At 39.9% G+C, this 130,697-nt stretch overlaps 4 protein-coding genes and 2 long non-coding RNA genes across 16 annotated transcripts; 5 read left to right on the forward strand and 1 right to left on the reverse strand.

The window, feature by feature from the left end:
* Window positions 1-3,628: 3,628 nt before the first annotated feature.
* On the forward strand, window positions 3,629-68,973 carry LOC103700537. 9 transcript variants are annotated; one of them, XM_039121269.1, is made up of 9 exons: window positions 3,629-3,809; window positions 3,886-3,969; window positions 4,037-4,204; window positions 4,335-4,406; window positions 5,233-5,364; window positions 5,461-5,547; window positions 10,285-10,425; window positions 10,508-10,585; window positions 68,246-68,962. In XM_039121269.1, the coding sequence occupies exons 1-9, from the start codon at window positions 3,741-3,743 to the stop codon at window positions 68,612-68,614; spliced, it is 1,200 nt and encodes a 399-aa protein (XP_038977197.1). In that variant the 5' UTR covers window positions 3,629-3,740; the 3' UTR covers window positions 68,615-68,962. The 9 variants fall into 9 exon arrangements, with proteins under 9 accessions (XP_038977197.1, XP_038977198.1, XP_038977199.1 ...); XM_039121270.1 differs by having other exon boundaries at window positions 10,288-10,425; XM_039121265.1 differs by having other exon boundaries at window positions 3,631-3,809; window positions 68,237-68,962.
* A 7,422-nt stretch (window positions 68,974-76,395) lies between these two features.
* On the forward strand, window positions 76,396-77,346 carry LOC120107810. Its single transcript, XR_005509438.1, has 2 exons — window positions 76,396-76,786; window positions 76,905-77,346. It is a non-coding gene; the product is annotated as an uncharacterized LOC120107810 (long non-coding RNA).
* Window positions 77,347-83,129: 5,783 nt separating this feature from the next.
* LOC103711590 (probable pectate lyase 5) lies at window positions 83,130-86,375 on the reverse strand. Its single transcript, XM_008797801.3, has 4 exons — window positions 86,048-86,375; window positions 85,212-85,952; window positions 84,974-85,112; window positions 83,130-83,682 (listed from the first exon to the last, which is right to left on the reverse strand). The coding sequence occupies exons 1-4, from the start codon at window positions 86,173-86,175 to the stop codon at window positions 83,461-83,463; spliced, it is 1,230 nt and encodes a 409-aa protein (XP_008796023.2). The 5' UTR covers window positions 86,176-86,375; the 3' UTR covers window positions 83,130-83,460.
* Window positions 86,376-89,109: 2,734 nt separating this feature from the next.
* Window positions 89,110-91,200, forward strand: LOC120107812. The gene is made up of 3 exons (XR_005509439.1): window positions 89,110-89,569; window positions 90,086-90,140; window positions 90,948-91,200. It is a non-coding gene; the product is annotated as an uncharacterized LOC120107812 (long non-coding RNA).
* Window positions 91,201-104,509: 13,309 nt separating this feature from the next.
* Window positions 104,510-121,256, forward strand: LOC103711591 (protein STICHEL-like 2). Of its 3 annotated transcripts, XM_039121272.1 has the most exons (9): window positions 104,510-104,805; window positions 105,208-105,280; window positions 105,472-107,144; window positions 107,284-107,503; window positions 115,947-116,138; window positions 116,340-116,555; window positions 118,326-119,064; window positions 120,014-120,084; window positions 120,606-121,256. In XM_039121272.1, the coding sequence occupies exons 3-8, from the start codon at window positions 105,612-105,614 to the stop codon at window positions 120,078-120,080; spliced, it is 2,967 nt and encodes a 988-aa protein (XP_038977200.1). In that variant the 5' UTR covers window positions 104,510-104,805; window positions 105,208-105,280; window positions 105,472-105,611; the 3' UTR covers window positions 120,081-120,084; window positions 120,606-121,256. The 3 variants fall into 3 exon arrangements, with proteins under 3 accessions (XP_038977200.1, XP_038977201.1, XP_008796024.1); XM_039121273.1 differs by lacking the exon at window positions 105,208-105,280 and having other exon boundaries at window positions 105,542-107,144; XM_008797802.4 differs by lacking the exon at window positions 105,208-105,280 and having other exon boundaries at window positions 104,511-104,805.
* A 2,804-nt stretch (window positions 121,257-124,060) lies between these two features.
* Window positions 124,061-129,081, forward strand: LOC120107811 (probable Ufm1-specific protease). The gene is made up of 2 exons (XM_039121262.1): window positions 124,061-124,415; window positions 128,693-129,081. The coding sequence occupies exons 1-2, from the start codon at window positions 124,217-124,219 to the stop codon at window positions 129,061-129,063; spliced, it is 570 nt and encodes a 189-aa protein (XP_038977190.1). The 5' UTR covers window positions 124,061-124,216; the 3' UTR covers window positions 129,064-129,081.
* The last annotated feature ends 1,616 nt before the right edge of the window (window positions 129,082-130,697 follow it).

The raw sequence follows: 130,697 nt of genomic DNA on the forward strand, positions 1-130,697 counted from the left end.
ACAGAGCCTATAAATGATGAAAGCGACCGAAAGAACACTCACCGACATGAGACAGACGCAGCTGGCAGCCCCAACGTCAGGGACCCTCATCTCCCGGACCTGCCTGCGGTCCTTCTCCAGCCAGTACCGTCTCGATGAGGCTTCGGGCGCCGGCGGAAGTGAAGGCCGACCCCGACTTCTCCCGGAGTCGGACGGTGGTTCTGCAGCCTTACCCTTACCCATCGCATGGGGAAGAGTCATGCTGACCATGCTCGGGGCGGGGACCGCCCCTGGAATTGACAGGGTCCCGCTCGGCCGGAGCCTCGGCGCGTCCCTCCTCGTATCATCCGGAGCCGACCGAGTTGAAGGCTGGGCTGGGGACCGATCACGTCCGACCCGTCCATCTCGGGCACGCCCGGGTGATGCCTCCGGAGAAAACGATAGTCTCGGCATCGGAGGGCTGATACAGCGTCAACTCCCGGTCCGCGCCCGCGGCGTCCCCCTGATCGGTGGGTCCGGACCCGTCTGTCGGAGTCGGAGTCGCCTGCCGGCGGGACTTCTTCGCCGGTGGGGCCCCGCTCGGAGGAGCTCGTTTCTTCCTCTGGACTGCTTCCAGTAGGGACGTCCTACCAACAGCCGTTGCCTTGTCCGACTGCATGACGTCGTCGATCTCTGCAAAAAGGACGAGGTGGTCGGAGGTTGAGAAACTGAAGGAAAGAACGAGACGAAAGAGGAGAAAAGAGCTAAAAAAGAAATGGTGGCGGGCTCACGGTCAGTGGGGACCGAGCTCAGACCAACGTTCACCAAGGTATCCTCGGAAATAAGGCAAGCCACCGAGGGGAGCCGGCCCTCGGCAACCAACCCCTTCAAGACGGCGACGCCATCGGATTCCTCCCTCGACAACCTCGATAGGCCAATCGGGGACTTCATCGGCGTCTCCCAGGTTGCCCTGATTCCCCAAGAGGGATCTACGTCAATGAAAAAGAAACGCTCCTTCCAGCCGTGAATGGAGGAAGGAGCCTCCTTGACGAGGCCGCACCCTCGCCGCGCCGCAAAGCACCACCACCCTTTGTCCTGGGGGTGGCCGCTCAGGCCGTAGCATTCCCAAAAGACATTCAGGGTGGCGGAAACCTCGTGCATGCGGCAGAGAACCTGGAAGGCCGTCAGGGCGCGCCATGAGTTCGGCACCAGTTGCGTCGGCGCCACTCTTAAACCCCGAAGCACCTGCACAACTAAGTCCGAGGGGGGAAAGCGAAACCCGGCCTGAAGAATGCCCTCATTGATGGCGACCTTCCCTGGAGGAGGATGGGACATCCTCTCCTCAGGCCCCGGGAGCGTAACATTGCAGGCCTCGGAAAGGTGGTATCGAGCCACGAACCTATCTAGGTCTTCAGCGACCAGCTCCGACTTAATGCGGTCTGCTCTCACTTCGCCCATCCCTAATGGCCAGTGAATCTACGGTCAGGACGGGGTCAAGAAGGGGGAAAGGACCGGAACGACTGGAGTACCCTAATACAAAAGGAGAAAGTATGGAGAGCCTTAAATTGAAGAATGAGGCAACTCACCGGAAGAGAAGGAAGAACGGCTCCGAGAGCGTCAAAGGAGGAGCAAGCGAACAGTCCGACGGCAATGACGGCAGCGCAAAGGAGAAACTCGGAGATGTCTGTAAAGAGAGAGGCGGACGGAGGAGGGCCCCCGGTTAAATAGGCGGAAAGGTGGGTGACGCCACGGTGAGGACGCCTGGCTGCCGAAGGGTCGCTCGCGCCCCAAAGGCGAATCGACGCCATTAAGGAGGGATGTCCGCCGAAATCCTCAGACTGCCAGGTCAGCAACAACCGCCATACGCCATAAAGAAGGCGGGGAGCTCGAAGCGCGCGCGCCTCTCCGAGGGATGGCGGCAATCTCGAAGCATCACTCCCTTCACCCGTTCCCCTTCTGGTTCCAGGCTCGGAAGTGGGGGGCTACTGTTACGGGGGAACTTAGCCACCATGCCCCACGTGACCGGCACGCGCGCCCAGGAAGACTACGGTAGCCCCTTGATCCAGCAATCCGACCCCGAGTCGGACATCTTCGGCTCCGCAGCCCGACCCCGAGTCAGCTGCCCCTTGATCCAGCAATCCGACCCCGAGTCGGACATCTTCGGCTCCGCAGCCCGACCCCGAGTCGGCTGCCCCTTGATCCAGCAATCCGACCCCGAGTCGGACATCTTCGGCTCCGCAGCCCGACCCCGAGTCGGCTGCCCCTTGATCCAGCAATCCGACCCCGAGTCGGACATCTTCGTCTCCGCAGCCCGACCTCGAGTCGGACATCTCTCGACAACGACAAGCTATTCCCCAGAGGCACGCCGCGGCCCTCTGCTCCACTACCCCCAGCAACGGTCGTATCCGGCGCTGCTCCACGATCCCCTGTAACAGCCGTACAAAGCGGAGCTCCACTACGCCCTGTCATGGCCGTACCCAGCGCTGCCCCACGACGCCCTGTAACGGCCATGTCAGTGGCAGCTCCATCGTACTACACGAGGACCAACCCCCCAAAAGGACCCCCCAGCCTGGTATATATGCGGCTGGGGGGAGAAGGGGGAGGGTAAGCAAGAACTTCCAGAGCATTCTCCTACTTGCTACTATTATCTTTCCTTCTCCTCCAATCTCCTCTGACTTGATCGTCGGAGGGCCCCCACTACCCCAGTGGTGGTGCGAGGCTTGCTTGCAGGTTTCCCGGTGGAAAGTGGAGCGCAATCAACACCAACCAAGGCAACCCAAACGGAACCCCGTTCACACCGCTGTGCCAATCGTTCTCGGTTTGGACCACCAGCAACAGTGAACATGTCACCTTGCAAAGAGAGCACAAGTTTCCTCGAGAGCTCTTAATTTTTTAAGTATTATTTCAAAACTGTCAATACATGAGCAACACTTAAAAATCTTGAGACTTATGTTAATTTATGATGTATTAATTCATCCTACTTGTGTAGAAGCATAAATGCAGGGCTCTAACGGTTATAACAATAATTAATAAATATGAAATTTTGAAGGCTATGATATTAATTAATAAATACAGAATTCTGAAGGCTATCATATTAATTAATGTGTTTAAATTCTTTCCATCTAATAGGATTCTTATATATATATATATATATATATATATATATATATATATATATATATATATATATATATATATATATATATATATATATATATATATATATATTCTTCTAAATTTGCAAAATTGCATGAATATTCTTGTAAAATTGCTATTTACTTGTATACCCTTATAAATATTTTTATTTGCACGTTTACCCATTAAAAGTACTTTATTCATTTTAATTTGAAATCGTTAATTTTTTTAACGGTATTAGATGGCGTGGTACATATGCAAAAATAAAGATAAAAATAAGGGTATAATAGCAAAACAAGTGTTTTACAAGGATATATATATAAATATCAATTTTAGAAAGATATTCTAGTAAACTTTGATATTTAGAAGAATATTTATGTAAAAAAGATTCTATAAAATATCTCAAGGTAGTTTTTTTTATAAATTTTTTTCTTTAAATTTTTGGTTGACTTGCCCAAGTCTTCTAGAGAGATTGTAACGCGCGGCGGACGCGCTGTGGACCCGAGCTCATTCTTTGACCACCATCAGCTTGTGGGAAGCTTCCTCGCAAGAACCGCGTCGCTCTTCGCCGGTGTCGTACTCCAGCTGACCCTTTCTATAAATAAGCGACCACACTTTCCTTTCTCCCAACGCATCCCCGGGCAGCAATGGATTTCAGAATGCGTTTCTTCTCCGTTCTCGCTGCTCTCAATTGTGTCTACTTCCCTGGCGACGAGGTAAACCAATCCTCGCTCTCATATCCAGGTACCAATATTTCGGCAGCTCATTAGCTTCTAATTTTTTATTTTCCAGGTGAACTGCGCCGAAGAAGTCGAGGGCCAGCTGGCAGCCGAGATAGATTCGAAAACCCGGCAGAACTGCCCTGAAGTCCAAGAGGTAGATTGCTTCTTGTCCCATGCCGTTCATGTGTTGCTTTAGACTGATCCGGTCCACCTTCGGGTAGCTCCCGGGGGCTGCTGTTGTAGTGGCGAATGGGAGAAGAGGAGCAGCTGATAAAATTGTGATAACCGGGAGCGCCGAGTGCCCGGAAGTGTCTGTTTCCTGGAAAGGGGTTGGCCGGCGGCCGGTGCAGCGGAGTGGTAGCAGGAAGGACTCCCTCGGCAGTACTGAGGTATGTGAATTTGATTAAAAGACGGTTATAGGAGTTGATATCCATGTTTCCTTTTCTTGCTCTTTGTTGATGCTAAGAGGCTCCATGTTTCTCTTTTCTTTTTTTTTTTCTTTTTTCTTTACCGATGGAGGACTTGGAGGATCGGCTGGGGAGAGACATAAGTATCTTAGGTGTGACTCTTGAAGATTCAGATGCAGATGAGGTGAATCCTCACTTTTTTCTTTTCTTTCTTTCTTTTAATATATGAAGGAGGGATTCTCTATAAAAATATATGCTAAGACTATCTAGTTGCCACAGTCACTTCCAAATGGTTAATTTTTTAAACAGTTGATTGTGCTGTTTCCCTCTTTCCTCTTTCCTCTTCAATCTTCCCTTTTCCCTCTCTATCCATGTCCTTGTTTCCCTGCCTGCAATTGGAATACCTTGTTTTTGATCTCTTTAATAAAAATTATTGAATAAGATAAGCACAAGATGCATAAAACACATTGTTGAGATAGAAAATACCATATAACTTAAGCGTCACAGCTTTTAGCTTCACTTTAATGACATCTTTCTTTGAGATGGAAAACACATTGTCGCCTTATTCGGCCATGCCAATGAGGACATCATTTGGTATAGCTCTTAGCCTCAAATAGAATCATTGCAAGCTTAAAGACCCACTACCTCTGTTATGTCATTGAGATTTCGGTTGATTAACACTAGCAAAGATGATGATCAATTAAGGAAAGAAAGAAGTGAAAGAAACTAGAAGGTGCAGGCAAGAATGCACTTCATGCTTGAAGAGGGGAGAAAAATTCTCAGTTACCCCTCTAGTTGTGATAGTAGAATCTGATTCTTGGACATACATGGATAATACAAGATTATTGCATTTGTCAATATCCAATTCTTAGGGTTTATGCAGAGATAGTAGCACCAATGTCTGTTTAGTGGCATGTTTTTTTTCTTCTTTACGGGCATATTGAATTTGCATATGTATATATCATTTCTACAATTTTTTAAAGTCAGAGGGCTTTTTTGCCTTCCTCTAGCAGCACCATCATTCACAAGCTGAAACATGTTGCGGCGGAGAAGATGAGCGCCCCACAACTCATATCCATCAGAACCTTCCTGAAGAGGCGAGTCCGTTCCATGATCACACTGTCAACAATCCATTAGATCAAGTACTCCAGCTAAATTATATGTTACCCACTTCTTTTTTTTGTTTAAAGCAGTCTGTTCTGAAGAGTAATATGATGACTCAAAGTTATTAATGACAGCATCCAGATTTTCCTGGAGCACCCACTGTTAGAGTTTTGCCTGAACCAGCTGGAGATAGTAGAGTAATTGATATGAATCCAGAGTTGGTATGATGAATTCTGAAATATATAACCTCTGCATGTTCTCTTTTATGATAAACTTGGCAACATGGTTATACTAATATCCTGTGGTGTATAAGTTAGCTTTTAACATTCTAATTTTGCACACCGCTGTTCTTACTAGTGAATTTGTCATGTTATTTGATAGCTAGCTCCAAATGGAGGTTTTCAGTCAGTTATTGCTCTCATCTCACTAGTGGCTAATATGTACTAAAAAAAACACTCCATTTTGTAGTCCTCTTGCACTTTTGCTAGCAATATCCATATTACTAGAAGAACTGATGTTATTCAAAGGTAATATATGATTTATTTTTTTTCTGATTTTTAGCAAAAAGTACCTATGTAAGATCCCCCCACCCTCCCAGAAGAAAAAGAGAAAAGAAAAGTAGCAAGATGAAAATGAAGTGAAATATTGTGGGCCACAATAAATGGTGAATCCACCCTTGTGGGTGGCCTTCACTCGATTCATGAGCAACATGAGCTCGTATTAGAGGTTCTCGGTTAAATGTGAGAAAATTGTTTCTTAGGATTCTTGTTTGACATCTGGTTAATAACATTTAATTACACCTATGAGCTCATAAACTACTTTTTTAAGCTGGTTGAAAATTTATAACCCTTCCAATATGATAAAGACAATGAACTAAAATAATGAATTTTCTTAATATGAATAACTGTGCAATATAAAATAAAAATAATTATATCAATAAATTGGAAAACTCCCTTCATCATGGATTATCGATCCATTATTTGGATTTGGTGTAAAAACTTGGATTCCACTCAAACCTGCTCACTGACATGTGTACATGCACGTTATATGTATGTATATGTTTGTAAATATGTACATTCGTATATAAGTACATATGTAGCATGCCAAAAGCTCTTTTGTTCAAAACCTAGGTGCTAGTTCTATCATCTAGTTAGCAGTATGACCAAGGAAACTATGCAATCTTTTGCAATGTTAGTTGAGACAACAGTGATATATGTTAGTACTTACATTATCTTCTGTTGTAGATGCTGATTTTATGAATTAGAATTTACCTTGAAAATTGTTCTATTGATTTTTTTCTATACTATTGTACTTCATATGAATTAAAGCATGTTAAATTCTTAGTTTATTAATGATAGATATGAAATAAATGGATCAAAGATGATACAATGACTTCAAAGTCTTACCTTGGGTGATCTTTTATCTATAGGCTAGATTTGTCAGTTGCAGTTGCCTTCTAGGGTTGGGTAGGTAATATTCAAACATACGCAGCTATTTCTGGTGGCACTAGCTTATAGTTGAACAAGTATTTGGGTAATTGTCATTTCTTGTACATTTCACCGATCATTTAATATGGTTGAAGTCTTTATGGCGACCAACAAACACCTTTTTTATGTTCAGCCATTTCTGTCTTTTGAACAAGTTTCAAGTTTCTTCTCAAATTATAGCTAAAAAAGTGTATAGATGTTACACTTTTCTTTCTCTTTTTATATTCATTCTGGCGATTACATGACGAACGATAATCATACAAAACCAAAAACTATCGATATATGATATGCAAATACATAATGCATACACATACATACATACATATACATACATACATACATACATATATATATATATATATATATATATATATATATATACAAACATACATACATATACATACATACATACATACATACAAACATACATACATACATACATACAAACATACATACATACATATACATACATACATACATACATACATATACATACATACATACATACATATACATACACACATACATATATATATATACATACATATATATATATATACACATACATACATATATATATGTTTGTGTGTGTGTGTGTGTGTGATCGTGTGTAGGGATTCTCACCTTTATAGCGATAAAACCTAAGTAAGGTGCCTACCGGTCCACTGGTACCCCAAATATGTCCAATAAATTTGATGTCAATAATTATCATAATTAAGGCATCTAGCCATCCAACAAAATTGACCTGAAATCTTACGTTTTCTCTAACCTTCACTAGTCAAAATTAATTTATCTAACTTAATTATAAGGGGGAATCAAGATTTTTACCACAATTCAAGGTTCGAGTGTAAAGCCCATGCTAGATGGCTTCCTGTCCAGGTGACTGCACCCTAGCAGAATTGAATCACCGGGTTAGGGAGGAAATAAGGGACAAGGCCAACTAGGTGACGTTGGCCAGCATCCCAAATGCAATTAGATCTGAGTGGCAATAGACTAGATCAAGAGGTGAGGACCTAATCTAAGCATGAACAACTTGTCAATGGCTGTCAAAGGCGAGATTCAACAAGATTTGGTGAAGAACGATTGGTGGTAGGAGGTAACAAGGTGGATTCAGGGGACACAGACTAGGATGGGAATGGAAAATCGGCTTAGATCTGGTGTTAGGCCGAGGCATTGGCTCGAGTGCTCGCCTATTAGATCTGACAATAGCATTCGCTCGAGTGCTTCCTAAAGGAGGTTCGGCGTTGGTCTAGCTCTCCTCAGATGCGTTTTGTGGCTATTAGAGCGTCTTCCATAGCTTATCAGGTATGGATGGCCAGGAATACCCGAATTTTTGGCGAGCTTAGTCCGTCCTATGGTTCGTGATGGAGCGGGCTCGGGCACAGGCAATAGAGTTTCTTCATGCAGGTTCGGATCACAGACCTTTGACAGCTCGGGACACCTGGGGCCCCCATATTGCTTCGGCAGCTACTCATACGGTGTTTTTTACTTGGGAGCCCCCACTTCCGAGTTTTCTCAAGATCAAGTTTGATGGCTCAGTCCTGAATGGAGGCAGGAGGGGAGGGGCCGGGTTTGTTATCAGGGGTCCGAGCTCCAGCACGGTGGTAGCAGGGGTTTGTCAGATCTTCGATACCTTAGTCACAGGGGTAGAGCTACGAGTGGCTTGAATGGGACTGTGGTATACGCGGCATGTACTTCAGACGAGCTCCATCCTCTTGGAGGGTGATTCAGCCACGGTGATCAGCTGGGTCCGGAAGAGCCCTCACAGCGATGGAGGAGTTCATCCTTTGCTCCGTGATATAGGGTTGATGAGGGAGGGGATTACTTTTCAGGCTATGCACGTATATCGTGAGGCTAACGGGGCGGCGGACTGAGCGGCGGCGTATGTCGCGAGCCACTCAGGAGGCACCCTATGGGTTGGAAAGGATGACTTGCCTAGTGCATTCCAGGACCTTTTGTTTGCAGATTCTACTGGGTGTATTCGTACCCGTGTTGTATGAAATGTCCGTTTCAGCAAAAAAAAAAAAGAAAAACAAGGATAAGGAGAGCATGGGAAATAAGAAGGGAAATCGGGTCTATGATTGGTCAAACTCCCTGGCTCACTAGCCCACCGGTTAGATCCGGTAGCAGGTGATGGAGGCAAAGTCAAAAGAGAAACGGAGAGGGTGCAGGGAATAGAAATCAGGGTGTCTGGCTCAGATCAAGCCCCAGGTTATCAAGCCCCAGGTTGCATGCTTGATACTAAGATCCTGGGTGTCTAACGTCGGCCGAACAGCCGCTGGTATGACCACGATCTAAAGAGGGAGATTGGCAAGGCACATCAAAGAGGAAGAGACCTAGTGATCGGTGTTTGGTAGATCAAGGGTGAGAAGAAGTAAGCAATGGTGGCAGAACAAGGGAATCAATGGATTTGGGCTTGAATCGGCCACCCGACTGAATGGTAACATTCAGCGAGCATGTCGGAGGCATGGGCCGTAGAAGGGAGGAGGAAGAGACTGAAGAAGAGAGGTCTGAGCCTTTTCGAACAAGGGAGGACTTCACTATGAAATAGAGGATCCGTTGATTTATGGGGAACTCGGGCCGATTGCCTACCGAGCGGTAGAGGAGAGTGGGACCGCCGACCATGGAGGTGGCGACCGGGGTGGTAGAGCCTAGAGAAAGGAAGGAGAAAGGGGTGGTGCAGGGTGACTAAATCAGAGCTTCGCTTGAGAAACAGGACCATGGAGAGCAAGGTCTTGAGCTGGCCTCTTGACGGATGGCAGAGTCCAACGTGGAAGTCCAACGGGTGCCCTATCTCGAAACAGGGCAGTTGTGGGGCTCAGGATTGACCTCCGCTCGTGCGATAGGATTCGGAAAGCACTTCGGCCAGCAAGCCACCATAGGGAGAAGCAACAAGAGAAGGGTTCCAGCGAGCTTACTATGGTTTGAATGGGGCACCATAGTGAAGATGATGGTCAATTAAGGAAAGCGGTGAATGAAACTAAACGGTGCAAGAAAGAAAGCACTTTATCCATGAAGAGGGCTGAAATTCTCGCTTACGCCTCGAGTTGCAATATACACAATCTATAGAGTTTATGCAGAGATGGTAGTTCCAATTTCTGTTTATTTACATGATTTTTTTCCTTTACTAGCCTGTTGATCAGATTTGTTCTTCAAATGACTGAATTATCGACCAAGTATTTAAGAATTTACAAGTACTGCCAATTGATCAGAGTATTCATGATATATTCAGAATTACTGAAATATTGATGCTCTTTGTTGTTCCTTAGCAAAGATGATTGACAAATAAGTATCATAAAGTTGATATGCAGGTCTTGGTTGTTTTTTTTGGGGGGGTTCATGAACTCATGCTATTTGTTGCTATTTGTAATTTCCATAATACAAAAATGCATACTTGGCATACTTTGCATATGTACATATCAATTTCTGCAATTTTTTTTAAGCCAAGTGCGGTTTGTTGCCTTCCTCTAGCAGCACCATCATTCACAAGCTGAACAATCCTATGGTGGAGAAGATGAGCATCCCACACCTTATATGCTTCAGAACATGTGTGAAGAGGCAAGTCAGTACCATGATGGCACTGGGAACAATGTATTAGATCTAGTACTCCAGGTAAATTATATGTTATCCGTTTAAAGCAGTGTGTTCTGAAGAGTAAATTATATTGATTCAAAGTTATGTATGAACGACTCAGATTGATGTACCATGGGAGCCAGATTTATCTGCAGCAACCACTGGTAGAGGTGTGCCTGAGCCAGCTGAAAATAATAGAGTAATTGACATGAACTCAGAATTGTTATTATAACCACCCAAATATATAACTTAGATTTCTGCATGTTCTCTTTTATGATAATCTTGGTGATATGATTATACTAACATCCTGTGGTGTATAAGTATGACATTCTAATTTTTGTACACCGCTATTCTTATTACTGGCCTTGTCTTGTTATTTGATAGCTAGCTCCATACAGAGGTTTTCAGTCAATTGTTCCTCTCATCCCACTAGTGCATAATATGTACTAAAACAAAAAACCAAGGTTTGCCATACCTCTTGGTACTGTACAATACTAGACATACCGTACAGGTACTGAACCGATATGTGGTAATGTACCGTACCAACACTCAGTACGCCAAATCTTACCATACCATACCATGTACCGATATTGTAATAGGATGGTATCGGTATGAGATCTAGTACTGAGATAGTAAACCTCACAGGAAATATTCCATATTGGTGTTATTTTACACTTTTGGTAGCAATATCCATATTACCAGAAAAATTGATGTTACTTAAAGGTTGTATATGATTTATTTTTGTCTGATTTTCAGTGAAGAGTACATATGTTGTCACGCCCCGAACCCATCACCCGGGTCCGGTACGTGACCGGCCGCATGAGCCCTAGAGCAGTGCCCTAAAGATCATGCAAGGCCTAAGATAAACAACAATTCAATAAATCCACAACTAATTAATTAATTCAAATTGACAAATCCGACATGTCCAAATAAACAATCGGTTCAATTACAAGATTTTCAAATGTTCATCAATAAAAGATAAGCTGCTTCTAACTATCTAGCAGTCTGACTCCAGATCGAGCTCACTTCTTGTCCCACCCGACAGATTCTACGAATCCAGTGCCTCTAAAAAAAATGTAAGTGTAGTATGAGCTTTTCCAGCCCAGTAAGAATCCTTACAAATCCACACCAACACAATAATAATATAGATTTGAAAATCATGACAAATCGATGCACATTTCATGAAATCATAAACAATTTCCAAAAGACTCAAATAATCAATATGAGCATGTACATTAAACATCAATGCCAGTCCATCCACACAAGAATAATATAGCATATGATAGCTCATAAATCTTCATTATTGTTTTCAATACTTTTTCTTTTCATTCTATATTAACTTGATCCGGATCAATTAACTTTCCGACTTTTCACTTCTGGCTTTGGACTAACCAAGTTTATGACCCAGTCAAAGACTGCACAAATCCCATGCATAAGCTCGTGGCAGCTATCCCACGCGTAAGCCCGTGGAGGCTATCCTACGCATAAGCTCGTAGAGGCTATCCCACGCGTAAGCCCGTGGAGGCTATCTCACGCATAACCTCGTGGTGGCTATCCTACGCATAAGCTCGTAGAGGCTATCTCATGACAAGGCTAGTCCAAACCATTTTACATGTCTAAGTTCACATGTTTAATCAAAATTTCCATCACATCACATATTTTCATGTATTCTCAAAAATATGATAATTCTTTCCAATTTAATTATTCCAATACTTTCATAATAAACCAAATGCACACCTCATATGTGTCACACAAGCTCATAAAATTAATAACAACATACTGATAAAAATATATCCAACGATAAATCCAATACATGCATAAATAGAGGTGCTTAGATGTAAGGATTCTTACAGAGATTGTAGACTGACTCAAACACGGATCCGAATCACAACCTACGCGCTGGGGTGCTGAGTTTCCTGATCAAAATCTCCTGGCATCGCCGACTCTTCCTCTACAACATCAATTATAAATCACAACTAAATTATTTAATATTTAAATATTCTAAATCATAATTCATATCTACTATAGGGTCTATCACCAGGTCCCCAAACATCTCAATCCCTCCAGATCTAGGGCAGTCGGGGTGGCCCGACTCCCACCTCGTACCACCGGCCTATGTCGTCGCTAGCCATGGCCGCCGCCATGCCGGCGACGGTGGCCGGTCTCGGTGAAAAGACCAAAAGAAAGAAAGGTCCCTCTCTCTTCATGGTTGGGAGTACATCTTCCCTTCCTCCATTTCTTTGGTCCAAGGCAGCAGCCATGATAGTTGTGCCCTCTCCTTCCCCAACCCGACAACACCACTGGCCGAACCATCACCGGCCGCCACTGTTGCAGTCGCCGGCGATGGTGGCCGGCCAAGAGAGAGAGAGAAAGAGGTGGTCCCTTCCTCTTCTTCTCCCAAGAATCGGCATGACCTCTTTCCTCCCTTCCCTCCATCATCAACGGCAGACCACCCTGATGGTGGCTCGGCTCCCCCACCCGACGGCAGCCACAGTGGCTCTCACCGTCGTCACCGGCCGGCGGCCAACCGACGAGAGGAAGAGGGAAAGGGGATGGGATCACGAGGGAGAAAGCCTCGGGTCCACACTTCCCATCTTTAGTTAACCTAGAAATTCCTCACCAAAACCTCCCACAGTCCCGATTCAACCCAGCTTCCATGGATCTCGGCCAACCGGCGGCCGGCGGCGGCAAAAATTCGGAGGAGAGAGACCGAAACAGGGGTACCCTGTTTCGGACTCTTCCCCGACGATCCGCCGGCCAAAATCCCATCCACACGATCCAAAAACCAAGCAATGAAGCACAAGGGCTTACCTCAGTCCGACGGGATGCTCCGGCGACCCTTCCGGCGAGGAATCGATGGAGAAATCCGTGAGTAAACCCACGGATCCGAGGCCTCTTCGTGCGATTGGTGGGGATCCTCGTTATCCTCCTTGACCGGCTGGCTCACAAGATCCGCTGCCTTCTCGGCGCTCAAACTCCCCCCGGCGAGTCGGCTCCCTCCGGCGATCGACCTCTCTAACGCCGCCCCCCTGCAATCTCCCCTCTTCCACGATCGTGCCTAGGGCACGATCGTAATAGATGGATGGGCTCGGTCTTTTCGGGCTGGCCCATCCATCTCTCTTTTTTTGGGGGGGTATTACATACTCTCCCCCTTAAAATATTTCGTCCTCGAAATTAACTTACTTGAAGCCTCAAACTTTAAAAAAATATGCATCCATTATATCATCCCCGATATTTCAAATAGTCTCCCTCTCGGAGTACCTACTCACAAGATTTTGACATACAAAAATTACAGCATCTCAAAACTTGATCTTTTCTATTTACCACACGTAGTAAGTTCTTTTGATTTCCTTCAAAAGAATTCCAAACTCCCAACCTTGGATTAAAATGCCATAATTATATCCCAAAGAAATTAATTTCTCTTGATTCTACACAGAGATCATAATTGGCTTGACAGAAATAGGAGAAATCTTTAGTATCAAATGCTCTTAATATTCTATAATCATTTTTCTTTTCTTAACTTTGCATGTGATTAAATGATCAATCTTTATCCTAGGAAAACCGCAAACCTGTTCAAATAGGTATATTAACAATGTCAGAGCTAGGAGTCGAAGAACTATGTTAAATCATTCCAGGCCCAAGCTTAATCACAGAGCTATCAATCCGTTAACGCTAAATTTGAGATGCCCCAAAATTCTTCTTAGAATTATCAAAAATAGGAGAGCCCATAACTACTTCCAGTAGGCAAAGAATCAACGATATTCCCCTCTACTAGAAAACTAACTCAAGTCTTCTATAATAATACCTTTCAGATCAAGGTATTACTATTATTATTATTATTATTTTTTCTAATCGGTTTCAAAATAACTCAAACCACTACACTTCCGCTGCGCACTCTGATCTAACTCATCAAATTTTTTAAGTCACAAAATGATTTCTGACCAAAGCATCACTTTGCACCGAGACTAAGATAATCCAAATTTTAAATTTTCAAGTAGAACTAGAGCAAAACCTCTAGATCTTTTTGTCCTCGATTTATATAGAGTATACTTATCATAACTAACCCCCGATTCTTTAGTCAAGTTTAAGGTCACTATGTGATCTCCACAACCTATTTAGAATCCAAAATATCTAGGTTTAATTTAAAGGGGGTAATTCTTGTATTCCCTTTGCAATTTAATTAGAAAATCTACATTGATTTTCCTTCCAACATAATTTACTTCAAACTCAATGGGTTAGAACTGTTGAGCCAATATCACTATGAGTAGGAATAACTCTATCAACCTCCAAATCCTTCTTCACCAAAATCCTTAATGTATGATCAATGTTACATATAATAACTCACATAAGCATCTCACAATCGAAATCTCTACTCAATATTGTATTTTACAATGACAAAGATTTCTAGTTAGATCATAAACCTAGACTTGAGTTCAAGTTAACACATCCAATAGTCTCCAATAATTATAAGAAAAATTCAGTAGCCCAATCCAAATATACAAATTCAAATAATTAGAATACTCCACCAATTTGCATACTATATAGCCTTAAAAATTTAATCCACTAATAGAAATATGCCGATTTACAATATTCAAACATGTCAATTCCAAATATAATCCCCATACAGATTTAACCTCGAAAACATTCTGCACTAATACCACGAAAAAATCTTTCTTAGCCCACTTCAATAATACGGAAGATCTATATATAAGTCACACTCTAATAATTAGTAGCAAAACCAAAAGTACGATTATATCACAACCCATATCAAGTTTGAATTTTCAGGTCATTTAAATAATATCTAAACATCGTATAACCGATATGCCATTGTTGACCTTCCTACACTTATCTTAGGTCAAATCTCTTTTATCATGATCAAAGACAATTTATACTTTCCTTCCGTACTCATCGAAAACCAAACCGATGCATACATTTTATTACAATGCCCAGCGATCTTACACCATAAGCACCGAATTTAATTGTCATGTCCCAAATGATCATAACCTTAAGCTATGATATATTTCTGTCACAATCCCTAATGATCTTAAATGTCAAGGCTATAGTCCCTAGTGGTCTTAAACCGTAGACTATAATATCATTCCTGTTACAATCTCAAGTAACTATAAACCAAGGCTCTGATAGTTTTTCTATCATAACTCCCTACTCACACTCACCTGAACCTAAACCCTAGGATACCTAAACCTTAAGCTCTGATACCAAATTTGTCACGCCCCAAACCCATCACTCGGGTCGACCACGTGACACGGCCACATATCCCTAAAGTAGAACCCTAGAGATCATGTAAGGCCTAGAAGGTACAAAATTCACTTAAACACCAAAATTAATGATTAATGTAATTAAATCAAATCCAATCAAAATGTACTGATTAATTACATAATTTCAAATGTCCGTAAGCAAAAGATAAATTAACTTCTATCTATCTAGCAGTCAGACTCCTTGCTGATCTCATTTCTCGTCCCATCCGATGGACTCTACAAATCCAGTGCCTCTGAAAAAGAAAGTAAGAGTAGTATGAGCTTTTCCAGCCCAGTAAGAATCCCAACAGCCACACACGATAATAATGATAAAATCATCAAAGTAACAAATAAATGTCATTTCATCATTTCAAAAGCTCAACAAACAACAAGTATATATAACCATTTCATATACATAAATCCTTTTTCACATTATGTGATCCATTCACGTATTACTCTGATTCCCAAGTTTTAGAATTTATCACTTCTGGCTTTGGACTAACCAAGTTCATGTCCCAGTCCAAGACTGCACAAATTCCACGCATAAGCTCGTGGCAGCTATCCCACGCATAAGCCTGTGGAGGCTATCCTACGCATAAGCTCGTAGAGGCTATCCCACGCGTAAGCCCGAGGAGGCTATCCCACGCATCAGCTCGTGGCAGCTATCCTACGCATAAGCTCGTAGAGGCTATCTCATGACAAGGTTAGTCCAACCCATTTTACATGTGTAACAACCCATTTTACATGTCTAGTTTTACATGTTTAATCACATTTCAATCACATCACATATTTTCATAAATTCTAAAAAATATGATAATTCTTTCCAATTTAATTATTCCAATACTTTCATAATAAACCAAATGCACACCTCATATGTGTCACACAAGCTCATAAAATTAATAACAACATACTGATAAAAATATATCCAACAATAAATCCAATACATGCATAAATAGAGGTGCTCAGATGTAAGAATTCTTACAGAGATTGTAGACTGACTCAAACACGGATCCGAATCACAACCTACGCGCTGGGGTGCTGAGTCCCCTGATCAAAATCTCCTAGCACCGCCGACTCTTCCTCTAGAACATCAATTATAAATCACAACTAAATTATTTAATATTTAAATATTCTAAACCATAATTCATATCTACTATAGGGTCCATCATCAGGTCCCCAAACATCTCAATCCCTTCAGATATAGGGCAGTCGGGGTGGCCCAACTCCCACCTCGTACCTCCGGCCTATGTCGTCGCCAGCCATGGCCGCCGCCATGCCGGCGACGGTGGCCGGTCTCGGTGAAAAGACCAAAAGAAAGAAAGGTCCCTCTCTCTTCATGGTCGGGAGTACATCTCCCCTTCCTCCATTTCTTTGGTCCAAGGCAGCAGCCATGATAGTTGTGCCCTCTCCTTCCCCAACTCGACAACACCACTGGCCGAACCATCGCCGGCCGCCACTGTTGCAGTCGCCGGCGATGGTGGCCGGCCAAGAGAGAGAGAAAGAGGTGGTCCCTTCCTCTTCTTCTCCCAAGAACCGGCATGACCTCTTTCCTCCCTTCCCCCCTCCTCCATCATCAATGGCAGACCACCCTGATGGTGGCTCGGCTCCCCCACCCGACGGCAGCCACAGTGGCTCTCACCGTCGTCACCGGCCGGCGGCCAACCGACGAGAGGAAGAGGGAAAGGGGATGGGATCACGAGGGAGAAAGCCTCGGATCCACACTTCCCATCTTTAGTTAACCCTAGAAATTCCTCACCAAAACCTCCCACAGTCCTGATTCAACCCAGCTTCCATGGATCTCGGCCAACCAGCGGCCGGCGGCGGCAAAAATCCGGAGGAGAGAGGCCGAAACAGGGGTATCCTGTTTCGGACTCTTCCCCGACGATCTGCCGGCCAAAATCCCACCCACACGATCCAAAAACCAAGCAATGAAGCACAAGGGCTTACCTCAGTCCGACGGGATGCTCCGGCGACCCTTTGAGCGAGGAATCGGTGGAGAAATCTGTGAGTAAACCCACGGATCCGAGGCCTCTTCGTGCGATTGGTGGGGATCCTCGTTATCCTCCTTGACCGGCCGGCTCACGAGATCTGCCGCCTTCCCGGCACTCAAACTCCCCCCGGCGAGTCGGCTCCCTCCAGCGATCGACCTCTCTAACGCCGCCGCCCCCCCTGCAATCTCCCCTCTTCCATGATCGTGCCTAGGGCACGATCGTAATAGATGGATGGGCCCAGTCTTTTCGGGCCGGCCTGTCCATCTCTCTTTTTTTTTTTTCTGGGTATTACATATGCAATATCCCCCCACACTAACCCCAGAAGAAAAGACAGAGAAAAGTAACAAGGCGAAAATAAAGTGAAATATCGTGGACCATGATAAATGGTGAATCCAATATTGTGGGCAACCTTCACTCGATTTGTGAGAAACATGAATTCATATTAAAGGTTCTCAGTTAAACATGAAAAAATTGTTTCTTAGGATTTTTGTGAAACCAATAATTACATTCATTAATTAGACCTATGAACCCTTAAACTACCTCCAGTTTAGCTGGCTGAAAATTTATAATCCTTCCAATATGATAAAAATAACAAACTAAAATAATAATTTTTATTAATTTGAACAACAGTACACCATTTGAGACAGTCATTTATTTGGATTTGGTGTAATAACTTGGATACCACTCAGACCATCTTTTTTACCTGGAGTGTGTGTTGTGCACCTGCTCACAGGCATGTGTACATGAATGTTATTTGTATGTATATGTATACAAATATGTATGTATGTGCATGAGTACATATATTAGCATGCCAAAAGTTCTTTTGTCCAAGTTCGATCATCTAATGAGCAGTATGGCCAAGGAAATCATGCAGTCTTTTGCATTGCGAGCTGAGAGAACAGTGATATATGTTGGTACTTTTCATGCTGGCCTTCACTGAGTATTATTGTCTCTTGCAAGAATATCCCAAACACAACCCTTTGGGTTGAAATCCTGTCCATCCAACCTTGCCATTATCTTTGCTGGATTCTATCATCCCTCACCAAGGACCACCTCATCTAGCCAAAATTCTTTCCAAACCCACCATACAGAGGTTCCCCTATCCAACCCAAATAGTGCCCGTGGTGGTCCAACAAGCCCCCAAGTACATTGCTGAACAACCTGAACTACTCTGGGTGAGTTCCCCAACCAATAGTAGCATCCACAGTCAGATTATGGTATCAAAGTTGGGTGGCATTCCTCCATCCATGCTTGTTCTTTTGTTTGCAGCCTGTGTTTGTGCTTGGGCCCATGTTTGCACCCATTCTTACACATGCACCTTATAGACTTTGTTCCTTGTATGCCCATGGTCATGTGTTTTTCCTTCCATTGGCAGATTGACTGGTCTAAGCTTGTTAAGGACATTGGGTGTTTTGGCCTTGCACACAACGCAGACATGCTGACCATGATATACTCTTTTTGAATGTGATGAGTCTACATGTTCAGAACTATGCATGGTGGCTAACTTCAATCTGAGTCCTTGTGACTTGTGTATATTTGGCTGAAGCCCCAAAAGTACATGGACTCTTGAACTTGGCTTCTCTAGCTCTTCAAATTTCACCATCTATCAACATCTATTCTGCATGGTGTTGCCAAGATATGCAGCCCAAGAGGGGGGTGAATTGGGTTTTAAAAATCTTTTTGTCTAGAATGCAGCGGATAAAATATAATTTCAATTTGAAAGATATAAGTGCTTAAACGATGAATGAATAATGGCAGAGATTAAAGTGCAACAGTATAAAGAGACAGGCACACACAAACACAGAGAATTTATAGTGGTTCGGTGTAACCCACACCTACATACACTCGCCAAGACGCTTGAGAATTTCACTATAATCACCCTGATTACAGTATGGTTGTTTTTCGAGCTCCCAACCCAATTCGTTGTTTTTCCGAGATTATAACAAACCCAGTCGGTTTTTCCAGGATCACCAACTATAATCTTAACCCGTTTGTTTTCCGGGCTCACAAACAACCTAGTCGGTTTTCACAGGCTCACCAACCAAAATCTTTACACGTTTTTTTTCGGGTTCATAAACAATCCAGTTGGTTTTCACAGACTCACCAACCAAAATCTTTAAACCTTGTTGAATTTCCTGATTCAACAACTTCCAATTAAGGTTTGGAAGAACCTTTATCAGTTTTAGGGCAAATAAAACTGTTAATGCAGAGTTTAAAGAATATGTAATAAATGCTATAATGATGTAAACAAAGCTTCAATATAAATGAAATAATAAATATGGATTAGAAGCTTTGAAGATGGTTGTTGGCTGCAGTCGAAGATCTTGATAGCACAGCAGCAACTCCTCTGTTGAATATTTCAACTGATTTCCTCACAATACGGTTTTTCCTGGAAAGCTCTTTCGTGAGGATTTTTTTTTCTTTTGAAGCTTGGATTTTGGGTGTTTTGATTTTCTCACTTGATCCTCTCCTCCATCTTCTTTTTCTCTTGGTGTTCCTTTGAATTTATAGGTTACATACTGACCAGAAAGTACCAAGTAGCCATCACACCAAGAAACTATCCGTTGGTACCCAGAAAAAGTACTGTTGAAAGTAGCCGTTGGAGCTATCAGGATAACAGGGGTCGACTCACCAGATTCGTGGGTCGTCCCATGTACTAAGGGAGACGACTCACTAATCATAGGAGTCGGCTCTTTTCTTTAATCCATACAAAGTTCCTGCACTTGCCTCAAGGGTCGACTCGTCAATGTCGGGAGTCGACTCATGTAGAGATGGGTCGGCTCTTTAAGTACAAGGGTCGGCTCACTTCTTCAGTTCATACAGGTTTCTTGCGCTAGTCTTAAGGGTCGACTCTTCAATGTCGGGGGTCGGCTCATGTAGATATTGAGTCGCCTTCTTAAACACAAGAGTCGGCTCATCTAGTTGGTCTCACGCGGTGATTCTTCTCTGTTTCTCTTGAACTACATAGGGGTCGACTCTTTAAACACAAGGGTCGGCTCATTCAGTTTACAAATAGAATTTTCATGTTTCTTGATTTTGTTTTTCTTAATTCTTTGGAGTTTGTAAGTGCAACTTTCATCTAGAGATCTAACTCTTCACATTTAAGCCAACATCTTTAGAGTACATATTTAACTCAATTATTTTTGTGATCATCAAAATCCATCCTTTAGGATTAACAATCTTTCCCTTTTTGATGATGATAAAACTATTGAGTTTAAAAGAATTTTGCAATAATATTCAGAGCATTTTTGCAATATGGTTCAGAGCAAAAAGGATATTTAGAAAATTCAGAATATTCAATAAAATTTAGTATGAGAGCACTTTTGCAATAAGATTCAGAGCAAAGAAGTATTCAGAATATGTGCATTATTAAGTTTTAAGACTTTCAATATGTGAATTCTGTATGTTTATGAGAAAATCTCTCCCTTTCTTAATATGATCAAGTAAATTATGCTTCTCCCCCTATCTTTTGTCATTTATCGATTTTCTTCAATAAGATTCTTGATATCTTTTATTTCCAAAACAATCTGTTTTCTTCTTCACTTTTTGAAGTTCTTTTACTTCTCCCCAATTTTTGAAATTCTTTTACTTCTCCCCCTTTTTGTCATCAACAAAAGGGTGAGGGGTTAGAAAGTTTTCTACTTGTAGATCATGATTTAAGCATCAAGAGTTAAGGAGAATAATTGAAGAGGAGGTTCAGATTGATAATAATTCATTACAAAATTGAATAGGAGGTTCAGTGGGAGTTTCACTGCCAAGATTTTAGAGCATTATTTGTACAGAGTTGTTCATCCTTGTTGATTATGTATCAGAGCATTTTGACTTATAAAAATATTAGAGCTTTTTAAATGTATCATAGCTTTTTAACTCATGCTTGATCCAACATAGCTTATCACCATACCAAAAGCAATTTGTAAATGTATCAGAGTTAATGTATTAGAGCTTTTTACCTTATTAATGTAACAGAGCTTTTGATATTTGTAATTGTATCAGAGCATATTATTCTGTTAAAGTTTCAGATGATTTTAACTTAAAAATGTATTAGAGCTTGTTGAGATATATAAGTGTATCATAGTTTTTTTTTTTATTTCGTAAATGTGTCAGAGCAAGTTAATTTCAGAATATATCAGAGCCTTTTGACTTAAGAGTGTATCAGAGCTTTTTAATTTATAACTTTATTAGAACATGTTAACTTAAGAATGTATTAAAGTAGTTGGAGATAATCAAAACATAAAAATTGTACTTAAGACACAGTTCATTGAAAAGGAAACATCCATTTCATTGATAACAAAACATTTTACAACCGATGTTTACATATAATCAGAAGATGATTGTCCAAAATGAAATACAAAACAATGTGAAAAACATTTGGACATAGAATTTCAGGTTTGGTCAGGAGAAGGTTGATCTAATAAACATTCAGGCCTAAGTAGATGGTCCAAGCTGATCGGCCTCCTTGTCTCCTAGAAGTTGACTGACTTTGGTATCTAGAGTGGAGAGAAAAGCAGTCAACTGAGAGCCTTGTTCCTTAATTTGCTGCAGTGATCCTTGGAGTTCATTTTCTTGGTGCCTAATACTTTCTTTCATAGCTCGAAGTCTTCTTTGTTGGGTAGCAGCAAGTGTCCTTAAGCCTTCCAACTCAGTCTTTATTTCTTTCACCATCATAGTTAGATCATAGACTGAGTTCCACCAAACACCAGACTGAAAAAGACCTTGCAGTATGTGATCTCCAATAAATTTCAGCTGGTCTCTCTCAAGCCTAAGGGGCCAAACAAGTGGCCTATCTCCTTATGTACTAGTGCTAGATGCCCTCTGTGAAGGTCTTACACTAGTTTGCCTTGAATCAGCTGGCCTCTATGCCTCTTTTCTTGTTCCTTCTTCCTTATCTTCTCCTCTATGAGCCCACTTGTTATTGGCTTTGACAAACCCCATTCTTATGGGTGACTTTTCACTATAGATGTCAGTGTGCTTGAGCTCCATTTTTACTTCTGCTAGAGTGCTGACATCATATCTAATAAAAATAAGAGATAAAACAATACTGTAAGGTAGTGATGCTCCCTTTCTCTGTCCAAGATCTGCCATATGCTTCATCATCATGGCAGGAAGGTTTAGTGGTTGGCCTCTAAGTAGATGATGCATCACCAGAATGTCACTCTCAGATACATGATCAAATCGGCCTGTTTTTGGAAACAGTATCTGACTGATAATGTGGTGAAGTAGCCTCATCTCTGCATTCAGCTTATTGGCCTTGACTTCTTCTTTACTGACCTCATCCTTAGATAAAATCAACTTTATTCCTTCAGTTCTATCTTCCAGCTCTTCTAAGTTCTCTCCATCAATGGGTGCCCTAATCACATTCTCCAAGATTTCATCCGTGATTAGAATGGGAACGTCCCTGACCTTTGATAAAATCCGACCATTCCCATACCTAGCGTTCCCGTAGAATTCTCTTACTAGATCGGGGTAGGTAGGTAGGTCCAGTGAACACACATACTCCCAGCCCATTTCTTTTAAATTTGTTCCTATGTGAAATCCTTTCCTTTCTAAAAATAGAAAATCTACTTTTCTTTCGGTTGACACTGTTCGGTTTGAAAGTGATGCAAATGGAACAAGTCTCGGAATGGGGGAAGATGGTGACGGAACGGCTCTTTGTTAGGAAGGTGATGGAATTGTGGGTTCCACCGCTCTATCCGATCGTGCTTTGGATCTTTCTTGATGCACGAGGGGTTGTTTCTTTTGGGACCGAATGTAATCTGCTTTCTAGGAGCCATGAGGGACCGGCCGGGACCACTCTAGAGTTTTAAGGTTTTTGGTTTTTGGAAAGGAAGAAGACGGAAACAGGAATTTTGGGATGTCTGAAACGTTATGTGGAACAGAGGTCGACTCTTGACTAAGTGAATAACCTTTTGGGAGCAAACTATTTCGAAACAGCAGGGGTCGACTCATTTGTTCCATTAGTCGACTCAAGTAAAGCAGGGGTTGACTCTCGACTTGGGTGAGTTGTCCCTTCTACTTGAGACGGAGTTGTATCAGATCTTTGGATGATTCAAACTCTCCCCCTCACTTCATGAGTCGACTCCTTATTATCATGAGTCGTCTCCTCATCAGTCAAGAACTAAAATTTTCAAATTAAGATCCTCCAAAAATGATTTAATCAATGGGAATAATAGAAATTAATCATGTAAGCATCCAATCAAACAATGTTTGTACTAAGATTTTAATCAAAATGGGTCACAAATACATAGTTCTCTTATTTCATTAAATTTTTCTTCACTTAGAGGTTTGGCGAAATTGTCAACAATTTGTTTTTCGGTGTTAACAAATTCAATTATGATATCTTCATTTTGAACATGATCCCTTATGAAATGATGTCTTATTTCTATGTGTTTGGATTTAGAGTGCTGAATTGGATTTTTGGTTAAGTTTATGGCACTTGTATTATCACATCTTATGAAAATTTTATTTAATTTAATGCCATAGTCCTCAAGTTGTTGTTTGATCCACAAGATTTGAGCACAACTTTCAGCTGCAATGTATTCAGCCTCGGTTGTTGACAATGCAACTGAATTTTGTTTCTTGCTAAACCAAAAAATTAAGTTAGCTCCAAAGAATTGACAAGTTCCACTTGTACTTTTTTTGTCAAATCTACAACCGGCAAAATCAGCATCTGAATAGCCAATTAAGACAATTGTAGAGTCCTTAGAGTACCATAGGCCTAGATTTTGTGTGCCTAACAGATATCTCATGATTTTTTTAACAGCAATTAAATATGATTCTTTAGGATTTGATTGATATCTTGCACATAAGCAAACACTAAACATTATATCTGGCCTACTAGCTTGAAGATAAAGTAGAGATTCTATCTTCTATACAGCTTTAAATTAATAGATTTATCTAGCTCATCTTTGTCAATCTTACAAGATGGGTCATAGGCGTACCTAATGGCTTTGTATCCTCCATGTCAAACTTCTTTAAGATTTCTTTTGTATACTTACTTTGGCTACTGAAGATGCCCTCTCTTGTTTGCCTGATTTGGAGTCCGAGAATGAAAGTTAGCACACCCATCATACTCATCTCAAACTCACCCTACATGAGCTCAGCAAAATTTTTACATAAAGCTTCATCAGTAGCACCAAAAATAATGTCATCAACATATATTTGAACAATTAAGATATAAGAATTTTTCTTTTCGATAAAGAGAGTTTTGTCAACATTCCCTCTTGAAAAGTTACTTTTATCAAAAAGTTAGTCTTTCATACCATGCTCTTGGTGCTTGTTTTAAACCATATCGTGCTTTGTTGAGTTTGTAAACATGATTTGGGAATGTATGGCTTTCAAATCCAGATGGTTGTTCTACATATATTTCTTCAGCAATATAGCCATTTAGAAAAGCACTCTTGACATCCATTTGAAAGAGTCTGTAGTTCATACAGCAAGCAAATGATAATAGCAATCTTATGGCTTCTAATCTTGCTACAGGTGCAAAGGTTTCATCAAAATCTATTTTCTCTTCCTGATTATATTCTTTAGCAACCAACCTAGCTTTGTTTCTTACCACTAATCCTTCTTCATTAAGTTCGTTTCTGAAAACCCATTTAGTTCCAATTATAGAGGAGTTTTCAGGTCTTTCAACTAAATCCCAAACATTATTTCTTTTAAATTGATTAAATTCATCTTGCATTGCCATTATCCAATTATTGTCTTGTTTAGCTTCTCTAATATCTTTTGGTTTAGTTTGTGAGGCAAAGGCAATATGATTAATGATGTCCCTAACAGAAGATCTAGTTTTAACGCCTTGAGTAGGATCACCAATAATTAAATCTTTGGGGTGATGGGTTGCATACCTCTATTCTTTTGGCAGATCATGCTTACCTTGCTGAATTTGATCTTCTTCTTGATCATTTTTCTGTTCTTGATTACCTTGATTTTCATTTTCTGCTGCAGAAACATCCTTTAGGGTTAAGTCCCTAATTCCTTGATCAAGCTCTCCTGCATCATCATCAGCATCTATATTCTTTCTTGATGAGAGGTCATTAGTCTCATCAAAAATAACATGAATTGATTCTTCTACAACTAATGTTCTTTTATTGAATAGTCTATATGCTTTACTTGACGATGAATATCCTAGAAAAATGCCTTCATCAGATTTTGCATCAAATTTTTTTAGGTTATCTTTTCCTTTGTTTAGAACATAACATGTGCAACCGAAAACATGAAAATATGTAACATTTGGTTTTCTGTTTCTCATGAGTTCATAAGGGGTTTTCTTTAATATAGATCTAATAGTAACCCTATTAATGATATGACAAGCTGTGTTGATAGCTTTAGCCCAGAAATATTTAGGCAAATTACTGTCAAAGCATTGTCCTTGCCATTTCTTCAAGGGTTCTGTTTTTTCTTTCTACAACGTTTTGCTGTGGTGTTCTTGGTGCAGAAAAATTATGTTCAATTCCATTTTCTGTGCAGAACTTTTCAAAGTCTTGGTTTTCAAATTCTGTACCATGATCACTTCTGATTTTTACAGTTTGTAAACCTTTTTATTTGAAACTCTTTTATAAAGTTTTGCAAATGCAGAAAATGCTTCATTTTTATGTGCCAAGAACAAAACCCATGTAAATCTTGAAAAATCATCCACAATCACAAAACCATAATGTTTGCCTCCTAGGCTTGCAGTCCTAGTAGGTCTAAATAAATTCATGTGGAGAATTTCCAAAGGCCTAGTAGTGGAAACAACATTTTTAGATTTAAAAGTAGTTCTGGTTTGTTTCCCTAGCTGACATGCATTGCACATTTTGTTCTTTTCAAAACTTAATTTAGGTAATCCAATAATAAGATCTTTTTGAATGATCTTTGAAATTAAGGGACATGATGAATGCTTAAAGAAAATGAATGCTGGAAAATGAACAAAGGAAAATGAATGATCTTTAAAGTGTGCATGCTTAAAGAAAATGAATGCTGGAAACAAGAGCAGAAAAATAATCTAACAAAGGGACATGATGATCCCGATGCTAGCCCAATCTATCGAGGGTTGAATCCCTACGATAGCCCAAGGCCTTTCGGCCGAATTCCCCTATGGGATCAAAGATCAAAAGATCAATATTGATTAACTTCGCAAAAGATGATTACAAAGTGCCTAATGGCACCCTTAAATAGACAAATGCTAAGTGCTGAAATTTCAGCTTATGAGTGGGCTTAATTCGAATTCAAATTCGAAATTAGTAGTGGGAACTAATTCGAATTTGAATTTGAATTCCAACCTTTCCTTAATCGGCCAAGAGTGGCCTTTATTTGAATTCAAAATTTTAATTCAAATTACTCAAGCAAACTATCCTTATTTGGCCTCTAATCAGCCATATTTGAATTCAAACTCATTTGAATGGGTGGGCGCCCAATCAATTTGGGAATGTGCAGATTTGGGCTGGTTGCACCTTCCATGCTGCTTCCGCCAAGTGTCCGTGGTCCCTTGCCATGTGTCGCCCTTTGGTGAAGGTGTCTGTTCACACGGATCAATGATGTGGCGTGCTTCTTTCTCCCACGGATCGTTGACATGGCAGCGTGCTGCCCCTTCATTTGGCGGCCTGATGCATCTTGGCCGCCCATGTCCATGCTTGCCGGTTAGCCATGGGAGAGCCGATTTGGACTCCCTCGTTGATTAGGCATGAACTCCTTGCTTTGGCCGAACTTTCCTAGTTGGGCTGCTGCCATGTGGCTCGGCCAGCTGGGTTTGGCCGAGTGTGTGCTTGGGCTTGGGTTCGGCCTAGTGCGTGCGCGCAGGGGCGCGCACGGCTGGATGGGCGCGCGCAGCTGGGCGTGTGCGCGCAAGGGCGCGCGCTGCTGGGCGCGCGCAGGGGCCCAAGCACACACTCGGCCAAACCTAGCTGGCCGAGCCACATGGCAGCAGCCCAACCAGGAAAGTTCGGCCAAAGCAAGAAGCTAATCAACGGGGGAGTCCAAACCGGCTCTCCCATGGCTAACCGGCAAGCATGGACATGGGCGGCCAAGATGCATCAGGCCGCCAAATGAAGGTGCAGCACGCTGCCATGTCAACGATCCGTGGGAGAAAGAAGCACGCCACATCATTGATCCGTGTGAACAGACACCTTCACCAAAGGGCGACACATGGCAAGGGACCACGGACACTTGGCGGAAGCAGCATGGAAGGTGCAACCAGCCCAAATCTGCACATTCCCAAATTGATTGGGCGCCCACCCATTCAAATGAGTTTGAATTCAAATATGGCTGATTAGAGGCCAAATAAGGATAGTTTGCTTGAGTAATTTGAATTCAAATTTTGAATTCAAATAAAGGCCACTCTTGGCCGATTAAGGAAAGGTTGGAATTCAAATTCAAATTCGAATTAGTTCCCACTACTAATTTCGAATTTGAATTCGAATTAAGCCCACTCATAAGCTGAAATTTCAGCACTTAGCATTTGTCTATTTAAGGGTGCCATTAGGCACTTTGTAATCATCTTTTGCGAAGTTAATCAATATTGATCTTTTGATCTTTGATCCCATAGGGGAATTCGGCCGAAAGGCCTTGGGCTATCGTAGGGATTCAACCCTCGATAGATTGGGCTAGCATCGGGATCATCATGTCCCTTTGTTAGATTATTTTTCTGCTCTTGTTTCCAGCATTCATTTTCTTTATTTTCCAGCCTTGTAATCCATTGCCTTTTGGAATAGAGAGAGTTCTTCAATCCATCCCCATTTATGTTTGAATCTCACCTTGCCACACTCATCATCCTTGAGAGTTAGGATAAGGATTCCACGGCAATAAGAAGGAGTACGTTACCTACATCAAGTCGGTCCCAAGGCAATCCGCCAACACCATCTTCAACCTTCGGACGATTGGGCCGGGGATCGGGACCGCAGGTCCCCGGGTACCCAAACAATTGGTGCTTTCATTGAGAGGTTCGTCGGAAGAAGTTCCTAGAGAAGCTCCGTCGAAGACTCCCTTCAGGAGGTAACGTTCTCATCTGCAGAAAATTCCAGATCTGATTTTTGGTGTTTGGGGAATAGATTTTTGGAGCATATTAGGATCTGGAGTTGTTTTAAAAATTCTGCAACCACATATCCTTGATCTGAAATTCTGCAATACATATATCTTGATGTTTGAGGATCCTGCAGAAATTTTCAGATCTGAATTGGAGTGTTGGAAGATTGGAGTTGGGTGTTAAATATATTTGATCCATTGCTGTTTTAACTTTCTGAAACCCATATTGGTTAGTCCGAGGGAGATTAAAATTTCTGCAGCCCATATATCTTAGTCTGAAGTTCAAAAAAATTCTGCATCTTATATTGGGCTTGAACTTGTATTCGATTGGGAGATTTAATTTTCTGTTTTTCATCCTTGTGAAACTCCTGTCGGAGGTTGATTGAGTGGTGTACACATCAGGTGGGTTGGTTCATCCATTGGGTGACAACCGCAGGAGGTTTGGGGACTGATTTGAGAAGTTTCTGTGTTGCGGAAAAATTCTGCAACAAGGTGTTTGTTAGGTTTCTAAGAGAAGGGTTTTCTGTTCTAAAGGTTAAATTCTTTTCTTTGTGGATCTACCATGGAGTCGAGGGGAGACTCAAAGGGTAGTATTAACCAACCCGGCCAATTGTGGGAGAATATTATAAACACTTTGGTTGACATAAGGAGACAAAGTAACGCCAACGTAGAGAGAATAGAAAAGGAGTTGGCTAAAAAAGAGAATGATGAGATACAAAAAAACATGAGAGAAAATCAGAGGGAGAATATGAGTAGAAGGAGAAGATTAGAAGGCCGAAGTGTTGTGAAAGAAAGGAAATATAAGAGGTACTATGATGAAAGTACCGAATCCGAAGATGATCCTTTCCATGCGCAAAGGCTTGAAGGCCGGAGAGAACACATGGATAGAAGGAAGAAAGGGCTGATTGGTGATGTCTATGATAAGAGTGTTTCTAGGGATCCAAAGCTTCATGAGAAGGGGCCAAGAAAACCTACAAATACTCTACCAAACTTCAGCAGCAAGGCCAAGAATCCTGTTCCAGCAACCACAGCAATTTCAGCCAATTCTGAAAATTCTGCAAGCATCTCCAAACCGCAGCCATCTGCGGCCAAGAAGCTGAATAACGAAGAGTTGCAGGACTTCACCAAAAGGGGTTTGTGTTTCAAGTGCAGCGCCATGTGGAGGATAGGCCACAAATGTTCATCCGGCCAAGCCCATGTCGACAGCAGCAACGAAGAGCCCGAAGAACATGTTGCTGAAATTTCAGATTCAGCACATGGTTACATGAAGATTTGGACTGCAGTTCGCGCAGCAAAATCAAAAGAAAAAGTTGCTGTTTTCACTCCAACCACAACCCGAGATGAAGAACTATCTATTGAAGAATCCAGTCAAGCCATCATATTTCGGGAGAACAGCGATTCAGCCGTTGTTCAACCCGAAAATTCTGCACACATGAGCGCAGAAATTTCAGCTTCTGCGCCCATTGTGAGTGAAAATGCTGAGGAGTGTTTGACCTCAGAAATTCCAGCAACCGAAGGCAGGTCAACCTCGGTTATTGCAACAGAAGCCTCAGCCAATGCAGCCAAGGAACAAGGTGATATTACAGTGGATCTTCAGTTGCAAAGAGAAGACACACCTGCTGCAGATTTTAGTGCAGAAAATTCTGCGACTGCGAAATTTGTTGCACCACCAAGGAGCAGCGGAATTCTTCCAGATTCTTCAAACCACATTGAGCCAATCCATAGCCAGGAGGATGCCAAGATAACCACACGGGCGGTGATCAATATTCAGCGACCAACTACTATGCAGCTCACGGCTTGGATCGACAGATACGAGGTACCACTTCTTGTTGACAACACCTATTCCCATAACTTCATTAGTTCAGTAATTCAACAGAAATTGGGACTACGGAGTATACCCATTGAGCCATTAGAGGTTAAAGTGGCAAGTGGGGAAAAGATTATGTGCAGCAACATCATCAAGGAGGTGCACCTCAATGTCCAAGGAGTACAAATCAAGGTTGATTTGCATGTTCTTCAGCTAGTGAGCCTTGATGTCATCCTTGGTCATCCATGGCTTCGTAGATTGGGCAGAGTCAGTACCGATTATGAAGCCATGATCATGGAGTTTACCATCAGCGGCCAGAAGAAGCAGTGGACAGCATCTTACAACAGAGGAGTTATTGCAGATCTACTTCAGCCGCAGCCATGCTCGACCCTTGAGGACAAGGGTCGTTTCCAAGGGAGGGGGAATGTTGCGAACCCCGCTCCGCCAAGCCAAATTTCAACCAAGACAAGCCAGGCCAACTTCGCTCAAGGCCAATTCCATTGCTTGGAGGCTTGGCCGAACCATGGCCAAGCATTGCAGCAGCCGACCCAACCCCGCACAGGCCCTCCGCAGCGCCCATGCGAGGTTCGGGTCCTTCAGCCACGACCGCACCAGCGCGCGGCCAACCGCGCGCCCGCACGGCCACAACCTGCGCGCAGCCCTCTGCGCACGCATCAGCTAGCGCGCGCCCGACAGCGTGTGCACCAGCCAGCGCACGGCCCTCCGCGCGCAGCCCACTGCGTTGCTGGTGCGCGGAGGGCCAACCGCGCGCGCCCACAGCCTGCGCGCAGCCAACCGCGCGCACACCAGCAGCAGCAGCACACGCGCGGCCCTCCGCGCGCACCACTGCCCGCGCGCAGCCCTCTGCGCGCGCACCAGCAGCAGCAGCACATGCGCGGCCCTCCGCGCGCACCACTGCCCGCGCGCAACCCTCTGCGCGCGCACCAGCAGCGCGCGGCCCTGCGCGTGCCCGACAGCAGCGCGCGCCCCTGCGCGCGCCCATTCAGCCGTGCGTGCCCCTGCGCGCCCACGCCCAGCAGCGCGCGCCCCTGCGCGCGCCCATCCAGCCATGCGCGCCCCTGCGCGCACACGCCCAGCAGCGCGCGCCCCTGCGCGCGCCCATTCTACCGTGCGCGCCCCTGCGCGCGCCCATCCAGCCGTGCGCGCCCCTGCGCGCACGCACCAGGCCGAACCCAAGCCCAAGCACACACTCGGCCAAACCCAGCTGGCCGAGCCACATGGCAGCAGCCCAACCAGGAAAGTTCGGCCAAAGCAAGGAGTTCATGCCTAATCAACGGGGGAGTCCAAACCGGCTCTCCCATGGCTAACCGGCAAGCATGGACATGGGCGGCCAAGATGCATCAGGCCGCCAAATGAAGGGGCAGCACGCTGCCATGTCAACGATCCGTGGGAGAAAGAAGCACGCCACATCATTGATCCGTGTGAACAGACACCTTCACCAAAGGGCGACACATGGCAAGGGACCACGGACACTTGGCGGAAGCAGCATGGAAGGTGCAACCAGCCCAAATCTGCACATTCCCAAATTGATTGGGCGCCCACCCATTCAAATGAGTTTGAATTCAAATATGGCTGATTAGAGGCCAAATAAGGATAGTTTGCTTGAGTAATTTGAATTCAAATTTTGAATTCAAATAAAGGCCACTCTTGGCCGATTAAGGAAAGGTTGGAATTCAAATTCAAATTCGAATTAGTTCCCACTACTAATTTCGAATTTGAATTCGAATTAAGCCCACTCATAAGCTGAAATTTCAGCACTTAGCATTTGTCTATTTAAGGGTGCCATTAGGCACTTTGTAATCATCTTTTGCGAAGTTAATCAATATTGATCTTTTGATCTTTGATCCCATAGGGGAATTCGGCCGAAAGGCCTTGGGCTATCGTAGGGATTCAACCCTCGATAGATTGGGCTAGCATCGGGATCATCATGTTCCTTTGTTAGATTATTTTTCTGCTCTCGTTTCCGGCATTCATTTTCTTTATTTTCCAGCCTTGTAATCCATTGCCTTTTGGAATAGAGAGAGTTCTTCAATCCATCCCCATTTATGTTTGAATCTCACCTTGCCACACTCATCATCCTTGAGAGTTAGGATAAGGATTCCACGGCAATAAGAAGGAGTACGTTACCTACATCAAGTCGGTCTCAAGGCAATCCGCCAACACCATCTTCAACCTTCGGACGATTGGGCCGGGGATCGGGACCGCAAGTCCCCGGGTACCCAACAATTGAGTCCATACTAGCATGAGCAAATTTTCGGTGCCATAACCAGCTAGTTTTCTTGACTTTCATAGCTACTAGACATTGCATATCTTTCATGAATATTTGATCTAAATCTACCATGTACACATTTCCATGCCTATGTCCAGTAAAAACAATGCCACTGTTATGGGAATTAGAAATTAAACACATAGAGGATTCAAAAGTGACCATATAGCCTTTATCACAAAATTGACTGATACTTAGTAGATTATGTTTTAGTCCATCAGCTAATAAAACATTTTCAATGTAAGAGGATGGAGTAATTCGAATGTTACCTATACCAATTATTTTACCTTTGCCTTTATCACTAAAAGTAACCATTCCCCCATTTTTCTTTTCAAGGGTGATGAACTAAGTTTCATCCCTTGTCATGTGTCTAGAACACCCTCTGTCCAAATACCATCTTTTGTTGGATCCTTGGGTAGCTAGACACACCTGCAAAACATTAATCAAATTTCCATCCTAGTACCCAAGCTCTCTTGGGTCCTTGCAGGTTGGCAATAATGGTTCCTTTTGGAACCCAGATTTTCCTAATAGAGATGTTGCTTACAAGATTGCAAGTTTTAGGATTACAAGGTATATATTGTAGTGTGTTCTTGTTGAATCTAAACAAAATGGTTTCAGCATACACAGATGACAGATTTTTAGAGATATTTTTAATAGATTTCTGTTTCTACTCATCAGATTTGTAGTGAACTATTTCAGGATAAACAAAGGAGGATTTAACAATCAAGTTCCTAAAAGTTTTTTGCTTGTTCTAAGGATGGTATCCCAATCCAGCCTTGTCAAACACAGTTCTTTGATTATCTAGAATTAAGTTCAATTTTTCAAAGCTGAGGGTAAATCTTTCAACAAAAGGTTTTAACTTATTAACTTCTTTGGTCAGTGTTTCATTATTTTCTGAAAGCAGCTCATTAATTTTTTGAAGTTTATCATGGCTTTCAGCAAGAGTGTTGCCCAGAAGACAACCTAAGAGGGGGGGTGAATTGGGTTCTAATTAAAATTAGACTATTTAAATCACTTATAAAAGCTTTCTTGATTTTAAACAGATCCAATTAAACAATTTATAAGAAAACAGTAAAGAATCAAAGAAAGACAAGCCACAACACAAATACACAGAATTTTATAGTGGTTCGGAGCCAACTCTTGCTCCTACGTCCACTCCCCAAGCTTTTCTTGGGAGTTCACTATAATCCTCAGATTACAGCTCGCCCGTTTTACAAGCTCACAACCCAACTTGTTTTTCTGGGATCACAACGAACCCAGTCGATTTTCGCTGGCTCATCGACTAAAACTAAACCGTTTGTTTTTCGGGCTCACAAACAACCCAATCCGATTCACAGGCTTGGACTATGCCTTTCCCTTTGATTCAATCAGGAGATTGAATCAAGTAACAAGAAGTAGATAAAAAGTATTTAAGACAGATCCAAGCTTCTTGAAAAGCAAATATAACAATATAAACTGAATAGTAAAGGGAAGAAGCCTTTAAACAGAATTCGCTGATGTAAGACTTGGCTTCTCCTTTACTTGACCCTCTTTTGAATGCTCTGGGGGATGAGGATCACTTGAATGAGCTTTGAATGGAAAGAGTACTCAGAATTCGCTGGGATTGCAATAACTCTTTTCAATAACTCACTTGAATTCATTAGTACAATAAGAAATATACTCAAGTGTTTTGGGCTTATCAAATTAAATAAGGGATCAAACACAGTTGATCAACAAAGAGGTTGATTTTTCTTTTTTAATTCTTTATTTCTTAGAACAAGTTTTTTGTATTCTAAGAGAAGATCAGAAAAGGCATCATAAAGTTCTTCAAATGAAAATTCAATTTGAGTTTCAGCACATACCTCATCTTCATGTGTCATAAAGCATAGATGTGCAGTTTCTTGTTGTTGCTCTTCTTCTTCTGTGGTTGTTTCGTCACTATCACTCCAAGTGGCCATCATAGCCTTCTTCTTATACTTTTTAGGAGCCTTTTTGAGCAGAGGACATTCAGTTCTAAAGTGACCTGGTTTCTTACATTCATAACAGGTCACTTGCTGCTCCTTTTCTCTTTCTCTACTTTGCTCCCCCTTGATCACTGGTGCTATCCTGAACTCAGATTTCTTCTTTCTAAAGAATTTTCTAAACCTCCTTATGATCAAGGCCATCTCCTCACTATTTTCAGAGTCAGAACTATCGCTCTCATCTTCAGCTTGAGTTGACTTTAGAGCAATGGTTCTGCGTTTCTTGGATTCGTCCTCTTCTAGGCTTTGTTTCATGGAAAGTTCATGAGTCATCAGTGAGCCCAAGAGTTCTTCCAGTGGGAGTGCATTGAGGTCCTTGGCTTCTTGGATGGCAGTGACTTTTGCTTTCCAAGTTCTTGGAAGTGACCTAAGAACTTTGCGAACAAGATCACTGTTAGTATAAGATTTGCCAAGACTTTTCAGACCGTTCATAATATCAGTGAATCTAGTAAACATTTCAGATATAGACTCACTGGGTTTCATTTTAAACAGTTTATATTTGTGCACTAACATGTTAATTTTAGATTCTTTAACCTGATTAGTGCCTTCGTGTGTTAACTTCCAGCCTATCCTAGATTTTTTTTGCAGACATGTAGATGGATATGCGATTAAATTCACTAGTATCTATTGAACAATATAAAATATTCATGGCCTTTGCATTGAGCTGAGCTATTTTCTTATCATGATCATCCTGTTCTCCTTCAGGTTTGGGTAGTGAGATGCTATCAATGATTTTCGTGGGTGTGTGCAGCCCATTGACTATGATGTTCCATAAATCATAGTCGAGTACTTGGATGAATATGCGCATGCGTGCTTTTCAATAAGTGTAGTGTTGCCCAATGTGACAACCTAAGAGGGGGTGAATTGGGTTTTCAAAAATTTTCGACCTTAACTCTTCTTGATGGATGTGTGTGAGTGATTTAGTTGATGTTATGTAAGTGCAATTGAAAACACAAACAAGACAATACAAACACATAAGAAGTATAGTGGTTCGGTGCACCCCAACGCACCTACGTCCACTCTCCAAGCGTCCCCTTGGAAATTCACTATAATTCCTTGAATTACAGTTGGATTGTTTTCCAGGCTCACAATCCAAAAACTTTTACAATTTGGTTTTCCAGGATCACCCCAAAACCTAAGTTGGTTTTCCGGGCTCACCAACAACCTACATTGGTTTTGCGAGCTCACCAACAACCTACACCGTTGGTTTTACGGGCTCACCAATAAACCTTACAAGGAATTGAAAGAAAAGAGTTTAAAGCTTCTAAATGAGCAAATATAACAAGTATGCACTAAAAGAAGAGATAGAAAATAATTATCGCTTTGAAGATGCTCTTCTCTTCTTTGCTCAAGTTACTTCACTTCTCAAGGGGTTGGTAGAGCTCTTGAATGCACTTGAAGATTGCTCAACCATCTTCTTTTGGAGTTTGAATGAAGCAACTTGATGAAGAACACTTGGACTTGCTTTCTCTTGAATGCACTCTCTTGTTTTTGCAAAAGATACTTTCCACTTGAAAAATAGACCTCTTAAATACTTCTCCAACCTCAGATGATCACTCCCTAGGTGTTGGAATGGAGAAATTAGCCGTTTCTAGCCGTTGGGGGACTCAAAAAGTACATCTGCAGAACTAGCCGTTATGCTTAGGGGTGGCAATCGGGTCGGGTCAGGCATAAACAGGTCGGGTCAAATACAGGTTGGGTTAGAAAACTATAAATCTGAACCCGACCTGTTTATTAAACGGGTCAGGAATTGCAAACCTGAACCTGACCTGTTTATTAAACAGGTAACCCGACCCGACCCGTTTAACCTGTTTAATAAACAGGTAACCTGTTTACCCAACCCGACCCGACCTGTTTAACCTGTTTGCCCAACCTGACCCGTTTAACCTGTTTAGACCTGTTTAATCTGTCCAACCTAACCTATTTAACCTGCCCAACCCGACCTGTTTAGACCCGTTTAACCTGTTTAGACCTGTTTAACCCGTTTAACCTATTTAACCCGTTTAACCTGTTTAGACCTGTTTAACCTGCCTAACAGTTAAACGGGTTAAACGGTTTAAACGGGTCAGACATCTAAAACCCGTATCCGACCCAATTAATAAACAGGTTAAACGGGTCGACCTGTTTACGATCCGAACCTGTTTAGGCCAAACCCAAACCTGTTTATGGCGGGTCGAACACGGGTCGGGTTGGCGGGTCGGGTCATATTTTGCCACCCCTAGTTATGTTGTCAGCCGTGCTGGGGTCGACCCATGTTACTGTTCCACAGACTGGGGTCGGCTCATGTTTTTCTGGGTTGGCTCCTGCTACAGTGGGGTGGACTCAAGCTTGGCTGGGGTCGACCCTCTTAGGGTTTCCAGAAGCTTGTCTTTCTGTCATTTTGGCCTAGGGTCGACTCAAGCTTTTTTGGGGTCGTCCCTCTCAGGGATTCCAGTGACTTGATTTTTTGACTCTTCAGGCTGGGGTCGACCCAAGCTACAGTGGGGTCGACTCAAGGTCATCTGGGGTCGACCCTCTCAGAAACTCCAGAAAGTTGTTTTTCAGGCTCTTTTGGCTGGGGTCGGCTCATCCTATCTTGGGGTCGACTCATGGATTGTTGGGGTCCAGAAAGTTATTTTTCAGGCTCTTTTGGCTGGGGTCGGCTCATCCTATCTTGGGGTCGACTCAACCTGGGGTCGACTTATGGATTGTTGGGGTCGACCCAAGCTCTGTGCTATTTGTGCCAGAATGTGCCAGAATGAACCAGAACGTGCCAGGGTCGACTCCATTACTTCTGGGGTGGACTCCTACTCTGTGCCAAGTGTTCCAAGGGTGTGCCACGTTGTGCCAAATTGTGCCAAATGTATCAGGGTCGACTCCAAACAACTTAGGGTCAACTCTAACTCTGTTTTTCTGCACTTGAAGGTTAGTTTAGCACATTTAAGTAATAAAAAGATATTCCAATTAAATCCATGAAGTATGGCACATACAAGTTTCATTTCTTCAACTTACAAAAATACGGAAATACTTTTTATCAAGAAAACTTCACTCTTAGTTTGGTCAAACTAAAAATTAGATTTTCTCTCAAGTTCTTTTGGTAGAGTTATACTTGGATGAGTTCTTGAGGGTCATATTAAGCATTGTAGATGAGTGTATCATGAATGTATCAAGATTGTAGAATGTATCGAGAATGTATCACTTCTCTTTTCCTTGAGTGACTATTTACTTGATTAAGCTTGTTAATAGCATTTGCACTTCCATATGGCCTTAATGGTTTTGTAAACATCAAAATAACATAATGACTCTCAATCTCCCCCTTTTTGATGATTATAAAACATTACCAATTGTCGATTTGTCATTCATAAGAAACATTGATTTAACATCATAAGATGCTATTAGTTCAAGATTTTCAAAATAGTCAAGTTTTGGTGTATGTATTAAGTAACCAAGATCTCCCCCTATCATAATCAAATTGATGCCAAATCTGTTTTAGCTTTTACTCCCCTTTTCTCTTACGTTTTATTGAATCAAAATTTTCAAGAATTTGTGCCAAATTAAGAGTTCTAGGTTATGTATCGAGGCAATGTGGCAAAAGCTTATGTTTTATACATTTTCATGTATCGAAATTACAAAATTCAGATGAAAATTCAGATTTGCATGTATTCGATGTTCTCCCCCTTAAATATTGATTTCTCTTATATTTTTCTCTTATATGTATTTCCCTTTTTCTTATATCTTTCTTCCCTTTTTCTTATATATTTCTCCCTCTTTTTGTCATCATCAAAAAAATATGTAATACCAAAGTGAATTGCATGTGAATGACAAAGATTATAAATCAAAGGAAGATATTGTATTTTATAGATTCCAAAAATTAGAATGTTCCATACATTCAAAATGCTATAAAAGATACAATCAACAAAAGCAAAGATACATAGAGATCTAGAATGACTCTAGGCACTAGTCTAAGTGAGCTCCTGTAGTGCTATCTATAGGCCTAGTAGCATCTAAAGGCTGGGATCTAGCTCTAGATCTCCTAGTGTATGTGGCGAGTGGAGGTTTGGTCTGATACGACTGTGATGGTCTGTGAGCCCTATGAACTGGCTGGCCCTGTGCCGAGACCTCTGACTCAGCTGCTCGTGCTGTAGGATGACCATGATAGTCTCTCTCTAAGGTGGTCATCCGGTCCGTGAGACTCGTCACCTGAGCAGATACTCCCCTGACCTCAGCCGTGATACTATCCATCCGACTCATCATCCTATTGGAAAGGTCCCTCACCTGAGCTGATACTATCTCAATCATCCTATCGAAGGGACCCATCACCTGAGCTGATACAATCTCAGTCATCCTACTCCAATACTCCTCTGTATAGCCAGTAGGTGTGGATGATGAAGGTCCTGCCTCTGCATGTGCGCAAGGATGGTCAGCAGGTACCTCAGGCTCGGGAATGGAGTCTTCAGGCTCTGGTGCCTGTGGCCCTGCACCTACGCGCACCCAGTGGCCATTCAGCTTCTCGTAGCCCATGCGTATAAGTGACCGTACAGTGTGTCGCCGTGTCGGTGTGCAATAAGTCTCTGGAGATCTCATCATCTAAACAAATATTATACTTTCTGAAGATCAGAGTGAGTACTATACCATAGGGTAGAGAGGCCCTCGCCCTAGTCACGGCCTCACGCATCTGACGGATCATCATAGCTGGGAGATTCAGGGGAATGCCCTGAATAACATGCTTCATAATGGCCAAATCTCTCTCGGATACATGATCAAATCTTCCACTCTTCAGAAACAGTATCCGACCGATGAAGTTATGAAGTAACCTCATCTCTACAAAGAAGGCACTGGCTACTAGATCATCAGAGTAGTCGATCTCATCTCTCTCCATGATCAACTGCAAAGCTCTGATCTTATCCTTTGGTCTATCCGATATGACACCCTCACAAGGAAGATGGAGCAACTGTCCTAGGTTGTCCTCAGTGACATGTATCTCAACTCCTCGAACCTCGGACACGAGCCCTCCACTACCGACCCGTAGGGTAGCATAAAACTCACGGGCTAAACCCGGATAGGTCTTTAGGTTTAGGGAGCAGAGGTACTCCCATCCTTGATGCTTGATCCAACCACTTAGCCTAAACCCTTCTTGATCCAAAAGGTTGAAGTTTATGTGCCTACCCATTGTAACCGGTCTCCCCGCATATCTAGCAAGTAAAACGGAAGGAGAGGGCGGTGGGGGAGGCTCTACTCGTGGCTCAGCTTGTGGAGGTACTGTAGATGGCCCACTAGTTTGCTCTTCCACTGTAGATTGACGAGTCACTGTACTAGATCGCTTGGTCACGGCTCTTTTGGGTCTCATTTTGACCTAATCTTCCTCTTGATTCGATCTACCGGCTTGGGAGAGGGTGGAAATGGAGTTTACCGGCTATTGGAGGTGAGTGGAGGAGAGGAAAGTGTTTCTAGGGTTTTAGCAAGAGTGAAATGCCCTAAATTTGCTCACGGATCCCCCTTTAAAATGGGGGTCCCACCGTCGGGTCGACCACAGCTTGTGCTTGGGTCGGCTTGACGGGGGGTCGACCCCTCCTGGACCTCGGGTCGGCCCCAGTTCAGGCCTTTTAATTTTTTTTTTTTTTTTGATCTTTTCAGTCTTCTGATCATTACCAAATTTCTATGGGTCACTGACATGCATGTGAGGAAGCTCTAAATCAATTATTTGATCAATGTTTCATAAGATTTAGAAAATGAGAGGTGTATATCATGAACATTTTTGCTTTTCTAAGCAAAAGGGTCACATATCCCTAATTCTCTTCTAAGCATACAAAATCTATCTTCACTTAGAGGTTTTGTAAATATGTCAGCCAATTGATTTTCTGTGCACACATGTTCAATGATTATATTTCCATTTTGCACATAATCTCTAATGAAATGATACCTAATTTCAATGTGCTTTGCCTTAAGAGTGCTGAACTGGATTCTTAGTCAAATTAATTGCACTAGTGTTATCACACTTTATGAAAATCTTGTCAAGCTTAATTCCATAGTCCTCTAATTGTTGCTTAAGCTATAATATTTGAGCACAATAGCTTCCAGCTGCAATGTATTCGGCCTCAGCCGTTGACAGTGCCACTGAATTCTGCTTTTTGCTAAACCATGACATCAAGTTGGCACCTAAGAATTGACATGTTCCACGCTCTTCCTATCTAGTTTGCACCCAGCAAAATCGGCATCTGAATATCTAAGTAAGTCTAGACAAGAATCTCTAGAATACCATAATCCTATGTTTATTGTTCCTTTTAGATATCTGAGAATTCTCTTAACAGCAATTAAATATGATTCCTTAGGGTCTGACTGATATCTAGCAAATATACCTACACTAAACACTATGTCTGGCCTACTAGCAGTAAGATAGAGCAAAGATCCAATTATGCCTCTATAGAGTTTTATGTCTATGCTCTTCCTTTTTTCATCTTTGTCTAGCTTACTAGTGGGGCTCATTGGAGTGTCTATTTTTTTGTGATTTTCATTTCCGAACTTCTTTAGTATTTTCTTTGTATACTTAGTTTGATGAATGAAAATTTCTTAGTTTGCTTGATTTGTAATCCGAGAAAGAAATTGAGTTCTCCCATCATACTCATCTCGAATTATCTTGGCATTAATTCAGCAAATTCTTTACAAAGAATGTCATTAGTGACACCAAATAGGATATCATCTACATATATTTGTACCACTTGCAGATTTTTGTCTTTTCTCTTAATGAAGAGTGTTTTATCTACATTTTCTCTACTAAAATCATTATCCAACAGAAATTTACTTAGCCTATCATACCATGCCCTTGGTGCTTGTTTCAACCTGTATAGTGCCTTATGTAACCTAAATACATGATCAGGAAATTCATGGTTTTCAAAATCAGGAGGTTGCTCTACATAAACTCTCTTCTATATAACCATTTAGAAAGGCACTTTTTACATCCATTTGATATAGTTTGAAATCCATAAAGCATGCAAATGCTAGTAGTAGTCTAATAGCTTCTAATCTAGCTACAGGATCAAAAGTTTCTTCAAAATCTATCCTTTCTTCCTGATTGTATCTCTTAGCTACAAGTCTAGCTTTATTTCTTGTAACTACTCCATTTTCATCTAACTTATTCCTAAAGACCCATTTGGTTCCAATTATTGAATTATGCTTTGGTCTTTCAGTTAGTGTCCATACATTACTTCTTCTAAATTGATTTAATTCTTCTTGCATGGCATTTATCCAATGTATGTCATGTTCTGCTTCTTCATAAGTTTTAGGTTCTATTTGCGAAACAAAAGCAAGATAATTATTTAAATTTCTTAGAGAGGATCGAGTTCTTATCCCTTGTGATGGATCACCAATAATTAAATCTTTAGGGTGTCCATGTGCGTACCTCCATTCTTTTGGCAAGTCTTGCGATTGTGGTGGATTATGATCATCTTCTTTTTCCTCATCTTCCTTTTCTTGATTTGGCACGTCATTAAGGTTCAGCTTTTCAAAATCAATTATCCCTGCATCATCATCAAGAATACTCTCTCCTAGGGGACTCACTGTCAGACTCATCAAAGATAACGTTAATTTATTCTTCAACAACAAGAGTTCTTTTGTTGAAGACTATGTATGCCCTGCTAGAAATAGAGTATCCTAAGAAGATACCCTCATCTGACTTGGCATCAAATTTGTATAGATCTTCCTTGCCATTGTTTAAAATAAAACATCGACAACCAAAAACTCTAAAATGTTTTACAGTTGGTTTCTTATTTTTCCATAGTTCATACAGGGTTTTCTTAGTAATTGGACGGATTAACACTCGATTTAAAATATGGCAAGCAATATTTATAGCTTCAGCCCAAAAGTACTTTGGAAGATTTGAATTACATAACATAGTATGAGCCATTTCTGCCAAAGTCCTATTTTTTCTTTCAACAACCCCATTTTGTTGAAGCGTTCTAGGAGCTGAAAATTGATGTGAAATACCATTTTCATTATAGAATCCTTCCAAGTGTTGGTTTTCAAATTCGGTTCCATGATCGCTACGAATTGCAACTAAGGTAAGATTCTTTTCAGTTATGATATTTTTGTAATATTTTAAAAAAGCTGAAAATGCTTCATTTTTATGTGCAAGAATGGAAACCCATGTATATCTTGAGAAATCTTCCACAATTACTAGTCCATACTTTTTCCCTCCTAGACTTATAGTTCTAGTAGGTCTAAATAAATTCATGTGGATGAGTTCAAAAGGCCTAGTGGTTGACACTACGTTCTTTGATTTAAAGGATGCTCTTGTTTGCTTCCCTAATTGACATGGACCACAAATTTTATCTTTTTCAAAAACTAACTTTGGCAAATCTTTTAACAAATCCTTTTTCACTAGTTTTGAGATTAAGTCCATATTAGCATGTCCTAGTCTACGGTGCCATAGCCAACTTGTTTCATTTATCTTTTCCTCATTAGTGATTAGGCATAATCCATTTTTCTTGGCTAAGTCTTCAAGATCTACCATGTAAATATTTTCATGTCTATGTCCCATGAGTACAATGCTATTATCTTTAGGGTTTGCGCTTATGCACACTGAAGATTCAAAGGAGACTTTAAGATCTTTATCATAGAACTGACTAATACTAAGTAAGTTATGTTTTAAACCGTTAACTAACAAAACATTATCTATAAAAATAGATGGAGTGATACGGATTTTATCTTTTCCAATGATGTGTCCTTTTTCATTATCTCCATAGGTTACCACTACACCATCTTTAGATTCCAAGGTGACAAATTGCTCTATGTCACCTGTCATGTGTCTTGAACAGCCGCTATCTAGGTACCAACGTCTATTCTTCTCATTAGCTGTAAGACACCTGCAATCAAAATCAAGGATGCACTTTAGGTACCTAAACTATGTTGGGTCCTTTAGGGTTAGTGTTTGATGTTCCCTTTGGAACCCAGATTTTCTTGTATTTTAGCTTGCTCTTTTCACTCAATCTGTTATAGCTTAATTTTCTAAAATCACATTCATATGCTTTATGTCCTAATTTATTGCAGCAAAAGCAAGTAGTGTTTTCTTTTTTAGGTTTTACAAATATGTTCTTTAAGTATTTTTGCTTTCTGTTTGTTTTATATCCTAATCCTGCTTTATCATAAACAGCTTCTTGACTATCTAGAATCATGTTTAATTTAGTTGAGCTTAATGTGAATTTGTCTACTAAGGATTTATATTTATCTACATCTCCTTTTAGTTTGACATTTTTATTAATTAGATTTTTGGTTTCATTAGTAAACTTCTTACTTAATGTTTCATAGTCATTAGATAGTTTCAGCTTATCTTTCATAAGAGACTGATTTTCATTCTTTAAAATTTAATTTTTATGAATAAGTTTCGTGTGTTCTTGCATAAGATCTAAAAAAGCATCATGTAACTCATCTACTGTAAAGTCACAATCAAGTTCAGCATCTACCTCATCTTTATTGGCCATATAGCAAATTTGAGCTGTGTGTTGCTAATCTTTCTCTTCGGAACTTGATTCCTCACTTTCACTCCATTCAGCCATGAGGATTTTCTTTTTGAGCTTCTTTGCCATCCATTTTAATTTTGGGCAATCTATCTTGAAATGCTCGGGCTTGTTACATTAATAGCAGATTGGTGCTTCTCTTTCTTTCTCTTTGTCCTTTCCCTTTCCTTTGCTTGAGCTGCCTTTGAAGAGGAGTTTCCTTTTGTGGAACTCCTTCCCTCTCATGAATTTTCTGAACTTCTTTGTGAGCATTATCATTCCCTCTTCATCATATTCCTCCTCTTCATTAGAGTCCTCTGATTCACTATCTTGTTTTGGAGTTGTGGACTTCAAGGCAATGGTTTTCTTCTTTTTGACCTTTTCTTCTGAATTTTGCTTCATGGTCAGCTCATGGGTCATGAGTGATCCTACAAGCTCTTCTAACTGTAGCATATTGAGGTCCTTTGCCTCTTGAATTGCAGTTACCTTGGCTTCCCACACTCTTGGTAGAGACTTGAGAATTTTTGCATCAATTCAGGGTTAGTATAAGATTTGCCTAAACTCTTTAGTCCATTTATGATGTCTGTGAATCTAGTGAACATTTCAGTTATGGACTTGATGGATTCCATTTTAAACAATTCATACTTATGCACTAGCATATTTATTTTAGATTCCTTTACTTGATTAGTGCCTTCGTGTGTGACTTCTAACCTATCCCAAATTTCTTTGGCTGAGGTACATGTAGATATCCTATTGAATTCATTTACATCTAGAGAGCAGTAAAGTACATTAATAGCTTTAGCATTTAGTTGAGCTAGCCTCTTATCACTATCATCCCAATCATTTTCAGGTTTAGGGATGATTGTACCATCTATGTTAATTGTGGGTGTGTGTGGTCCTCTAGTTATGATACTCCACAAATCATAATCTAGAGCTTCGATAAATATTCTTACCCTAGCTTTCGGATATGTGTAGTTTGTTAAACAAGGGAGGTCCGTTTGTTGATTGTCCCTCACTCATGGAATTTTCTATTTGGGCTGCCATGACCTTTAGCTCTTGATCGTGAGATCAGCAAATACTATGAGAGCACCTGCTCTGATACCACTTGTTGCCCAATGTGACAACCCAAGAGGGGGGGTGAATTGGGTTTTCAAAAATTTTCGACCTTAACTCTTCTTGATGGATGTGTGTGAGTGATTTAGTTGGTGTTAATTATATAAGTGCAATTGAAAACACAAACAAGACAATATAAACACACAAGAAGTATAGTGGTGCGGTGCACCCCAAGGCACCTACGTCCACTCTCCAAGCGTCCTCTTGGAAATTCACTATAATCCTTCGGATTACAGTTGGATTGTTTTTCGACTCACAATCCAAAAACCATTACGATTTGGTTTTCCTGGATCACCAAAGACCTAAGTTGGTTTTTCGGGCTCACCAACAACCTACGTTGGTTTTGCAGGCTCACCAACAACCTACACCATTGGTTTTACGGGCTCACCAACAAACCTTACAAGGAATTGAAAGAGAAGAGTTTAAAGCTCCTAAATGAGCAAATATAACAAGTATGCACTAAAAGAAGAGATAGGAAATAATTATCGCTTTGAAGATGCTCTTCTCTTCTTTGCTCAAGTTATTTCACTTCTCAAGGGGTTGGTAGAGCTCTTGAATGCACTTGAAGATTGCGCAACCACCTTCTTTTGGAGTTTGAATGAAGCAACTTGATGAAGAAGACTTGAACTTGCTTTCTCTTGAATGCACTCTTGTTTTTGCAAAAGGTACTTTTCACTTGAAAAATAGACCTCTTAAATACTTCTCCAACCTCAGATGATCACTCCCTAGGTGTTGGAATGGAGAAACTAGCCATTTCTAGCCATTGGGGACTTAAAAAGTATATCTGCAGAACTAGTCGTTATGCTGTCAGCCGTGCTGGGGTCGACCCAAGTTACTGTTCCACAGACTGAGGTCGGCTCATGTTTTACTGGGGTCGGCTCCTGCTACAGTGGGATCGACTCAAGCTTGGCTGGGTTCGACCCTCTCAGGATTTTCAGAAACTTGTCTTTCTGTCATTTTGGCCTGGGGTCGACTCAGCTTTTCTTGGGGTCGACTCATGCTACAGTGGGGTCGACTCAAGCTTTTCTGGGGTCGGCCCTTTCAGGGATTCCAGTGACTTGATTTTCTAACTCTTCAGGCTGGGGTTGACTCATGCTTTTCTGGGGTCGACCCAAGCTATAATGGGGTCGACTCAAGGTCATCTAGGGTCGACCATCTCAGGAACTCCAGAGTTGTTTTTTAGGTTCTTTTGGCTGGGGTTGGCTCATCCTATCTTGGGGTCGACTCAACCTGAGGTCGACTCATGGATTGTTGGGGTCGACCCAAGCTCTGTGTCATTTATGCCAGAATATGCCAGAATGAACCAGAACATGCCAGGGTCAACTCCATTACTTCTGGGGTCGACTCTTACTCTGTGCCAAGTGTTCCAAGGGTGTGCCAAGTCGTGCCAAATGTATCAGGATCGACTCCAAACTACTTGGGGTCGACTCTAACCCTATTTTTCTGCACTTGAAGGTTAGTTTAGCACATTTAAGTAATAAAAAGATTCTTCAAACCACATTGAGCCAATCCATAGCCAGGAGGATGCCAAGATAACCACACGGGCGGTGATCAATATTCAGCGACCAACTACTATGCAGCTCACGGCTTGGATCGACAGATACGAGGTACCACTTCTTGTTGACAACACCTATTCCCATAACTTCATTAGTTCAGTAATTCAACAGAAATTGGGACTACGGAGTATACCCATTGAGCCATTAGAGGTTAAAGTGGCAAGTGGGGAAAAGATTATGTGCAGCAACATCATCAAGGAGGTGCACCTCAATGTCCAAGGAGTACAAATCAAGGTTGATTTGCATGTTCTTCAGCTAGTGAGCCTTGATGTCATCCTTGGTCATCCATGGCTTCGTAGATTGGGCAGAGTCAGTACCGATTATGAAGCCATGATCATGGAGTTTACCATCAGCGGCCAGAAGAAGCAGTGGACAGCATCTTACAACAGAGGAGTTATTGCAGATCTACTTCAGCCGCAGCCATGCTCGACCCTTGAGGACAAGGGTCGTTTCCAAGGGAGGGGGAATGTTGCGAACCCCGCTCCGCCAAGCCAAATTTCAACCAAGACAAGCCAGGCCAACTTCGCTCAAGGCCAATTCCATTGCTTGGAGGCTTGGCCGAACCATGGCCAAGCATTGCAGCAGCCGACCCAACCCCGCACAGGCCCTCCGCAGCGCCCATGCGAGGTTCGGGTCCTTCAGCCACGACCGCACCAGCGCGCGGCCAACCGCGCGCCCGCACGGCCACAACCTGCGCGCAGCCCTCTGCGCACGCATCAGCTAGCGCGCGCCCGACAGCGTGTGCACCAGCCAGCGCACGGCCCTCCGCGCGCAGCCCACTGCGCTGCTGGTGCGCGGAGGGCCAACCGCGCGCGCCCACAGCCTGCGCGCAGCCAACCGCGCGCACACCAGCAGCAGCAGCACACGCGCGGCCCTCCGCGCGCACCACTGCCCGCGCGCAGCCCTCTGCGCGCGCACCAGCAGCAGCAGCACATGCGCGGCCCTCCGCGCGCACCACTGCCCGCGCGCAACCCTCTGCGCGCGCACCAGCAGCGCGCGGCCCTGCGCGTGCCCGACAGCAGCGCGCGCCCCTGCGCGCGCCCATTCAGCCGTGCGTGCCCCTGCGCGCCCACGCCCAGCAGCGCGCGCCCCTGCGCGCGCCCATCCAGCCATGCGCGCCCCTGCGCGCACACGCCCAGCAGCGCGCGCCCCTGCGCGCGCCCATTCTACCGTGCGCGCCCCTGCGCGCACACGCCCAGCTGCGCGCGCCCATCCAGCCGTGCGCGCCCCTGCGCGCACGCACCAAGCCGAACCCAAGCCCAAGCACACACTCGGCCAAACCCAGCTGGCCGAGCCACATGGCAGCAGCCCAACCAGGAAAGTTCGGCCAAAGCAAGGAGTTCATGCCTAATCAACGGGGGAGTCCAAACCGGCTCTCCCATGGCTAACCGGCAAGCATGGACATGGGCGGCCAAGATGCATCAGGCCGCCAAATGAAGGGGCAGCACGCTGCCATGTCAACGATCCGTGGGAGAAAGAAGCACGCCACATCATTGATCCGTGTGAACAGACACCTTCACCAAAGGGCGACACATGGCAAGGGACCACGGACACTTGGCGGAAGCAGCATGGAAGGTGCAACCAGCCCAAATCTGCACATTCCCAAATTGATTGGGCGCCCACCCATTCAAATGAGTTTGAATTCAAATATGGCTGATTAGAGGCCAAATAAGGATAGTTTGCTTGAGTAATTTGAATTCAAATTTTGAATTCAAATAAAGGCCACTCTTGGCCGATTAAGGAAAGGTTGGAATTCAAATTCAAATTCGAATTAGTTCCCACTACTAATTTCGAATTTGAATTCGAATTAAGCCCACTCATAAGCTGAAATTTCAGCACTTAGCATTTGTCTATTTAAGGGTGCCATTAGGCACTTTGTAATCATCTTTTGCGAAGTTAATCAATATTGATCTTTTGATCTTTGATCCCATAGGGGAATTCGGCCGAAAGGCCTTGGGCTATCGTAGGGATTCAACCCTCGATAGATTGGGCTAGCATCGGGATCATCATGTTCCTTTGTTAGATTATTTTTCTGCTCTCGTTTCCGGCATTCATTTTCTTTATTTTCCAGCCTTGTAATCCATTGCCTTTTGGAATAGAGAGAGTTCTTCAATCCATCCCCATTTATGTTTGAATCTCACCTTGCCACACTCATCATCCTTGAGAGTTAGGATAAGGATTCCACGGCAATAAGAAGGAGTACGTTACCTACATCAAGTCGGTCTCAAGGCAATCCGCCAACACCATCTTCAACCTTCGGACGATTGGGCCGGGGATCGGGACCGCAAGTCCCCGGGTACCCAACAATTGAGTCCATACTAGCATGAGCAAATTTTCGGTGCCATAACCAGCTAGTTTTCTTGACTTTCATAGCTACTAGACATTGCATATCTTTCATGAATATTTGATCTAAATCTACCATGTACACATTTCCATGCCTATGTCCAGTAAAAACAATGCCACTGTTATGGGAATTAGAAATTAAACACATAGAGGATTCAAAAGTGACCATATAGCCTTTATCACAAAATTGACTGATACTTAGTAGATTATGTTTTAGTCCATCAGCTAATAAAACATTTTCAATGTAAGAGGATGGAGTAATTCGAATGTTACCTATACCAATTATTTTACCTTTGCCATTATCACTAAAAGTAACCATTCCCCCATTTTTCTTTTCAAGGGTGATGAACTAAGTTTCATCCCTTGTCATGTGTCTAGAACACCCTCTGTCCAAATACCATCTTTTGTTGGATCCTTGGGTAGCTAGACACACCTGCAAAACATTAATCAAATTTCCATCCTAGTACCCAAGCTCTCTTGGGTCCTTGCAGGTTGGCAATAATGGTTCCTTTTGGAACCCAGATTTTCCTAATGGAGATGTTGCTTACAAGATTGCAAGTTTTAGGATTACAAGGTATATATTGTAGTGTGTTCTTGTTGAATCTAAACAAAATGGTTTCAGCATACACAGATGACAGATTTTTAGAGATATTTTTAATAGATTTCTGTTTCTACTCATCAGATTTGTAGTGAACTATTTCAGGATAAACAAAGGAGGATTTAACAATCAAGTTCCTAAAAGTTTTTTGCTTGTTCTAAGGATGGTATCCCAATCCAGCCTTGTCAAACACAGTTCTTTGATTATCTAGAATTAAGTTCAATTTTTCAAAGCTGAGGGTAAATCTTTCAACAAAAGGTTTTAACTTATTAACTTCTTTGGTCAGTGTTTCATTATTTTCTGAAAGCAGCTCATTAATTTTTTGAAGTTTATCATGGCTTTCAGCAAGAGTGTTGCCCAGAAGACAACCTAAGAGGGGGGGTGAATTGGGTTCTAATTAAAATTAGACTATTTAAATCACTTATAAAAGCTTTCTTGATTTTAAACAGATCCAATTAAACAATTTATAAGAAAACAGTAAAGAATCAAAGAAAGACAAGCCACAACACAAATACACAGAATTTTATAGTGGTTCGGAGCCAACTCTTGCTCCTACGTCCACTCCCCAAGCTTTTCTTGGGAGTTCACTATAATCCTCAGATTACAGCTCGCCCGTTTTACAAGCTCACAACCCAACTTGTTTTTCTGGGATCACAACGAACCCAGTCGATTTTCGCTGGCTCATCGACTAAAACTAAACCGTTTGTTTTTCGGGCTCACAAACAACCCAATCCGATTCACAGGCTTGGACTATGCCTTTCCCTTTGATTCAATCAGGAGATTGAATCAAGTAACAAGAAGTAGATAAAAAGTATTTAAGACAGATCCAAGCTTCTTGAAAAGCAAATATAACAATATAAACTGAATAGTAAAGGGAAGAAGCCTTTAAACAGAATTCGCTGATGTAAGACTTGGCTTCTCCTTTACTTGACCCTCTTTTGAATGCTCTGGGGGATGAGGATCACTTGAATGAGCTTTGAATGGAAAGAGTACTCAGAATTCGCTGGGATTGCAATAACTCTTTTCAATAAATCACTTGAATTCATTAGTACAATAAGAAATATACTCAAGTGTTTTGGGCTTATCAAATTAAATAAGGGATCAAACACAGTTGATCAACAAAGAGGTTGATTTTTCTTTTTTAATTCTTTATTTCTTAGAACAAGTTTTTTGTATTCTAAGAGAAGATCAGAAAAGGCATCATAAAGTTCTTCAAATGAAAATTCAATTTGAGTTTCAGCACATACCTCATCTTCATGTGTCATAAAGCATAGATGTGCAGTTTCTTGTTGTTGCTCTTCTTCTTCTGTGGTTGTTTCGTCACTATCACTCCAAGTGGCCATCATAGCCTTCTTCTTATACTTTTTAGGAGCCTTTTTGAGCAGAGGACATTCAGTTCTAAAGTGACCTGGTTTCTTACATTCATAACAGGTCACTTGCTGCTCCTTTTCTCTTTCTCTACTTTGCTCCCCCTTGATCACTGGTGCTATCCTGAACTCAGATTTCTTCTTTCTAAAGAATTTTCTAAACCTCCTTATGATCAAGGCCATCTCCTCACTATTTTCAGAGTCAGAACTATCGCTCTCATCTTCAGCTTGAGTTGACTTTAGAGCAATGGTTCTGCGTTTCTTGGATTCGTCCTCTTCTAGGCTTTGTTTCATGGAAAGTTCATGAGTCATCAGTGAGCCCAAGAGTTCTTCCAGTGGGAGTGCATTGAGGTCCTTGGCTTCTTGGATGGCAGTGACTTTTGCTTTCCAAGTTCTTGGAAGTGACCTAAGAACTTTGCGAACAAGAACACTGTTAGTATAAGATTTGCCAAGACTTTTCAGACCGTTCATAATATCAGTGAATCTAGTAAACATTTCAGATATAGACTCACTGGGTTTCATTTTAAACAGTTTATATTTGTGCACTAACATGTTAATTTTAGATTCTTTAACCTGATTAGTGCCTTCGTGTGTTAACTTCCAGCCTATCCTAGATTTTTTTTTGCAGACATGTAGATGGATATGCGATTAAATTCACTAGTATCTATTGAACAATATAAAATATTCATGGCCTTTGCATTGAGCTGAGCTATTTTCTTATCATGATCATCCTGTTCTCCTTCAGGTTTGGGTAGTGAGATGCTATCAATGATTTTCGTGGGTGTGTGCAGCCCATTGACTATGATGTTCCATAAATCATAGTCGAGTACTTGGATGAATATGCGCATGCGTGCTTTTCAATAAGTGTAGTGTTGCCCAATGTGACAACCTAAGAGGGGGGTGAATTGGGTTTTCAAAAATTTTCGACCTTAACTCTTCTTGATGGATGTGTGTGAGTGATTTAGTTGATGTTATGTAAGTGCAATTGAAAACACAAACAAGACAATACAAACACATAAGAAGTATAGTGGTTCGGTGCACCCCAACGCACCTACGTCCACTCTCCAAGCGTCCCCTTGGAAATTCACTATAATTCCTTGAATTACAGTTGGATTGTTTTCCAGGCTCACAATCCAAAAACTTTTACAATTTGGTTTTCCAGGATCACCCAAAACCTAAGTTGGTTTTCCGGGCTCACCAACAACCTACATTGGTTTTGCGAGCTCACCAACAACCTACACCGTTGGTTTTACGGGCTCACCAATAAACCTTACAAGGAATTGAAAGAAAAGAGTTTAAAGCTTCTAAATGAGCAAATATAACAAGTATGCACTAAAAGAAGAGATAGAAAATAATTATCGCTTTGAAGATGCTCTTCTCTTCTTTGCTCAAGTTACTTCACTTCTCAAGGGGTTGGTAGAGCTCTTGAATGCACTTGAAGATTGCTCAACCATCTTCTTTTGGAGTTTGAATGAAGCAACTTGATGAAGAACACTTGGACTTGCTTTCTCTTGAATGCACTCTCTTGTTTTTGCAAAAGATACTTTCCACTTGAAAAATAGACCTCTTAAATACTTCTCCAACCTCAGATGATCACTCCCTAGGTGTTGGAATGGAGAAATTAGCCGTTTCTAGCCGTTGGGGACTCAAAAAGTACATCTGCAGAACTAGCCGTTATGCTTAGGGGTGGCAATCGGGTCGGGTCAGGCATAAACAGGTCGGGTCAAATACAGGTTGGGTCAGAAAACTATAAATCTGAACCCGACCTGTTTATTAAACGGGTCAGGAATTGCAAACCTGAACCTGACCTGTTTATTAAACAGGTAACCCGACCCGACCCGTTTAACCTGTTTAATAAACAGGTAACCTGTTTACCCAACCCGACCCGACCTGTTTAACCTGTTTGCCCAACCTGACCCGTTTAACCTGTTTAGACCTGTTTAATCTGTCCAACCTAACCTATTTAACCTGCCCAACCCGACCTGTTTAGACCCGTTTAACCTGTTTAGACCTGTTTAACCCGTTTAACCTGTTTAACCCGTTTAACCTGTTTAGACCTGTTTAACCTGCCTAACAGTTAAACGGGTTAAACGGTTTAAACGGGTCAGACATCTAAAACCCGTATCCGACCCAATTAATAAACAGGTTAAACGGGTCGACCTGTTTACGATCCGAACCTGTTTAGGCCAAACCCAAACCTGTTTATGGCGGGTCGAACACGGGTCGGGTTGGCGGGTCGGGTCATATTTTGCCACCCCTAGTTATGTTGTCAGCCGTGCTGGGGTCGACCCATGTTACTGTTCCACAGACTGGGGTCGGCTCATGTTTTTCTGGGGTTGGCTCCTGCTACAGTGGGGTGGACTCAAGCTTGGCTGGGGTCGACCCTCTTAGGGTTTCCAGAAGCTTGTCTTTCTGTCATTTTGGCCTAGGGTCGACTCAAGCTTTTTTGGGGTCGTCCCTCTCAGGGATTCCAGTGACTTGATTTTTTGACTCTTCAGGCTGGGGTCGACCCAAGCTACAGTGGGGTCGACTCAAGGTCATCTGGGGTCGACCCTCTCAGAAACTCCAGAAAGTTGTTTTTCAGGCTCTTTTGGCTGGGGTCGGCTCATCCTATCTTGGGGTCGACTCATGGATTGTTGGGGTCCAGAAAGTTATTTTTCAGGCTCTTTTGGCTGGGGTCGGCTCATCCTATCTTGGGGTCGACTCAACCTGGGGTCGACTTATGGATTGTTGGGGTCGACCCAAGCTCTGTGCTATTTGTGCCAGAATGTGCCAGAATGAACCAGAACGTGCCAGGGTCGACTCCATTACTTCTGGGGTGGACTCCTACTCTGTGCCAAGTGTTCCAAGGGTGTGCCACGTTGTGCCAAATTGTGCCAAATGTATCAGGGTCGACTCCAAACAACTTAGGGTCAACTCTAACTCTGTTTTTCTGCACTTGAAGGTTAGTTTAGCACATTTAAGTAATAAAAAGATATTCCAATTAAATCCATGAAGTATGGCACATACAAGTTTCATTTCTTCAACTTACAAAAATACGGAAATACTTTTTATCAAGAAAACTTCACTCTTAGTTTGGTCAAACTAAAAATTAGATTTTCTCTCAAGTTCTTTTGGTAGAGTTATACTTGGATGAGTTCTTGAGGGTCATATTAAGCATTGTAGATGAGTGTATCATGAATGTATCAAGATTGTAGAATGTATCGAGAATGTATCACTTCTCTTTTCCTTGAGTGACTATTTACTTGATTAAGCTTGTTAATAGCATTTGCACTTCCATATGGCCTTAATGGTTTTGTAAACATCAAAATAACATAATGACTCTCAATCTCCCCCTTTTTGATGATTATAAAACATTACCAATTGTCGATTTGTCATTCATAAGAAACATTGATTTAACATCATAAGATGCTATTAGTTCAAGATTTTCAAAATAGTCAAGTTTTGGTGTATGTATTAAGTAACCAAGATCTCCCCCTATCATAATCAAATTGATGCCAAATCTGTTTTAGCTTTTACTCCCCTTTTCTCTTACGTTTTATTGAATCAAAATTTTCAAGAATTTGTGCCAAATTAAGAGTTCTAGGTTATGTATCGAGGCAATGTGGCAAAAGCTTATGTTTTATACATTTTCATGTATCGAAATTACAAAATTCAGATGAAAATTCAGATTTGCATGTATTCGATGTTCTCCCCCTTAAATATTGATTTCTCTTATATTTTTCTCTTATATGTATTTCCCTTTTTCTTATATCTTTCTTCCCTTTTTCTTATATATTTCTCCCTCTTTTTGTCATCATCAAAAAAATATGTAATACCAAAGTGAATTGCATGTGAATGACAAAGATTATAAATCAAAGGAAGATATTGTATTTTATAGATTCCAAAAATTAGAATGTTCCATACATTCAAAATGCTATAAAAGATACAATCAACAAAAGCAAAGATACATAGAGATCTAGAATGACTCTAGGCACTAGTCTAAGTGAGCTCCTGTAGTGCTATCTATAGGCCTAGTAGCATCTAAAGGCTGGGATCTAGCTCTAGATCTCCTAGTGTATGTGGCGAGTGGAGGTTTGGTCTGATACGACTGTGATGGTCTGTGAGCCCTATGAACTGGCTGGCCCTGTGCCGAGACCTCTGACTCAGCTGCTCGTGCTGTAGGATGACCATGATAGTCTCTCTCTAAGGTGGTCATCCGGTCCGTGAGACTCGTCACCTGAGCAGATACTCCCCTGACCTCAGCCGTGATACTATCCATCCGACTCATCATCCTATTGGAAAGGTCCCTCACCTGAGCTGATACTATCTCAATCATCCTATCGAAGGGACCCATCACCTGAGCTGATACAATCTCAGTCATCCTACTCCAATACTCCTCTGTATAGCCAGTAGGTGTGGATGATGAAGGTCCTGCCTCTGCATGTGCGCAAGGATGGTCAGCAGGTACCTCAGGCTCGGGAATGGAGTCTTCAGGCTCTGGTGCCTGTGGCCCTGCACCTACGCGCACCCAGTGGCCATTCAGCTTCTCGTAGCCCATGCGTATAAGTGACCGTACAGTGTGTCGCCGTGTCGGTGTGCAATAAGTCTCTGGAGATCTCATCATCTAAACAAATATTATACTTTCTGAAGATCAGAGTGAGTACTATACCATAGGGTAGAGAGGCCCTCGCCCTAGTCACGGCCTCACGCATCTGACGGATCATCATAGCTGGGAGATTCAGGGGAATGCCCTGAATAACATGCTTCATAATGGCCAAATCTCTCTCGGATACATGATCAAATCTTCCACTCTTCAGAAACAGTATCCGACCGATGAAGTTATGAAGTAACCTCATCTCTACAAAGAAGGCACTGGCTACTAGATCATCAGAGTAGTCGATCTCATCTCTCTCCATGATCAACTGCAAAGCTCTGATCTTATCCTTTGGTCTATCCGATATGACACCCTCACAAGGAAGATGGAGCAACTGTCCTAGGTTGTCCTCAGTGACATGTATCTCAACTCCTCGAACCTCGGACACGAGCCCTCCACTACCGACCCGTAGGGTAGCATAAAACTCACGGGCTAAACCCGGATAGGTCTTTAGGTTTAGGGAACAGAGGTACTCCCATCCTTGATGCTTGATCCAACCACTTAGCCTAAACCCTTCTTGATCCAAAAGGTTGAAGTTTATGTGCCTACCCATTGTAACCGGTCTCCCCGCATATCTAGCAAGTAAAACGGAAGGAGAGGGCGGTGGGGGAGGCTCTACTCGTGGCTCAGCTTGTGGAGGTACTGTAGATGGCCCACTAGTTTGCTCTTCCACTGTAGATTGACGAGTCACTGTACTAGATCGCTTGGTCACGGCTCTTTTGGGTCTCATTTTGACCTAATCTTCCTCTTGATTCGATCTACCGGCTTGGGAGAGGGTGGAAATGGAGTTTACCGGCTATTGGAGGTGAGTGGAGGAGAGGAAAGTGTTTCTAGGGTTTTAGCAAGAGTGAAATGCCCTAAATTTGCTCACGGATCCCCCTTTAAAATGGGGGTCCCACCGTCGGGTCGACCACAGCTTGTGCTTGGGTCGGCTTGACGGGGGGTCGACCCCTCCTGGACCTCGGGTCGGCCCCAGTTCAGGCCTTTTAATTTTTTTTTTTTTTTTTGATCTTTTCAGTCTTCTGATCATTACCAAATTTCTATGGGTCACTGACATGCATGTGAGGAAGCTCTAAATCAATTATTTGATCAATGTTTCATAAGATTTAGAAAATGAGAGGTGTGTATCATGAACATTTTTGCTTTTCTAAGCAAAAGGGTCACATATCCCTAATTCTCTTCTAAGCATACAAAATCTATCTTCACTTAGAGGTTTTGTAAATATGTCAGCCAATTGATTTTCTGTGCACACATGTTCAATGATTATATTTCCATTTTGCACATAATCTCTAATGAAATGATACCTAATTTCAATGTGCTTTGCCTTAAGAGTGCTGAACTGGATTCTTAGTCAAATTAATTGCACTAGTGTTATCACACTTTATGAAAATCTTGTCAAGCTTAATTCCATAGTCCTCTAATTGTTGCTTAAGCTATAATATTTGAGCACAATAGCTTCCAGCTGCAATGTATTCGGCCTCAGCCGTTGACAGTGCCACTGAATTCTGCTTTTTGCTAAACCATGACATCAAGTTGGCACCTAAGAATTGACATGTTCCACGCTCTTCCTATCTAGTTTGCACCCAGCAAAATCGGCATCTGAATATCTAAGTAAGTCTAGACAAGAATCTCTAGAATACCATAATCCTATGTTTATTGTTCCTTTTAGATATCTGAGAATTCTCTTAACAGCAATTAAATATGATTCCTTAGGGTCTGACTGATATCTAGCAAATATACCTACACTAAACACTATGTCTGGCCTACTAGCAGTAAGATAGAGCAAAGATCCAATTATGCCTCTATAGAGTTTTATGTCTATGCTCTTCCTTTTTTCATCTTTGTCTAGCTTACTAGTGGGGCTCATTGGAGTGTCTATTTTTTTGTGATTTTCATTTCCGAACTTCTTTAGTATTTTCTTTGTATACTTAGTTTGATGAATGAAAATTTCTTAGTTTGCTTGATTTGTAATCCGAGAAAGAAATTGAGTTCTCCCATCATACTCATCTCGAATTATCTTGGCATTAATTCAGCAAATTCTTTACAAAGAATGTCATTAGTGACACCAAATAGGATATCATCTACATATATTTGTACCACTTGCAGATTTTTGTCTTTTCTCTTAATGAAGAGTGTTTTATCTACATTTTCTCTACTAAAATCATTATCCAACAGAAATTTACTTAGCCTATCATACCATGCCCTTGGTGCTTGTTTCAACCTGTATAGTGCCTTATGTAACCTAAATACATGATCAGGAAATTCATGGTTTTCAAAATCAGGGGGTTGCTCTACATAAACTCTCTTCTATATAACCATTTAGAAAGGCACTTTTTACATCCATTTGATATAGTTTGAAATCCATAAAGCATGCAAATGCTAGTAGTAGTCTAATAGCTTCTAATCTAGCTACAGGATCAAAAGTTTCTTCAAAATCTATCCTTTCTTCCTGATTGTATCTCTTAGCTACAAGTCTAGCTTTATTTCTTGTAACTACTCCATTTTCATCTAACTTATTCCTAAAGACCCATTTGGTTCCAATTATTGAATTATGCTTTGGTCTTTCAGTTAGTGTCCATACATTACTTCTTCTAAATTGATTTAATTCTTCTTGCATGGCATTTATCCAATGTATGTCATGTTCTGCTTCTTCATAAGTTTTAGGTTCTATTCGCGAAACAAAAGCAAGATAATTATTTAAATTTCTTAGAGAGGATCGAGTTCTTATCCCTTGTGATGTATCACCAATAATTAAATCTTTAGGGTGTCCATGTGCGTACCTCCATTCTTTTGGCAAGTCTTGCGATTGTGGTGGATTATGATCATCTTCTTTTTCCTCATCTTCCTTTTCTTGATTTGGCACGTCATTAAGGTTCAGCTTTTCAAAATCAATTATCCCTGCATCATCATCAAGAATACTCTCTCCTAGGGGACTCACTATCAGACTCATCAAAGATAACGTTAATTTATTCTTCAACAACAAGAGTTCTTTTGTTGAAGACTATGTATGCCCTGCTAGAAATAGAGTATCCTAAGAAGATACCCTCATCTGACTTGGCATCAAATTTGTATAGATCTTCCTTGCCATTGTTTAAAATAAAACATCGACAACCAAAAACTCTAAAATGTTTTACAGTTGGTTTCTTATTTTTCCATAGTTCATACAGGGTTTTCTTAGTAATTGGACGGATTAACACTCGATTTAAAATATGGCAAGCAATATTTATAGCTTCAGCCCAAAAGTACTTTGGAAGATTTGAATTACATAACATAGTATGAGCCATTTCTGCCAAAGTCCTATTTTTTCTTTCAACAACCCCATTTTGTTGAAGCGTTCTAGGAGCTGAAAATTGATGTGAAATACCATTTTCATTATAGAATCCTTCCAAGTGTTGGTTTTCAAATTCGGTTCCATGATCGCTACGAATTGCAACTAAGGTAAGATTCTTTTCAGTTATGATATTTTTGTAATATTTTAAAAAAGCTGAAAATGCTTCATTTTTATGTGCAAGAATGGAAACCCATGTATATCTTGAGAAATCTTCCACAATTACTAGTCCATACTTTTTCCCTCCTAGACTTATAGTTCTAGTAGGTCTAAATAAATTCATGTGGATGAGTTCAAAAGGCCTAGTGGTTGACACTACGTTCTTTGATTTAAAGGATGCTCTTGTTTGCTTCCCTAATTGACATGGACCACAAATTTTATCTTTTTCAAAAACTAACTTTGGCAAATCTTTTAACAAATCCTTTTTCACTAGTTTTGAGATTAAGTCCATATTAGCATGTCCTAGTCTACGGTGCCATAGCCAACTTGTTTCATTTATCTTTTCCTCATTAGTGATTAGGCATAATCCATTTTTCTTGGCTAAGTCTTCAAGATCTACCATGTAAATATTTCCATGTCTATGTCCCATGAGTACAATGCTATTATCTTTAGGGTTTGCGCTTATGCACACTGAAGATTCAAAGGAGACTTTAAGATCTTTATCATAGAACTGACTAATACTAAGTAAGTTATGTTTTAAACCGTTAACTAACAAAACATTATCTATAAAAATAGATGGAGTGATACGGATTTTATCTTTTCCAATGATGTGTCCTTTTTCATTATCTCCATAGGTTACCACTACACCATCTTTAGATTCCAAGGTGACAAATTGCTCTATGTCACCTGTCATGTGTCTTGAACAGCCGCTATCTAGGTACCAACGTCTATTCTTCTCATTAGCTGTAAGACACCTGCAATCAAAATCAAGGATGCACTTTAGGTACCTAAACTATGTTGGGTCCTTTAGGGTTAGTGTTTGATGTTTCCTTTGGAACCCAGATTTTCTTGTATTTTAGCTTGCTCTTTTCACTCAATCTGTTATAGCTTAATTTTCTAAAATCACATTCATATGCTTTATGTCCTAATTTATTGCAGCAAAAGCAAGTAGTGTTTTCTTTTTTAGGTTTTACAAATATGTTCTTTAAGTATTTTTGCTTTCTGTTTGTTTTATATCCTAATCCTGCTTTATCATAAACAGCTTCTTGACTATCTAGAATCATGTTTAATTTAGTTGAGCTTAATGTGAATTTGTCTACTAAGGATTTATATTTATCTACATCTCCTTTTAGTTTGACATTTTTATTAATTAGATTTTTGGTTTCATTAGTAAACTTCTTACTTAATGTTTCATAGTCATTAGATAGTTTCAGCTTATCTTTCATAAGAGACTGATTTTCATTCTTTAAAATTTAATTTTTATGAATAAGTTTCGTGTGTTCTTGCATAAGATCTAAAAAAGCATCATGTAACTCATCTACTGTAAAGTCACAATCAAGTTCAGCATCTACCTCATCTTTATTGGCCATATAGCAAATTTGAGCTGTGTGTTGCTAATCTTTCTCTTCGGAACTTGATTCCTCACTTTCACTCCATTCAGCCATGAGGATTTTCTTTTTGAGCTTCTTTGCCATCCATTTTAATTTTGGGCAATCTATCTTGAAATGCTCGGGCTTGTTACATTAATAGCAGATTGGTGCTTCTTTTTCTTTCTCTTTGTCCTTTCCCTTTCCTTTGCTTGAGCTGCCTTTGAAGAGGAGTTTCCTTTTGTGGAACTCCTTCCCTCTCATGAATTTTCTGAACTTCTTTGTGAGCATTATCATTCCCTCTTCATCATATTCCTCCTCTTCATTAGAGTCCTCTGATTCACTATCTTGTTTTGGAGTTGTGGACTTCAAGGCAATGGTTTTCTTCTTTTTGACCTTTTCTTCTGAATTTTGCTTCATGGTCAGCTCATGGGTCATGAGTGATCCTACAAGCTCTTCTAACTGTAGCATATTGAGGTCCTTTGCCTCTTGAATTGCAGTTACCTTGGCTTCCCACACTCTTGGTAGAGACTTGAGAATTTTTGCATCAATTCAGGGTTAGTATAAGATTTGCCTAAACTCTTTAGTCCATTTATGATGTCTGTGAATCTAGTGAACATTTCAGTTATGGACTTGATGGATTCCATTTTAAACAATTCATACTTATGCACTAGCATATTTATTTTAGATTCCTTTACTTGATTAGTGCCTTCGTGTGTGACTTCTAACCTATCCCAAATTTCTTTGGCTGAGGTACATGTAGATATCCTATTGAATTCATTTACATCTAGAGAGCAGTAAAGTACATTAATAGCTTTAGCATTTAGTTGAGCTAGCCTCTTATCACTATCATCCCAATCATTTTCAGGTTTAGGGATGATTGTACCATCTATGTTAATTGTGGGTGTGTGTGGTCCTCTAGTTATGATACTCCACAAATCATAATCTAGAGCTTCGATAAATATTCTTACCCTAGCTTTCGGATATGTGTAGTTTGTTAAACAAGGGAGGTCCGTTTGTTGATTGTCCCTCACTCATGGAATTTTCTATTTGGGCTGCCATGACCTTTAGCTCTTGATCGTGAGATCAGCAAATACTATGAGAGCACCTGCTCTGATACCACTTGTTGCCCAATGTGACAACCCAAGAGGGGGGGTGAATTGGGTTTTCAAAAATTTTCGACCTTAACTCTTCTTGATGGATGTGTGTGAGTGATTTAGTTGGTGTTAATTATATAAGTGCAATTGAAAACACAAACAAGACAATATAAACACACAAGAAGTATAGTGGTGCGGTGCACCCCAAGGCACCTACGTCCACTCTCCAAGCGTCCTCTTGGAAATTCACTATAATCCTTCGGATTACAGTTGGATTGTTTTTCGACTCACAATCCAAAAACCATTACGATTTGGTTTTCCTGGATCACCAAAGACCTAAGTTGGTTTTTCGGGCTCACCAACAACCTACGTTGGTTTTGCAGGCTCACCAACAACCTACACCATTGGTTTTACGGGCTCACCAACAAACCTTACAAGGAATTGAAAGAAAAGAGTTTAAAGCTCCTAAATGAGCAAATATAACAAGTATGCACTAAAAGAAGAGATAGGAAATAATTATCGCTTTGAAGATGCTCTTCTCTTCTTTGCTCAAGTTATTTCACTTCTCAAGGGGTTGGTAGAGCTCTTGAATGCACTTGAAGATTGCGCAACCACCTTCTTTTGGAGTTTGAATGAAGCAACTTGATGAAGAAGACTTGAACTTGCTTTCTCTTGAATGCACTCTTGTTTTTGCAAAAGGTACTTTTCACTTGAAAAATAGACCTCTTAAATACTTCTCCAACCTCAGATGATCACTCCCTAGGTGTTGGAATGGAGAAACTAGCCATTTCTAGCCATTGGGGACTTAAAAAGTATATCTGCAGAACTAGTCGTTATGCTGTCAGCCGTGCTGGGGTCGACCCAAGTTACTGTTCCACAGACTGAGGTCGGCTCATGTTTTACTGGGGTCGGCTCCTGCTACAGTGGGATCGACTCAAGCTTGGCTGGGTTCGACCCTCTCAGGATTTTCAGAAACTTGTCTTTCTGTCATTTTGGCCTGGGGTCGACTCAGCTTTTCTTGGGGTCGACTCATGCTACAGTGGGGTCGACTCAAGCTTTTCTGGGGTCGGCCCTTTCAGGGATTCCAGTGACTTGATTTTCTAACTCTTCAGGCTGGGGTTGACTCATGCTTTTCTGGGGTCGACCCAAGCTATAATGGGGTCGACTCAAGGTCATCTAGGGTCGACCATCTCAGGAACTCCAGAGTTGTTTTTTAGGTTCTTTTGGCTGGGGTTGGCTCATCCTATCTTGGGGTCGACTCAACCTGAGGTCGACTCATGGATTGTTGGGGTCGACCCAAGCTCTGTGTCATTTATGCCAGAATATGCCAGAATGAACCAGAACATGCCAGGGTCAACTCCATTACTTCTGGGGTCGACTCTTACTCTGTGCCAAGTGTTCCAAGGGTGTGCCAAGTCGTGCCAAATGTATCAGGATCGACTCCAAACTACTTGGGGTCGACTCTAACCCTATTTTTCTGCACTTGAAGGTTAGTTTAGCACATTTAAGTAATAAAAAGATATTCCAATTAAATCCATGAAGTATGGCACATACAAGTTTCATTTCTTTAACTTACAAAAATACGGAAATACTCTTTGTTAAGAAAACTTCACTTAGTTTGGTCAAACTAAAAATTAGATTTTTCTCTCAAGTTCTTTTGGTGGAGTTATACTTGGATTAGTTCTTGAGGGTCATATTAAGCATTGTAGATGAGTGTATCATGAATGTATCAAGATTGTAGAATGTATCGAGAATGTATCACTTCTCTTTTTCTTGAGTGACTATTTACTTGATTAAGCTTGTTAATAGCATTTGCACTTCCATATGGCCTTCATGGTTTTGTAAACATCAAAATAACATAATGACTCTCATGTAGTTTGTGTCATTAAAGAGTGGTGGTCTATTTGTGGATTGCCCTTCGACAATAGAGGTTCCTAATGGAGCTGCCATGATCTTTAACTCTTGATGGTTAGATCAAAGAGGGTTTAGTACCGGCTCTAATACCACTTGTTGCCCAGATATGTAGCCCAAGAGGTTAGTGAATTGGGTTTTAAAAATTTTTATCTAGAATGCAGCAGATAAAATATAATTCCAATTTGAAAGATAGAAGTGCTTAAACGATGAATGAATAATGGCAGAGATTAAAGTGCAACAATATAAAGAGATAGGCACACACAAACACAGAGAATTTATAGTGGTTCGGTGTAACCCACACCTACATCCACTCCCCAAGACTCTTGAGAATTTCACTATAATCACCCTGATTACAGTATGGTTGTTTATCGAGCTCACAACCCAACTCGTTATTTTTTCGAAATCACGAACCCAGTCGGTTTTTTCAGGATCACCAGCCACAACGTTAACCTGTTTGTTTTTCGGACTCACAAACAACCCAGTCGGTTTTCACAAGCTCACCAACTAAAATCTTTACATGTTTTTTTTTCGGATTCACAAACAATCCAGTCAGTTTTCACAGGCTCACCAACCAAAATCTTTAAACCTTGTTGAATTTTCTGATTCAATAACTTTCAATTAAGGTTTGGAAGAACTTTTATTAGTTTTAGAGCAAATAAAACTATTACAGCGGAGTTTAAAGAATATGTAATAAATGTTGTAACGATGTAAACAAAGCTTCAATGTAAATGAAATAATAAATATGGATCAGAAGCTTTGAAGATGGTCGTTAGCTGCAGTCGAAGATCTTGATAACACAGCAGCAACTCCTCTGTTGAATATTTCAACTGATTTCTTCACAATACGGTTTTTTCTGAAAAGCTCTTTTGTGAGGATTTTTTTTTTGTTTTGAAGCTTGAATTTTGGGTGTTTTGATTTTCTCACTTGATCCTCTCCCCCATCTTCTTTTTCTCTTGGCGTTCCTTTGAATTTATAGGTTACATACTGACCAGGAAGTACCGAGTAGCCATCACACCAAGAAACTATCCGTTGGCACCTAGAAAAAGTACTATTGAAAGTAGCCGTTGGAGCTGTCAGGATAATAGGGGTCGACTCACCAGGTTCGGAGGTCGTCCCATGTACTAAGGGAGACGGCTCACTAATTATAGAAGTCTGCTCTTTCCTTTAATCCATACAAAGTTTCTGCGCTTGCCTCAAGGGTCGACTCGTCAATGTCGGAAGTCGACTCATGTAGATAAGGGGTCAGCTCTTTAAGTACAAGGGTCGGCTCACTCCTTCAGTTCATACAGGTTTCCTGTGCTGGTCTTAAGGGTCGACTCTTCAATGTCGGGGGTCGGCTCATGTAGATATTGGGTCGCCTTCTTAAACATAAGAGTCAGCTCATCTAGTTGGTCTCAGGCGGTGATTCTTCTCTGTTTCTCTTGAACTACACAGGGGTCGACTCCTTAAACACAAGGGTCGGCTCACTCAGTTTACAGATAGAATTTTCAAGTTTCTTGATTTTGTTTTTCTTGATTCTTTGGAGTTTGTAAGTGCAACTTTCGTCTAGAGATCTAACACTTCACATTTAAGCCAACATCATTAGAGTACATATTTAACTCAATTGTTTTTGTGATCATCAAAATCCATCTTTTAGGATTAACACATGGCAATTCTTTACTTAAAAGCTAATGCTCGTAAGGGTGGGATTCTGAATTTCTTATGTTCATTGAGAGATGAAATCACTTGATACCAATCAAACAATAACTTGTTCCTGTTGCGGGAGGAAAACATCCAATTGACATAGATGAGAGTAGATATTATTTAACATTTTCTCAATGCGACTTTGGACAGACTGAAAACTAGGTTTCTAGAAAAAGATAAGCACAGATCTACAGTTATCTTGAAACCCTTCCTCAAGTGGCTGAGCATATTTATGTAGAAGAATGATTATTTTTAGAAGAATGATTGAACATTCTGTGATTTTTTTTTGGCTTAGGTTGCTTGTACTAGAGACTTTCTATTTAAAGGTACTATGATAGTCAAGAAGCATATAACATTGTTTGTTATTATATCTTTAATGAGAAGACTGAGCACATAACTGCAAATTAATAGTATATTCATGATGAGAGTGTGAAACGAGATCTAGTCACACCCATGGTATGCTGTACCGGTCGGTACCGGGCATACCGTATCCGTACCGATGGGTACCAGTATCGGTACACCAATGTCGGTACGCCTGGCATACCGCGTACCGTACCGTACGGATACTCGGTACGCCTATATTAGTGCGGCACCGGTACGGGGTTCGGTACCGGTACGGCGAACCTTGGTCACACCATTCAATAATTCTTAAGATCATGTGACTTATCTGTTCAAGAAAAAGGTTAGGAAGAAAACAATGGTCTGAGTATTGTTCCAGACTCGAGAACTTAAATATTTAGCTCCTTCCAGCGGTTCTTAAAGATTGGTTATTTTGATTACATGACAAATGTGTAGATGTTATCCACAAAGTATGTAGTGAATTAAAAATGGTCCTTAACCACCTTGTTTTGGACCCAATCATATCATATGACAACTTATAAGCGCACAAATATTATGATCATTCAAGCATGAATTATTGCTCTCTCTCTCTCATGTTTTTTTTTTTGGTGGGGTGGCGGGGGTGGTGTTAGAGGATTGCATGGCTTGTTACGATCCTCTGACTGCCTTTAAAGGTGCATACCTAATTTGCAGTTTTTTTTCGTATTCCATGTATGCATACATATGAAGGCTTCTTTTATAATCTCTTTCCAAAGATGACCATAAAAGTATACTGTGTGTAGGCATATTTATTAGACGTTAAATGGATATGGATCTCAAAAAACTTGGGTGCATCCCTCAGAAATTATATAAATGTTTTCCACTTTCTACTCTTTTAATTCTGAGGTGCACATTCAAGAAACTTTGGGATGAATGGAGCCTTGTAGGTAAGGATTGTGAGTGGACTGTGTACTCTACCTATGCTCCAAATCAAGGTCCGCAATCTCGGTACCAGGTATTGTATTGGTACCGAGTACCGTACGGTATCTTATTGGTTTGATTTGATACGATACGCTATACTTCTAAACCGAAATAACTCTCTAGTCATTTTTCTTAATTTTTTTCGATATGTCTTGATACAAGTTAATACGTCTTGGTACTGGCCGGTACGCATCTCAATACGTCTTAGTACAGGGCGGTACGAGGCTTGTATCAACTTGAAGTTAAATTTTGTATAGATTTTTTGCGGTACGGTTTGGTATGGGGCGGTACGACAAACCGTGCTCCAAATAGAATTTAACTACCCAAGATGTCTCAAGGAGCTAGCTGGAAAGTGTTATTTGGGTTTCTTGGCCCCGCATAAGTATCCAATATATATCCAATGTGGGGCTAAACACATGCTCACACGAGTTCTCACATATGCTCTATGTTTTAGCATCGGCATCCTCGCCAAGCTAAAGATCCAAATTCATTCAAATCCTATCACAAGTACTACAAATTCAATCATAGATATTATGCTCACCCCGTGGTCAGTCCTAAATGGGCCCATGCTATGTCCCTTAGTCCGCATGGGCTATGGACTGGGTTCACTCAATGCCATTTGTAACACTTAGGACCTCATCCAAAAAGGCTAGTTGGATGGTATTTGGTTCCTTGGCCCTATATAAGTACCCAATATTTACCCAGTGTATGGTCAATGTGGGACTAAATACATGCCTGCACAAGCCCTCACAAGTATATATTGGGAATATTAAGTGAGACTCCTTTTTTTTTTTCTTGTAAAAGAGAAATAATCCTATAACCTTTATTTAGAATCTCTTTCCTTTTCCAGTTCGTACAAAGAAAATTGCACTTTTTACTTAATTATTTGAATAATTAATTATGTTATTTGTTGTCTCTTATGCTTTTTTTTTATTTTTTCCCACATGTAACATTCGTCTAAGTATAGTCAAATGTACGTGTATATCAGATTTTCTGAGTTCATCTTTTTATTTTTTATTTTTGAAATTTTCTGCTTTCTTCTCACCTAGACAAATTGTAGCTTATTTTCGGACCTGCAACCATGCCGGTTAGAGCATTTTGCTGATCAAAAGAAAAAAAATGGTTCTAGGTGTCTTGTTTTAGTTGCAATCCAAGCCACCTGTATGCCTGCAGTGCATTTTATTACATGGTAATCTCATTAAAATGATGATACCTCCTGGTTTTAGAGGTGAGGAGTCATGGGTTTGCTAATAAAGATATTTTGTTGATGTGCTAGGGCAAGCTGATGAGAATCTGTTTAAAAAGTGATCAAATAAATTTTGAGGGTTCTCTGTTTGTTCTACCTCTCTATCTCTCTTTTTTCCTTCCCTGAGTGCATGTACCTTCAGAAGATTGGTAGTCAGATATGTACCTTGTTCTTGACTAGCATTCACATTATTTTTTCAAATTACATTTGGATTATATTCCTCGCCATTTCTACCAGCTTGTTTCCTGTTTTTGATGCACTGCTACCATCTATTGTTACTTGAATGTCCATTGTTACTTTTTTGATGAGTCTGAGACTGGAGCCACTCTATTTAAATGCAAGGATGGACAGAGAGAGGGTAGAGAAGTGGAAGAAGAGATGAAGGCCTTCTCCAAACTTGCTTACTTTTTGACTGGCACTTCTACTGCTGCACTCATGGCCATTTCCTCTGGATATCTCGAAGGTCAAACAGGACATGCCCATACAGTCGCTCTCAAGGTCTGCACCATCTTCATGGTGGTCACCTTCTTAACTGGTTGCAGAATGCTGTTTCTAATACTCAGTCGTAGCAGCCACATCTCTATTAAATCCTTCAAAAGCCTCAAGTGGACAGGATTGTTGTCGCTGATCCTTTCGGTGTTTAGCGGCGCCATTCTTTACCTAAAGATGTTTGCCCTTCTGGCATTCTTTATAGCAATGATCCTATTCTTTATGGCTTGACATCCATGCAGTCATCACCAAGGTAATAGGGGCATATCATTCAGACGTTTATCCGATTTCATTTGAAACATTTGGATGCTGTTTGTTATGGTTTCCTTACGTGTTGCTCTGGTGTCCTATTATTTAGTACTATTGTTTACCATTTGGTTAATGTCAGTTGAGTCAACTACGGGAATAGTGTTCTGTTAGACAATTTACGGTCGTGGGTTAGTATTCTGATGGTTGTCTATTTTTCAGCAAGTTTGTTTTTGTTGTTTTCATTATGTTGCACGTGGATTCATGGCAATTATGCCAGTATTGTATTTAAGCTGTGTTAACAATAGAAAAAGGGAGATTTAATCACCCAAATATTTGGCTTATTGTGGAGGTCGGGTTTCCTTGAAGAGACCCAAAGTTGTTCGTTGTTCTACTTTGTTTTTCTTACTCTGATCCATATCATTTGGTATTAGAGCCTAGTTTCGATCGACCCCATGGCTGAAGGCACCTGCTATGCGCAACTTGCTGAAGTTGTGGCTTCCGTTAAAGAAGCTCAAGAGACGCAAGCAGAGGTTCATCGAAGAGCTCTAGATGACCTCAACTAGAGCCACCAACGAGCTTATGCAGATCTCAATAAACAGCTGCAGCTCTTATCCGCTAGTTTGGGTTCTAATCGTTCACACCATAATGGCCAACTGGAAGATACAGCAGAAGGTTCTCATAACCGTCACACTAATTTCCTTGTTGAGCCGCAAGGAGTAATCCATACTAGAAGCATGAAGCTGGAGTTCCTACGTTTTGATGGTGAGAATCATGTAGGGTGGGCTTATCGTGCCAAGCAATTCTTTACTTACCACCAGACCAACCCACTCCATCGCATACTCATTTCCCCATTTCCATATGGAAGGTCGGGTGCTTATTTGGTTCCAGGATATGGAGGAATCGGGCAATTTGACGAGCTGGGATGCCTTTGTGAATGTGCTCCTCACTTGCTTTGGCCCCTCAGCATATGACGATCCAATAGAGGCTCTCACTCGCCTCTGTCAAACCTCCATAGTGGATATTTATAAGGAGCAGTTTGAGGCCTTTACAAATAGGTTGCGCCGCTTGGATGAAGACTACAAACTGAGTTGTTTTCTCAGTAGGCTGTGTGACGATATTAGACTGTCAGTTCGACTCTTACAGCCAACTTCTCTCACTGTTGCCTTTGGTTTGGCCAAAATTCAAAAGGAGCACGTCAACAATTCCCGTCGCACATTTAGAATGGATCGAGCTTTGCCTGCACCGCCAACCTCCACTACCATGGTGGGGGGCCCTAATCAAAATCCACATTCTACAGCCTTGGTTCGGCGTCCGACGATGCCAGTGTAGCAGATATCTCCATTGCAAATGAAGGAAAGGCGTGAGCGTGGGTTGTGCTATCCTTGCGAAGACAAATGGGCACCTGGTCATCGCTGCAAGGGTTTGCGGCTATATTTGATGGAAGGGACGGAGCTTATCAACATGGTGCAAATTGGAGAGACTTCCAGTGTAGCTGAGGAGAGTGTTAAGGAAGAGAAGCTTGTTCCTGACAAGGGTAAGGCCCCATTAATTTTGTTACATGCCATCTTTGGAACTCCCACTTCTAAGATGATGCGCTTAAGGGGTGAAATTCTGGGTCACACAGTCACCATTTTAGTGGACTCTAGGAGTACACATAATTTTGTTGACCTCTCCGTCCTCCATCGAGCTCACCTGCAGTGTTTGGCAGCCCCATCTATGATAGTTATGATCGACAATGGTCAGAAGGTTGCTTGTCAAGGCCGTTGTGCTAACGTTCCTTTAACTATACAAGAAAATTGCATTGTGGTAGACTTCTTAGTCCTGACATTTGGGGGGTACGATATTGTATTGGGTGTTCAGTGGTTATCTACTCTTGGGCCTATCTTGTGGGACTTCCACAAGCTTACAATGCAGTTCACTACGGCTGGCCATACTGTCCAACTTCAAAGAAAATCATCAACTGGGTTTGAAGTAGTGGAAGAAGACCAACTATGAAGGACTTCTAAGAGTCTACAACGTGGTATATTGCTGCAACTACTACCTGCAGAATCCGAAGCATATATGGGTCAGAATTTTGGTGCTAATCCTCCACCAACTTCAGGTTTGCAACGTCTCTTATAAGAACGCCAAGTATTTGATGAGCCAAGGGACTTCCTCCAATCCACACCAGTGATCATCAAATTCCTCTCCAAAATGACTCCAAGCTAGTCATGGTGCAACCTTATCGTTATCCATATTTTCAAAAGACAGAGATCGAAAAAATCGTCAATGAGATGCTCAAATTCGGGATAATCAGACCAAATCAGAGTCCTTATTCATCTTCGGTCCTATTAGTGCGCAAGGCGAACGGTAGTTGGTGATTATGTGTGGAGTATAGGGCCCTCAATAAGGAGACAATTAAGGACCGGTACCCCATTCCGGTGGTGGATGAACTCCTCGGCAAGCTTCATGGTGCCACTGTGTTTTCCAAGCTTGATCTCCGTTCTGGTTACCATCAGATTCGAGTCTCTCCTGCAGACATTTCCAAAATGGCATTCCGTACCCATCAAGGTCATTATAAATTCCTCGTGATGCCCTTTGGGTTAACAAATGCCCCGGCAACCTTCCAAGGGCTCATGAACGACACCTTTCACTCTTACCTTCGGAGGTTTGTTCTTGTGTTTTTTGATGATATTCTTTCTTATAGTTGTTCTATGGATGATCATTTGCAGCACTTAGGGGTGGTTCTTTTAGTGTTAAAAAAGCATAAATTGTATGCAAAGTTAACCAAATGCAAGTTTGGATGCTCTCAAGTTGATTATTTGGGGCACATTATTTCAAGTTCACGTGTTGAAGCCGATCCAGGTAAAATTGAAGCCATGATCTCTTGGTCGGAACCTCGAAACATTAAATCCTTCCGTAGGTTTCTTGGGCTTACCGGTTACTACTGAAAATTCATCAAGGATTGTGGAAATATTGTTGCGCCATTGACATCCCTATTGAAGAAGGACTCCTTCCAATGGACCCCTGCTGCAATGGAAGCTTTTAACCAGCTCAAGCTTGTTGTGTCCCATCCCTAGGTGCTTGCACTTCCTGATATTACAAAGCCCTTCATCATTGACTGTGACGCTTCCAGTTCAGGCATAGGTGCAGTTCTTATGCAAGGAGATTGGCCAATTGCATTCCTAAGTCATGCACTCAAGGGTTGGAACCTACACTTATCCACTTATGAAAAGGAGCTCTTGGCTCTTGTCATTGCTATCCGAAAGTGGCGACCTTACCTCCTTGGCCAACCCTTCAAAGTTTGCACAGATCAACAAGCTCTCAAATTTTTTCTGGGGCAACGAATTGGTATGCGGTGCAACAAAATGGGCATCAAAGTTATTGGGGTATGATATGCATGTGGAGTATAATATAGGGAAGGAAAATCAGGTGGCAGACATCCTTTCACGATGCCATGAAGATGACCTGGACGAAGCCACTCTTGTTGCTATCTCAAGTCTAAATGCAGCATGGGCAGATGAGGTAAAGTCTGAATATGACATGGATTTAGAGCTTCAAGAGCTTTTCTGGCAGTTAAGTCAAGGTATATTGGACTCTTCTAAATATCAACTGCATAATGGAGTTTTATATTACAAGGGAAGGGTGTACGTGGGTTCTAGCATGCCATTTTGATCCAAAATTCTCCAGCAAATACATCCAGCCCACTTGGGGGCCACTCTGTGTTTCACAAAACACTGCAGCGTGCCAAGCAAGAATTCTACTGGAAGAAAATGAGATCTGATATCAGAAATTTTATCTATGAATGTGATAGCTGTCAACACAACAAATCCAAGAATATGTCTCCTGCAGGTCTCCTACAACCACTTCCAATTCCACAGGTATGGACTGAAATTTCTATGGATTTTATCAAATGTCTCCCTATGTCGTACGGCTATGATGTGGTCTATGTGGTTATTGATCGTCTGAGCAAATATGCTTATTTTATTAAGTTATCACATCCTTATACTGCTGCCAAAATAGCTCGTCTCTTCTTTGATAATGTTTTCAAGTTATACAACATGCCAACTTCTATTGTAAGTGATAGGGACCCGGTTTTCACCAGTCGGTTTTGGGAAGAATTGTTTAGCTTGCAGAAAACCGTGCTCGCTCATAGCTCCGCATATCATCCCCAATCCGACGGACAATCTAAGATCATGAACAAGAGTGTGAATATTACTTCGTTGTTTTGCTGGTTCGCGCCCAAAAGATGGGTCCCAGTGGCTTCCCTTAGCTGAGTTTTGGCACAATACCAACACTCACAGGTCCACACAACTCACACCTTTTGAAGCTGTTTATGGAGTTGCTCCACCTCGATTGGTTTCCTACATTCCAGGGATTACTAAGGTACGGGCGGTTGAAGATACCCTCAAGTCCCATGACCAGATCCTATGCTTACTCAAGAAACACCTACATCGAGCATAGGAGCGCATGAAACAGGCTGCTGACTTGCACAAAACAGATCGAGAATTCAACGTTAAGGATTGGGTCTTTTTATGCCTCCAACCATATCGGCAACATTCAGTGGCTGTCCGTCGCAATTTTAAGCTTTCACCCAGATTTTATAGACCTTTTTAGATAATACAACGCATTGGAGCAGTCGCGTACAAACTAGCTCTTCCACCGGAGACTCGCTTGCAACTTGTTTTTTATGTCTCCCTTCTCAAGAAGAAGCTTGGGTTTAACGTTATCACCTCTCCAACTCTTCCTCCCTTAACACCAAATAGGACTCTCCATCCCGGACTAGAGGCCATCCTCCAGCGTCGCATGGTTCAACGTGGGAACAGAGCTGCTACCAAATTTCTTGTCAAATGGGTAGGTGCTGATGAATTCGATGCAACCTGGGAAGACTATCACTTGCTGCACCAAAAATTTTCTAACCATGAGGACATGGTTGCTTAAAGAGGAGGGCAATGTTATGGTTTCCTTACGTGTTACATGTTGCTGTGGTATCCTATTAGTTAGTGTTGTTGTTGACCATTTGGTTATGTGTCAGTTGAGTCAACTGCAGGGATAGTGTTTGTTAGATAACCTGTAATTGTGGGTTAGTGTTCTGTTAGATGGTTGTCTATTTTTCAGTAAGTTTGTTTTAGTTGTTTTCACTATGTTGTATGTGGGTTCATGGCAGTTATGCCAGTATTATATTTAAGCTGTGTTAACAATAAAAAAAGGGAGATTTGATCACCCAAATACTTGACTTATTGTGGAGGTCGGGTTCCCCCGAAGAGACCCAAAGTTGTTCATCATTCTACTCTGTTTTTCTTACTCTGATCCATATCACTGCTTTCAATCCTGGACTCGTGTTACTATGTAATATTAGTACTTAATATTGTTTATGGTGATGACTGCATTCATTATGGTAGGGTTTTCATGAAGTCGTTATCAAAGCAATAGCGTCATGTTGTTCAATCCTTTATCCAAAGCTGTCTGAAATATTTTGAAAGATGTAGGTTATTACGTAATCCCTAAAATTATTATAACACTTAAATTTTAAAAATATAAACGTAAATGATATTACTTGGCAAAACAAGGCGAAACTTATTTTCTGTGACCTCTTTTTCCCTTTCAAACCTATATCTTGTGTCCTTTGCATAAAACAATGAAAATGTCAAGTTTGTTAGATTAATTATATTGCCATTATCTGAAAATTTTTAACTAGTGCTAGCTGTATCCATAGAGCTATCTGTGAGATGTTACAATACTAAAGCCATTAAAGGGGTTTAAAGGATTCTTGGATATAAAGAAACAGGGGAGAAACTTGCTAGCAAACCAGTTCTTGATTGGAAATAAGAAAATAAGAGAAGAATGCCTGAGTCATGTGGAAGAGATGGCATGCAAAAGAAATATAATTGTACAAATGATTTCGTATTTTAGATGGACATTTTCTTGTTATAGTAAAAAGGTCATATAAAATGTTATGAACTCTAAAAAAATATAATTTATGCACTGGATTGCGTGACAAAATACAATGCCATTATTCCATGAGGTGCCCATGTTTAAAACAGGAGAGGCGAATATTTTCAGAAGATCGGAGATGTCATTCTTTTGGGCTTCCCATATTTAAAATTATTAAAAATCTAAGAAATTTCTTATCTTTTCTTTCTAGCCAATTTTATTTATTATCGTGCCGTGAAACAATTTACAGTAATTTCAGATTAATTGTTCTCTTTGTACCTTTATGATATATCATTATGTTCTCTCCACCTTTTGTATTATATTTTTTTCTTTCCTTTTCTGTATTATCATTTCTTTCATTTACTGCAAATCCAATCCACCAATCTATAAGGTTTGATCATGTAATCTAAAAAACAGGCTATCTGTCACGCTTCCGTCCCGAGATCGCGGGCCGGGGGTCGCGCCAACCGCCGCACACCCGTAGGAAACTCTCCCCACGAGCATGCAAGGCATCTAAACCAAACACCTCAATTATGAAATTCCAAAATAATTTAACAGAATAAATTGAAATCTTATTCCATTGACTAACTCAAGTCATAATGTCTCACAAGTCTAAATATGCAGCGGAATAATCATTTACCAACATGCAGAAACCTAGTTCTTAAAATAATAAAAGTCCACCAATCATAATAAATGTCGATAATAACAAATCAACTTAAATAACCCTAATCTAAGATAACTTGTGCCACAATCCTTCTAGTCGCTCTCCCAATTTGAATCCCCAATAGACTAGTTCTCGAAATCTGTAAAACAACAAGAGATGGTATAATGAGCTAGACAGCCCAGTAAATAATGAACACTCTAGCTAGATAAATCAAGCACTAATATGTGGAAAATAAATAAATATGCAGTTCCAAAGTATAAGTCAAATATTTCTTAAATTCAAAAGATTCTTTTCGCGGTTTCAAGATTCTTTCACATATTCAATTTATCATGTCGATCCTGGACTATGACCACATGTTCCCTGTGGCAGGGTCATCAACACCGACTAATCTTCTTGCGGTGAGTCCTTCAGGACAGTCAATTGCCAACGTATCTGCCCCCATTGGCGGGGTCCTCAACATAGCCAGGTCGATAGTTCAGCTTGTTCTCTATTTCATATTTCAGTTATATATAAAAAAAACATACAATGTCAAAACCAAATGTCGTTCATATCTTAATTTCTTTCAATTTATCAGATTCAACTCAACAGCCAGGAACTATGACCACATGTTCCCTGTGGTAGGGTCATATCACCGACTATTCTTCTTGCGGTACCAATGTATTAGCCCCCATTGGCAGGGTCCTCAACATAGCCCGACTGCAAGTCTGAATCTATTTCAAGTCATAATCTTTTCTTACATTATGTTTCGTGTTCCAAGCCAAAAGATACAATGTCAGAGCAATTAAACACAATTCAAATCAGAAGCAAATACGTTCAATCATAATCATATAATATTCTAAAATACACATATAATCCATGCATCAAATTCAAAATCATGAATAATTCGATTCGTGAAACATGTATATAGTTTGCCGATAAATCTAGAAAAGAGGTTACATCACTTACCTTGCGAAGGCGATCCACAACAAATCCAATTAATTCCGCAAATCCCTCGCAGAACCTAATATTCAAAAATCATATTTTTTATTTAAATTCGGATTCATACCCGTAAACCACCCCCTCTCTTTATTCATTTTTTTTCCTTCTTCTTTTCTTTTTCTTTTTCCTTCTTTTCTTTTTCTTTTTCTTTTTCCTTCTTTTCTTTTTTTTTCTTTTCCCTTCCTCTCCTTTTCTTTTTCTTTTCTTCTCTTCCTCTCCAGAAACTTCTCCCGACTTCTTTCTTCTTCTCTCTTCTCTGTTTCTTCTCCTTTCCCCGCTTCTTCCTTTCTTCTTTTTTCTTTTTTTTTTCCTTCTTCCGTTCCCGATTCACCTTCTCTTCTCTCAGCTCTCCCCTTCTTCTTCTCATATTCTTCTCAACCCTCCCCCTTTCTTCTCCTTTCTTCTCCCACGGAGGGAGGAGGCGAGCTTGGGAGGGGCCAGGCCATGACCGGTAGTGCCTCCAGCCGAGCCCGCTGCGCCCTCGATCGCGTTTGCAGCCGACGCTCGCGGCCTACGCGCACGGCCGAGCCGAGGCTGGCGGCTCCCGTGACGTCCGTGGATGCTCCCCGTGATGCCGACGAACTCGCAGCCGCACACGGGTAAGCCCCCTCTTTCCTCTCTTCTTTCTTTCTCCTTTTCTTCTTCTTCCTCTTCTTTTCTTTTCTTTTCTTTTGAATTGATCTATCCTCCCGAGTGGATTGGGAGGAGAAAATGCAGGAAAGGGAAAATGAGGTGGTTGGGAGGCTTACCTGGTTTCGGGGGTGAACTGTGATGACCCTCTTCGACGGCTCTCTTCCTCTCCGGAGGCAGTGGAGTTTCTTTTTTTTTATTTTTTCAGTGGCAAGCGAGGAAGAAGGTCACCCAACCGGAAGGGGACTCGGCGTGGCGGCTCTACCTCGGGTGGCTTTCAAATGAGGAGAAGAAGCCCTAAAAAAAATAGGGGTTTCCGTCTTCCTCGGGTGATCGCGATGAATCCCCCTTCATCGTGTGCCCTCACGTGCGACACACGTGAGGCCAAAAGGCTTGGGTCTCACACTATCAATGAACAGTAATGTTATCAGAACAAATCTAGTTAGCGTCAGCTACATGAATCATTTTTCTTTATTTCGCCATTTGTGCTACCTCCATCTTTGTATAAATAAGTTTATTTCTTATTCTATTTTTTTAATATTATTATATATTTATTTTAATACTCTCCCATGCATTCATTTCAACATTATTAAATAAAAATCAAAATTTAATAATTAGTAGGCATGCATGTCAAATTACGAAGCAGATAACTGACTCTGTAGTCATATTTCAGAACATCAATATGTGTAAACATTTTTTAATGATGAGCTACAAAACTAACAACACGATGTTAGAAGATTACACTGATGCCACACATTCACAATGGTCATTTCGGTTCCAAGATGTTTTAAAATTTATAGCTAAAATCTATTCAAATGCATCTGTTCCTATGGCAACACAAGCAGCCCTAAACTAGTCATATCTTTATTGTAGAGTGGTCAAGCCCGGTTTACTCTCTTTGCATTCAATTAGTCATATCCTATTACAAGGTACGCCAGCCTTCCTCCATGAAAGCGAGATAAAGTTATCATATAACAAAAAAAAAAAAAAAAAGAATAAAGTGGATTTAAACATGCATCCCATATAATCTTCTTCTTCTTTTGCGGCCATTGAATGCTTGAAGGTTTGTACAGTTCCTAAAAAATGCCTCACGTCATTTTTCTACTTGATCATTTATGCTCGGATGGTTGAAAAAGATCAATAGTTTAAAATATAACCCACCTATGTATCACCATAACTTTCGATGTAGTGGTTAATATGAGTGATTGCTCCAGTCTATTAAATCAACTTACGGTCACTGCAACCAATCTATGTACTTTATTGTGCATTTCTAATGCATATATGTGAGGACTCAGTGCGGACATCTGTTTAGTCCCACATCGGTTATTCACCGAGAACATCTTGGTTTCTTATACAGGATCAAGAAACTCAAATAATACCTTCTGGTTAGCCATTCTTGGTGAAATCCTACATTGTTACAAATAGTATTAGAATGGATACGATCCATAACCTATGTAAATTATGGGACACTACAACACAGATCTATTGAAGCTGACCACGGACGTCAGGGCTTGAATGGAGAATCGATCGTGGTACTTGTGATTAGATTTTAATGGATTTGAATTCTTAGCCTAACGAGGATGTCAAGGCTTGAGTAGGGAAGTATGTGAGGATCCTTGTGGGCGTGTGTTTAGTTTCACATCGGTTATTCGCTGAGAAAATTTTGGATACTTATACAGGATCAAGGAACCCAAATAATACCTTCTAGCTAGCCATTTTAGATGAGGTCCTAAATTGTTAATATGTGCATCATATTTGTTGTGAACTAGTGCTTGCACTCTTGATTCTCTGAATGTCTAATACTGGTTTGAGGTCCCAAAATGTAGTTTAGATTGGCCAATCTCCCCAAGCCACAAGGCATTTCAGGTTATAGGTCTGCTCATGGGGGAGACCCTCCGTTTTGATTGTGATGCAATGACTAGCCTACGGTCCTGCCGATAGGTTGAGAAAAGACAACAAACAAGTGAGTGAATGAGCCTGAGAATCTGAAGGTTTTGCCTGTTGAATTTCATCCAAAAATTGTTGATCATCTGCTCATCCCATAATACGGTACCTTCGTACATATACTGCATGAACAACTTCCAATAGTTCCAATTCGGGCATATGATTGACCCATCTTGTCCGATCTTGTACAGCTTCCTCGATTTAATTTGCAGGACCATATTTATGATCCATCATAGGTCTATCTTTCTTTATTTGTAGAATTTACTCCTACAGACTTCTTAAAGCTATCTTCATTTACTCCTATTTGGACAAAGGATGGAGAAATGCTATTCCCTCATCCGAAAAGATCGTCTTAGATCCTTGCTTCTATAATGAACCTCCATAGATGAAACTTAACTATGCAAACAGGTACATATGTGTCAGTTTTAGCCTTGATCTTTAGCATTAGATTCCATCTCAACTTGTAGTTAGCATGCACATATGACTGAGTTCAGCCAAATTTTTCCATGCATTTGCAAGATAGATGGTCCATGAAGCATGCACATGAGCATGATACCTTCTTTTATTCCCATTTGGGTAGGGGAACATCCATGGACATAGCATATCTTATCTTGAGTTGCTAAATCTTCTGATTTGTGTACAGTGGCCTAGAATAAGATTGACCCCACAAAGTCTTGAGCCACTTTTCATGGGTTGGAATGCAGTATTTCTATCTGATCTGATCCTAACTACTAACAACCATCTACTGGTCTGTGCCTATAAATTGTGAGAGATGTAATGCTGCAAACATGTCGGTGAGCAACAGTGTCAGTTGTTTGTATGGGTCCCAAATTAAGTTTCTAGACTACCTTGTCCAAAACAATGTCTGCAAGAGGACAACTTCTAGGGTGCAAGCAGTTGCAATTATGACCCTCCAACTAGAGCAAGTAGAGGTTTACTCATGACTGAAAATTTTGATTGTATTCCTTACATTTAAAATTCGAGGACATTTTATTTGAAGGAGAGATTGGACGAAGCCTAATCGCTTTCGTTCAGTAAATGAAAGAGACGGAGCACATTTAAAAGAATGAGAAAAGGAACAAAAGAGCAGTTGGTGAGATGCAAAGAGAAATAAGAGCAGCTATGTCGGCCAACACTGCTTACTCCTGGAATAACAATTCCAGGAGAACTTGAATAGCAGTATTCCTAGGATAATGCCCTCTCTTTTTCCTGCCCACTTTTACATGGGCAAAGAGAGCTATTTTTGCGAGAAATAAGAAATTTCTTCTGAACAAAAACAGGAGAAACGACTCATTCCTATACTGCCTTTTCTTGTTCTTGAACAAATACAACCTTGGTGGAATTCTTTGGACGTCTCACTCTAGTATTCCTATTCAGTTTAGAGATGTACTGTTTTCTCATTCTGTAGGATGTATTCATGCATGTATGAGCCATCTGGTTTAACGAAAAGAAAAACAAAAAGAAAACAAATACAACCCAAAATATTGGTTCAAGCAGGCCAGGTAGAATTTAGTCCAATGTATTGCTCAATTTAATTCACAGCCAAGCCCATCCTCTAATTCTAGACCAATGTAACAGATGTAGGTATGTTGAGAACTGTGCTTCAGCTACGTTTGTGATGAATCTCACAGAATTTGATCCAACCCAGTGATCAGGATCTAACTTTGCTCATTTCAAACCTGTCATGAAAAGGACTTGTTATGCAGATTATTTGAGTCAAATCTTGGTTCAAGTCAAGATCTAAGTTGCCCACAATTCTAAACTCTTTCAGTTGAGATAGTAAGGCCCATGTAGCTACTTGGTTGCACCTAGCTTTTATGCTCTCTGCAAATAGAGCACTAAAACTTAATTTAAGGACTTATATATTCAAGTTCATTACTGAACAGATCAAGGCCAGACCTCAATTTTTAGTTCGACATGTGATCTACTCAAAACTCTAATGACATCCGACTCGCAGAAATGAGTAGCAATTCAAGCCAAACTCCTTATGTGTCTGGTGAGCAAAGCTTAAACAGTCGTCGCTGAGGTTGGTTTTATAAAGTCTGATATGTATTGCTGTTTTTGAAGTCATTAGCGACTCAATTATCTCTCCTCGTACGAAGTCCGGGAGAAGGCTACACATAGTTATCCTTCTATGCAAGTAGATATATAGTTTTGGAAGGAAGGTATTAAGCATGATATATGTTACCAATCCATTATCTATCAGTTTAGGTTTTAGAGATCAATTACTCGGTCAACAGTTTTAAGCATAAGTCAAGTAGTCTAGACTAAAAAGGTGGCAAATTGGTGGCAATTCCAGTGCCATATTGCTCAGTTATCCTTCTTGCACAACCTTCGTGTGTATGGTACTTAGGCCCTGTTTGGGGGAGCTGTTGGCAGTAGAGCTATTGGAAGTAGAGCTGTTGGAAGTAGAGCTGTCTGAAGTAGAGCTGTTATAAAAAGCTGTTTGCTGTTTGGTAACTACATTCGTAAAGTGCTGTGGTACTTTATTTTGTGTTTGGTAAACAAACTAGGAAAGTACTTTTGTATGACAAAATTACCATAAAGGACATTGCATAGTATTATACAACAGAATATAATAAAACATAACATATATTAATACATAAATATACGATATAGTATAATATTTTTGTAATATAAAATAATATTATTATAATATAGCATAATAGTAATATAATTATTAGAGTAAATTAATATTTGGTAATATAACATAATATTAAATTATTTAACATAACATATTAATGTATTATGATATAATGTAATATATATTATATTTATAGTATAATACAATAATAAAGACATAAAATATTATAATTATTAGTATAAATTAATTTCTCATAATATAATATAATATTAAATTATTTAAAATAACATATTAATGTATTATAATGTAATGTAATATAATATAATATTTATAGTATAATACAATAATAAAGGTATAAAATATTATAATTATTAGTGTAAATAATTAATAATGTTGAAATATATTTATTTATTATCTTATTTATTCATTCATTCATTTATATAAATATTTATTTATTTATTTATTTTATTTTTTAAATTTTCTTTTCTTTTCTTTTCTTTTTTCTTTTCTTTTTTTTCTTCTCTTCTTCTCCTTCCTTCCTCTCCCCCGTTCTCCTTTCTTCTCCTCCCGCGCGGCCGGCGGCGCCGGAAGGGGGCCAGGCCGCCGCGGCCGCGGGAGGGGGCCGGGCCGGGGCCGGCGGCCGGCGGCGGCCACGACGGGCCCCCTGGGAAGTGCTCTCCCGCGAGGCCGACAGCGCCGGGCCAGGCCGTGGCGGACGCGAGAGGGGGGCGGGTCGTGACCGCCGGCGGCCGCAGGAAGGGGGAGAGGGAGGGGGTGCGACGGCGGGGCCTCGCAGACGCGGGAGGGGGGCCGTGGGACCTCCTTCTTCTTCGGAACCGTCCCTTTCCGTGACGGGGACATCATTGCCGGCGGCGGCCGCGGGAAGGGGAAGACCACCTGTCTTCCTCTTCTTCGGCACCTCCCCACCATGGGGGCGGGGGAGAGGGAGGGGGTGCGACGGCGGGGCCTCGCAGACGCGGGAGGGGGGCCGTGGGACCTCCTTCTTCTTCGGCACCGTCCCTTTCCGTGACGGGGATATCATCGCCGGCGGCGGCCGCGGGAAGGGGAAGACCACCTGTCTTCCTCTTCTTCGGCACCTCCCCACCATGGGGGCGGGGGAGAGGGAGGGGGTGCGACGGCGGGGCAGAGGGAGAGGGTGCGGCGGCGGGGGAGAGGGAATGGGGTTGGGTGGGAGAGGAAGAGACCGTGAGAATGTGAGAGAGAGGTTTTTGGGAGGAAATTTTTTTTTTAAATGGGGGTATTTTGGTCAAAAATACAGCTTTCCGAAAAAGCAGAAAACAGCATTTTCGGAAAGCTCCAAATTGGAGCTTCCCCCCAAAAGCTGTTTTCAGCTTCCCGCAAAAGCTGAAACAGCTTTTCAGAAAATTTACCAAACACCATTTTTTAGCTAAAAGTATTTTTGGAGAGCCAGAAAATGCTTTTTGGCCCTCCAAAAGCTCCCCCAACAGGGCCTTAGTACTTATTCCAGTGATTGATTACAGCAATTAATGCCCTTGGCCAAGGCGACTTCTCCGGTTCCAACCTCGCCAAACATGAGCTTAAAGTCCTTAGAGCCAAAAAAGTCAGAATCTTGAAAGGGTCACATGCTTTTGCGCTCATCTTCCCAACATCCCATCAATACCAACCCATTCTTTCTACCCATATACATACATACATACATATATATATATATATATATATATATATATATATATATATATATATATATATATATATATATAGAGAGAGAGAGAGAGAGAGAGAGAGAGAGAGAGAGAGAGAGATTGTGTTCAATAAGCATTTTCACTTCACACACAATTTAGTAGTATCAACACATCAGTACTTGCTGCCCCTAAATGCCACTGGGTTTCCAGTGTGGAACCAAGGCGGTCATTGGAACAACAGGCCGAGGTTGGTATTACAAGGTATAAGAACTGGCAATGAAATTTAAAAATGAAACCCAAAACTGAAATCCAGGTACCAATTTGAAATATATAGAAGACAGATATAGCATTGAGATCCCACTCTCCAACAGTATCTAATTGTCAAGTCTTATTTCTGGAAGTCCAATGAATCAACACTCAATGAAGCATTCCTTGACCCGGCCGGTGGCATTCAACAATGCGAGCCCTTCTTGCAGAGGAGTGCACCAGCCGACATGGTGATCGAGCTCACCAGAGAGGATGGCCTCGCCCCCAAGCTCGAGGCCTTGGCATAGCTCGATGAGGCCCCGGCGCCGGAGGGTGTGAAGAAGGCCCCATTTAACATCAGGTCCCCTTCCGATCTCCAGTTCCAGTTCTTCCACTCGCCCTCTGAAGCATCCTCGCGCTTGGTCACCTACATAAATGAGATCAATCCATTAGCATAGTTACATAACTGAAAGTTGGTGATACTTCTACTTGTCTTCTTCACCTAGCACTTGATTTAGAGATGGTGCCTATTGCACCGCAATTCATTGTGTAACAATCTAGGATCTCATCTAAAATGGCTAGCTGAAAGTTAAGTAATATTTAGGTTCCTTAATCCTATATAACTACTCGAGATCTATCCAGTGAATAACCAGTGTAGGACTAAGTGCATGCTTGCACGGGTTCTCACACATTGGGAATCGAAAATTTGATTCATACTGGTCTCCATGTTGTTCTTGAGAAGTCCTAATCAATGACCATTAAGTTCATGTATATGTGGTCTTCTATCACTGTTTATACACTCTAGTTGAGCAGCAATGTTAACTGCAATTCAGATCAGTTCCTAATACTTCTTGAGAAAACTATTCTACTCTTATTTGAGTCGCAATTCATCTCCCACAAAACTATAATTCGTATCGATAACAAAAAAGAATGCAGTGCAAATGTATAGGAGCAATTTATGTTAGCTTTTAGTGGAGTTACATTTTAGCGGCTCTTAAGGCAAGCACATGCAACTCGTAGCACAAGAAACATAAGTGCTTTACCTAACTAAAAGTGTCACTATAAGGACATTGAAGCGCACATGATCATGACAAGTACTGCACTGTCGGTGGAAACACATTGTTTTACCCACCAAGCATGCTAACTAAATTTAATAAAGATAGATGTTACCTATAGCCTTTGTTGTTTCTAAGATATCTTTAATATATATAAATATGTTAAAGAAGGACAGGGGTTGCATTTTTGCACAAAAGGAGGATTCTTCTTCCTTCACATAAATCTACTGTTGGATCATGCAACAGTGGCTTTGAGATCTGTATGGAAAAATGACTATTTTGAGATTTATGCAGAATGCGATTTGACAGTTAATGTCATAAAGAAAGATCAATCATTCTTCCATGCGAAAGATACAACTCGAACCCACCATGTAATCCCACCCATTGTACTAGTCTCTGGCTGCTATATATAATTGATCTATTAAGCATTGTATCTAGAGAGATTAAATGCAGTAGCTTTTACTATTTATTGCACAACTTGTAGAGGATGGATGCATGGACAATAAGAAAATAAAATTTTTTAATTGACACCAGGACAAAAAAGAATTTACTAACTAAATGATATGAAGTTAATTTAGAAGGTCGAGGTGTGAAAAAGAGCCAGAAAAAAGAAAGTGGGAGAACTTATGCGAGTAAAGCCAAATGGTGGAACAATGGCGTCACCTCTTTGGAGAACCGGGTGTCTGGTGCTAAGAACCTATTCCCTTGGCTGTTTATGGTGGGGGCCGCGCTCCCTCCAATGGCGTACATTTCCCAGTGCGTGTAGTCGTTATTCACCACATGGAAATACCCAAGCCGACACCTGCCCATAATACCAGGAATAACTCATGGAATAACTATTCCAAAAGGAATAACTATTCCAAAAGGAATAACTATTACCAATGAAAGGAATTAATCTCACCTCGGCATCCTCTGAATGAGCCCTTCCCCGAAGTGGTTGAAGGCAATGGTGGCCTGCATGTTCTTGTCATTCGTGAAGCCATCACTATGCCCCAAGAGCATCACCTTGTCATGGTGACTCATGTAGTTGTTCGATATCGTGATCGCCGTGGAGCCATGAATTGCGTCGACGAGCCCGTCGTGGCAGCTCGACAGCGTGCAGTGGTCGACCCATACATGGCTCCCTCCGAAGATCGACACACCGTCGCCGTCCGACACCGTGCGCCACCCGTAGTGCTCCGGCGAGTCCCGCACGTAGGCATTCCCCCCGGGCTTGCAGTCGTGGATGTGGAGGCCGTGGATGATGATGTGGTTCACGTACTGGATCGTGATGCAGGGGCCGCCGGCGATGTGCACGCTGGCGCCGCGGCCGTCGAGGGTCTTGTAGGAGTTCATGATTAGCTCCTCCTTGAGCTTGATAACCATGTCTTGCTGGAAGATGATCCAGAGGGGCTCGTCCTGGATGACGGCGTAGCGCAAAGTTCCGGGCTTCGGGTTGACGGGGTCGTCGTCGCCGCTGTCGGTCACGACGTAAATTTTGCCGTCGCGTCCGCCGATAGCGTTCTTGCCGAACCCGATGGCGCAGTCCGCGAGGCGCTGCCGGTTGCTCTCCCAATTCCGGTCGCACCGCCAGCAGTCGTCGATCGGGTTGCCGGTGCCGCACGACAGGTAGCCCAGCCGCCGCCGAGAACTGTTTAAGCTCCTGCAAATGGACATGAACTCATAGCCAATTGAGCAAACTTGTACAACTGAGAGCTACATTGTGTTATAGTAACAGCATGATCTGATCCTGGTTACCTCTGCACTTCTTGGACTACTAACTCTGGATCTTGAACTGCTGCTGATGGTGTGGGCGTGGGGGAGGAGGAACTGGGGATTGTGAGGAGTGAGGAAAGGAAGAGGAGAATGAATGGTAGAGTGGTCATTTTCTAGCTTGGTAGGGGAAGTATAAAGAGAAATAGATTAAGAGAGAGGGAAGAGGTGGGGGTGAGAGTTGTGAGGAGAAGGGGAGAGGTGGGAAGGGGGTTATAAAGGAGAGCCAAAAGGGGCTGTGGGGAAGGAGGGCGTGATCGAACTATGCATGCGGTGGGGCAGGCCTAGTAACGTGATTTGTGGACTCACAGGATCCAACTTGGTAGTTTTAGGCCGTTAAGCAAGGGGAAAAAAATATTCTCGTTTCTCTCTCTCACTGTCTGACTGTCTTTCCTCTTCTCTGTGCTGCTAAATTATGATATGGATAGGACTGCTGACCTACCATGTCCAAAAGAGCACCGCTAGAGAATGAGCCTTGTTATAAAAATACGAGCTTAAAATTATTTAAAGATATGTACTGATGAATCTAGGTTATATAGTATGAGAGGATAACTTCCAATTGTCACATTGTTAAACAACTTAGAATACCTTAGCATTCTTGTCCGGGTTTCATGCTTTCAGATACATGAATACTAAAATTTGTTTCATGTCATGTTTGTGGGACTTTGTTCTAGTTTGGTTACCAAATTTATGGATTAATATGAGAGAGAAACATGGAGAGCAAAGCCGGGATGACAATTTACAGTGGCAAAGTAGAATGGACAAGACCAAGTGGGTGTGCGCACATTGCGTGAGAGATTTGGAGATCTAATGGAGAAGATTTCAGACAGCACCCTATCTACTCTTCATCTTGGAAACAAGCGAGGACATAGATGTGTAGAGAATCTCATGAATCGTATGGTACCAGTAATCCATTCCCATCACATGGATATTACTCGATCTCGGTTCTAAAATATTTTGGAAAACGAGGGGATATTGCTGTTGGTATTAGTAGCCATTCGAAGGCATGAATAGCACTCACATGGACAATGTCAGAAGGGGTTGAAATCCCCCACCCCAAATGTTTATTTTGATTGAGAGCGTGCATTCAATGATCACCTGTCGGTGTTACGCCTTCCAATCCACTGCCTTCTTTTAGGTAGAGCAGAAGATTTGTTCATCTCTTCCTGCAAATGCGTTGGGGAAACAAGCTCTTGTGCATTATTGAGTTGAGGACGGCCCGGGTTTGCATGCATGGGGGGACGCATTATCCCAAATCTTAGGACCCACCTTTCCTTGGGGGCAGGTGGGGCTCAAATGGAAGCATTCACCTAAGGAATGTTAGTCATTGGGTTGGCTTTGGCTTTGGCTTTGGCTGTATTTCAATCTTTTGGAATTAGAGGGTTTGGTTCGATCATTCGTCATCCATGCATTAGTTGATAGTGGATGATTAACAGGGTTGAATCTAGTTTTATTCAATTATCCACCATCAACCGATGAATAGGATATCCTTCATATGTGATATTGGCCAATGCATTGGGGGGGTTTCCTTAAATAATGCATGCATCGACTATGGGTGATCGAACCGGTTCTTCGAATAAACAAGGATGCTTCGAACTCTAGAGTTGTATGTGGAGGGGATACGCTTAATTAGCTTAGACTAATGATAGCTGGTTTGATGCAAACTCTAATTTGTCTTAAAATAGAAGAAACATGCAACAAAAAATATTACGTTCTTAGTCATGCAAAACCTCTATTCAGGTATACTATTTTCTAATTTAGGGTAGCATCGAGCCATTTTCTCTCACTCTTTGCCATAAATAAAATTCTATCATTGACTTATTGGCCTTTTCACAAACTTTGTAGTCATCTTCTAAACGTCTTTTTTTTAGTTATCAGTATAGTACTTTCTCATTTACATCAATATCTAGCCCCTTTTCTCATCCTTTCTCTCCTTCAACTTTTCACAAAGATAGCTTATAGAGTCATACGCTGAGTAAACTTCCTTATTCACATTAATTTTTGATACATAAGTCAAGCTTATACTTTAAAAAACCTAATTAATTATCTATTTATTATTTCTAGTGGAAATCTACGGGACCAACAAGGCCAACGAAGAACAATTTTGTTTAACTTTTTTTTTATCTTTCTATAAATGAACGTTAAATAACAAGATATAACAATCTTATTCTACCATGAGCGCAAAACGCATCATATATTCTAAAAATAATTTAGACAACTATAATCAAATCATATAACCTTTCTTCATAGTTTTGTTAGTATTTTTTTTATGCATGTCCAAGTAATTGAAAAAAAAAATCTTTTACATATCTACCTAGTTTATTAACTTTTTCGAAAATGATAAAACAAAAAATATCTTTGTATATGACAAAAAAATTATCCCATGGAGATCTCTATAATTATTGGGTGTGATACCCAGTAAGCATGTTTAAATTCAAGATAAATAGAATGGAAAAAATTACCACCCCAAATTTGAAAGCAAAGACAGTATTGTGGGCGGGCACATGGGGGGTGGGACTTGGAAGCTGCTTCGCAGCCGCAAAATCCGCCGGGATTTATAGCGAACCACCACCACCCGACCAAGATGCTGACGTGGATAACATTCGTCACCTTCCATGCCACGTCAGCAAGTCATGGTCCCACTTGGGAGGCCGTGGTCAGAGGACGTACTGTCCCGGTGATAGCGTTTACGCTGCAGGCAGGGCACGTTCTCCCATGTGGGCTTTCTTCCCGGCCCAAGCCATTGCATGGGCCCACAAAACCGATTCTTTAAGGCACCATCGCCGTCGATTCGGGGATCGAGATGATATCTGCCGTCGGGTGGTTGTGGGGTCCGCTTAGGTCTAACGTGGGTGTCACTGTGGAGAAGGGCACGTGATAGGTTTGGGCCCGCCATAATTTGGGCCTGGCCTTGAGATGGAACCAAAAGCCTCTCGCCTAGAAAGGGAGTGATGGCTCCTCCTCGCCAGCTAATTTCTGAGGGAACTGCTCCTCTAAAACTCAAGTTGTAGGAAATTCCTGCAACTTTGTCTGCTTATGGCATGCGTTCTCTTCCTCTCTCTACAATTTTTTAGCTGCAAGTGTTTAGCTTAACACAAAAATACTTGCACTTTGTTGTTCAAAGAATCTATGATAAATTGTAACATATTGTTTGAGTAATACTTTTGTGAGACCCTGGAACTGGGTCCGGTCCACTTGACCGGCCTAGTCCCAACACTTGCACGTGAGGCAGCAACGGGATGGATTCTTTCCATCCCGAAGAAGAAGGAGGAGCCCTGTTTTAGGGCTTCCTTCTCCTTCTTCTTCTCCTTTGAGCCCACCGAAGGAGAGCCGCCGCACGCAAAGGGAGGAGGGTCTTCTTCGTGTGGCCACCGAGAGAGAGGGAGAGAGGGAGAGAGAGAGAGAGAGAGAGAGGGAGAGAGGGAGAGAGAGAGGAGCCACGGCACCGGGTGGTCTCCTTCTTCCTTGCCGCCGGAGAAGAGAGGTGCCGTCTTCGTCGGGGCTAAGGTAAACTTCTCCTTCTCCTTGCTTGATGCTTGGCCATGATGTGTTGGGGGTTGGGGCGGGCCGATCGCCGGAAACTTGGGTCCAAAAATGGGTCGGCCGAATGCTCCATCGTCGGCCATGTTCGCCGCCGCCAGCCGCCGGGAGTGGTCGGGCTTGCTCCGCCACCTCCTGCCGCTGTCAGGGCCGGCCACCACGGTCGCCCTTGGGCCCGATCGAGAGGGAAGAAGAAGGGGGGCGGGGGCTCACGGGTCCCCTGTCTCGCCGAAGAAGAAGAGGGGATTCGGGAGAAGAAGGGAAAAGAAAAAGGAAAGAAGAAGGAAAAAAGAAAAGAAAAGGTAAAAAAAAAAAGAATAAATAACTAAAAGAAGGGTGGTTTACGGGTATGAACCCGGATCCGAACCCGAACCCGGGGTGCTAGACACTTCGGCAGGGTCGGCCCTGGGAGAATGTTAAAATTTAGGTTTTATATATATATTGTGATGAATTTTAAAAGAAAATATAGTTTTTGAATATTAGGTGCTGCAAGGGATTTGCGGAATTAATTGGATTTGTTGTGGATCGCGTTCGCAAGGTAAGTGATGTAACCTCTTTTCTAGATTTATCGACAAACTATATATATGTTTCACGAATCGAATTATTCGTGATTTCGAATTTGATGCATGGATTATATGTGTATTTTTAGAATATTATATGATTATGATTGAACGAATTTGCTTCTGATTTGAATTGTGTTTAATTGCTCTGACATTGTACCTTTTGGTTTAGAACACTAAACATAATGTAAGAAAAGATTATGACTTGAAATAGATTTAGACTTGCAGTCGGGCTATGTTGAGGACCCTGCCAATGGGGGCTAATACATTGGTACCGCAAGATGAATAGTCGGTGATATAACCCTACCACAGGGAACATGTGGTCATAGTTTCTGGCTGTTGAGTTGAATCCGATAAATTGAAAGAAATTCAGATATGAACGACATTTGGTTTTGACATTGTATGATTTTTCTTATATATAACTGAAATATGAAATAGATAACAAACTGAACTATCGACCTGGCTATGTTGAGGACCCCGCCAATGGAGGCAGATACGTTGGCAATTGACTGTCCTGAAGGACTCACCGCAAGAAGATTAGTCGGTAATATGACCCTACCACAGGGAACATGTGGTCATAGTCCAGGATCGACATGATAAATTGAATATGTGAAAGAATCTTGAAACCGCGAAAAGAATCTTATGAATTCAAGAAATATTTGACTTATACTTTGGAACTGCATATTTATTTATTTTCCACATATTATTGCTTGATTTATCTAGCTAGAGTGTTCATTACTTACTGGGCTGTCTAGCTCATTATATTATCTCTTGTTATTTTACAGATTTTGAGAACTAATCTATTGGGGATTCAAATTGGGGAGAGCGACTAGAAGGATTGTGGCACAAGTTATCTTAGATTAGGGTTATTTAAGTTGATTTGTTATTATGGACATTTATTATGATCGGTGGACTTTTGTTATTTTAAGAACTAGGTTTTTGCATGTTGGTAAATGATTATTCCGCTGCGTATTTAGACTTGTGAGACCTTATGACTTGAGTTAGTCAATGGAATAAGATTGCATTTATTCAGTTAAATTATTTTAGAATTGCATAATTGAGGTGTTTGGTTTAGATGCCTTGCATGCTCGTGGGGAGAGTTTCCTACGGGTGTGCGGCGGTTGGCGCGACCCCCGGCCCGCGATCTCGGGACGGGGGCGTGACAACTTTTGAGTGAAATTTCTATATGTATAGACTAACAACTTTACGAGAGACATAATGCTATCTTATATGCACAAGCATAGTGATTTTTATGCGGTTGCCGGATATGCGGTTGCCGGATTTGCTGTCCATATCATGATGATGTTCAGATGTGATGTAAACAATCTGAAGATAATTTTATTCATTTCAAGGGATAGATATTTTTATTTATTTATTTATTTATTTTTGCTAAAATGGAGGTATCATACATAACGTGTACAGATACACTCAAGAAAATCAAAAAATAAAACATCACGAAGAGCATCAAGCAACTCCGCATCGCCCACTCGTAGATGGTCTTCAGAGTGGTTGGCAACAAAGAAAGCCATCCAATCCGTAGCCCCATTGGCCTTCCTGAACACATGCCCCGTCTGGATCACCAACCCGTCACAAACCATAGTCCGAATGTCTCTCAACAGCGGGTGGTAATCGCCAACCCCACCCGATGTCTATAGGATCCACCCAATGACCGTCGTAGAGTCATCCTTCAGGAGGACCTCTCGTCCCAGTAAAGCACACCGAACATAGCTCAATCCCGACCAAGCCACTCTCAACTCCACCGCCGGCACCGAGGTGTCGATCAAGTGGCAGCCCCCGACCGCGATCACTCTAGTTATATTCTACTTATTATTCTACTTGTTTAGTTCAGTGAGGTTCACAAATGATCTCATGTAGGCTCGATATAATATATCAAGCCTATAAGTCAGTTATTCCGGTGCCTCCTATGTCATTCATGTCTTCTACTAAATGAGACCCGTAAAATCTTCGGACTAGGGTGTTGAAATTTTTTCAATCTAATTATTGTATACATCTGACTTTTCCAATCTCTCTAGTGGTGGGAGCTCTATACAATGGGATGCCTTTTTTTTATCCTTGATGAATAAAAATATATCCAAAAAAGATAGGGAGAATCTGCCAATTCCTTTATACATTATTGTGCTTCATATCCATGTTGAATTTGTATTAGCTGCAAGCCAATTTCATTTACCTTTCCCATAGATCTACTACGATTTGCATCCTAGAGATTAAACTAGAAACACATGCAAGAGGTTTTGAAGCCTCATTTTGAGATGCTCTCGCCTTTATAAACCGGCAAGGTGCACAGGGAACATTGTAGTGCTTTTTTTAAATGCATCCAAGTCCTGAAATATAACAGAGATTGCTTAAACTCAGCCATCGTTTCTTTTTCCCTTTTTCTTTCTCAATTACTCAGGTAAGAATAATTGAAACAACTTCACAAGACTTTGTCTTTTCCCTATAAACCTGTAATATCTTATCTGGTGGGAGTCCCGTCCATGAATAGGCTTCAATTATTTTGTTGAGGGCTAAGATTTGTAATACAACTATTGATATATAATCTTGGTAGCATAGCTATTTCTGATCTTTCAATAAAGTTGACTATGTTTTTGCCGAGAAAAAAAAATTAAAGATAAAAAAAAATTGGATGTATACTCTTCAAAATATATAAACTTGTATGAATATCTGCGTAAAATTGCTATTTGCATGAATACCCTCATAAAATACTTATTTTGCATGTATATCTTTTTTCTCTTTCTTTTAATATATATACCCATACTATCTAACGTCGTTAAAATAAACGATTTAAATTTGCTCTTACAGGTAAAGATGCAAAAAGAAAACTTTATAAGGATATACATGCAAATAGCAACTTTGTAAAGGTATTTATGCAATTATGCATATTTAGGAGGGTATACACTTAAAAAAAAAGATAAAGTTTTCTTAATAAAAAAAGTGGCAAAAAATATTAATATTATCATATCACATGATCTCATATTAATATCAACTCTTATAGAATGACTAAGTTTGGATCTTTTTTTTAATAAAATTTTTAAATGTATATCCTTCTAAATATGAGAAATTACATGAATATCCTCGTAATATTTCTGTTTGCATGTATACATATATTCTTATAATATTTTTTGCATATCAATCCATAAAGGTATTTCAGTCAATTTAGTTTTAAGCCCTTTTTTTTAACGACATTAAATGGTATAGGTACATATGTAATAAAAAAGAGAGAATATATATGCAAATAGTAATTTTATATGAGTATTCATGTAATTTCATATATTTAAGAGAGTATACATGTAAAAAAAATCTGAAAAAAAATACTATATTGCCGGCATCAATTTGTTGCCACTGAGAGAAGAAATGATGACTTGAAAGGTATAGTCAACTTATAAGTTCTTTTGGAAGAAGGTTGGTGGTCCTAGAATTCATAGAGGAAAGTCCATGCGGTAATTATAGTGCCAAAGCAAGACCGACACTTTTGTTATCCGTGTGAATTAAATGGTGAAAATTCAGAGATTGCAGAAAATATTGTATATGACTATTTGTGTTGCAGGTTTAGCTAGGAAGAAAATATGAAGTTTTCGCTAAGAAAGTCAGATGAAACATCTAGCTTTTGTATTCTCTAAATCACTATGGTGGAGTTGCCTTCTTATGATATGGTAACAAAGTAAAACTTATTTAAAGTTGATGTATTAATTCTCATCATGCTAACAAGTATCTTAACTATTGTGTTGCTTAAAAAAACAAATCTCTTACACAGGGTTATAGAAGGTGGTCAGTTTGTTTGTTACCTTTATGGGCTTGCGTGCATTAAAAATATAGGGTCTTGTTTGCTTGCAAAAACTCTTGGGTTGGATGGCACTTAGCCTGTGCTACATAAGATTCTTGTTTTTAGTTGATAAAGTCATCCACACCGGTCCCAGATGTGTTTCTATTTCCTTGTAGTTTTCCGGGTGTTAGCAAAAAAGAGGTGGCTATCCTTTGACTGTTGTATGCGTGGGCTGTTAATCAAAATAATGGCTTGCTAAGAACATATTTTGAAATTATTCTAACATTAGCTAGATCAAAGTGTATTTTCGCATGAAAGAAGGATTCACCTCCATTCGTGCGAAGCCACCATCAGATTACCCACCACATAGATCCCAAAGCACTCTGAATCCATTTTCCATCCGTTTCCACATATTTCAAAGCAACCAATGAATGATGCAATGGTGAATTCATGCGAACGAAGGTGATTCCTTCGTTCTTGCTTATGATGCACTTTCGACTTGAAACCAAAAAAAGATCAAGGTATTGGTTTTTCCTTACCTTTTTGAAAGTGTTAGCTTTCCAATATGAAGTTTGTAGTTTGATTGTGATTTTCCTACTTTGTGATCCATTTTCTTTAGGCTTAAAAGGTAGCTTTTGAACTTTATCCTTTATTGATTTGCATATATATATATATATATATATATATATATATATATATATATATATATATATATATATATATATATATATATATATATATATATATATATAGGGACTACCATAAGCTCTCAATCCTATTTATTAAGAATTTTTCCAAAAAATACTAATTTTATTCTTATTTTTAAATGTTTAGTTATTTTGTAGAAAATCTTCAAGTATTAAAAATTTTGGATAGTTCTAGGCTGCAAGGATATATTTGAGAATAAAAAATATGTGCATCTAGAATTCAAGCTAAGTATGCCCATTTGATATTGAAAATATACGCATTGATACTAAAAAAATATGTATATTTATTATAAAGAACTATGTGCTTTTTAAAAAAAGAATTAGTAAAAGATGCACGTTCAACTTCCCTCGAAAAGAAGGCTGAATTCCACTATGGAGTCAGAGGCAAAGGCATTTAAAAGTCAAAACTAAATAAAAATTATCCAAATTCCTAAAATATAGAAAAGGATCATTTTTACAATTTTTATTTAATTATAAAGTGCTTTAGTTGATCCTTCTCTTTCACAAATTTGATGTGAATGCCGGTGACTAGCTTTGAACCATGGATTTATTCCCCTCCATTGTGAGTGAAAGAGAGATGTGCTAACCAACATATCTAGAAAGTCGGATAAATATTTCCTACACTTACATTAGGAAGTGCATTTTCATACAATTTAAACAATAGGAGCTTCTCATGAAGTGAAGTAAAATTCTGGTCGATATTGATAATTTATATTTTCAATAATGTGGGCTTTTGGCTTCTACATTAGTGAATATAGGTTAATAATTTACTCTACCCTATCGGTTATGCAATCCAACCCGACCCTAAATCCTAATAAGCTGAGTTTTACTTGACCTGCAGGTAGTGTGGGTAATAGTAAAACCCGCTCTAAACTTGACCGGGATATGCATAACCCTTCACAAAGCCTTTTTTTCGAGAAAAAAAAATATAGCTTTATTCAACTCGATACACCCAACCAGTTTTGTCTTACTTTATCCAGCTAACCCTACCAGCTCCATCCTAAGATAAGTATGGGATGGGTAGAGGTAACAGTAGCCTACTCGACCCATTACCATCCCTAAGTGAATGTACGTTGTTGGGGTACCCATATTTGTGAACGTAAGACCGTGAGTGGTAGTAGTTTTTAACGTTGCACTCCCCATATGAAGGGAACCTGTTGCCTCCATGCATGCATGGTTAAAAAGCACCCATCAATGGAAAAGCAGGCAAGGAGAGGATGTTTTTTTGCTAATTAAGGTGGTGAGGCAAAAAAATAATATTGCTTGCAATGCAAGAAAATTGAGCATTAGTGACGTCTTTTTTGGCCATTACCGCCGCTTTTACGCATCGGTAAAAAGATTTCCGACGCTTTCCAAAGCGTCGGTAAAGCATCGCCTATGTAACCGTGGAAAAAATATTTTCCGACGCTTTTGGACCTAGCATCGGTAAATACCCGCAATTTAGCAAATGAAGCAGAACGTAGCGATGCTTGAAAGCGTCATCTTATAAGCGTAGGAATGAAGTCTGATAACGCTTATAAGCGTCGTATTATTTTTTCCCTACGCCGACGCTTATAAGCGTCGATGATTAAATCTTTCGACGCTTATAAGCGTCGGTAATGAGCCGCTGACGTCGACGCTACAGAAAGCATCGGCGGAACCTTTTTTTACCGACGCTTTTTAGAAACGTCGGCGATTACTGTTGCAAGAAAAAAAATTACCGACGCTTTTATTTAACGTCGATATAAAGTCGGCAAAAATCTTTTTTGTTGAAGTGTTGGTTTGGTCTCGTTGTCTTCGTGATCTAGAGTACTGAAGAGTGCTTGCACATGACTACATCAATTCAGTGCTTAGGCTGGCTCCATCCATCAGCTAGAGTATGAGGCTCTCAGAATTAGGGCTTGGGCTCCTTTACCATAATTTTTAATGTTACCAAACCTCGATCGGCGAAGTCTAATCCATTAGAATGACAATTAATCACAACAACCTAGTGTGTCTCCATCAATGCCTTTCATGGCATGTGTCTTGAGTCCCAACTTGCTTGCCTTTAATTGGGTGCATGACAATTTCTTCTTCCACTAGAATTCTTGGTGGAATTCCAAGGATCCTCTTGAGTGTTCTTCAACCATGATTGCAGCTTGTTTTGACTTCAAACTGTATAATTACATGGAAAAAACAACATCATGCATGTGGGTTTCTTGTGCAGGTAATAATTTGATCATGAACCCTGGCACCAACACAACCAGTGAAAGGTGTGGACGTATGAAAAGGTTTTGAGGCTTTAGGCCTATGATCACATGCATTTAGGGTTTCGATCGATGGAGATAAAAAGTCTCCAACCAAGAGAATCTAAAGATTATCTTTACCGCATTCAATGGAGCAAATAAGGCTTTTGTGCTCAATACCTGGTTAGACTTTTTAGGTTTGCCTCACCATGATGTTCCCTAATGTCCCGGCGGCTCATGTGCTTAGAAATAAAAGAGGTCCACCACTTGATTTACTCTTTGTTTGCACAGTGTTGTTGAAAGAGACATGGTAGTTGTCTTTAGTTTATATAAGAGCACAACATTAGGCCATGAAAATTGATTAAGCCTTTCCGGAAGTCAGCTTAGATCTGATAATGTGAGACTTTTTTTTCCAATGTCTTGCTTGTTTCAGAAGTGTATGAAGGGGAATCATCCGAGTTATGGTGTATATATCTTGTCCTTATCAATGGTCCACTTTTGATAAGTTGGTTAGGAACCTTCAATGTACTTAAGGATTCGATCAAATATATATCATTTCGATCGGATGAAATGTGTTCGGTTTAATTGGATCATTGCAGTATAATGCATCCGAAGTGTCACCAATCTGCTAATAATAATATTAATGCAGATGTTTAGTACTCTCCAAAAACATTTTCTGGGACTGTAGGTTAACCTTCATCACACAATGCTAGTGCAATTTGATATGTGGCTTGTAAGGTAGTCGCATATTAGAGGAGTCTATTAGGGGTACTAATGGGCTGGTCCATTCCGAGTTGAGCCTACCAACCGGATTGGGCCCAAAGCTGGTCCAAGAGTACTAGGCTCATGAAGAATCTGAGTCTAGGTACATTTTGAGGCCAGAAAGGGCCCAAATAAGCTGGGCTTTCTGTGAACCCAAAAGAGTTTAGGGCTTTTTTTTCCACAAATCTTGTTGGACACCGGCTATCCAATGCAGTATTGCCACCAAGTAATTGGCTGTACCTGCCATTGGATTTTGACCAATAAGCAATCTATTAAAAGTGTCTAGCTATTTCTATCCAAACATGCATTGCCTTCTTCTTCTTTTTTTGTTGATGTTGAGATAGATGTAGAGACAATATTATGGTTTCTTGCATCCATTTAATGACATGACAACTTCTATACTCAAATAGTATCAAAATAACATGAAAATTTATCCCAACAGGATATACACACACACACACACACACACACACATACATATTTGAAAAATACTCAACTCAACTAAGCCCAAGCAGTTAAATCAGGTTGATGATTTCGATCTCTTGGTTTTCTTGATCTCCTGCCTAGAATCTTCATTTGAATCATCTTTCTAATTTCTCCTTGATCAGCTCATCATCTTTACTGTACAACACTTGTAAAAGTAATTAAAAACTTGTAAACTTTGGAAAAGGCAAACAACTATTAGAAATTACATACTATTAGCTATTGTTATATCATAAAAGAATACTATACTGCAGTGCATTTGTGTGTATACAAGGTAAAACTTTTGTGTTTAGCTAGTAAATATTTTGCATGTATAAAATATGTATAATATTTTTTTTTCATATAGTATTAAAAGATGTCATGGGTAATTATAAAAAATTTTGTATGAAATGGAAAATTATTTTACAAGCACTACACATTGATAGGTATCATCTTACGTTATACATTTGTGTTATCATCACTACTGTGAAAGCTAGTTGTATAAATTTATGATATAATTACCATGTAAAATCTAATGTTTGACTAGTCAAGTCTTGAACTATTTTTTTTAAATAGAATAATCATTATAGTGGATGTTAGTAGTTAGTAAAATGAAAAATAATAGAACGATTGTGTCCATTTTTATAAACAAAATACTGGGGTTGCCACTGCTAGAGTTTAAATCCTAATCCTCTCAAATTTGAAAAAGGATGCAAACCAACTAGAGGTGTGTACAATTTGAAAACAAGTGAGCTGGACCTTATTTGAGCTTTAGCTATATAGGGTCAGCTTAAGATCAACTTGAGCTTGAGTCAAGCTGTGGAAACCTAGCTTGAACTCAAGTCATAGATAAATCGAACCAACTCTTATCTCACTATCATTGTAACCATCAATGTTGATCTCACCATTATTGCCACTATTGAACTTGCTATTGCCATCTACCTTGCCCTTGCTCATCATCACCACCTTTGACCTCAATGTGGATGTCACCAGCATCAACCTCGGCTCTCCTCTATCGTCCTCAACCTCGGCCTTGCATAATTGGGGATGGGGGAGATACAGGAATCACCAATGATAGGCATGGATTGGTGCTGTTGTGTGGGAGTAGTGGAATCCCAATGACAGGTCAGATTGGGATAGGTGAGATTTATAATGAGAAGAAATTAAAGTGCAGAAACCTTAAGTCTAACTCTAAATTTGATGATGAGGGAGAAGTAGAACTAGTAACAACAAAAGTAATGGCAACAACAATGGAAGAGGAGAATCATTAGTGGGTGGACCTCTGGAAGGAGGACAGCTAGTTATGGACTATGGACCATGGAGGAGGGCCCTTGGTGGGATCGGGAGAACTATGATTTGAAGTAGAAATGAAACATGGATTTAAGAGACAAGGAGAAAAGGATAGGGTTTCACCATTTTAATTATTATTTATCTACCCACTAAAATGCTTCAAACAGATAAACAACTTCGATCGTTGGTTTAAATTCAATAGCTACTTATTAAAATATATAATATTTATTTATATATAAGTACTAAATGAGACGGTTCATGAGATAGAAAATTTATTTGAAGTTGAAATTACTTCTATATAATATCTTGCAATTATGATTATAATGTACAAATAATCAATTATTTACAGTTTTTTATTTTATTACGCATTAATTTGAATGTATAAAAAAGTAAAGTGCAATTTAAAAATGCATTCTTTTATTTTAATAATTATTAAATAATAAATCTAATAAAAGTTCTTAAAATACTTTGTCTCTAATAATTTTCTAATAAATCAAAGTAGAATTTTTTGTTAGTTTTTTCATGCATAACTTGTTTAATAAAATATTTTCAAATGATAATATGTAACATGAAAAATTTGTTACATCCAAATTAAAGATATGATAACATCGCATTTGGTATTGGTTGATTTGTTTGTGTTCTAGACTGATGATTGCTAATGTCAAAATAAAGATCTTAATCTTGCAAAAGATAAATAACCCAAAACTACCTTCACTGTAGGTAAAATATCCTAAAATATTCGCAGAAAAACTAGCATGTTTGTGTTACTTATATAGTGTTCTAGGCTATCATCCAACATGATAGCTAAATTAACCAATTAGTCCCCATCATTTACACTAATGAAAAGAAAAATTGAAGAAAAAATAGCAATATTTTCTTGTTATCGTATTTTCCTAAAATTTTCCACTTGCTTACTAGACTCCTGCATAAGAACACACCTTGCACCATTGTCGTAGTCACCAACTAGGCTAGGGTTAGACACACACACAGAAAGAGAGAGGGAGGAGATGGCATGCTAATGATTATAAAGCGAAGAGGTTGCTTGAGTTAAGTTAGGGCCCTAGGCCCCAACCTCTCCAAAGGTCTCCAACACCATCTTTGTGAGGTTAACAGTTTGGAGGTACCACAAGAGGGTGGTGGACCATCACAAGAACAACCCAATGGTGGGGATAGGGTTGGTGGGCATGTTGACCTATGGCAACATCTTGCAGCTCTAGTACAAGGTTAGTAAGAATTTTTGCAAAATCATCGATACTCACTCAAGACCTTTGATTGCTCTATCATCACCTCATGATAATAAAATCGTAGATGACTATAAATTTTAATAATAGTGAGGTTGTTGAGATTGGCGAGGCAGGAGAGCCAGACAATGGAGGGAGGCAACATCATGCAGAGATGGAGCAGTGGAAACCTCATCATTGTTGATGCATCTCGGCTTATTGATGAAGATGGGCTCAATGGTGGTAGGAGTGTAAGGATGGAATTTAAGATAAAGGGATGGGCCGAGGTGAGGTTGATTGTCACAATAGTGGCATCTACAATGAGGACAAAGGGCTCAAGCAACTAGGAAGCAGATAAAAAAGTTCAAGAAAAAAATTACAATGAAGATTTTCTTTATATAACGTTTCTCTCCATTAGAGTATATATAATAGACTTATTAGTTGCCACGTTGGAGATAGCTTAGAATGCACATAGATATGCTAGTTTTGTATATGACATTTTCCATGTTACCTTAATATTACTTATAAGGAATTGATTATCTATCTCAAGTAGCATTTTTCGTGTTTTATTTGATATTTTTATAAATTAGAGACACAAACTAATTAGCACAATTGAAGACAAATAATAATAAAAAAATAATAAAAAGAAAAGTAATCAACCAAATAAGAAGAAGAATAGAAGAAACAACAACAATAAACAATAAAACATTTAAATAAATCTAAAGGCAAAATAATAAAATTCAAAAGAGGAAAATATCCTAGGTTTGTGGGAGAAAAAATCATCTTGCTTGACTTGCTTTTATTAAAAGCACAAATAATCTTTATACAAAAATAAAAATAAGAGAATCCTAGTCTATGCAAGTGAATATTTAGATCACCACGATTCATAAAGATATGCAAGTATAATACCCAAATTTAATTTTATTAGTCTTTTTAGTTGGATAAAACACAAGTGCTAAGATATTTTTTTTGCTTCAATTTACTCAAAAATTTTAGAAACAAATTATTTAAGAGTTTTATATAGGATTTCTCATTTGACAAATACTAAGCAAAATAAATAAAAAAATAAAGTTTTAAATCCACTAAACTTTTTTATACATCCTTTTCTGAGAGAAATATTTATCTATACATTCAAAATGATGAATAACAAAATACAAACATTGCAGATATGTATTAAAGTCAGAAATATTTAAAAAATAATATTTTTATTTTTAATATTTAACATAATTATCCATTGGTGTATTTTTGAAGATATTTATATATGTTATGTATATAGAGTCTAGTATAATTAGTGTAGACCACAATTTTTTAAAGGTTTAATATGATTATTGTAATGCATAATTGTAAGCAATGATAATAAAATAACAACTTAAAAAAATAAATTCTGCATTTAAGCTACTTTAAGATTAAAATAATAGAGCTATATCTCTCTATGTAAATGGATGGACCATATAGCCTGAGCCTTTTTTATTTTATTTTATAAAATATAAAATCTTAAACAATCCTAATGATGGATTATTTTTTATTTTTTGAATGTCAAAGTGTGTTGTCCTCTTTCTTAAATATTTGATTAAGAAATGTTAATTTTATGATCTAATTTTGGAGAAAGAAAATTTTTCTCAACTTGCTCAACTTGAATCTCTTAAAAGAATTATGAAAGTAGGGTTTTTAAGTCCTATTTTCTTTTATTGATGAACTAAAATCGAAATACACAACCTTTATTTATAATATGAGGTTTGTTCTCTTACAATTCGGGTTGTATTCTTCTTCTTAATTCTGATAGAACTATCTTTCCTAAAATATATATGATTAGTAGAAATAAACTTAAAAATAAAATTATTTAGAGGTAGATCTCGACTTTTACATCAACTCTACTTACTGTTGTTTCACCTAAATTTTCTCGGATTGGGAGATACATCCGGTCAAAATTTATTCGGATAAGAAACTTTCAGTTTGATTAGCCCATTTTAGGCTCCAAATAATAAAATATGGGCTCGATTGCTAGAGGCGTCACCTCCTAAAGGACTAAGCATCATGGCTTAGATTTTAAGAAATTATTCAGTTTTAAAAAAATGATCATCTCAATTGGATGTTGTATGATCAAATTATAGCCTTTGGAAATTTGGTTTGTCGCTTAGCTTTTCGATATTGCAACTATCATGCCAACAAGTTGATCTTGTGCTTGTTTCATTGCCTTTGTGAATTATGGGTGGGAATATCCCTAGAAAAAAGTATAGGCCATTAATTCCAAACAAACTCATGAATAGTTTAAGAAAGCTAGCATTATGGGTGCAAATGGGTCAGGTCGGACTGGGTCGCGGGTGATCCTGACCCAATTCGGTTCTTTGTTCGGATTCTAATTTTGGATCCATATCTAACCCAATAGAAGATCGGGTAGGGTTAGATCGGATCCATGACTATAATTTTTGACCCAACGGGTCATTTAGGTTGGGTTGGATCCATGTATAATCCGGTCCCAATCCAACCTAAATGACCCATTGGGTCCCAACCTCATTCAATTTTACAAAATAAACTCAAACCCGAATGTATTCGGCATAGAGACGTAGTAACAAAAAATCAAGACCATAACAATCTTCAAGTATTGCAAAGACTAAAAAATTTATCTTATTTTCTGGATAATTCTTTCAAAACCCCTTTTCGTCATATTTCTTCTGTATGTTTCAAGAAATTGCAACCCTAATCGAAAAAGAAAGAAAAAATAGAAAATTTACTAAACAAAAGTAAAAGGAAAAAAAAATCCAAACTTTCAACTGAAAAAGAAAAAAACAATTGAAGAATCTTAAGAAAAGCTACGGTACCTGATCGGAAGCGACTCCTCCAGCGCGTCCATGGTTTCCAGCGGCCTCTTATACTTGCTCTGCACCTCTTTCTCCTCGGACTCCTCCCTATCTAATCCCGATCCCGCCGCCGAGCAATCACTGTTCCGCCCATCGATGAGTTGCACGACTCCTCTTCCTGCCCTTTCACCGCCCCCCCTGCCGCCACCTCCTCCTCCAGCAGATCGATCCATCGCCGCTCCGACGACTCGTAGATTGAGAAGCACCAGATCCCCTGTCGAACCCCAAGTCTCGGATCCCATGCTGCCTCTCAAGCACGATCGCATCCCTTCGATCACCCAAACAATCTCTGCGACAAACTCAAACTTAATGAAACCCTCCACCAAGGTCCACCGATCCTCCCAGCGCCAAATAACGATTCCTCTCAGCAAGAAAGAAGAAAGAAGACCCTATTCAAATGGGTCGGGTCGGGTCGGATCAGAATTTAGTAAATTCAGACTCAATCTAAAAAATAGAATAAGTCCAATTTTAAAACTCGACCTAGCCCCACTGGTCTTTTAAACCAAGTGGGATTAGGTCTAAGCAGGTCAGGCTCGATCAGATCACGGTCATCCCGACCCACTTACAACTTTAGCTAGCATGCACATAAAAAGAAACAACTTGCGTCAAAACAATTGAAATACAGTACACTTGACTCCAAATATATATATATATATATATATATATATATATATATATATATATATATATATATATATATATATATATATGTTACAGTATTGCAATAAAAAATAAGCTAAAACCTGGAAGTCGACGAAATCAACACCATTTTCAATCCTGTGACACATAAAATAAGGGGCAAAAAAAGCAGAACCCAAGGCAACCTAACCAACAACCCCTTTCAAAATTATTAAACCAACCCATGTTGTTCCGTCAACTAAATGAGCTCTAGATAAGACTAGAAACGCGACACCGTGTGGTGGACTCACACGGCACAGCTACGTTTTCCCAACCGTTAAATTTTTTCCGCTGGCTTCTTCCCCCACGGGAGATCTGCCCCTAACCGACAAAAATAGCAGCTTTTTGCAGAGAGCGAAGGTGCCCCTTGTCTTCCACCATAATTACCGAACTACCACCCCCCCGGCGCCTTTCACGAGGCCGAGCCCCGTCGCAGAGGAGCGGCAGAATCTCCGGAAACCCAACCCCACACGCTTCCTCTCGCGGCCAAACACTATGTCCCTCCTTTTGCCCCATCTCTTGGACATTTTTTACCATCCTGCCACTCTACCCTTGGCTCCATTCCCTTCTGGGCCCTGGTTTCTAAAACCAGGGTTAGCGTCAGTCTCCCCTTCTCTCCCGCTCTCTTCGTTAGGGTTAAGAGTTTTTGGGAGAGCACTTTCTTGCGCTGCATTGTGGCTGGTGAGTGCTTTGTTTTCCTTTTCTTGTTGTCTTTTGATCTTTGTTTCCGTTTCTGGTTGCATTGAAGGGATTCTTGGGTGGTTGTTATGGCAGGTTTTTTTGACTTTGGGTGCTTTTGGGGGCTTTTGGGGGATTTTGGTATTCTTTTTCAGATTTTTTTTCCTGCTTTCATTAGGTGGGAAATTTGGAGAAGTACAGTCCTTTTTCTTACGTTGCTATTCTTTCGCTTTGTAAGATAATTTCCGCAGTGTTTTGGGATTTTTTTTGCTATACTTCTTTATTTAAATATTGTGCTGAATCCTCCTTTATTCTATTTCCATTACTGGGAGTTAGCTTCATCTACTTTGAGTGTCTCAGATTTCATGTTAGATTGAAATTTTATTTTGTTTGTGTCTCATATAGTCAAAGCAGCTGAACTTTCTAAACTCATAGGTGCTGGAAAACCTGAAGGATATTAGCGGGCATTACTATCGTGGTGAAACATACAACTTACTAATTCTGTATTCTAATAAATTTTTCATGCAATGATTGTATTTTTTTGTAAATTTTTCCTCTCAGTATTTGATAGTGGCATGGAAAATAGATTCTTAGTCTGATGAAGTAGTTATTGAAGTTGTTTAAGGAAACTTCAGCTTCTAATAATTACTGTTTGCTTATTTTGCTCAGGCATCTAATTTTGGAGAATTTTCAAAGATGGGCTCACTGCAACCTGCCTTGTGTTGTTTGATCCTTATAGGGAAGGAAGGAGAATCAAAGTAATATAGGACATATGCTATGAATATGTAAAGAACTGAGAGCATTACAAGATGTCTGAGGCAAGGCGGCATTCCGTAGACATCCCTCTTTCAAAAACTCTAGTGGCACTCAAAAGAGTTCGGTCGCTAAGGGATCCAGCGACCATTTCTATGAGCAAGTTTGCAACAGTTGTAGACAATATACACTGGCAAACAAATCCTTGCAGTGGTGCAGCTCTAGACGTAAACAATTGTGATAAACAACTTATAGTTCATTCTGGTAACTGTCATTTGAAAGAAGAAATTGAGGATCATGGAAGTAATCCTGAGTTGGATCATGGCTCGAGAATACCCAGAAACAGAAGTGCTGCTTCCAAAAAATCTTCTATAGTCAAAATTAGAGGCTTAGATCCGAAAAGAACCAAGCTAATTCACAAAACTCGTCGAGACCGACCACTTAAATCACAGAATTCTACATGGGTACAACATTCTGCAAACCATGTGGAAGAGGAAGTGGATTCGTATCGGGAACCAGACTGGGAATTGACCAAGAGGGTCAATGCAACAGTAGTAAAGAAGTCTCATCATGGCAATTTGAGGAAGTCATCCACTGCATTGAGCTGTGTAGGAAGTCCATGCATGTCTTTGAGTGAACCACGGACAAATGCTTCGAGACATAGCACCTTGGGGCGTACGACTGAGGACACCCAAATCAAATACAATGATGTCGTCGATTCAAATTTCAGTGGGTGTGGAATCAGTTACTGCTGGTCAGGAACACCAAAATACAGGGACCGGAATTTTTCTTCTGAAAGTGAAGATCAGGAACAACCTTTGCTATCTGCTGAAGGGACAGAGACAGCTTACAGAGATGCTGCTCCCTGTCCAGCGAGCCCAAGAAGTTTGAGCCAGAAATTTAGACCAAGATCCTTCAACGAGCTAGTTGGGCTGAGTGTGGTTGCTCAATCTCTTTTGCACGCCATATCAAAGGGAAAGGTGGCTCCTATATATCTGTTTCATGGTCCTCGTGGTACAGGTAAGACATCAACTGCAAGGATTTTTGCAGCTGCTTTGAACTGCCTTTCTTTTGAGGATCAAAAGCCATGCGGATTCTGCCGCGAATGCATTTTTGTACTCTCTGGAAGGTCTAGGGATGTCAAAGAGCTGGATGCTGTGAAAATTAATCATATAGCTAGGGTTAAAGCTCTTGTGAAGAGTGCATCTCTTGTTCCCCTTTCCTCGCGCTTTAAGGTCTTCATAATTGATGAATGCCAGTCCCTAAGAGGGGAGGCATGGGCTGCCATTTTGAAAAGTCTTGATGAACTTCCTCGAAATACTGTATATGTCATGATTACTTCTGACCTGGATGAGCTGCCATGTAATTCCATATCACGCTGCCAAAGGTTTCACTTTCCAAAGATAAAGGATGTCGATATGGTCTGCAGGTTGCAGAAAATTTGTATAGAAGAAAGATTAGAGTTTGAGAAGGATGCATTGTGCTTCATTGCTTCAAAATCTAATGGTTCCCTTCGCGATGCAGAGACGATGCTTGATCAGCTTAGCTTGCTCGGGAAGAAAATCACAGTATCTCTTGCATATGAGCTCGTGAGTAATAATCATTAATTTCCATGCTTACTGGCTGTCTTGGTTATCTTTGGTTGCAGTTGCCATGTATATTACATGTCTTCTGCAAGTACTCAGAAAGAAGTGTTGTATTACATTTGTTTCTAATGCTTCTGTGCAGATAGGAGTTGTTTCTGATGATGAGTTGCTCGATTTGCTAGATCTAGCACTGTCTTCAGACACTGCTAATACAGTTAGACGGGCAAGAGAGCTTATGAGTTCGAGGGTTGATCCTCTGCAGTTAGTATCACAGCTTGCAAATCTTATTATGGATATTCTTGCTGGAAGAAGCCAATCAGGATTTTCTGAAGTTGGCAGGGACTTTATTGGAAGACACGCTTGTATGTGTCCTGGCCCACTGGCCGTTACTTATAAACTGTTGGTTTAGTGATTTTGATTCTAAAGGTTTGCTGTGTTATCTGTGCTGTCAACTCGAAACATCCATTTCTTGTTTCCCAAGGGTCTAGTCCTATTATTATACTTATCTCTTTCAGCTCATTCTCTTATCATTAAATGGAGAGTCTGATAGTATCTTACTTAGACCCTAGGTATTGTTATGATGCCAAACCACAGATTGCAGTCAGTCACATCTTATTTAAGCCATACTGCAATCATTTTATTCTAGTCATCCATTGAATGCCATTTGATACCTATTAAATAGTAATTTTTACGTTATTGAGTTTTATTTAAAACTGAAAACTGCATTTCTTACATCTACAACTGATCCTTCTAATCAGTAAGACAGGAATAAAAGGCCAAATAATTATCATTAAACATACAACACAATAAAATCATTTTATACTCCTAAATTAGATTCCTGAAAGAATATAATGATAAAGTTATAGTATTCATTGTTGTTTATCTTTTTTTGGGTAAGAAATTGCTGCGCATCTTTTCAAAATACTAAATTCAATGGACGCGTTTGTTGGAAACATGATGTGAAATCATGTGTAGTGCCCATGTTGCTTATTTCTTGGCATGTTATTTTAAGTAGCATCAGTAATGTTACTTTCATATATACATGCGCACACACACACACACATATGTACGTATGCACGCACGCATGTACGTATGCACGCACGCATGTATGTATATAAAACCACACTTGGCTACACTCAAGTAGATCTCCACTTAGATTCGGGCAGGTATAGATTGGATGATGGGGGTCTCACATTGATGATCCAAGCCGTCATAAGTGATCTACCACCGTTAATTGCTTACATACCAAAAATCATGCGATTCGGAAACCTCTAGCCTATGCATCAAGTAGTCAAAAAATCGGACAATTTAAATTACATTAAATTATATGTGTGTGTTTTTTTAATCAATTGACATATGCTAGGAATCTTCAAGTCACATAATTTGTCATTTGTAAGTAGTTTAAAGGTAGTAGATCACATCCAGTGGTTTGGATCATCAATGTAGGATCTCCATTGTCCAATGTAGACATGAACGGATTTGAGTGGAGACTCACTCAAGTATAATCAAGTTCAGCTCTCTCCCTCTCTCTCTTTATATATATGTATATTCATTTATTTATTGATAGGCATATATTTTTTTAAAACTGTAGATGATTTTGGATAGATTTTTAATTAAGGATGTAAATGATTTGAACCTTTCTATTTGTTCTCTGGTATAAAATTCAAGTTTTTATATAAAAAAAATTAATTTAAAAGCCATTATATGTGCATTTTTTTTTTATTCAGTAAAATCATTATTCTAGGACCTCTTAAGTAATGGTAAGATTTCTGACAGCTTTTTTGCGAAGTTAAGGTTCAATAACTTCAGTTTTAGTTTTGGCTTCAATAGAACAGATTTGGTTGTCTTAGCTCCAATTCTGTTAGTTTAGGTTGAAAATCATTAAAAAATAAAAAAAATTCAGTTAGTGGTTTTGCATCAATAAAGCCCTAATGATACTTCATAACATATAATGTCAAGAAATGTGAGCACATTACTTTTTTTATTGTTTGATATCAATCTAACACATGGCAATCCAGATGTCAAGGAGATTTGACTATTAGGATAAGGAAAACTGTATCTAAAGATTTTCCTTCTAAATCTCTTTAGAAGGTATTGTAGCAATGCATCTAATCTTTTCAAAACTTGCAAAAGCTTTATTTAAACTAGATACAGTGGTTTCTTGCATTAGGAAAGGATAAATGGCTGAATGGAAAAAAGAGGCATAAAAGGCTCATGCAAACACTGGACTAGGACGCATCAATTGCTAGCCTTACTTTTTGTCTAATTTTGGCCTAAGCTGAAACATTTTGGTTTTGATTTTGCAATTTATGTAAAATTTTAGAGCATTGTTTCTGTAAAAACATTTTAGTTTTTTTTTCTGACTTTTCTATTCTTTTTATATCTTGTATTATCCTAGCTTTGGCACATGATTTAGCCCATATTCTATGAGTGTCTTATCAACTAAGGAAATGACTCATTTCAGCCATTTGATGACCCATTCAAACATGTAAGAAGCTGATCAATCTACTCATCTGCCTGATAAGTGCAAAATATTCACTTTTGGGCATTGTTGGCATCATGACCAAATTGCTCCAACCATAGGCACATTTTTAAACACTTAAAGCATACAATTGGTGTCCGCATTATATCTAGCAGTGTTTGGATGATGTTCTTGGAGACCAGAGGTTTAAAAATTACCAAATTGTTTAAAGGTTGAGGGCAAATTGACTGATTTGAAGGTTGCAGGAACTCCTTTCTTTGTCAAAGCCATCAAAAGAACTTCTCCAACATGAGGAATAATTATCCTCCATTCTTCAGTGAAGGCACCTATGAAGTTTCATGTAAATTGAAAGCCTAATGCTGATTCTAATTAAGATCACTGAAGAATATTTTCATCGTTTCACCATTTGATCAATCCTCATGAACCGAGGTCATGGTAAACTTATAAAAGAATAGGCAATCAAGACTTTTTGCCCTGCCTAATAAGTCTATTGACTTTGTTGAAAATGCAAATGACCATATTCTCCTTGCCCTCACCTGCAGCATGTTCTCAACAAAATACATAGAGGACTTTGCCATGGGTATTAAAACAATTTTCAACTAATTGAAAGCATGAAAAGTCTATCGGCTTTGCTGAGCTTGCAAGAGGACTTTTTTTTTTTTTTTGCTTTTTCATTATTTGGATTTGTCATGTGAGGACCCGTGCGGGCATATGTTTTGTTCCACATCGGCTATGCATTTGGGTAGAGATTAGGTACTTATATAGGGTCAAGAAATCCAAATAACACCTTTCAGTCAGCTTTTTGGATTAGGTCCTAGGTTATTAACATAGTATTGGAGCAGAAACAATCTATGGCCTATGTGGACTAGGGGACACTGTAGTATGAGCTAATTTGGACTAACCATGAGCTGATCGTGGTATTTGTAACTAGATTTATAATACTTATGATTGGATTTAGGTGGGTTTGGACTCGTAGCCTAGCAAGGATGCCGGGGCTTAAATAGGAGGAGCATGTGAGGACCTATGTAGGCGCTTGTTTTTTCCCACATTGGCAATACACTGGATAGATCTTGGGTACTGATACAAAGCCAAGGAATCTAAATAACATCTTCTGGCTAGCTTTTCTGGATGAGGCACTAGATTGTTAAAACAACCAATTGTTAAAACAACCATGTCAATGGGAGGAATTCTAGTTTTTATCTCTCATTGACACCATTTCTAGCCTTTTGAGAGCTTTGGTAGTCTATCAACTTCACTAGGCCCATCATGGTATATTTTGTCCTTTGTCATAGGTGCTTTACCCTCACATCCCTCATGATCCTCACCGTAATTTTTGACATAGGAAGCTTAGGAAGTACATTATCTACGAGAGATTGTTACATGACTGTTCCATCTTTTCACTATTTGAGTCCTCTTCGCAACAACCAAGGCCATGAGGCACCTAAGGACTGGATGCAAGCCCCCTACCTCTTTCAATGAGCTTCAACATTAATTTAGCCTTGCTAGAAGACATTTTCATTATGTCTCTGTATGAGTTTTATTCATAAAGTCACCCAATAAATGCCATGAGGAAATCAAAGGAGAAACAGTCAGCTCCTTCCAGTGAGTGTTAGTACAATTTGCAATCCTTTGGATGCTTTGGAAGTGTATCAAATTCACTAAGCACATCAAAAGACATTTTTCATCAATTGACATAGTTAGTCTTTGCCTATATAGGAGAAGATCTTGTCTTAAGACACTTCAACTTCATCACTTTAACATCATCAAGGGATCTTGCTGGGCTTCTTTGCCATAAACTTTTTGAAATGATGTCATTTAGTTCAATGATCGGCTTCTGGTCAACCCATGGCTGAAAGATAATTATAAACCTGAAGACTTTGTAAGGAACATGAAAACTCCATTCTACTTATTAATAAGTGAATTGCTTTTACTGACAACCTTTTCGCCCAAATTATCATGATAATCCTATTGTCCTTAACTATTTAGCATGACAGATAATGCTGATTACTTATCATCATCATGTGATGAAGAAAGCCATGATCTATGGCAACATATACATAACCACAACAATGGCCTCCATGGGAATAAGCACCTTAGGCCATGATCACTTACTTTAAGGACCTAATGACTTTCACTCAATTGCGAAGACTTGAAGAAGAATGTACTTGACTCCTGAGGATGCTTGATGAACAAGCACTGAAAATGAAGGTCTTTGGTCTTAGGGCTTAGGAACCCAAATATTAGGGAGGGGACGAAAAAGCAAATCCCATTTCTCCACTTCTTGTTTAGCTGATTTTCATGCTCTGCAGTGTTTTAGGGGGCTGCGGTTTGCATTAGTCAAGGGACCGCAAGCACAAATGCAGCATATTGGCACATGTGCTGTTGGTGTTTTTCTAAAATATCTAGAGAATAAATAAAATACATGAACATATAATAATAACAAATAATAACAAAAACCTTTTATAAGAACGACAGCTAACATTTAGTACTTATTACTACTAGTTAGTGCAGTATTTATATCAATTATTAAAAATACCCTTAATGGGTTCCATCCAAATCCATCTTGATTGTATGGGCAAACATGATAATGGACTGCATGCTGGGTATGCAGTGCAGTCAGAGGACTGCATCTCCATATGCACCACTTAAAATGCTAATGCTGTGTGTAAAAGATATGGAGTGAGTCAATAGAAGGATGTTGGAAGAAGAATGGAGATTCTAGGATTGGATATCGAGTTTATAGCATAGTGAAAAACATGGGTGTTGGTTGATACCACCAATCAACCGCATGGCATGTATTATAACATTATTTATGCAGGGCTATCTTTGAGCCATTTGTTTTTTGTTCTTTTCTTCCCTCAAGGCAAGCCTCAATGCTGAAATAATATGAGAATTTGTGTATATATTTCATGCTATCCACCCAAAGGACAGTTGGATTGGGGCACGCTTGACCTGGCCTGAAGGATCATGATTTTGGACCTGAACCCAATCCATTAATTGATTAGGTTTTTTTTTTTTGGGGGGGGGGGGTCATAGAAATGATTTTAGACCTAGCAGGTTATTTAGTTTTCATGAGGGTCAAGTATTAGCAGGACTCGACCCAAAATGTTCAAGTTTGCCGGGGGTTGGTGGGGTTGGGTTTGCAGTTTGAGGCACGCATCTAGCTGTTCTTTTATAGCTAAAATATAATAACTGACAAATAAATATAAAATTACTAATAAATAAATAAAACTAAAAACAACCAACTTAAACTTGAACTTTCATTCAAAATCTTTTAATTTTATCCAAGTAATTGATCATTCTTAAGTTTACAAACTATGATTTTTTAATATATTCATATTAGTAGAGGCCAATCTAAATGAGAATCCACCAAAAAGAACAATGAAATATGAATGTTTAAACATAATTAAGTGAAAATTGATGAGAAAAGATATAGTTGTTGAGATGAAAAAGGGGAATTAGTTTAAATGACAATTCATTCAAGGAATTGCGAAAGATATTTAGAGTGAAGGAGGAGGTTTATATGATTCAAGTTCTTAGGTTGGGCTGGATTGTGCCCATTTTTTGTCGACCCAATTTGACCTAGATGACATATGGCCGGGTTGGGCCGGGTTGAAAATTACATGATCTAGACCCATTGGACCTTAGATTGGGTCTAATTTTTGAACCTGAGCCAACCCATAGGTCTTCAAATACAGATCGGGTTGGGACTTGGTTTGGTTATAGGTTACTCGGCCCATTTGCAGCCGTAATTATATGTTACATAAATCAAGCTGATGTAGGACATTCGAGGAAAGAGACCTTATTAGGGTTTGGGATAAGGTAGAAATATATATCTTGCAAGAATTTCAAGTTTTAAGATATGAGTTTTCCATAAAACTGAACTAAAAAGGTTATGTTTTAAAAGTAAATAGGTAATGGATGATTACTATCTAACCTAGCCTTCTAGGGTTTAAATTGGGTTTTTAAGGATTTATGCCAAGGTTTGCCATACCGGTCAGTACCGGTGCATACCTACTGTACCATACCGGTATTGAATTGGTACATGATACGGAGGAGCATATCTACACTTGATACGCCGAACTGAGTACCATATCGAGCATACCGACATTGTAATAAGATGGTACTTGTACGGGGTCGAGTATCGAGATGGTAAATTTTGGTTTATGGAATTAAATTATTGAAAAAAATGCTTGTTGGAATGTCCTGGAAAAGAATCTGCGATGTATATGTTATGAAATATCTTTGTGACATAAAATGATATTTTATATGAACAATAAGAGACGAGGTGGATTATTAGTAGAAGGAAAAATAAAAAGGAGAGAAGGAAAAAGGTAGAGGGAAGAGGAAGGAGAGCATCGAACTTACCCCGAGATCTAGGAATCACATCTAGTCTTTGAAGTTCTCATACCTCCATTGTAGAATTACACCACAAAAGTAAATACCAAATGAAACATCCCTTAGACACAATTCAACTCAACTAAGTCTTAATCCCAAACTAGTTGGGGTTGGCTACATAAATCTTTTTCCTCCATTCAGCTCTATTTAGGGCACTCTTTTTGAAATTGTAGCGATGTCGGGTCCTTCCTTATACTTGATCCTATGTGATTTTTAGTCTACTGCTACCTCTCTTTCCTTCTTCATGTATCAAATCAATCCTTCATGCCATTGCATCCCTTAGTCTACATTGTACATGTCCAAACCATCTAAGTTGTCATTCCCCCAATTTATCCTCTATTGGTATTATCACTACTTTTGTACAAATGACTTCATTTCTTGTTCTATCTTTTTTTGTGTTGTCTCACATTCATCTCAACATTCTCATTTTGATCACACTCATCTTGTGCACGTGTTTTAACTATCTAACATTTTGTATCATAAAGCATAGCTAGTCCGTATAGCTATCCTATAATATTTTCTCTTCAACTTGGTAGGTATCCTGCGATCATATATTATCTTAATTGTACTCTATTTTAACCACCCTAACACTAATTTTATCACGATTATTCTCTCCCTGCTCTCGTAATATCTACAATCCCATTATATAAGCTCTTACATACAGCAACTCCTACTCCATAAAGAAAATATCCCTTACATTAGTCAATTGTCCAACTCTGTTCCATAAAACATTAAGGCCCTTACATATAACAAAGAAAACACCTAATAGCACTTTTTGATTCGCTGGTGATTGTTCATAGTTAGTGTAGTGTGAGCAGTATTATGTGAATAGTACCATGAACAATGCTGTGACCAAAAATTGGGCCTATCAAGTTGTTACATGACATCTATGATCACTTAGTCTAAGTCTTTGGTTCAAAGTAACCCACATATAACCAGAAAAACAAAAAGAATATATATAGAAATTTGACTACTATAAGTAAATCTATAGAAACCATAGTTTCAAATACTGCTGAAATGAGACAAGGTCTGGGACACCAAAACACAGTGGAACAAGACAGGGCGGTGCCAGAGGAGGAGGAGGCAGCGGCGTGGTGATGGAGGAGGCAGAGATGGAGGAGGGGGAATAGGCTCCATTCATGGTAGTTTATGGTGGTTTACAGCCACTCCCCCATTGCCTTGCACGGCCGGGCCAACTGGGGAAGGCAATTGCTGTGCATGCACGAGAGAGAGGGAAATTTTAGGGGTCCGAGCATCCGAAGGAGGAGATGGGGAGTTAGGGTTCCTCCCCCTCTGCTTAATTGAGAGGACGGATTATCTTCAATTGGCATATTCTAGGCTTTAAAGCCTATTTCTGGGCTTTAATGGCCCATTTTACCCTTCATAGACCCACCACATTCAACCTGTGTCTGCCCCGAGTGTCCCAAGTGTTCAATTGAAATATTGGCACACCCTCGTACCAAGGTGTTTAAAACCCTGAAACCAGTTTGGATCATAATGCAATTTTGTATCTCCATTATGAGCTTTGTAAGGGTCTTATGTTAGGAAGGGTAAACATGAATGAAATTTCGGCTTCTAGTGCATTCAGTCCGCTAAATTTTCCTTTTTTTTGGTGGGTATTTTTTTTTGGTGGGTCTAAATTTTCCTTTTGACTCCTTTATAGTTTGAACTCTTTTTAATAGGACTTATAGTACTGAACTCCTCTGTGGTGCTGCATGTCAAAACTGAGTTTCTTATTTCTTGCAATTTCCATCGCAACAACCATGTCAGCTTTCTTCTGGAACTACACATTTGCAATCTCCTGAGCATGCACACATTCATGTGGATTATATCTGTTTCATATATCTTTAGCGTTTAGTGTTCTACATATCTTTGCATAAATCCTTGGAAATTGGTTCTTATACAGAGTACTGATTTTTATGTAGTTGCTGAGATTGGCATGCAGAAACTGAGGCATGCATTAAAAGTTCTGTCTGAAACTGAGAAACAATTGAGGGCATCAAAAAATCAGTCCACATGGCTTACGGTTGCTCTTTTGCAGTTCAACACTGGAGAATCTTCTCCTCTAATGGAAATTAATGATTCACAGGCGTATGCGAGAATAACATACATGAGAGGTAAGAGGTAAAATTTAGAGCATATTTACCTCTAGGGGAAAAAATTCTTTGTAATACTCACTGTTCGACTCCCAGAAACTAGCCATTTTTTGTGAGCACCAAATCTCTGAACTCTGAGATTCTCAAATTTTGGAAATGAAGGTGGCTCGGTTATATTTCTAATGATAACATATATTATGCAATATTATTTGTGGAACGCAGATGACAAGGTATCAAGCATATCTTCACCAAGGGGGAGTTTAAAGAGCTCTGCTTGTTACACGTGCAACTACAACAAGTCAAATTGTTCAGAGAGACATTGCAGCAGAAAAAAACTGGAAAACATCTGGAAGGAAGCCTTAATAAAATGCCAATCAAACTCATTAAAAAACTTCTTACATAAAGAAGGGTACTTATCAGCAGTCTATGTCAATGAAGGTGATTCCACTACAATATATGGCAACTTACTGCTTTGTATCTTAAATACTTGCATTGATATTACCTCATTTGTTCTGCTGACCATGCGGCTGGTTAGTTAAGCTAGGGCATAGGACAAGCCATAGGTTCATCATTGATGCTGGCTGGTTCAATTCAGAATTCCATGCTGTAGTGTAATTTTTTGAGTTATTTACTGTACATAACAATAGTTGAAACAACTAAGATGCCCTATGGTTGAAGGTTCAATAGGTGCTTTCATCACATTGAGAAGATGAACATGTTTTTAATAGTCAAAGTGCTATAAATCTTGCAAGGATTCCAATGCCAGGGCTAGCACACATCAACATTTAGTATACTGAGTTGAGAGAGGTTGCTGATGAGGAAAATGGCATGATTCAATTACAGAATTCTCTTAAACAAATGTTGTAATGGACATGAGGAATTTATAGTGATACTGAACAAATTTTGGCGATAGCCTATTCTTGGCAAGTCTTTGTTAAAGACCTGGTGATAAAGGTGATGATATGAGAGAGAGTCATGGAGTACCTTTTGTGCACCAGCAGAAAGGACTAAATAAGAAATAAATTGAGTTGATAGGATGTTTTCTCACACAATTTGAGAGACTCTTTTCTTCTTTTTAGGGTCCACATGTTTCCTATGGTTTTGTGTTTGATCTAATGCGACGGTTGATTTCCTGATTTTGATTTTTCCTCTTGAAATAGATGTTATGGGATGTCTTCTGAAGGGTTTGTGTTTACATCTTGACAGGCTTCTGCTAGAGTTTCAAGAGAGCTTTCTTTTCAGGGTTTAGTGCATGATTGCTCTTGTCTTTAGATTAATAGGAGTACTCTGAGGTACTTATGATAGGAAGAAGAATAATTACACTGAAGACTCTCTCTCTCTCTCATATCTATAGGATTTTGTTCCAATGATGTAAAATTCACTTCTCTTCTTTTACTTTTTACTCTTTGATTACCTGTGTTCTCTTATTTGGCTTTGCATCTTGTGGTAGGTTTGCCATTAGAAAGTTATGTACGGTTGCTTTATGGTTCAGCACAATACTAGAATATGAAATTCCCATTTTACACGTAGCATAGACAATATCCCCTCATTTATAATGCCTCTCCACAATTTGATTATGCGGGGAATATGTAAAACATAGAGTTGTCTAGGATTTCAAAGTAATACCAAAATTAATGATTTTTTAATCCCTAAGAGAAACTGCGAAGAATAATGACCATTTAAAATTAACTATTGATAATCTGTTGCTACTTGAAGAGCAAATTTTTCTGGAAGGTTCACCAATATGGGTTTGACTAGTCTGATCTATTATTGGACTCTTTGCATTTACTTTTAGGTTCCGATGGCTGTTATGGCTGAGCTTTTGTGGCTAATGCTGGTATCCTCTGTAAGTTTTGTTACATATTGTCAAATTCCATTTCATTATTAATTTCTAAATCATAACCTGCAAAATGGTGAAAATGGAAGATCGGTTGCTTGACTTTCCACTGGGTATAGTCTGCTTTACTACTTTACTATCATCTTTGCATTGCTCCTAAGATTATTTTGTAACGCTTGTCTTGCATATCATCTATATAGCTCTCTGGCATTATTGCATTACAGAGCAAAGATGTAATGTGGTTTGAAGTTTTGCATTTCTTTTGAGGATGTTTAACCTATTAGAATGTTTCAGTATGTTTAAGCGTTTGCTTTCTTGAAATTTTTTTCTTGGTAAGAAGGCTATAGTTTGTAACATCTTCAAAATTTCAGGTCTAGCAATTGCTGAAGTTGAATTCTGTCATCCTGATCATGTATCCAGGGCAGAAAAATCACAGAACCTAATTGCAAATCTACTTCAGCATGTTCTGGGTTGCAATGTAGATATTAGAGTCAAACTCGTCCCATCATCCATGAGAAGGGATGCCAAATGGAAGAAGCTATCATTTAGTTTGCTGAGCTGTTCTGGTAGGAAGAAAGAAAATTCAGATTCAACAGTATCAGAAGATGAAAATGAAACATCTGCAGGAAGAGAGACATCTTTCAAAGTTTATTTATCTCATCATGGGCAGCAGTTGCCACCTCAGCAGTTTGATTCTAAATCAGTGCGTGACTTTCATGACACAAAAGCAGTCACCATTAGAAATGCTGAAGGGAATGCTCAAAGCATTGAAACTACGGCATCTGATAGATCTGTACTAGATGACCTGTCAAAAAGATGCAAGTTAGAATCTGACTTATCAACGGAAGTAGGTGAAGATGTTCCATATGTTAGCATTCAAGAACCTGAAACTCAGCCGAGCTGTTTTTCACGGACATTGAAACTTCAAAGAAAGTTATTTTCATCTAATGGTTCTCATACAATCTGTTTAAGGGTCCAACCACACAACAAACTGGAATTGTCTGTTCCCAAGAGGGGAGCATCTGAAACATATTTCTGCGCATATGATCCTTACAATTTACGTTCTAGATCAAATTCGCAAGTCACCTGCAGTTCTGGTGAAGATAATCTGTAAGTGATCTGATAATTTTTGTTGTATTTTTCAAGGAAGTATTTATATCAATATTTTTTGATATATTGAAAAATTGTATGTCTTGTGAACTACATAAATTCCACCATTACAGTAAGTCCATCAAGCAGTTCTTTTTGGTTCATATCAAATTATGACTCCTCAAATGACAAATGTAATTTAAGTTGAATTCACAAGCATCCTCCAATTTTGGGGGAGAAATATGGTGAGTGGAATGAAGCATCTTGTCATAATGTTGTAATGTTGTGAGTGCTTTCTTGCATTGCATCTCTAGGCAGATCCATGTGCCATGAGCTTTATAAATTCCACCTATACTGTAAGTTAATAAGCAAGTGCTTAATGGTTAACAAAAGTTTTTGAAATTTTTTTTGGAATCCATTGTTATGCAGCTAACACCATTAGTTCAGAAGTCCCTGGATTAGTAAATGAATCAATGCAACAGCACATTTTTCTTAACATTTGTTATGTTTGTTTAAGGTAGCATATTTGCACTTTTCTTTATTTTTATCCACACATATATAACGAGATAAATTGAACTCTATATATAGGTATTCCATTGTTAGCAAAATGATTGCGTGCCAGGTCACAGCTCCATGGTTAGTGTAAAATTTTTGTTCTGACTTTATATATCCTAACTTGGTTCCAACAATAATTTCATCTTAATGAAACACCTATCTAGTTATAACTATTCTCTGCTATTTAAAGTAGGCATCATGTGTATACATTGACAACTCAAATGATTATTTCTGTATTTGTTTCACTTTTTTATGTCGCTTAAAATTTATCTATGCACCTGTGGATGCATTGTGCTTGTAGCAACTATTCCTTTTGTCCATGGTGTTATTTATAAGATATTTGTTGCATGTACATGGTTGAGGGAGTAGTATCAGTTTTTCTGAAATGTCATTTGAAAATTCTCTCTCTCTGCAGAGCAAGTGAAGATTCAAGGTTTAGCTCAAAGTTACTTTGTTGGAGGACTCCCAAGGCTTTCCATTAGAAAGGTAGTTCATGTTTCTTTTTTGAACTATTTAAATAAATTTAGAGAGCTCGTGTTGTTTTAAAGAGGGACGCTAAACTGCAAACACCATGTTCTCTGACATGAGAAAATGCTTTGATGATGCTCACAGAAAAACCCCATACTTCCCCTTCTGGGAAAAACAATGTTCTGACACACGGGGACCACCAAATGCATGGTATTTACTTCCAAAAAGAAATAATTAGGAGGGTTGTCTTCCCCTAGTGTTGTCATCATAGCATTTCCATTCTGAGACCCTTCGGGATCATGATAAAATCGATGTCTGGCATAATAGAGGTCCAGCTAAGTCAGTGCAAGACGGTACACTTGTCTGTAGGCCAAGCATGGATCTCTTTTAGTATCTGACTATAATAAGTTCCTGCTGAGAATACCGTTTCATGAACCATCATGAGACATTGGTATGGAGGTTTATCATCAATAACTGTGTATATTTGTTTTCAGGGTAATGTAATCTACTAATGTTTGCTGATGCATGTCTCCATTCAGGTTTTTTAATGCGGAATTGACGCCAGGAAGCATGGATTGAAAATTGTAGTGCAACTAGGGTAAGTTGGGATTGCATTGTTCTTACAGCCATGGCAGCAAAAATAGCATCACTGAGGATTTTGGTTGAGTATATTTTATCTTGCAAGGACTCCTACAGATCAGTCATGGTACATTGGAGGAGGTGCATCTTTAGGAGTTGCATCCAATTTTGTTTCATCATTTTTTGAGGCACACTTAAGATTTCTACGTGAAACTTGAGAGCTATTTTGAATGATGACTCCCCTGACGAGCTTTTTCTCAAGGAATTGCAGTAGTGTGTGGATGATCCAAGAAGCGTGAGTATGCTATTCTGTAGTTCCATGCTTCCCAGAGCAAAAGAATACCTGGTTTTTAGGTATTTCAACAGGCAGGAAATCTGTAAAGCCATTAGCTAAGAGAAATTGCATTTTCAGGGCTTAGATCATCTTGTTTAGTTTATTTGTTGGTTTATGGACGTTATTATAGATGAACTCCTAATTGGTTGCATGGACCGCGACTGTTATGTATAGTACTTCTTACAGGAGCTTATCATCTGCTACATTTTCATTCATACTGTGTGATTGTGATCTTTATGTGAATTAGAATGCCACCGAGTATGCTATTCTGTAGTTCCATGCTTCCCAGGGCAAAAGAATACCTGGTTTTTTGGTATTTCAACAGGCAGGAAATCTGTAAAGCCATTAGCTAAGAGAAACTGCATTTTGAGGGCTTAGACCATCTTGTTTAGTTTATTTGTTGGTTTATGGACGTTATTATAGATGAACTCCTAATTGGTTGCATGGACTGCGACTGTTTTGTATAGTACTTCTTACATGAGCTTATCATCTGCTACATTTTCATTCATATTGTGTGATTGTGATCTTTATGGGAATTAGAATGCCTCCGAGTATGCTATTCTGTAGTTCCATGCTTTTTTTTTTGCTAAAGCTGTAGTTCCATGCTTCCCAGAGCAAAAGAATACCTGTTTTTTTTAGGTATTTCAACAGGCAGGAAATCTGTGAAGCCATTAGCTAAGAGAAATTGCATTTTCAGGGCTTAGATCATCTTGTTTAGTTTATTTGTTGGTTTATGGACGTTATTATAGGTGAACTCCTAATTGGTTGCATGGACCGCGACTGTTATGTATAGTACTTACAGGAGCTTATCATCTGCTACATTTTCATTCATATTGTGTGATTGTGATCTTTATGTGAATTAGAATGCATGCATGAGTGCATGCTCATGCGCGCCCACATCTGTGATTATATCTTTTTCTGGTTAGATTGGGCATATAAGAGAAGCAAAATGTAGATGCCCTAAGCCTGTTTACAGGTTACTACAGGGGTCGAGCAGCCCTTAATTGGGCACCTAAACAAAAAAAAAAAGAAGAAAAAACCCTTGTTAATTTTGCATATTCATTTGCTTAAGTGAATTTTGGACACAATATTCACTTAATTATTAATTTTGGAAGGGTGCCAAGATATATGTATTCATTCATCTGCAGAATGGTACATGTTTAAAGGCTCATGGATGATTTTGCCCATGACTTTGTATGCAAGTCGATCCATACATATGTACCGGATACTCGATACATATTTTGAACATTTGATGCATGTTAGTTTAGACTATCATATAAAATTGTAACAATTCTTAAATGTGTATAATTCTGAAAGAGAGTCTGACCTTAATAATTTATTGGATTTTTTTTATGCAAAATCCACCATTTAAAATCTAATTAAGGTGCAAAAGGAAACACAAAAAAAAAAAAAATTGAACGCCGTCAATAATGGCCTTCTTGTCAGCTGACTCGTTTTAATTGTGATAAAGTTAATTCATTAAAAAGGTGGAATAAGCTTATTTTGTGTTAAATAAATGTTTGCTTGCCTTGCTAGCTTGATTTTTTAACTATGCTTAGTCAAACTGGTATCAACCACTATAACAATTATAATGCTACTTATTTGTCCCAGTATTGGTGATCGGAAAGTTTTAGCATTAAAACAATATTTCTTTGAAGAGAGAGGATGGATCTATCTTTGTTATATTTATCCAAAGTTCACTTATTTAAGATACATCATCTAGGACTTGAATCCAGAATCTCGTGTTGCTAAATAGATGGGTGTGGTCGCTGAAATAAGTTCTAATTCACTAACAATAACTATTATTATGGTCATTATTAGTATTATAATTTAGATGATAACAGAAAAATAATAATGCTATTCTACACCACCATTTGCTTAATAAAAATATTATTTTTGAGGGAAAAATGGTGTAAAAGTTAGAATTTTGGACACATATTATTTTAAGCCACTGTAATTCCTACGTAGGGGTAGCAATTAGGTCGGGTCGGAAATAAACGAATCGGGTCAGATGCAGGTCGGGTCAAAAAATCATAAACCTGAACCCGACCTGTTTATTAAATAGGTTAGGAATTAGAACATGAACCTGTAATGTTTAATAAAGAGGTAACCCGATCCGACCCATTTAACCTGTTTAATAAATAGGTCTTTAATACGTCAAGAAAGATAGAGAAAGATGGAAACCCTAATGTAGATTGGAGTTGAGAACAAGGAGAAGAGAGCTCACCCGAGTACAGAACTTGCACTAATTGGAGAAGCAGTGCATCTTTTGGTTTGTAGGGGGCACTGAAAACGGACTCCCGACCTGGAATCGGCCCTCCCCGCTCCCCATCCCTATTTGGTACCGATCTAACTCCCTAGCCCTAGGCCGCCGCCGCCGTCGTAACCCCCCTAGCCCTGGGCTTGCTGGCCAGCATTGCAGGATAAAGCACATCCTCGGCGCCTGCACCCAACCGACGCCGTAGGCGGCGACGGTGGCAGGGGCGGGAGGGGGACCGGGGCGCCGTAGGTGGCGAGAGGGGTGACGGCGGCGGGGTGAGCGTAGACGGAAAGCTAGTTCGAGAAAGGATGGACCTCACAGGTGGGGTCGATCTCGATGATCTTCTTCCAACGCTCCTAGAGGCGAAGGCGCTCGAGATGGGCTACGCCGAGGCCTCACTGAGGGGGGCGCCTGGGGCCGCCGCCTTGGAGCCTGGAGGCCTTCCTTGGCTTCGGCCTCGCCGGGGAGGAGTCCTTAGCCATGGGATCCGACAAGGGCAGGAGCCCATTCTGGGAGGTGCTGCCGTCGTTTCTGTTCTCTTGCGAGGAGGAGGAGGAATGCTGAATGCGGGGTAGGGGAGTAGTTAGCGGAAAAGGAGGACGAGAGAAACTTAGGGTTTGGTTTGTTTAATAGGTAAACGGTTATTTGATTCAACCCGATCAATATATTAAACGGGTTAAATGGGTCAGATATCTAAGATATGTATCCGATCTAATTAATAAATCGATTAAATGGATTAATCTGTTTATGATCCGAATCTATTTAGGCCAAATTCAAACCTATTTATAGTGGGTCGAATACGGATTGAGGTCGGGTCATATTTTGCCATCCATATTCCTACAGCCGTAGTAATACGCCCCGCTGAGAGCAGTTGACTTGAACCGGGCGCACCGCGACCGCAGCTCCCCTGCGCAGGCGAGAGCGAGACCGCCGCAGCAGCTAAATCTCTCTCTCTCTCCCCTCTGATCTCTTTGGTGATGGAGGGCGAGAACGGGCGGTGCGTGCGAGTGCTCTGCCCTAAGAAGACTCTCCTCGGCTTCTCCTCCTCCTCTAAGGAGTCGCTGGGTATTAGATGGCTGATCGGATCCCCTCTCTTCCTCCCTCCCCTCACCGTTGTCTCCGCCTTCCGGTGCCTCCACGGCGATCCCTTCTCCCCGGACTTCTCCAGAGAAGCAGGTCTCTATCCATCGACGTTCTTGGCATCGCTTTCCGTTTTATTTCCCTTTCTTTCTGATTCTTAACCCACCAATTGGTTTATTAGTTAATCTACAGTTGAAGGGTGCTGTTTCTTATATGTATTATTGAAAGATGACCAAAAAGCTTCCTTTTTGACGCGGCCTGATTGGATTGATATGCAGATGGAAAAATCAGAATTTGGATGTGTAGTTTGTTCAGATAGTCTGGTAATCCAAAATATAGATTTTTTTTTATTTTTGTAAAAAATATATTATCTTGAGAGTTCATATATTGTAGTGCCATTACATTTCAAGAAGTTGGAGCTTGGTGAACAATCATGGGATTGAAGAAAGATAGATGGGATATATTAGAAAGTTGTTGAACAACGAAAATGTAAGATTGGGTAAAAGTTAATGGAGGAATTTGGTCGGACAGGTTAGCAAGGATGTTCCATGTGATTTTGAGATACTAGAAAGTGAGGATAAATTGGGATAATGGAAAATTACACGTTAAGGAAGTAATATCTGGGTGCAGTGCTACAAAGTTATGGGATCTCAATCTCATGCTTGTATCGGTGCATAAATGTAAGAGCTTTTGAATGGACTACTCACTTCAAAGTTACTTTAGGAGTTGGTGTGTGAGTTGGCTGCAAATAGATATCAAAGAGATGGGTCCATATCTCTCTAATGGTACAAGACTCAAATTATGAGGACAAAGAGATGCTACAGAGCACGGACATGAATACTATATGCATTTTATGAGAAATTTTAAATATACTGTCTCAATAGATCTTGAAAGTTTAAGATAGGTTACAATGGATGCAACAATAATTAGTTATAACTTTCCCATGTATAACTATGTTGTTCATGATAAACATCAATTGTTCTTAATTTATTAACAATTATGTTATTCCTTTTCACTAATGAATAACTAATTTATTAATGATTTATACTGGCAGTTGCTTTTTAATTAATAAATAGGTTTAACTATGTTATACCCTCTCTTTGTCTCGCTCTGTCTCTCTCTCTCTCCCTCTGGGGTACAAATGAAGATGAAGATCAAATAGGTTTCCATTTATATTTGAAGGATCAGGGATCTGGATGTTGCTTGCCTGACCCAACTCGACCTGTAAACCAGTGGGCCACAAAATTGTCTGGAATTTGTCAAAGATATGGCCAGAACATCATTTATTGCCGAGTGTATAACTATCATGTGCAATCATGTTCAACAGATGAACAAATGTGGACACAACTACTCAAGGGGAAGGATCCTTGCTTGAAATTAGATAACTCCACAAATGTCATGAAATCAACAAATTGTGCTAACTTAGAGTTACAACTTACAACATTTTGTAGCAATGATAAGCCAGATGAGTTAAGGGTCATGTTTGCGATTGCCATAAATGCTGACTCTTTATCATGCTTGATCGAGTGTTCCTGTATGGTTCTAAATTGCCCCCACGGTTTTTCTATAGTCTCTTACTGGAATGCATGGAGATGAAGATGAATAGTTTTTCATTGATATCTTAAATGATTAGGGATTCAGACATCACTAGCCTGATATGACTCGACCTATAGGCTAACAGGCCACAAAACTGTTTGGGAATGTGTCCAAGATGTTGCTAGAATCACCTAATGTTTCTGATATCAGTATTGAAAAAAGATAAAGATCGTATAGGTAGCACCCACCATATACTGCCCTGTGTATAAATATCATATTGGCCTTGGACGGGACACGGCTGTATCCTTACTTGAAGATAGAGGTGACTCCACCACTGTCATTGGTTATGAATGACAACAATCAATTTGAAGCTACTTAGAATTAGATGACTTTGTAGCAATTATGATACCAAATGAATTAAGAGTTGTGTTTCTATATCCACAAAGGTGACCTCTGTATCATGTTTTGAATGGGGATTGATAGTTCTAGAACATGCCAGTTAGTCACTTAAACTAGCAAGCTTACCTTTTGTGGTAGCAAAGTGGTTTTGTATCACATAATGGCGTGAGGGGTTAATGATGAAATTTCATGAAAGCTCAAGAAGGCTAGCAAAGGAACAATGATAGCCTCAATATATATTTTCTTTAAAAGAAAGTAATCCAAACATTTTGGGCTTTTTAAAAACAAAAGTTTAAACTTAAAAAAGCTATAGGATAGTGATAGAAGTTTGTTGGACACATAATAAGTTAAGCAGAACTACTGGAAATGGGTATAATAAATTACATACTACTGGTTATTTGATTTGGCTTGTCACGATTTTGTTCAAATGTATTTCACTGCTAGCTTTTATATACATGAGTATATGTAATATGTGCAGGCAATCATGCATGTATGTGCATGTATATATGTGCATGTATATGTTTGTGTAGTTGAGCTAGAACCCTAGTGGGAAAGTTCAAGCTGAAACTTATATGTGTAATTGCTTGATGGTCCAATTAAAAATGAGAATCTACTCAGGTGGTTGTATTTCTATGACATTTACAATGATTAAAAAACAAAATGATATGTGTTGGAGGTGTCACATCTTTGCATTTAATACCTATAAATAGGAAGGTAATGGCTGAGCTAGCTTTACAAGTGCTTAGTTAGCTACATAGAAAAAATGTCAACATTGTTGATCCACATAATTTAAAACATATAAAATCCCACAAGGCTTGCATACTTCTGAACCACAAATTAGCTAAGGCCAATTTATCAGTCCCTTACTGCCCTTTCTGTAATCACTTTATGCATTAGTATGTAACTTCTGACATCAATGAACTTTTCATTTTTAGGCATTTTGAGGGTCCTTAGGTCATGAACAATGGTGTGCATCATGGATTTTGCAAATCCTCACATTTGATTCTCTCTCAACTCTCTCTTCCTCTCTCCCTCCCTCCCTCCCCCCTACCCTTTCTTCACACGCTCTTTACGTACATAGAGGAATTGATGTTAGCTTGACAGCCAAGAGTCTATTGAAAAATTTACATATGGTGATAAGATGCCCATATACCATTGGGAGCGGTGTTTTGTTCGTTCGATCGATGCATTCAAATTATCGTTTTATCTAATGTTTTGACATTTATTCATTTCATGCATTGGTTAGATGACCAAAAACACCCATCCTGGATTTTCATTTCATGTGAATAAATTTCCAGTTGTTTGGGTTTTTTTTGTGTCATTCACCTCTATATGGAAGCCCTTGCCAAGATAACCACTATAGAACCCTGTTAATACATATAAGTATATAATTCTTGTCCCCAAGTGTTTTGTTTGGCTTGATGAATCCTTCGCCTCCTTCCTCATCTTTTTTAAAAGTGTTCATGGGTCTTTTGCTTCTCCTAGTAACCCGTTAATTCTATTTTTTCGCTTCTCTCTTTTCTGTGTCCCTCCCCCTACCCTTTCTTCACACGCTCTTTACATACATAGAGGATTGATGTTAGCTTGACAGCCAAGAGTCTATTGAAAAATTTACATATGGTGATGAGATGCCCATATACCAGTAGGAGCGGTGTTTTGTTCATTCCATCGATGCATTCAAATTATCGTTTTATCTAATGTTTTGACATTTATTCATTTCATGCACTAGTTAGATGACCAAAACACCCATCCTGGCTTTTCATTTCATGTGAATAAATTTCCAGTTGTTTGTTTTTTTTTTCTCATTTCACCTCAACTGATGTAACTATAATGTTTGATTCTTTGGAGTCATCTCTAACTGTGGTCCTAATTATCCAAATATATATCTCAACATTCTGACTGTAGCTCGTTTTTATACATCGAAACATTGAACATCTTGTATTCTGTAAATATTGATATTTTCATACTTATTATCACTTGTATTATGTTAGCACATTAGGGAAACTGTATGTATGGATTTTGCTTTCATCATGTATTCATATACCACATCAGGTAGTTGAGGTGAAACTATGGGTTATGATAGTGTTTATTTATAGCTGGTTATGCTGGTTATATCTAATGTTTCATTTTGCAAGCAATTTCATGTTTCTGTGTATGCTGGTTTAATAACTAGAATGGTTTTTTTCTTCACTTTCCTATAATTTAAAATAATTTTGAGAATTTTTTGGGGATTTCTTAGTGCTAGAAATAATATATCTCCTGATGAATTTTGACAAAAATCTTTAACATATTGTCTTCCTGCCTTCTTGCTTTTAGAACCCAATTTCTTGGTTTTCATACTTTTTATTTTGACACTATGATATGCACCTTCATTTCTTTCATTACTTACTAACTAGAGATGCTTGTGTTGCATTGTATCACATTTTATTTTTTAACAGATGATATTCGTACACTATTATTGAGAGGATTCGATATCATAGGAGCATTGTTCATTGGACATGGAACCTTGGAGGAAAATGCTATTAAGGCAGTAGAGGCTTTTTGTAGGTTGAGAAAGTCTCTTCATAATGATGAAGTAAGTTTTGATATGATCGGAGCAGCTGCTGATTTGACAATTGGTGACATTTGCTTTTTTGTCTCTGGTTCTGCAAAACCAATAAACATGGAAGCTAGCACTGTTATCTATGAAGATAATCCTGATAACTATCTGTGGGAGAAAGGCTGTCTACTTAGATGTGAGCTGGCATTCAAGTTGCCTACCTACGTTCCTGTAAATAAAACATCTGGTAGGTTTCTTCTGTTTTTCTGATTAATTTTACGTGAATGTACCACCTTAAGACTCTCTCTCTCTCGCCTCTCTATGTACAAACACACACAATAGACAGGAGCATGTAATACTGTACTATGTTCTCCTCTGTATTTCTTTTTTATTTGGGGTTAGATGACCATCAAAAACACATGAGCTCATAATATTAGTACTTATGTATGTCATTGGATAGGTGTAGGACTACGTGCTGATCAATATCCACAAAAAGTATTCAATAGAAAAAGTGTAAGCACCATTTTAGCGGATGCCGTGTCAGAGATGTCTATGAGTCAGAAAATTTAAGGGCAATGAATCTGGAGATGCATGACGTCTAAACTATATATTAAAATGTATTTTCAGCAAACTAAAGAATAAGGGCAATTCACCTATATAACATGCTGCAAGCTTAATAATTACTAAGTAGACTATTCACACTGGATTCTGCAAGGGAGAAGTTGCCATCATAATTTGAACTAGACAGTTTGTAGTTCATTATCCTGAAATGCATGGCAATCTCAATCAAAGTCATGCTTTCAGTGGGTTAGATATTTCCCACCATATTATAAATAGGTTCATCTACTTCACCATTTGAGTACCTTAGCAAATGAACTTATAGAGAAGATCCCAGATGCATCCGATCTTGGAACTATTATGTCCTCCTGATCTTTCTTTTGTATACGGAGACCCTGATATCTATCAAAACCACAAACCTATGAAGTTCATCAGCTTATAGTTTTTGGTCAAAAAAATGATGAAAGCACTATACTATACCCTTAGTCAACTACACTAATATTGTTCCCAGCATTCACCAAAAATGACTAGCCATTAACTGTATAGGAATACTTCTCCATGTGATAAATTATAAGGTTATTGTGGACTGATCTCGCTGTTTATAACTCATCTTTTTTGGCATTTAAACAAGTCAACTAAAACTAACAAACAATTTCACACTTAGACATATTTTATGTAGGGGAATATACAATGTTTATCAACTCTTAATGGTATCAGGAATCAGATATTAAAGATCAAGTATGTTAACTATGAGAAGGATTAAATTAAAATGTTTACAATTGGGGCTGCACTCTGGCGCTCCAACTTGGTGATGGAAGGTGAAAGATATCTTGTTCTTTTCAATTTATATCATCTTCTTGAAATTGCGAAAGTTGTACAATTCAGTTACATCTGATACTAAAGCTCAACTCTAGAAATCTTAATATAAATAAATTGTTGAAAAAGGTTTTTAAGGCTTGCTATGCCTTGTGGCATGGTGCTCTTAAAAATGGCTTGAAGCTCAAAGGTACATCGTGCAAAGATTCTTATATGTGTCACCTAAGTTGTGCCTTTGGATACCTTTGATTTATTTTAGGATTTGATTATATGATTCACTAGCAGTTGAAGAGGGATGATCTTGTGTATATAAACATTATCGTGTTTAAACTCTAATACCAACCTTAGATATGGCAGCACATGTTACTGTACACTGAAAGCTTTACTCTGACAATGATGTGATATTGAACTATATGTCACCTTTTGACATGTTTTCGTCATGATGACCTTCCCATTTTAGTTTCGATTATCAGATTATTATCAATGCCCAGTAACATAACAAAGCCAACATTCCAGTATTATTCTTATAT

This window comes from Phoenix dactylifera, unplaced genomic scaffold, assembly GCF_009389715.1.
Source record: "Phoenix dactylifera cultivar Barhee BC4 unplaced genomic scaffold, palm_55x_up_171113_PBpolish2nd_filt_p 001029F, whole genome shotgun sequence".
Lineage (NCBI taxonomy): Eukaryota > Viridiplantae > Streptophyta > Magnoliopsida > Arecales > Arecaceae > Phoenix > Phoenix dactylifera.

Bases quoted from the DNA above. Each gene is read 5' to 3' on its own strand.
- LOC103700537 (XM_039121263.1), top strand. From the start codon at position 29,190: ATGGAGTCGAGGGGAGACTCAAAGGGTAGTATTAACCAACCCGGCCAA. The intron at 30,336-46,800 runs ATTGAGCCAATC...TCTTCAAACCAC, and splicing joins TTCCAGATTCTTCAAACCAC to ATTGAGCCAATCCATAGCCA. The intron at 46,909-68,236 runs GTACCACTTCTT...TTTAAATGCAAG, and splicing joins CTTGGATCGACAGATACGAG to GATGGACAGAGAGAGGGTAG.
- LOC103711590 (XM_008797801.3), bottom strand. From the start codon at position 86,175: ATGACCACTCTACCATTCATTCTCCTCTTCCTTTCCTCACTCCTCACA. The intron at 85,953-86,047 runs GTAACCAGGATC...GTCCATTTGCAG, and splicing joins GTAGTCCAAGAAGTGCAGAG to GAGCTTAAACAGTTCTCGGC. The intron at 85,113-85,211 runs GTGAGATTAATT...TATTATGGGCAG, and splicing joins CTCATTCAGAGGATGCCGAG to GTGTCGGCTTGGGTATTTCC.
- LOC103711591 (XM_039121272.1), top strand. From the start codon at position 105,612: ATGTCTGAGGCAAGGCGGCATTCCGTAGACATCCCTCTTTCAAAAACT. The intron at 107,504-115,946 runs GTATGTGTCCTG...ATTTTTATGTAG, and splicing joins CTTTATTGGAAGACACGCTT to TTGCTGAGATTGGCATGCAG. The intron at 116,556-118,325 runs GTGATTCCACTA...TCAAAATTTCAG, and splicing joins AGCAGTCTATGTCAATGAAG to GTCTAGCAATTGCTGAAGTT.
- LOC120107811 (XM_039121262.1), top strand. From the start codon at position 124,217: ATGGAGGGCGAGAACGGGCGGTGCGTGCGAGTGCTCTGCCCTAAGAAG. The intron at 124,416-128,692 runs GTCTCTATCCAT...ATTTTTTAACAG, and splicing joins GGACTTCTCCAGAGAAGCAG to ATGATATTCGTACACTATTA.